The sequence below is a fragment of the Ceratotherium simum genome, chromosome 25, assembly GCF_057802395.1.
Source record: "Ceratotherium simum simum isolate JZ-2026a chromosome 25, ASM5780239v1, whole genome shotgun sequence".
NCBI classification, from domain to species: Eukaryota; Metazoa; Chordata; class Mammalia; order Perissodactyla; family Rhinocerotidae; genus Ceratotherium; species Ceratotherium simum.
Window position 1 is genome coordinate 7,777,451 of NC_141924.1, and position 140,548 is coordinate 7,917,998.

The window sequence follows — 140,548 nt, forward strand, 5'->3', positions numbered from 1 at the left end:
AGATGGACACCTGGAGAGAGGAGGGACTGGGTGTGGAGTGAGGCTGTGTGGTGAACAGGGGGCCCTGGGTGTGAATTCTGGCAGCCTGGGGACTGATCTGGCTAGGCCATTTACCTTACCTCCCTGTGCCTCAGTTTCCTTGTTTGTAAACCGGCATATTCAGGCTGCTTCCTGTGGTTGTACTGAGTTTGAACCAAGGCAAGAGGGGGCATTTTGTGAAGCCCCTGAAGATGTGGCCCTTCCCAGCACCATTCTAGGGGCCTCCGGGTCAGGGTGGGCAGGAGGCTCGTTCCCGGGGCCTGTGCTCAGGGAGGCTGACGTGTTCGTGAGTTGCCAGCTTGCTGGGAGCTCCCTGAGGACAGGCCAGTGTCTTGTCCCCGGGCCCAGCAGCCTGCGCTTCAGCCAGAGCCTGTGGGCTTGGAACAGAGGTGTGCTCTCTCACCCTAGGGACCCTCTGGAAGCCAGAAGCCATCCCCCACCCCTGCCTTCCCTGGGCTCCCCTTATTAATGGCCACACTATGGGGAGAGGGTCCCCTGCTTGTGCTAAGCAAGGGTCAGGAGTTGCCAGCAGCAGAGGCCTGTCCCCTCCATGCCCTGGCCGGGCCCACAGCAGAGTCCAAGCTTCCTTCACCTGAGGCCCCTCCACTGCCCGTGTTTTATATTTTGAGCAGATGAAAGATTTTCCTTCCTTTCTGTGTGTTCTTTTTGTTGTTGTTTGGCTGGGATTAGCTGGTCCCTAAGCTGCCCATTTCCTCCAAGCTCTGTTGTGTTAAGAGGACATCAGAGGGCCCGTGCTGTGTGGCTTCTTGGGCCCTGAGCCTCCTGCCGTCCCGGGGCAGGGGGCTCGGGGACAGAACTGGAGGAGCTTCGGGGCGAGTGGGACAACCCTCACCGCAGACGCGAGCCCCCTCCAGCCCCCCAGTGGCTCATGTTAAAACACAAGCGGGGTCTTGGGGCCGCTGCTTCCCGCCTGGCTGGCCCCGGCCCCGGGGAGGGTTTTGGCCTGGGCTCGGCCTCCTGCTGGCCTCCTGTCCAGCCGCCGGTGGATCCCTGAGCGGCAGCCGGCTGCGCAGGGGGCGCATGCGTGCGGCGGGAGGGAGCCGGCGGTGGAGAATTAATATTCCTGGAACATCGCCCCGGCCGCCTGCACACGCCGAGGAGAATATTACGGCGATTAGCGGTGGGAGTTCGGCCTGCACGCAATATCTGGATGGAGAATTCGGTGTGATTAATCTGGCGCTAAGTAGCAGCCTCCGGGGTCCACGGGGCTCTGGCATGTTTGGAATGGGAAAAAAGCTCGGGAGCGCGATTCTTTGGGGGCTCTTTGGGGGTCTGCCAGAGCAGCAGCTGTGCTCCGGGCAGGCTGCTGGCTCCTGATGGCCCTGGGGTGGGCAGATCGCCCCTTGTTTGTGGCTGTTGGCGGACTGCCAACAGATAAAAGTGTGTTGGGTTCAGAATCTCAGCCCACCCGCCCCCACCCCAGGCCCTTCTCTCCCTTTAGCCTCCTGCATCAGTGTCACAGACTCATGTCTGAGCTGTGGCTTTACTGCACACTTCATGCCACCTTTCTGGGCCTCAGTTTCCTCATCTGTAGAATGGGACGCATGATTCCTGCCCTGCCATCTCAGGGGAGAATACTATTATTCCCTTCTTAGAGAGGGGGAAACAGGCTGTGAGCATTTGCACAGCCGGGAAGTGGCACTGTGCTATGCAGATATTGGGGATTATTATTAATAATTCTACTAGTAACCTGATTTCCGCAGCCATCCACTTCCTCTCGCTTTGTCTCTGCTCTTTGGGCAACAGCAGATGATGTTGGAAGCTCCCAGAGTGTGCTGGGGGTATGCAGTGGCAGGGAGAGAGCGCTGGTTATCTTATAGATTGGAACCTATAGCCCCATCTGTAGAATGGGTATAAAATACCTCACCTCCCTGAAGTGGATTCCTGTTTTAAGATTTGTTGACCTGGGGCTGTTTATAGAGTAACTCAGGCCCTGGTGGAGGTGAGAGGAAGGTGGCGGTGGTGGTGTGGGTCGGGGGAACATCTGCCCGGCCCTCCCCCGTGTCCTCGGCCCCAGTCTTGCAGCCTCATCGGATGGAAGCACCAAATGCCAGGGCTGCAAGTGGGCTTCCTGCTCTTATGCCTCAGTGTCTTCTCTTTAAAAAAGAGGAAATGGAGGGTCAGAGAAGGAACGAGGCCTGCCCAAGGCCGTGCTGAAGCGGCAGTGTTGGGGACTGGTCACAGTCTTTGGAACCAGCCAGACCCGTGTTGACCTTGGGCAAGTCTTCCTTTTTCTGAGCCTCAGTTTCCTCATCTGGAGAATGGGACAGTTGTGCCACCCTTTCAGATGGAACAGTGTAGTGGGCCCAGAACAGAGCAGGTACTCTGCTATTAGCGGGAAAAGATCTGGGTCTTCTGGGAGCCCCAAGGGCTTTCTGAAAGGGTGCCCAGTGCATGGGACTGGCCTGCTTTCTCTCTGCCCACGGGGCTGGACTTGTTGAAAGCTCCTGTGGTGGCAGAACTCAACCATTGCACTTTTTCGCCTGATTGCTTCAAGTTCTGTAGACTGAACATTTCCAAATCTGATTTGCAGGATTTTTTTTTTTTTTTTTTTTTGCCAGTGAGGCCTCAGACCTCCATGCAACTCACCATTGTGCTCAGAAATTGATACTGGATCAATCGTCTTCACTCCCCCTCTCCTAAGCAGGTGCTGTAATGGCCTTTGAAGGGGGATTGGTTTGTGGTTTCCCAGCAGTAGAGCCGTCTGTGGTCTTAAGCAGCTAAATTTGAAACCGGGCTTTTCAGGAGGACGGTTTTTAGTGAGCTCTGAAATGGCTGGGCCCAGTGCAAGCCAGCAGGGTCATGGAGAGGCGGGCGGGGCTCCGCGGGGTTGGCTGTGCACTCACTGCTGACTCCTCGGTGCCTGGAACAAGAGGAGCGCCAGGAAGCACTGTTGGACTGAATGCCTGCGTGCTGGATTGGATGGCCGGGTGCATGCACGTGTGGTGGGAGGGATGCGTGCTCTGATGAGAGGCAGGAAGGTGTATTGGTTCAAAGCCCAGACTCTGGAGCTAGACAGCCTGGGGTTGAATCCTGACTCAACTCTTTATTAGCCACGTGACTTTGGCTAACTCAGTTCAGTTCTCTGAGCCTCAGTTTGCTCATCTGTAAAATGGGGGTAATGGTAGTCCTTCACTGGAGGATAGTCGTGGGACTTAAATGAGTTCATCCTCGTAAGAGGCTAAGACGGGTGCACAGAGTAAGCACTACATAAGTACTGTTAACTGTTGTTATTGCATTATTGTTAAAGGAATTCTGCCCTAGGGGTTACAAGGCTAGGTGTAGGCCTCAGCTCTGCCACTGACCCGCCATGTGACCTTGGACAAGTCCCTTCCTCTCTCTGGGCCTTAGTTTCCACATCTGTAGAATGGTTGGACCGGATGACTCCAGTGTCCCTCCCAGCTTGGTTGTTCTGGTCTCTGTGTTGTTGGCCCACCAATAAGATGCCCAGAGCAGAGGCTTGGTGCTCACGGACCCTCCAGCTCAGCCACCATGCTCCCCAAAGCTCATGCTCCCAAATGGAGGTGACAGAGGTCCCTCTAACCACATGTGCCTGGGAGTTGCCACCTCAGAAACGTGCTTTCCCTTTGGGGGGTTGGGTACCACTACTCTTCTGTCCATGCATTTGCTTCCTCGTCCCTTCCCCTGAGCCTTCCTGACCCGGCTCACACACCTCCTCCTCCAGGAAGCCTTCCCTGGTGCCTCCCCCCAGCTGCCCTCCCTTCTTCTCTGAATCTGTTGCTTGTGATCCCACCTCACCCACGTTGGGACGTTCATGAAAAGTTATTGAATAACTGTGCATGTGTGTCCATAGTTCAAGGGGGCTGAAGGGAACCCACATTTATCGCGTATCTACTGTGTGCCTGGCCCACCGCTAGGCACCTTCATATTCCTTGCCTGCAGTTACCCACTCAAAAACTCAGTGAAGTAAGGAGCATTACCCTGCTTCAATAGTGGGAAACTGAGGCTCAGTGAGGCTCTGTTGGGGCCCAGTCTGTGTTCCTCTGAAGCTCACTTCCTTCCCACTGTCTCACGGCATCTCCCAGACTTCCCTCTGTCCTCTGTGGCACCTCGCAGGCCCTGATCAGGTAAAGTAGTAATGATGGCAGCTAGCACGGATCTGGCTCCTGCTAAGAGCCTGCACTGCTCTCAGCATTTTGCATGTCTTCTCGTGTAATCTTACAACAACCTTATAAGGTAGGTTCTATTCTTATCCCCATTTTACAGGTGGAGCATCTGAGGCTTAGAGAAGTTAAGTAACTTGCCCGAGATCACACAGGAAGGAAGTGGTGCAGCCAAGATTTAAAAGCAGACAGCCTGATGTAGGTGCCTGCCGAACTGAATTAAAAGTCTCCAATCCACTGATTCGGCCAGCCTCGCCTGGGTTCCTCCGTGCATGCTTCCCGAGTGCCCACTGTGTGCGGGCACCGTGCCAGGGGTCGGAAGACAGGACAGTGCCGTCTCCTTGGCTGATCTAGCAGCCTGGCTGGGGAGGCAGGCAGCTCAACAGGCAGGTCCAGTTCTGCCAGAGTCTGGCAAGGGGGGTCTGCACTGTGCTGACACCCTCCTAACGGCACTGGGTATCGCCTGCACTCCACAGAGGAGGAAACAGAGAGGTCACGTGGCTTGTCCGAGGTCACACAGTGAGCGAGTTGGGGAGCTGGGATTTGAACCTGAGCAGTCTGCCCCAGAGCCACTGTCCTGTCCCACCACTTGCTGCTGCCTCCCAGGACACCGTGAGTAGGAGCTGCCATGGGGGAAAAACCTGGAAAACCGCGTCTGAGTGGACTTGGGGGTCAGGAAATGCTTCTCAGAGGAAGCAATGTCTCAGTGGAGACCCTCATGTAGCCAGGGAAGGGGTGAGGGTGCCGTGAGAAGGCATTCCAGGTGGAGGGAACAGCACGTGCGGAGGCCTGGAGGCGAGAGAGCATGGTTTGTTTAGGGAACCGGGTGAAGGTGCTTGTTCGGGTTTCCTTGCTGGTGTCTGCAGTTGTGCACACAGCTTTTGCGAGTAGGGTAATTTACTCCAAGGTTTACGGAGTGTCTGGTATGGATTCTGCACCGTGTCGGGTCCTGGTGCGGGGAGGACCCGTGCAAAGTATGGTGGGAGTCCTGAGAACTGAGGTGGGCGTGTTAGCTCCAGGCTTTGGGGAAAGCCTGGGAGAAATGGAAGTGCTCTCTGGACAGTGGGAGCAGCCCCGGGTCCTGGCCTGTAACCCTGATGTCCTGGACACGGGAAGGATGAAACGAGACGGCAGGAGCCCGTGCTTAGTCGGCCCTCAGCAGATGTCAGGCCCAGGAGCCCCGATGAAAGCGTGTGCCGAGTTCAGGGCAGCCAGTGGTCAGCAGCCCAGATGCACTGTGGTGCCAGGGAAGAGGGTGCTGCCAGGAGTTGGGACACCAGGGCCTTGAGGGGCCCTGGGTTGGGCTGAGGTCTCGGGCTGAAGGGGGCAAGCAGAGTGGGCTGCGAGGCCTCTCACCGGGGGGCAGAGGCTGGGGCATTCGCGGTTTTCTCAAAGGAGGTGGGCTCAGAGACCCCACCAGGCTGGGGATGGCCTGAGCAGATGGGAATTGGGAGGCTCCGGCCGAGGGCATTGCCAGGCCAAGGATCGGGCCAAAGTCCAGAGTCCAGGCACTGGCCACTTGGGTCCCTGTTCTGTCCCACCACCTCTAGGGCCTTGGTTTCCCCATCTTGACCCGGGGCTTTCTTTGGTGCCTACCTCTCAGGCATTGCCGTGGAGTAAGAGAGGAAGTGAATGCCTGGTGCTGGGGCTGCACAGAGTAGGTGCTCAGCCCATTGGAACTAGTGCTGCTGCCGCCCCCGGGGATGGGACTTGGGGCAGTTGAGACTGCTCTGCCCTGTGTGCCCCTACTGAAGCCCACTTCTGTGGCGGGCGGCCTGGGCTAGTTATCAGACCCAAGATCTCGTTCCAGCAGCTGGTGAAGGCTTCAAAAAACCCTGAAGCTGCCTGGCTGACCCCTCGGGCTCTGGGCCCCTTTGCTGGCCCTGAGCAGCCTTTTCCCAGCCTCTTGTGCCCCCTGCCTCAAATCTCAGCTCATTCCCCTGCTGTGCATCCTCCAGGAAGGCCCTTCCCTCTCTGAGGTTCGTCTCCATGACCACCACCCGAGGTGTAGGTGTGAGTCCCCGGCACACAGTAGGCGCTCTGTGAACTGGCATGCTGGCCATTAGGCCTTTTGCTCCGAGAGCTGCGGTTCTCGCCTGTGGTGGGCGGTTGCCCCTTTTAAGCCGTTCACTCTGGGGCCAATTATAAATAGACACATAATCGCCCCTATCTGTAGAAGTAAAACATATTCTTCAGAGATGAGCCGTGCACCCCTCCCCTGCACTCCCCCCACGCTGGCACGCGCTCTCCGCAGTTGAGGGCGATGGAGGGCTCAGTGCTCCCCTCCCTCCTCCATCCATCCCCTCCTCCCTGCTGCTCCTCAATCTCCACCCTGCAGAGGTGAGATCCGGCAGGGGCCGTGATGTCAGAGGCTCGGCTGATGTCACCGCCCCGGCCCTGTGACTTCACTTGCCGGCTCGGGCAGGAGGAGCCGCGAGGAGGCTGAGAGCCGAGGAACTACCCCCCTTTCCTGTTTCTTCTTTTTCCCTTTCCCCTCCTCCCAGCCACGCTTGGGAGTTTCTTCCTGCGGGCCGGTCGTGGGGCTGTCAGAGGGGCTGGGGCAAGTGCCAGGAAGGATGCTGCTGCAAAGGTAACCGGCGTGCGCTGTGCCTCTCCCTGCGGTCGTGAAAGTTTGCTCTGGCGTGCGAGGCGTGCCCACTGGGCGCTCCGCCGCGCCACGCTGCCCGGCCCGAGGCTCCCGGGGGGCGGGCGGGGCAGGGCGGGCAGGGGCCTCCCGGGCGGCCTTCCCTGCCTTGTCCCCATCAAAGGCCGCAGCTGCTCGAGTGGCGGCTGCAGCTTTGAAACTGCCATAAAGAGCGATGGAGGGAGGGGAGCGCGGGGGATGTTCTGAGCAGTGCCCAGGAGGGTGGCCGCGAGAGGAGGGGCGCGGGGGCTGCTCTGGGAGCGTGGCGGCTGGGGCAGCAGCAGAGGCGTGAAGGGCAGGGCCCCGGGTCAGGGTCCCAGGGGCCGAGTCACCATCACTGCTCCCTGTCCCCTCAGGTTCAGCCCGCATCCGTGGCCGGGACCCCAGCAGTGAGGGTGCAGAGGCGGCGGGGGGCGGGGGCTGGCTTCTCCCTCTCTCATCCCCCCCCCATTATTTCCAGGCATATTCTTCCAGCAGGCCATTTGTCAGCGGCGATTCGGGACAAAGGAGGGGCAGTGGGTGGTCTGCTGCCAGTTGGGCGATGGGCACGGAGCGCGGGCCGGAGAGAAACACCAACAATTAAGAGGCAGATCGAGGGCTTTGCTGGTTCAGGCTGTCGAGGGAGCCGTCATTTTGTGTTAGCGTGTGTGTGTCTGAGGTGGGAGGAGGGAGAGAGGGGAGAATGACAGGAGAAGGATTATGACATTGTGTTGTCTCTGTTTGTGGTAAATGCAAATTTGGCACCAGCGGCTTCCCGGGAAAAGCAGCAGCAAGTCACCCCGTCCAAGGCCTTGGCCCAGACCCGCCGAGGGAGCCCGTGTGGGGTGGTTTGGGGTTTTTTTTCCTCCCTTTTTTTCTATCTGGCGTGTGCTGCTTCCATTTATTTTTACAGTGAAGTGCTGGAGACAGACAGGCCAGCATGGCGGGGAGGAGCTGGTCCTCTCTCCTCCCTGGCCCGAGGGCCCCCGCCTCACTCTGCGGGAGGCCCAGGCTGCTCTCCTGACCCCCAGCCGTGGCCCCATCTTGGCTGCCTCCCTGCTGGGTCTCTCTGTCACCAGCCAGGGTCACGGTCCCTTCACTCTGTTAGCTTGGGTGCCCCGAGGTCTCGGAAGGCTACTTCTGCCCACAGTGGCTTCTCAAGGGTGACCAGAGCCCAGGACAGGCTGAGATGGGGCCTCAGAGATACAGGCCAGGGCTGGGCATGCCCCGGCCGCCGTGCCGGCCTAGCCTGCTCAGGAGGTTGGCAGAGGGTTCTGCGGCCAGGCCGGTGTTGGCCGAGTGTCCCAGGACCTTAACTCCTCCAACAGGCCCATGAAGGCAGCGAGCTTGAGCCTGACCTGGGCCGGGAAGTACCACAGCCCAAGGCTCGGGGCTGCCACAGGGCTCAGGCGGGGGCAGTGGCACACACACAGGTGGTCAGTCCTTGGAGCTGATCTCCAGAGAATGCACGGGCTGGGATTTTGCCAGGGCCGGGCCAGAGCTCAGGCCACAGCAGGGACGGAGAGGTCTGAGCTGAGGAGCCGAGGCAGGAGCCCTCCTCAGATGGAGGGTCAGGGGAAGGCTCTGGGCAGCTGGGTCCAGCCCATCACACACCAGGCCTCAGGCTGTGGCCTTCGTTTTAGTCCCCTTCCCCAGAGCTGGTTCCTTAGCTGGACCTAACCACCTCCTGTTTTGCCTGGTCAAGGCCTTCTTGATTCAGTTTACCTCCTCCAGGAAGCCTCCCCTGCCCTCCACCTGGATAGGCTGGGGGCCTGCGCCCTGCCCACTCCCATGTGCCCTCTCATAGCGCTGACCACACGGTGGTCATTGTCAGGTCCTTGGGTACAGGGATTCCTAGGGCACCTGCCCAGAGCTGAGCACAGAGGAGGTTTATGCCTGGAGGCCAGGGGAGCAGATCCAGACCCGCAGATCTCCCAGGGACGTAGGCCCCCAGGGTGGAACAGTGGCCCCGCTTCACACCCTAGAGGGGTGATGGGCTCACTTCCTTTGGGCAAAGCCCCCCAAGGGGGATTTTTCCCCACGGAGCCTGACATGTGGGGGCAAGCCCCAGCTATGCCTGGGAGGGGGGGATGTCTGCCCCCAGCTGAGAGCCTCATGTGGCTAAATAACGTCCCTTCGGAAACTGGTGGTGGGCTTATCTACCCCAGTACTTCCTTCAGGTCCCGGGTCCACAAACCAGGCTGCCGAGGGGGGCCAGTGAGCGCTGCGGGCGCACGGGCTGTGTGTGAGGAGCAGCTGCCCGCCTGCCTGGCTGTCGCCTGTGGGGCTCTGGTGCCCCATGGAGCTTCCTTTGCCAGACGGAAAAGGAAGGAAGAGTGGATAGGCTCTCCCAAGGCCAAGATGCTGGGTCCATTCCAGGCCTGGGCTCGAGACCCTCCTGGCCAGAGGTGCTGGGAGCTCCAGGCGGGTAGCCACAGCGAGGGCCAGCTGGCTGGTCAGCTCACTTCCCCCAGCCCAGGTTCCCAGCTGCCCACTTGGAGCCGGCACCTCCTGGCATACAGAGATGGCAGGAGCACAGCGGGCCCCTCCCTCCAGAAGCCCCCAATCTGATGGACCCAGGAGCTTTGGCGTCAGACAGTCCCTAGTGCAGTCTTCCCTGGCCACTTTCTAGCTGTGTGACCTTGGGCAAGTTGTGTAGTCTCTCAGAGTGGCAGTTTTAAAACGCAGTGACCTGGGAGCAGTGACCTCTCCCTGCAGCCTTGTTATGGGGATTAAGGAGACTGCAGGTGCTCAATTAATGGCAGCTGTGGTCATAAGGGAGCTGGCTGTGCCAGGATCCTAGAGGCACAATGGAAAAAGTTCTCCCTGGGGTACCCCTGTGAATTCTGACAGGGCAATCCAGAGGGGCTTCAGAGAGGAGGTGGCATTTGAAGGCCTTGAAGAGTGAGTAGGCGTTTGCCAGGCTAAGGCAGTGGAGGGTGTACTGCCAGAAGGAAGAGCAAGAGCAGAGCTTCCAGGTGTGAAAGGCCCGTCACCCTGTGTGGCAGAAGCCTGGGGAGGGGGCGAGAGGCAGGGCGCCCTGTTTCTCTCAGCAGTGGGAGCCAGTTCTGGAGGAAAGGAGCCCCGGACTTGATGACAGAGTGGGCAGGTTTCACACAGACATCTCGGTCGTTGCAAACTCGCCTTCCGGACATGTTCATGTCTTAGAACTCCGGACAGTTCTCTAAGATCCTGGCTTGTTCTAGCTCTTTCTAAGCCAGGTCTCTCAGGCCGGCCCATCTTTGAATTTAAGGACCAGCCTGGGTTTTCTTTTAATTTGGAGTCTCAGGACTCCTGGAGCCCAGGTCCCACTCTTAGCTGGAAGCAGCAGAGTGGACGCGGGTCCCTGGCTTGGGGGAGGGCTCTTGGAGCAGCTTCTCCAGCCTGGGACCCGAGGTGACTGGAAGCTCCTGCAAGAGGGCAGGGTGGCCACTCCTCACAATCCACCCCTGACCGAGACAGCCGGACAGAGGGGTGGCAAAGGGCTCCGGGGGCAGGCTGCTTGGGGTCAACCCTGGCTCTGCCATTAACCAGCTGTGAGGCCTCAGGCAAGTTGCCTGCCCTCTCTGAGCCTCGGTTTCCTGGGGTAATAATAGTACCTAAGTCACAAGGGTGTGGTGAGGATTACCTGAGATACTTCTCACAGAGCAGTCAGCACTCAACTGAGCGAGGCTAACCTGATGCCCTTGGTATGTGGGCAAGACCGGAGGGAACTGGATGGCTGGGGTGTGAGGCCTGAAGACCAGCAAGGGCCCACCCACTCTTGCAAATGAGCCACCTGGGGCTGGACACCCTTCACACATGGCAGAGCTGCCAACACACCGTGGGCCCTTGGGCAAGTCATGGCCCCCACCCTGGGCCTCGGTTTTCCTATCTGTATGATGGGGGCTTAGGCACGCTCCCCTTGGGTCCCCGGCCGCTGTCAAGGGCTGTATTCTCTTGTTGCTTAGATTTTCTTGGATGGCTTCCATGTGGGTTGTGACTTGGGCAGTATCATCTCCCCATTGATTTTTCCAGAAAGGATGCTTTCTTCCCTTCTGTTCTGCAGTCAGCACGCAGGTGCCTAGCCTCCCCACTGCTCCCCCCACCCCCGTCAGCACACTTCACCTGGGCTGGGCTGGGGGGCCGAGAGGGGCCAGCAGGGTAGCGGCTCCCCAGAGGCCCCTTAAGGGTACGGGGATGCGCCAACAGCGTGTGACGTGCACATGTTCGGGGAGTGCCCGGGGAATGGGGTACACGGGGCTAGGGAGCCACATTCAGCCCATATGTGGCTGTGTGAGGCTGAGTTCTACAGAGGACCCGAGCGGTTCACTTACTCTCCCTCCTCTGCTCAGCACAAGCTTTGGAATCAGACCGCTCACCCCTTGTTCCCCTGTGTCTGTGCTAGGTGGTCTGCACTGGGGGATCACAGGCACCTTACTTCCCTGAGCCTGCTTGCTCAAGGGACAAGGGATTCCACCTCTCGGGGCACCTGAGGCCGGAATCATGGAAACAGCACTTAGCACAAGGTCACTGGTTAAGACCTTGTGTGGATGCAGCCCTCCACAGCGGGCAACGTTACTGTCCCCATTCTACAGATGGGAAAACTGAGGCTCCAAGAGCTTAAGGAGCCTGCTCAAGGTCGCATGGGCCTCTGCCCACCCTTTTTTTTTTTTTTGGTGAGGAAGACTAGCCCTGAGCTAATATCTGCTGTCAATCCTCCTCTTTTTGCTGAGGAACATTGGCTCTGGGCTAACATCTGTGCCCATTTTCCTCCACTTTATATGTGGGACAGCATGGCTTGATCAGCAGTGCGTAGGTCCACACCCAGGATCCGAACCTGTGAACTCTGGGCCACCAAAGTGGAGCCGCGAACTTAACCACTACACCACCGGGCCGGTACCCCCCACCCCCACCTTTGTTTTTTACATTCATCTGCTACCAAAAAGGAGCTGCAAAGGATTATAGGGCTGGGGGCCCACAGGAGGCAGGGCAGGGAAGGGAGCCCAGAGACCACTGGGGGAGACACGAACCCTGTGGGGAGGTAGTTACTGTGCCAGCTTGTCACTGCTTGCACACATGGGCTCTGTCGATCACAGGAATGACGGCCATCAGGGGTGCGGGGGAGGGGCGCCCCACGGGGTCGTGGCCCTTGAGGAAGGCACAGTTGTTGTTCCCTCTGCCCCGGAGGTTCCTGCCCACCTTCACTCAGCCGGGGTGTGGGGTGGCTTAAGGGCTCTGCCACTCACTGGCTAATTATTGACTGCTCTGAGCCTCAGTTTTCACACCTGTAAATGGAGATGATTCTACTCACCTCGTAGGCTTGTTGTGAGGATGACCTGAGTTAATGCAGGTAACTTGCTTAGCATGGAGCCCGGCACAGGTGAGAGCCGTAGGAACGTTCTCTACTGTTATCCTCTCACATCAGCCCAGCTGCCCCTCGAACACTCCGCGTGCACTGAGCACCTGCCTGTGCTGGCTCCAAGCCCCGGGAGCCCAGGATCCATCACGCAGCCCCCTCCCGTGCCCCGGGCCGAGCCGCCAGCCTCGGGGCCTGGGGCTGAGCGTGTGGATCCGTGTGCAGGGGGAACAGTCTTCGAGAATTGGTGTGTTGGCTCCCACTGCTGGCGTGACAGACATCCTGATGAAATATGTCACTTTAAGACATTTTTTAAAGAAATTTCTAGAAAGCTTTCTTAACCCCATGAGGGCCATAAGTAGCCTGAACTGTTGTCAGGTTCTGGTCTTGGCTTTGCCACGACTTGCCAGGGACCCTCCCTTTCCTGGGCCTCAGTTTCCTCATCTGTAAACGGGGCAGTAACCCTCCCCACCTCAGAGGGTTGACCCTCTCTGAGACTGCGCATGCGAAATGTGCTTTGTCAGCTCGAAAGCCCCTTACAGTTGGTGAGCGCTTTCGGTCCTGTTTCTGGTCATCCACGAGATGGACACGGGCGATGCCTGCATGGTGTCATGCTGGATGCGGCCCCTGGGTGTGGATATCAGTGGGATGCTGGCTCTTCTCTCCAGGGCGCCCAGAGTAGTGGCCTCACTAAAATCCTTGAATTTTGTGATTTCCAGAGAACGTGGAAGGCCCCTCAGGCAGCCTGGCCCCTTCCAGGGGAAATGCTGGTAAGTGTCTTGTCCTCTCTGTTAGTTCGTCCCACAAATGTTTTTGGAGCAGCTCCCGGTGCTGGGGATGATGTGGGAGGGCCAGAGGTCAGCCCTGCCCTGGAGAGCTCAGTCCAGGAGGAAGGATTTGAAAACTCCAGACCTGATGACCAGATGTCCGAGGTTCAGGGGTGGCTGGATGCAAAGCTGGTGGGCTTTTCACAAGACGCTCAGCCACAGGGCAGCTGGCAGGATGGTTTATAAATGAATATTGGCTTGTGTCCTCTGCTGGGACTCCTTCAGCAGCTCCCCTCTGCCCTTGGGATAAAGTCCCCAAGCCTTTTGTTGCGTGCACTGTCTTGCTCCAGCTGCATCTCAAGCTTTCTCATTTCACTTAAATTACACTGTCCTCCTTTCCCCTCCTGGAGATCTACTTGTGCCCTCCTGCCTCAGGGCCTTTGCTCATGCTGTGCCTGCTGCCTGAAGCTCTCTTCCTACCTCATCACATAGCTACTTCCTATCTGTTCTTCAGTCTCAGCTCAAATGTCCTGGATCCCCAAGACCCAAGGTCCCATTATGTACTCTCTGTGCACCTGCCATGCTTTCTTACTAATGTGTATCACGGCTGTTACCAAATGATTATGTGATGATTCACTTTCTCTCTAATGGCCCCATGGGACTGTAAGCTCCATGACAACAGGGACCCTTGGGCTCAATACCTGGCATATGATAAGGGCTCAATCAATGTTTGTTGAATGAATTTATGATGAGGATTAGGTAAGGTTTCGTGGAGGTGGTGGCATTTGAGTAGGACTTGAAAGAGGATATAATTTCAATCTGTAGGGAAGGGAAGAGGGAAGGGCTTCCTGCTTCGGGGAGCAAACAGGCATATGATGGGAACACAGCTTGTTTGGTTTGGCAAAGAGGCAGAATGGGACATGTGGGAGAAGGCTGGAGAGGTGAGCTGGGGCCAGACAAAGGCTTTGCGTTCCAGGTGGATGAGAACCGACTTGAATTCTGAAGCCCCTTGGGACCCATGGACAAGCTCTGAGCCAGGAGGAATAGGGTCAGAGCTGGCTCTGGGTAACTGTAATGAGTCTGCTGCAGATGGGGGGCCGGGAAAAGAGGCTGCGTCAAGAGGGCCGGTTGGGAGTTGGAGAATCCATCGACTCTGCTGCTTTCTGTTTCCCTGGAATCACACGTGAGCCTTGGCCGTTATCCTTGAGAGCTCCAGGGAGATGCAGGGCAGCGATAAGGAACCCCACTCACACAGTGTGGCTGCTTCCAGAAGACAATCGCCTTGGTGGCAGGGCAGCCATTCCCGAGTTACTAGAAGCAGAGACGGAGTGGAGGGACCATCGGTGTCCACATTTCTCAGTTTCTCTGATCAAGAAGGCAGCATACAGCTCCGCGACCCCACACGTGTCCTGGTGCCTTCTGAGTGGCACTGAGGGACCAGCCTGTGGCAGAAGATGAGCAGAAACATTTCTGTCAAAGCCCAGCAAACAAGACTCACCTCTGTGCCCCCATGGGGGGCAGCTGATGTGGTCAGAAGAGCCAGGATTCTCAAGAAGGACCTGGGGCCAAGTCCCAGATCTGTCACTTAGCAGCTGCGTGCCTTTGGGCATCCTGTTAGCAGCTCTGGGCTTCAGTTTGTTCCGCTGTGAAGTGGGGGCTGCCCAGGTGTTGTGAAGATCAAGTGCCAGGACACACCTGGAGCCCCAAGCACAGGGGACACAGGAGGCTCAGGAGGTAGTGGCCGTAGCACGGCCACGTTTTTCTCCACGGTTTGAATTCTTCGCAGGGAGCTTGGGTTTCAGGCTTAAAATGAAAAGCATGTCAACAAAACAGGAAGGAACAAAGTCTTTTCCCAGCATGCCTCAGCATGCAGCGCTGCCTTCCCGTGGAACCCGACAGTGATGGGGCTAAAAGTCTTGAGCTCTCAAGCAGAAATAATCCCAGTGGAAAGGAAGCTCGCTATTGTTATCTTGTGATAAAGCGATGCAGGGGCTCTGCAGTCCCACCTGCCTGGGTTCGGATTCCAACTCTGCCGGTTCCTAGCTGCTCTGTGCCCGGTTTCCTCATCTGCAAAATGAGGTAAGAACAGTACCCACCTCATAGGGCCGTTGGAAGGATTAAGTGAGTTAATGCAGGTAAAGTGCTTGGAACGTGCCTTTGTCAGTACTCTTGTGGGATCCTTTCGTCTCCACTTGCCCTCTTCATAGTGCTGTAAGTGACTCAGTGGGGGCTCTGGAGCCAGAAGGCAGAGTTCAAATCCCAGCTCTGCTGCTTGCTTGCTGTGTGACCTCCGGCAAGTCTCTTAACCTCTACGTGTGCATTTCCTGCTCTGTACAATGAAGATGACAGTCCCTGCCTCATAAGTTTGTGGGGAGGAATGAATGGGGTCACCCAGACAAGGGACCAAACTCCCTGGAGGTAGGCAGATCACTCAGCCTCTCCTCCCACCCATTCCAATTTCCAGATGAAGAAACTGAGGCTCAGAGCCATTGGATGATTTGCTGAAGGACACACATTGGTGAGACCAGGGGCGGGGGTGCCGAGCGGGCTGAGGGGTGATCCCCCGTGCGGCCAGGCTGCAGGGCCTCCGGTCGCTCAGCTGTGTCTCCTCCGGCTTCTCTCTGCTCACCTGATGCACAGCAGCTGCTGCCTGTTGGGCAGGCCTGGGTCTTCTAAGCATGGGGTCTGAGGGTCCAGTGCCTGCCACCTGCCCAGGCTCCAGGGCTTTCACGTGTTCCTTGTGGGGAGAGGCTGGTGCCGGCCCTGCTTCCTCTCACGTCTCCTTCCCTGTCCACCTGCAGGCTTGGGGACCCACCAGCTGTCTGCGTCCATCTATCTTTCCATTGTTTACTGAGTGCTGGGGAGCTTGGTGGTTAAGACTGCAACCTCCGAGGACCTGGGTTCAAATCCCAGCTTGGCCTCTTCTCAGCTGTGTAACTTGGGACAAGTTATTTAAACTCACTGGGCCTCAGTGGCCCCATCTGTAAAGTGGGGTGATAACAGTACCAACCTCATCAGCTTGTTGCAGACACAGTGCCTGTTCACAGTAACTTGGATTCCTCTGGCTGTATCATCATTGTTAACATTATCATCTTTATGGACATGGCTGCCCTGCACAGGATGCCAGAGACCCGAGGGAAGCAGAGGTGTCTCTGCCCTGCAAATGCTCACAGTCCCTTGGGAGAGTTGGACACAGTCACAAATAGCCCAGTGTGACCAGTGGGAGCTGTGGAGAGAGCCACAACTTCAATCCTGGAGGAATGGGGTGGCGGGCAGAGTTGAGGGGCTGGCCTCCTGAGCAGAGGTCACTGTGAGGCCCTGTGAAACAAATTCCTGCCGAGCGTGTCACAGGTACAAGGCCCTGCGGGATCCCACCCTTGCCTCCCTCTGCAGTGTCATCTCTCAGTCCCCTAGCCCTGCACGGGGCACACGGCAGGTGGCTGTCCCTGCACTGCTAAGTCTTGGTGTTCCCTGGTTCTCTATTTGAAGCCGCCTCCACCCCTTTACTCTTAGAGCCTGCCCTGATCTGACCCCAGAAAGAATTACTCTGAGCCCCTGTGATCCCTCCATCAGAGCTTGCAGCCTGGCACACAGCAGGTGCTCCGTGTGGAATGAAGGTGTGCCCACAAAGGATCTGGCCCCCCCTGCTGTTTGCACTCTTGGCATCCATCTGCTTCTCGTGGGGAAAGTGCCTGGTTTGGGACAGGTTCCGCAGGATGCTGTGGGGGGTTCCCCACTCTTAACCAGAGGCTTTTGGAAGTTGTCTCCTGGAGTACCGTGAGCAGGAATACCAGGCCTCCCTCTTGGTGTGCTGGAGTTAGCAGGAGGCCCCCCCCCCCGAGAGGAAGGAGAGCTGGGGCCCCTTGAAGGATAAAGGTGAGGGCTGTACGTGTGCCCGAGAGAGCTGGAGAGTGAGAGGAAGGATGTCCGCCTGCCGCTGAAGGCACTGGCTCACTTCGCACAAGTCACCGATCTGCCGAGCAGGGCCAGTCTCCTCAATCAATCCGCGCTGACAGATGGTAGCGGAATCAGTGACCTAGAGGCAGAAGGCTCCATTTGTAATCCCGGAGTGGCCCAGGCGCCTAGGGGAGCGCAGAGGAGTTTGTAATAAAGGGAGTGACACAGGGTTTCCAAAAGCCATCTCTGAGCTGGAGGAGGAGGGAGAGGATTAATTTTGCTTCTGGAATTGAAACCACTGATTCAGTTCAATAAGTATTTTTCGAGTGGACTGGGTTAGGAGAGAGGGAAAAAACCCAACTAATCTACTGTCCTTTCCTTAAGGTGTGGTAGGAAAAACAGGATCCACGCAGATAAGACAATGAGAGAACAATAGAAGACGCTAATGTGATCCAGGAGGAGGGGCTCCCAGTTGCTGAGCCCCCGCCACTGTGGGATCTTAGGCAGTGACTTAGCCTCTCTGAGTCTCAGTCTGCTGTGTCAGATTGTGTCCACATCACAGAATTGCAGCTATTGTTAATAGGTGCCTGGTACTCTACTGAATTCTTTATGCAGAGCTCTTTAGATTCCCATAACACCTTATGAATGGGGTCATATTATCCCCATTTTACAGCTGAGGAAACCAAGGTTCACAGAAGTGAAGTGACTTCTCCAAGGCTATACAGCACAAGAGTAACCCAAATCTGTCTGTTAGCCATGACACCCACACACATTCTTTTTAATGGTACCGAAAGGGAAAGGGGTGAAGAGGTCCAGGGGTGGAGAGCTCTAGGCTGGCCTGGCCCTAGGACTGGGGAAGTTGCCAGGTGGAGGTCAGTTGGGCAATGATCCGGCCGGGTCCGAAGGGGTGGGGAGAGGGTCAGTCTGAGGACAAGAGGTAGGAGCAAACAGGAGCCTGGACTCCAGTCATCTGTCTGCGTTCTTTCCCTTCCCAGTGGGGCTCTGCACAGCTTGTCACCATCCCTTTCATGTTCCAGTCCCCCAGTCTAAGGCCCGAGTGAACTGAGGAAGAAGGGAAAGAAAGGGAAGAATGATGGGGCAGAAGGCTACAAGGAAAAGGGCTTCCTTTTTCTTCATGAATTCTCCCAAGAAATTGGGGGTGCCTCCAACACCCTGTGTTCAGGAAGCTCCCCTGCATCCTCCCACGTTTGTCCAGAAAACAAGGGTCTGTGCTGAGTCCCTCCACCTTTCCTTCTGCAGCCCTGGTGCAGAAGCCAGCACTGGTCTTTTCAAGTCTTGGTGCCAAAGAATTTGAAAATGAAACTCACAGAACAATGGGAACAGCCAGAGGGCAGGGCCTGGCGGCCTGCTCAGCTCTGCGCGGGAAGAGCCCGGCACCCCACCTGGCATGCGGGAAGTGTTTGGGAATCAAGTCTCTAAGAATAGCCCTGACCCACATTGGAGAGGGCCCCCAATTTGTGAGATTGGACAGAAGCCAGGAGAAATCACGGCCTTCCCCAACCACAGCCTCCCTTAGGTGCAGAACCAGCTCAGGCCCTGCCTCGGATCCCTTTGTTGGGGGCGGGTGTTGCCATAGCCAGGACCCTCCTTGGGTGGCCCCAGGCAAGGCAAAGCATTAATGTCTCAGGCTAGGTGGGGTGAGGTGAAAGGGCAGAGCCAGGCTCTGGGGAGCTGTGTACCTCAAATATACTGAAATCTGGACCCCAGGCCACACCTGGTTCCTATCAGTCTCCACCTGCTGCCTGAAGTGCTCTTGCAACTCTAATTCACTTTCAAGTTGGGTTGCTTCAGGAAAGGAAGCCACATACTCCCCTAACATCTAGGGCAGATGGGGGCCTAATTTAGAATCAGCAATTTTAGCCAGCATTAGGGACATCTAGTCCAAACTCTCCTCCTTCCTACTGTACTGAAGGGAAGCAGGCCTAGAGTGGGGAGAGAATTTGGCCAGGTCACTGGGTGGCTTAGAGGCAGGATCACAAACACCCCAAACACATCCCACCCTCACTGGCTTTCTCACTTTTGGTAGCAGTGGGTCACGCGGCACAAACATCTCAGCGGTGGTTCTACAACTGAGATTTTCTTTAAAAAACAAAAAGCATCAAGCCATTCCTTTGCTCCATAAAACGTACATAAGGTTTGCAAAGGAAGACTGGGAACTGGCCTGAGGCCTTGGCACTGCAAATCCACCTTATCTCCAAATTAATTCTGGACCCTGGGTCCAGCTAGCCAGGCGATGCAGATTTTTAATGCCTCCGCAGGCAAAGGCAACTGGCATTTGGTGAGCATCTATTTCACAGGTGAGGTTGGTGGGCCTCCCCGCGCCTCGCTTTTATTGCGGAGGAAACTGAGGCTAGAGAGGGCCCAAGTCATTCATCCAAGGACACGCGGCGCCAAGGGGCCGAGGCGGCAGGGGAACCAGGCCTGCCGGGCCCAGAGGGCACTTGGCGGGCTGGAGCCGCCCCCGTGCCCTGCCCCACGAAGCAAGTTACCGAGAGGAGGCCGGGCCTTCGCCCGAGGGCTGCCCGGGCTGCCAGAGGCGCGATTCTGGCTTTGGAGGCTCCAGGGAACTCCAGAAATCCCAGGGAGAGATTCCGGGCCACCAACTCCCCAGAAAGTTGGCTCGCGGCCACTCCCAGGACGGCCCGGCCAAGATGGCACTGGGCTAGCAGCGGGACACGCGCGCTGCGCCCCGCGGCCGCCGAGGGGACCCCGCGCGACCCCGGCCGCCGGGCGGGGGTCTCCGCGGCCCCGGCCCGGCGCGCGCAGGCCTCGGCGCGCCGCACGCGGGTGGGCACGCGCGCGCCCGCCGGCCCCGCCCCCGCCGCCCCGCCCCCGCCGCGCGCACCGCCCGCCGCGCGCCCTCCCGCCCGCCCGCGCGCCGCGGCCCGGAGCCTCCCCATTGGCCGCGCGCCGTCACCTGACGCTCTGTTATTTCCTGTGTGTTGGGAGAATGGAGAGAAAAACCCCGAGCCGAGCCGCTTTCGGCCCCTGCGAGGCGGCTGCGGCCTCCGCCGGGGGAGCCCGCCCTGAGGCGCGCCCGACCGGGGAGCGAGCGCGCGGGCCGGAGCGAGCCTCGAGGGGCCGCGGCCCCGGCCCGCCCCGCCGCCGGCCCGGGCGCCCGAGCTGGAGGCGGCGGAGGCTCCCCCGCCCCCACCCCGCGCAGCGCCGCCCGCCGCCGCCGCTCCCTCCCCTCCCGCCCCCGGCCGAGGCCGCGGGACCGGGCGGGGGGCTCGCGCAGGTAACCGCCGCCGGCCGGAGGGGGAACGGCGGGGTCAGGGCCGGGGGCTGCCGCCGGGCCGGGTGTCTGGGCTGGGGGCAGAGGTCCTGGCCCGGCCCGACCTGGGAGTGTGGCGCCCCCGACTCTGAGGCTGGGGCTCGGGGTGCTGAGCGGAATGGCCTGCCCGGCCCGCGCCGGGGGCGCAGAGAGGCGCGGCCTGGCCCGGCAAGGGGCTGCTGAGGGGCAGGGGCCCGGCCTGGCAGCGGGGCGTTGAGGGGTCTCGGACCGGCCTGGGAGTCCGGCTGGGCTTGGGCGCTGGGGGAGGTACCTGCTCGTCGTGGCCTCGGGTGCAAGGGCGGCGGGTGTGAGCGGGCGGCGCCCGGGGGTCGGCGGGGTCAGCGCCTCCGGCCCCTGGCAGCCCCGGGGGTCCGGCGGCGCCGGCCTCTTCGCTGCGGGCAGGGGGTGAGGCCGGCGGGAGCAGGGCCGGGCTCGGGGCGAGGAGGGGCCGGGGGGGCGAGCGAGAGCGGCGCCGGTGCGCCCGGGAGTCGGAGCGCGCCCCTGCCGCGGGAGGGACGGGGCCCGGGATGGCCATGTGAACACCTGAGGCCATGTGGACGCGGCTGCCGCTCGCCGCGGGGGTGCGGAGGGCAGGTCCCGGCTGGCGGGGCGCGAGGTCCCGGCGCGGGGGGCGGGGAGCGGAGCGCAGGACACACTTCCTGCGTGGGGCCTCCTTCCCTCCCCCCGCGGTGAGCGGGGCGGAGTGTGCGATCCCGGGGTCCCCGGGTGCGAGCGAACGCTCGTTTCGGCGCCCGAGGCTCTAAGCGTCTCATCCCTCTTTTGGGGGGAAAGTGTTGGTTCCAGGAGAGTGGCCGACCCGGCCCAGCCCGCGCTGGCAGCGGCGGGAGGTGGAATGTCTCCTGTGTGCCGGGATGGGAGTGGAATTTAGTGAGTTGGGGGGGGCGGTGCCGTGGAGCGGCCGCCTCCTGGGCCTGTGGGTGGGGATTATTGTCTGTTTTTGTGGTTGTGGATACTAGCACCGTCTGCTTGTCTGTGTGCAACCTTTTAGTTTGTCCTTAGGGGACGGATCAAAATTAGGATTCTCCCCCCCCTTCCTCTTTGCTTTTTTTTTTTTTCCCCTCGAAGATTAGATGACTCTGGTAACTGCTGTAAAATGGATGGAATTTTCGAGCTATTATCTAACAGGCAGATCTTTGAATGATAATTGGAGCCTTATGTTAACAGCCTTAGTGAAGAGTTTTTATAAAACATCTTACATGGGGTGGCGGCTCGGCGTTGCGGGAAACTGCGCTGAGGTCCGACCTGGGAGACCAGAAATCTGCTGCAAGCTGTGCCACCAACTACACTGTAGCCCTGGCCACGTTACCTACCCTCTCAGGGCGCCAGTTTCCTCGTCTGTTAAATGAAGACTTCCAGGTCAGGCATTACAGGGGTTTTGGGTAGTTTGTTTTGTTTTTGTCTCTCCCATTTTCTGCTTTTGTTTTAGCCTGTAGGGCATCTTCCTGAGAAATGCAGGCTGTACCTTACCTGGCTTATAAAAGCTTATCTCCCTTTTTGGTTTCCAGCCTCTTCCTTCTCCAACAGAGCACAAAACTTGGTCAAGGCACAGTTTTTCCTTAAATCCCAGATGCTGTTCTGTGCTTCTCCGAAAGTGTTATGGTCTAGCCTATAGCCTATGCTGAATGTACCTTGTTTTTTTTTTTTTTTTTGGTCTTTGTGCGAGAAGAAGTTACCAGGAAAAGATTTCGGAGAACGTTTAACTACTTGGAACTGTGGGTAACATAAGCGTGTTTGGGTCTGTGTGTTGGTTGGCTCTGCAGAGTTGGAAGATCTTTCTCTGCAGGGGATTGTGGAGGGATCTTACTTAAAGTTCTTTCAAGGGGTATTTGGCATTTGGCTAACTTGTGAAATTTCCAGCTTCAGTATTCTCAGAGTAGGGATAAAGTGGAATTCCATAATGTCTCCTGTGGAATGGTATGCTGGTGGAATTAACCGTCACCTCAGGGTGCACTAATTATTTGCATCCCCAATTTATTCCTTAATGCTTCCTCTCAGATGCTGAAGAACCCCAATTAGTTTCACTGATTTTATGGTGTGCGAGGGCCTTAGGCTGTGCTTTAGCCTGGTTATACCTTCTAGACCAGCCTCAGAAGTTGGTCCCGTTTGTCTTAAATTTTTAGAACTGTTATGCTTGCAGGAAGTGTGTGTAACGTGGTGTAATATGTCCTTCTTAGGTCACTTTTTAATTCAGTCTGTACAGTATCAGAAAGGCTCCTAGCATTGGGAGGTGTGCTCATAATGTTGACTTTGGAGATGGATTGGTAGGATTTTTCTTGTATGTTAACATCAGGCCTATCATATAGGTAGAAACTTTTATATAGCTACCCAGATTATTTGGAGTTTCTCAAAACAAGCAATTTCTTCTATGTTGGTATTTGAATGATGGCCTTGTGTTTAGCATGGGATTTTAAAAACTCTAGTTACTTAAATTGTAAGCAGTTATCACACTCACATGTATTTACATTTATGTTATAACTTAGCAGGAAAAAGTTACTGTAAAGCTCTTCGTCTACACGTACATGAGAGAAGCTTGTCAAGGTGGTGAGATATCAGGAGTCATGGGTTTTAGGTTCTATAACCTTTTAGTAGTATACTTTTTTTTTTTTTAAGCTTCATAAAATGGAAAGGAGTGGAGTTGAAATAACATCTGTTTAGACCAAGAAATTCGAGTTGCACTTCGTCTGATGAGTTCAACCTTGTTTTCGTATAGATAGGAAAAGTTGCTAACGTTTGTTTAAAAGAAAAAGCCAAATTCAGTATACTAGATTCTATCCAAGATTTTTAGCTTGTTTTTTCCAAGTCCACCCAACAGACCTGAGAGGTAGATTGTGTTTCCTTTTCCTGAGAGGTCCTAGAGCTAGTGAGGGGCAGGGCTGGGATGTGACGGTCCTGCCCGTGGCTCCAGAGCCTTCACTAGGTCCGTCCCAGCTCTCTCCCTGCTGAGGGCACACATCAGCTAGTGGTGGATTGGCCTTGGAATCCTTATTTCCTGCTCTGCCCCCTTTCCTGTTTTTTTTTTTTTTTTAAAAACTTATAGTGAACTTGAAATCTGGACTCAGGCAAAATACTGGAAAGCATGATTATTTTGATGGTGCCGTGTGGTTTAGTGACCCCTGGGAGTTTTCTAAACTTGCACTTTCCCCAAACCTGGCCAGTTTTGCCAGTGCACTTGAGATTTCATCTAAAAGTTTCTCTTTCGTACCCAATTCTGCCATTCTGTCTTGAGCTGAAAATTTCTTATATCAGCTCAGAGTGATACAGCGTGTAAGGGGCTGTGTCTCTTCTGTCTGTGTTACTGGTTTACAGGGCACAGAATCACGTCTGTGACTGCTCTCAGTTTGACCAGATGGGACTCAGAAGATCCATTTATGAAGGACGGTCCTTCCACAGTATGCCTCAAGCACTCTTCCTCGTGGGGGCTTGTGTTCACAGCACCTTAGTGCTCGTTAGCTTTGCCTGGGGCTGCTGACTCTGCGGCTTTCATTTTCTTTTTGTGGAGGTAAAAGTAACAAAATAAAGCAAAACAATAAAACCTTATTTATATTGAAGTAAAACTGTACGTCAGAGTTACACATTTGAAATATAATGAAATCAAGGCTTTCACAGAGCATAATTTGGTCACATTGTACTTAGACTGGATAGTTTTTTTTTTGTTTTTTTTTTTTTATTGATGTTTTAATGGTTTCTAACATTGTGAAATTTTGGGTAGTACACTTTTGTTTGTCCATCACCATATATATGACTCCCTTCACCCCTTGTGCCCACCCCCCACCCCCCTAGACTGGATAGTTTTTTCATTAGTAGTTAGGCCGTTGAAAGTCCTCCTGAGATCTGTGGTACGTGCAGTATGGGTGAAAGGTTTTCATGACAACAAACACAGTCAGTACTTTCTGCGTTAGAGGTGTGTTTGCTTTGTAGGTAATGCGCACGACCCAGCGGGAAGATGAACTGTAAAGTGACTTATTGGTATATCTGTGGCTTGTTATCTGATGCTTCGTTGTGAGGAAGTTGAGAAAGAGAAAACATTAGCTCAGGTGTACTGGCGAGCTTCTCTGTGTGTTTGTTCTGATTTTCATTACCAAGTGTTTATAGGCGCTGTTCTAAGCATGGGCGGTGCAGTGGTGGGCAAGAGAGAGAAAGAGCTACTCTGGAGGCAGACTGTAAACAGTAAGCAAATAAGAATGTCAGATGGTGATAATAGTTATGAAGAGAATAAAAAGATAATATGACAGTGACTCGGGGTGCTGCTTCAGGGTGGTCATGAAGATGTTCCCTCTTCTGAAGCCTTTCCTGCCAGCAGGGCAGTCAAACTTGATCTGTAGGATGGATGAAAATGACATTAAACAAAGTAAATAATTTGCTTTGGCCTGAGCATCTTGAGAAGTTAATCCAAGGAATAGAAGTGGGTTGGTTGAAGTCTTCCCTCTGTTTATATCTTTATGCTTTGTGAATGGGGACCTGGCTCAAGAGAGCTTAAGAGAGGGATCATTAGTGGTACCTTGTAAAGGACAAGGAACAGGAATGTTTTCTGTTTTTTTTTTAATCATTCTGATAAAATATGTAGAGATGTGTTATAATATTGGTGAGTGCTGGCATTATTAGAAATATCCTTTAGTTGTGTTTATATTTCTTTGTCAGGGAGTTGGATTGGGGTGTTATAATCATCATACTTTGTTAAAGCTTCAAATGAAGCCAGCAAATATTAGTGACATCTGTATGCTGGGTACTTTGCTAGGTATTGCTTCACATGGAGGATCCAGATGACTGAGTGGAACTTGGGTCGGGGCCGTTGAGAGAGGCAAGGCTGGCTCAGAGCAGGGGCTCTGGCAGGGGAGGGAACAGTGCAGGTCAGACAGGCTTTGTTAACCGTAGCCCGGAGGGGTCATCCTCTCAGCCTTTCCCAGGCAGCCAGCTGGCATCCTGCATACCTTCACCCACCCTCTCTGTGCTGATTATGGAATTATATAGAGGGCTGAAGGAAACCTAAGAGATTCTCTGGGCTAGCCCTTTGGCTTTACAACTCAGGAAAGAAGCTGAGAAGGTGGTGACTTGACCACACTTGTGCAGCTGTACCCTGACAGAGTCAAGGCCAGGACCCTGTTCTTTGCCAGGTGGGCTAGTGTTCTTTCCACTGTAGCCCATGCTCTCAGCAGAGGGTTGGTAGTTCACAGTTGATCCTGAGTGGAAGAGGAAGGGACGCCTCTGGGTGCTAATGTCCTCACTTAGGAAAAAGCCCATGTAGTTCCAGTCTTAAGAGGTCAGGGAAAGGACAGCAATCTTGAAAGCAGAGCGTGGACAAAGAGAATTGTACCACTCTTACTTTTCACAAGATGTGTAGTGTTGGTTTCTTAGGCCCCCTGAGACATAATCTCATCCTGCTTATGTCTTGGTCCAGAATGGATGACATGGAGAAGCTCTTTGCCACGTTCAGCATTAGTTGTGAAGTTAGAATAAAGCCCTTTTTGATGTAGGGGGAAATTTCTGATGTGTGGCTGAAATTGACTTCTAGAATTCAAAAAGAGTTAAGGCCCTAGCTGTCCCAAGTTTTTTCTCCTCCAGTCCTCAGTTTCAGGGAAGATTTCCCTTCTACATTGAGAAGTGCCCTCAGTATGAAGCATTACTTTGGGAGCCTGGAGATCATTCACTATACCTGACAAGAGTAGGGATTCTTGAGGAGCAGGGCTACTCCCCTGGACATTTTCCTAACCTAGCGCTCAGGTGGACCAGTTGCCTGGGGGCAGATTTTGTGTTCCTTTGCCAGTCAAGTGGGAGGGCACTCTTGCTGTAGAAAGTCCATGTGACGGGCGCTTTACGGAGGCAGCAGAGCATGTGATGAAGGAGGATGTGTGGCCTCAGTCTGGCTCCATCACTTATTAGCAGTGGCCTTGGGCATTTTGCCTGAGCCGCAGTTTCCTCATCTGTAAAATGGAGATATACCTCTCTCAGGGCCGTTGGGAAAAGGCACTAAAATAGGAAAATTATAAAGTAGAGTCACCACCTGTAGGTGACGCTCAGTGAATGGTAGTTGTCCACTAAGCAGACATTCCAGATCATGCTGTTATGTACCAAGACCCTGGACTGAAGCAGGCCTGGTTCCTGCCGATCCTGTTGATTTTACGCCCTCAAATATCTGCCCCGTAGAAGGGCAGTTAAACTGGGGTATCAGAAGTGCTCTGATGCGGAAGTACAAGGTGCTGTACCAAGACGTGTAACCCTGACTGGAAAGGTCACAGGAGGCTTCTCAGAGGAGGACCTTTCACTTCCTCATCCACCGACTTGTCTCTCCACTTTCTCGTCCCATCTCTGTGGCTCGTTTCTCCCCTTCTCCTGCTTGACGTTGGCCTTACCTGGACCGTCTCATTTCAGTGTACTCTCTCCCTGGGTACTCTTGGATATCCCCAGGCTTTCATGATTGTCCATAATGTGACAGTGTCTACATTGTCCCTCAGTGTGACGACCCCCACGTTGGTATCTTCATCCAGACCTCCTCCAGTTCCTCCAGCTCCTGCTTCACACTGCTGGTCTGATATCTCACCGGTAACTTGGGTTCACAAGTCCAAAACTGAATGCATATTCCTTGAAAACTCTCTCCTCCGTTTGTCACCTTCTCCATAAGTGGCTTTATCATCCATCCAGTTTCTCAAATCAGATTCTTCCTCTTCTCTCACCACCCTCCACGTTTAATCCATCACCAAGTTACTGTCAGTGCTGTTTCTGTAATATGACTTGAATCTGTCTGCTCTGGTGCCACTACCCTCTGAGCTGCCCTCATCTCCTACCTGGAACACTATAATTACCTCTTAACACGGCCTCCCTGTTTCTACTCCAGGCTGCCTCCGTTCCTCTGTTTGCCCAGAGCAGCCAAGTGTCACCTGTCTCTCCTCAACTTAAAAATTTTTTTAAAGATCTTATTTATTTATTTTTTCCCCCCAAAGCCCCAGTAGATAGTTGTATGTCATAGCTGCACATCCTTCTAGTTGCTGTATGTGGGACTCAGCCTCAGGATGGACAGAGAAGTGTTGCCTCGGTGCGCGCCCGGGATCCGAACCCGGGCCACCAGCATCGGAGTGCGCGCACTTAACCACCAAGCCACGGGGCCGGCCCCTCAACTTAAAAATTTTTAATGGTTTCTCACAGCAGTTAGAAGAAACTCCCACCTCCTTCCCCTGTCTCACACGGCTGTGAGTACCCTGGCCCCTGCCTGCCTCTTCCACTGCCTCTCCTGCTGCTTCTGCTTGCCGTCCTCCAGCCACATGTACTTTCTCTCAGTCCCCTGAAGGCACCAAGCTTTCCACCTCAGGGACTTCTGTACATGCTGCTTCCTCTGCCCAGAACACTCTGGCCAGCCCAGCCTTTTCTCATCCTTCAGGATGTTTGTTGAATGAATAAGTAGCGTGAGACAGGCAGCAAAGGGGATGGGGTGAGGAGGAAGAACGTGCTTGGAGGATATCTACAAAGGTCTGAAAAGAAGAGATATTGAAAAAAATATGTTTGAAGAGTTGAAAGAATGTGATTTTGGTTGTGGCACAGGTGGAGTTATTCAAGCAAAACACCTAGGAGTCAGGCAGCCAGAACTCAGCTGCACTGCTGATAAGAGTGTAAAATGATGCCACCACTTTGGAAAACTGTTTGGAAGTTTCTTAGAAAGTTAAACATCTGTCAGCCCTGTGACCCAGCAGTTCCATTTCTAGGTGTTTAACCAAGAGAGATGAAAATATATGTCCACAAATAAGCCTTTGCAAGAATGTTCATAGCAACTTTATTCATGGTAGCCAAAAACTGGAAACAGTCCAGATGTCCGTCAGCTGGAGAATGGATAAACAAACTGGGGTGTCCATACAGTGCAAGACCACTCGGCAATGAAAATTAAATGTACAGTGATACAGGTAATAAGGGTGAATCTCACGCATATGCTGAGTGAAAAGCCAGAAACAAGAGCATAATGGATGATCCCCTTTATAAGACATTCTAGAATAGGCAAAACTGTCTGTGATACTAGAAATCAGATCATGGTTGGGTAGAAGGCGATTGACTGGGAGGAGACATGAGAGAACTTTCTAGAGTGATGGAAGTGTTCTGAGTCTTTATAGGCATTCATCAAATCTATTTGAATCATATACTGTATGTAATTTTGCCCTCCTCCCAAACCATTTTTTCCACTTATGAGCTAAAGTGATCTTTAAAAATTCAAATGGGATTATGTCAGTTGTCTCCCCACAACTCTCCAGTAGCTTTCCACTGCTTTGCTGGTGGCCAACCAGGGCCTGTCTGACCCCTGCCTCCCTCGGAGCCTATCTGACCTGGCCTCCTTGCTCCCTAAGTCCCAGCCTTGTTGACCTTCGCCCTGTTCCTTGAACACCTCCGAGGGCATTTCTGCCTTAGGACCTTTACACTTGGCTCCCCCGGCTGCCTGGAGCACTCCACCCCCCAAACCTGGGTGAGTCTCGTTTCTGTTTGTCATTCAGGTTCAGCTGAAACGTCCCCTTCTCTGCGAGGTTTTCTCTGGCTCTCCCTGTCTGAGGTAGCGCCCCGTCACATCTCACACTGCTGTATTTTATTCTTATCTTGTATCACCACCTGAAATGATCTTCTCCTTTTGTTTGTCTCCGCCCTCTAGGGTTAAGCTTGGCTTGTTCACTGCTGCGTACTTAATGTCTGCAGCATAGTGGGCCAGTGTTGACTAAGTGAAGGTCTTGAGGGTGGTGGTGATGGGGCAAGAACTGTTTAGAAGGTAGACTTGTGAGAGAGGAGGAGGAGCCAAGGAGAGTCAAGACTTCTGGCTTGGAAACTAGGTGATGGTGGTGCCATTCATTGAAGTAGAACACAATGGAGAAAGAGGAGATCGGGGTGGGGTATGAAGTGATGAATTTTGCTTTGGACTTAAGTTTGAGATGCTTGTAAAATCTGACGTTTAGGAGAAGGAACTGAGCTGTAGGCTAAGACTTGGAGGTTAGCATATGTGTTCCAGCCTAGGAGGAGATGAGACTGCTCTCAGGGGTAAACAAGGAATGTAAGTGTAGAGAAGTTGGTTGCTTCCTTTTCTCCTGCTTGAGTGATTGGCATCTCCTGCCAGTAACAGAGACTTTACAGAGTCAGCTTCTAGAAAGTTTTGTAGCTTTAGACATTCCCCCACCCCCAGTTATGTTATTGTTGCTAATAATGACAGGTGCTGAGAGGGTGAGGACAAAACTCTGAGGAATGTGAACATTTCAGGGAGCAGGGTGGTGTTTAAAGAGTAGAGAGGATACCACCAAACAGGTTAGGAGGAAAACCCAGAGAGCATGGCATGAGGAAAGGAAGAAAGTGTTTCAAATCAGAGGCAGCTGCCAAGATTACTGAGAAGTGTCAGTTGGGAGGGGAGGGGGTAAGTAAAGCCGGATTGTCGTGTGTTGATGAGAAAGTGAGGTGAGGAATAGAGACAATAAGTTTGGAATCAGACCTTCCTAAAGTTTGGCTGTGAAAGGAGAGTTAAAAATAGCTGCAGGGAGAATCTGGGGTCAAGGGAAGACGTCTTTTTAAATATATGAGAACCTCAAGCAGGTGTAATTGAAGTGGGAAGAAGCCAGCGCAGGTCAGTGTTGAAGATGCAGGAGAGAGTGTTGGATGGAGGACCTTCCTGGAGAACTCAGGGCCCTGTGTGATCCAGGGGATTGGCTTTGGATTGTAAGAATACCCCCTCTTAGGAAAACAGAGGTGTGTGGGCCGGAAACAGATGGGCACGGAGGCAGGAAAGTGAGGAGTGCTTTTCTGTGTGTTCTGTGAAGGGCCTCTGCTGAGGGAGGAGAGCAAGGTGGAGAGTGGGAAGCTTGAAGAACGCGGGAAAGATTTGAGGATCCTGCGGTGGGAAGCAGAGAGAGCCGACAAAGGAAACAAGAATTGCGGGGGGAGAGTAACAGTAGTCAGGATGAGCTTTCTGCTTCCTGGGATTTTAGAGAAAGTGGTCAGACCTTTACAATTCTCTGTCTAGTTTTGGATTCCAGTGGTTTGGACTCCGCTTCTCCTGCCTTGTGTGTGGCAGTTCTGCTCCTTCTCCATATGCCTCTGCTGTTCCCGTTCATCAGACAAGGGACTTGTAAATTATTCTAGAGCTCTTATGTTGTATATAACTGGCACTTATGTAGCATTCACTGTGTTAGGTAGGTGGCAGTGTTCTGAATGTTGTATCAAAACAGCACAGTAAGGTGGGAGGTGCTCTTATTCCCTCAGAGCTGGGCTGCCCCAGGTCTGCAGAGGTGTCTGGGGCCCAGGTGGCCGGGCTGGGAGGGAAGAGGTGAGAGTCATCCTCTTTCTAGCTCCAGGCCAGAGCAACTCTTGTCATCTCTCTTATCTTTTGGGTATCTGCATAAGATTTTTGCTGGAAGAACTGGAAAATATTTTTGATCACCACTGCACTAGGCTCTAAGGTCCTTGTGGTCAGGGCTGTGTTTTGTTTTATTTTACAGCTCCAGCATCTGGCACGTTGCCTTTCAGTGCATTGAGAGTGAATGCACCGTTTTGCCTCTGGGCCTCTGCTCTGGAATGTCCTGTCTTCCTCTTCTATCTTTATCTATATATTACAGTGATGTATGTCATAGATTACAGTTAATATAGCACATGTCTATTTCACCACAAGATTGTATATTCTTAGATGGCCACCATGCCTTGTTAATCTTTATTTCTTTATATTCGCTTCACATAGTAGGTATTAAATCCTAAATTTGGATTTGTAGAAAACTTGCAAAGCATTCCTAGGAATAACTAAAATGGCTGAGGAATGGGGGAAAAAACTAGAGAAAATATCAGCCGAAGAACAGAGTTGGTTTCGCCGGATAAAGTATTCTAAGCAGTGAGTTGATGAGGGTCTTAGGGTGTGTTAGAGTGATGGCCAGTTGTTCTTCGTCTCTGAGAAGGAAAAGAGCAGCAGATGAGGTCGAATGGAGGATAGTGGTTTAGGTGAACCAACCAGATAAGGCCCTGCCCTATGACGAGTGCTGGGAATTTCTCCTGGAGAGTTTGAGGACAGTGGAGTAGGCTCATTTGTTTTCAGTAATTCCTACTTGATGGCAGAGGTATGGAGAACATGCCCTCAAGATTCCAACCAAATGACTCCTATAAACCCAGTGTACACAGTCGGTATAAATGAACCTAAACAGATTTACAGGTACCTGTGTATTAGTGAGCAGACATAAGCAAAAAAGTACATCTTGCAGTGAACTTAGTGCTACTGTTTTGTTTTTTCCTGGTAGATCTGTGAGTTTAAATGTCATGAGAGTTTAAGAATTTTCATCATCTTTTAGTTGAAGAAGTCTTTGTGGAAGTAGATTTAAGTTCTAACATACTGAATCGGAGAAATTTGGGTCTGAGTGAAGGGCATTGCAGCCTGCATCATTTATTAAATGTCTCTTTTAAAAAAAAACTTCAGAATTTTGCTACATCGTCTAGCAAAGTGCTGCAGGTTGGCTACCCCTAAAGATAAGGGACACAGGCCAAATGACGCCTATGTAAGTGAAACATCAGAGGAAATAGAAGACAAAGGAATTCAGCCGAGATTGCTAAGTATATGCCATGCTAGGCACAAGAAATACAAACATAAGTAAAACATCTTGCCTTTCCCTGGAGTTCAGTGACGGGGAGAGTGAGACATGGGAAGTTAACATTTGTACCATCTCTGTAGGGTCTATAAGGCTATAATAGTGGTGTAGCCAGAGTGGTGGGAGAGAACTAGGGAAGAGGCTTTACTCCTGACTCCGTGTGGGATGAATATCGGGGAAGGCTGTAGAGGAGGGGACATGTGAGCAGGACCCGGAAGGATAGGTGGGAGAGAGCCAAGTGGGCAGTCGGAGAAGGAGCGTTCCAAGGAAGGATCCTTGAAGAACCAAGGCTGGGAAGTATGTGGCCTATTACAGAGCAGAGCAGGCCCCAGAGCGGGGCCTGGAGATTACAGAGGAGGGACTGTCAGAAGGGAGTGTGGGCCGAGAGTGAGGTGGGAATAGCTTGGTGTTGAGCCTTGAATCTGGGCCAGGGCTCTTGATTCTCATAAATGGAACAAGGTTTTGTGAAGAGAGGTGTGATATATGGTTGAGAGACTTGTTCTGATTGTGAGGAGAGGTGGAGGTGGGAAGGAGATGGGAGGCCTGGACCCAAATGATGAGTTGATCATCTTTGCCTCTTCCTGGTTTTCCCACGGCCAAAGCCCTAGTCCATATGAGAAAAATCTGTAAAATTTAGCCACTGGTTTAAATAAAATGGATTTACAGGACTTTTTGGCATCAACCCACTTGGATTCCAGAACGGATAGGCAAGGATATTTTATTTATAAAAAACTTGAATAAGTAATACTAGTAAAAAATAAGTAATGTAATTATTTTATACCAATAATAAATTGAGTGCCAGACATTGTTCTAAACACTTGAAAAGTATCACCTTGCTTAATTCTTATAAAGTCCCATGAGATAGTACTATTATCTCCATTTCTCTGAGGAAACTGTAACAGAGAGGTCGAGTGACTTGCCCAAGGTCTCTCATCTAAAAAGTAGCTGAGGGGCCGGCCCCGTGGCTTGGTGGTTGAGTGAGTGCGCTCCACTGCTGGCGACCCGGGTTCGGATCCCGGGCTCGCACCGACGCGCTGCTTCTCCGGCCATGCTGAGGCCGCGTCCCACATACAGCAACTAGAAGGATGTGCAGCTATGACACACAACTATCTACTGGGGCTTTGGGGGGAAAAAATAAATAAATAAAATCTTTAAAAAGTAGCTGAGCCAGGATTTGGAATTGGGCATCCTGACTCCAGATTCTGTGCCCGTAACCTGTGCACAGTGCCATTCTGTGTTTAATTTGAATGAACTGGAAGGTAACTCTGGCAGAATAAGTTTGTGACACCTTTGAAGGGGAAGAATTTGGGTTTGGATTGTAGAAAAAGAGCAGAGTGGAGCCCAGGAGTTGCCATTTGGGGACCTACGTGTTAGGACATCCTCCCTGTGCGGGCAGGGACTTTCTGTCCTGGTCGTCTTCCCAGCACTGACAGCAGTGCTCGGCGTGTAGTTAGTGCTCAGCACATAGTTTTTGTGTGAATTAATAAATGAGGTGGAATTTTGCTGCCAGCTCTTAAAGGAACATACTTTGGAAGCTTCCATTTCTTTTTTTCCCCTTTGGTTCACTGTTCATGATCCCTTTCAGAATTAATGAATTCCATGAGTTTATTACTTGCTTGGTTTTTATTTATTTATTTATTTTTGTGAGGAAGATTCACCCTGAGCTAACATCTGTGCCAGTCTTCCTCTGTTTTGTATGTGGGGCGCCTCCACAGCGTGGCTGAGGGTGGAGTAGGGCCGCGCCCGGGATTGGAACCCACGAACCCAGGCCACCAAAGCAGAGCGTGCAGAACTTGAAGCACTCGACCACGGGACCTGCCCCTATTTGCTTGTTTTTATTGAACTTATCTTGCTCAGCTTTCAAAGGATACCAGCTCAGTTTGCTGTTTTCTGGATTAAAAAAAAAAGCAACTTATTTTCACAATCAAAATACAGTCATAATGACATTTCAGTCAACACAGACTGTATATAAGATGGTGGTCCTATAAGATTAGTACTATAGAGCCTAGGTGTGTAGTAGGCTTTACTGTCTAGGTTTGTGAAAGTACACTCTGTGGTGTTCACACGATGACAGAATCACTTAACGCATTTCTCAGAAGGTGTCCTCATCGTTAAGCGACACATGACTTTATTAGCTTTTTTTTTTTTGTGAGGAAGATCAGCCCTGAGCTAACATCTGTGTTAATCTTCCTCTTTTTTACTGAGGAAGACTGGCTCTGAGCTAACATCTATTGCCAATCCTCCTCCTTTTATCTTTCCCCAAAGCCCCCGTAGATAGTTGTATGTCATAGTTGCACATCCTTCTAGTTGCTGTATGTGGGACGCGGCCTCAGCATGGCCAGAGAAGCAGTGCATCGGTGCGTGCCCAGGATCCGAACCTGGGCCGCCAGTAGCTGAGCGCGCGCACTTAACCGCTAAGCCACGGGGCCGGCCCTGTATTAGGTTTTAAGATTTCAGCAGAAATCTTTTTATATAAATAAAATTTCTTTTGTTGATGCTTTTGGTTTTTCATATGCCTATATTTAAGGCATATTGAAAATGTTATTAAAGAGAATTGGAATTGACTTCTAATTATAGTCATCGAGATTATATATTTATGGAATCCTTTCTCTACAGACCAGGCGTTATCTCTACTTCCGTTTTTTCACTAGTATTCTTAATATTTGATACTTGTCCATCTGTATCTGCTGAAGAAGCTTCCTCAGTGAGCAATTCATTAGGAAGTCTCTTCCAGGAACCCAGGGCTAATACAACTCAAGAGGTGTCTCTGCTGATGTCAAGTCACAACATTGCCCACGTAGAAGTCATATATCTGATTTCGTTAGCAAATTAATGGGTGATAGAGGTTCCTAAGGAGGAGCAGACTAATTTTTTCTCTCTGCTTTAGTTCATTCTACATTAAATAATTTGGGAATAGGAAAATGGGAAATTTTGTCTCTTTCTATCTATAAATGAATAAAGATTTAGGTTCCATAAGTCAATGTATTGTTTCTCTTGTAGATGTGATTCTGCTTATTAATGTTTTGTTAAAATATGTACCTCATAATATTTTCTTTTAAGAATAAGATTTGACTCTACTAAATTAAAAATGTGAAAAATCATACCACTCTATTTTTGTTCTAGAATTAAAATAGGCATATGAAAATAGTTACTTATGTTGAAATAGTTCTACATGGAATTAATTATATATGTTAAAAAAAATGTCAAGAATGTTAGCATAGTGTTTTAGTTTAAACAACTTTTAGAACTGTCTTTTTTTATTGAAATGTATCCTTTTATTATAAAATTAGTGTGTGCTCATGGTATGAAATTCTGGTATGAATACAGAGGTGTATAATGTTACTCTCCAGAGATAACTATTGTTTACAGTTTAGTGCATATTGTTCTGCACTTTTTAAAAAAAATAGGCTTTATTTTTTAGAGCAGTTTTAGGTTCACAGCAAGATTGAGAGGAAGGTACAGAAATTTCCTATATACCTTCTGTACCCACACAGGCACAGCCTTCCCCATTATTAACATCTCCCACCAGAGAGGTACATTTGTTACAATTGATGAACCTACACTGACACATCATTATCACCCAGAGTCCATAGTTTACATTGGAGTTCACTCTTGATGTTGTACATTCTGTGGTTTTGGAAAAATTTATAATGACATGTATCTACCATTATAGGATCATACAGAGTAGTTTCACTGCCCTAAAAATCCTCTGTGCTCCTCCTCTTCATCCTTCCCGCCCCCTAACCTTGGGCAACCAATGGTCTTTTTACTGTCTCCATAGTTTTGACTTTTCCAGAATAAGATATAGTTGGAATCATACAGTATGTAGTCTTTTCAGATTGGCTTCTTTTACTTAGTAATGTGCATTTAAGTTTCTTGCCTGTTTTTTCATGGCTTGATAGCTCATTTCTTTTTGGCACTGATAATAGAACTGTCTTTTTATGTGTAGAGGAAGGTGGTTCTTAATGCTATTTTACAAAATATTCCGAAGTTTCTGTGTGCAGGTGGTTCATCTCCCAAAGACTTTTTAAGTGTTGGTTTCAGACAGCTTATGCTAAATTATCATCTAGTTTTAGCTATAGCAGCAGAATAATTTCTGTGCATATTAAATCACTGATCTAATGGCTAGCATTTATAGATCCTTTACCAAGTGCCAGGCACAGTGCACAGTATTTATATTTGTGATTTTATTTAATTCTCACAAAACAGCCTTACAAGGTCAGTACTTTATCTGTAAAACGGAGATAAAGAAACAAGAGATTCAAGCGAGATTAAGTAATTCACAAGAGGTCACTCAGCCACTAAGTGATTGAACCGGGGCTGGAACCCCACTCTGTGTGGCTCCAAAAACTGTTTCTCCTTTGAATGTAAAATGTGAACCTTGTGAAAATGCGTGCTGCACGGCTGCATCCTTCCCCACCCGCCTGAGCTCAGGCAGCCCCGCGTGCACACCGGCTCTCTGTGTCTCTGCTCCGCCCTTTCTCTTCACCAGTAAACTGTAAACTCCATGGGATAGAAACTGTGCCTCCTTCACCTTTGCATCTCTGTTGCCTAGAGCAGTACATGGCACACAGTAAGAGCTCACATATTTATTGTAAAGAATACGGACCATAGGTTATATCAGTCCATAAGATTTGCTTTTAATCACTTTTCTAGGATGCACTATTAAATTATTTTCCTTTTTAGTTAGTGGTTTAAGTGAGGGAGTTGAAGGGGAGGTCCCTTGAGAAGATGCTGAGGAACTGGTTGAGTGGGAGCCGAGGCTGTTGGGAAGCAGAGCATGGTAGGAGACCTGCCTGAGCTGCTTCCTCAGTCCCTAGTCCGATCTCTTCCTAACTACTGCCGGGAGATCTTCTAAGATACAGCTCTTGTCATTATCCCTCTCAGTTGTATAGTGAATTAAGTGTAGCTGTTTTTCAAGGTTCCACAGTAGGACCCTGTCCTTCTTTGCAGCCCCGTCTCCCAGCCTCCCTGCACGTATCCTCCACTGCAGCGTCTGTCCACGTTTCCATGCATGTGTCCATGCCCTCTTTTCCCCTTCTCCATCTATTGAGACCTCTGTCTTTCAAGGCCTTTCTCGAATGCTACTTCTCTTGTGAAACCTAACATTCCCTTAACTGGGTGTTTATCTCATGGCATTTTCTAATTTTCTTGTGTACATTTAATCTTCACTTTCTATTATACTCTTCTAAACACGTTCTTGCCCTTCTTCCCCAGTCCTCTTTGAGGGCAAGGATGGTGGTGTCAACACTCCTTATATACTCTGCAGTGCATTGAATATGTGAGCAGACTGTGAATAGTTTGTTTTTTTTTTTTTTAAAGATTTTATTCATTTATTTATTTTCCCCACAAAGCCCCAGTAGATAGTTGTATGTCATAGCTGCACATCCTTCCAGTTGCTGTATGTGGGACGCGGCCTCAGCATGGCCAGAGAAGCGGTGCGTCGGTGCGCACCCAGGACCCGAACCCGGGCCGCCAGCAGTGGAGCGCGCGCACTTAACCCCTAGGCCACGGGGCCGGCCCTGTGAATAGTTTTTGAAGTAGAAAAGCACAAAGGTACAGAAGACAGAATTAATGGTATTTAGTTTTGGCACGGGGAAGACTTATCCTTAGCCAAGAATTGTTTTGGTGGTCAGGAGGCTTTTTGAAAAGAAACTAGGGTGGTGGGATGCGGGGGATGTAGGTAAAGAATGACGTATAGTGGGTTCTAGTATATTGGAACGGAAGACAAGAAACCAGATGGGTAAATGACTAGGTGGGGAACAGCAATTGTATTTCAGAGTTCTGAGATGAGTCCTATACTTGTCCTCAGAGTGTTTGACCGTATAGTGAGGGAAACAAACAGGTGGATCAATGGTAATACATTATAAAAATTTGGCCCTGAGGGAGGGAAGGTACTAGAAAACATGGGTTGGTTCTAGAAAAGCGATAGCAGTAAGAGCCAGTGTTAGCAGGGTTGAGGTCCTGAGCAACTGAGTGGAAAGGTTGGTATCATGCAGCAGGAGAAAGTCTTAGGGTCAAGACATCAATTGTCCTGTCCTCCTTAAATGAGCATTGCAAAAGATATCACGAAGATATTTTAGGAAGATGATGGTGAAAGGTTAGCTTCAAGTGTGTGAGCTCAGATCTTAAGGGAGAAGGAGATCAGTGTTAAAAGAAACAATGGTGAATTAGGTGTTTGAAACCCATAGAGCAGCTTGATCAGCAGTCATGGAAGTGAGCCAGGATTAAGGGAATGCGTGAAGAGGGAGACCAAGTAATGAAATTACTCACTCTTGGGTGTCCTAGGTTTTTTTAGACTAAGATACCTTCTTTGGGTTTTCTTTTTTTGTTTAAGATTTATTTATTTATTTTTTATTGTTTTTCCTCCCAAAGCCCCAGTAGATAGTTGTATGTCATAGCTGCACATCCTTCCAGTTGCTGTATGTGGGACGCGGCCTCAGCATGGCCAGAGAAGCGGTGTGTCGGTGCGCGCCCGGGATCCGAACCCGGGTCGCCAGCAGCGGAGCGCGCTCACTTAACCGCTAAGCCGTGGGGCCGGCCCTGGGTTTTCTTTTCTTTGCTTTTTTTGATTGACCTGAAATTCACACAACATAAAATTAACCATTTTTAACATAAAACATTATTAATTAGAATAACCATGTTGTACATTAAATCTCCAGAACTTATTTATCTTACAACTGAAAGTTTGTACGCTTTGACCAAAATTAACCACTTTTAAGTGAACAATTCAACAATTCAGTGATATTTAGTACATTTACAGTATTTAGTGCATTCACAACCTCTGTCTAGTTCCAAAACATTTTCATCATTCCCAAAGGAAACCCCATACCCCTTAAGAAGTTAGTCCCCTTTCTCCCCTCCCCCCAGCCCCTGGCAGCTACCAATCTGCCTTCTGTCTGTGGATTTACCTATTTTGGTTATTTCATATAAATGGAATCATATGATATGTGACTTTTTGTGCCTGGCTTCTTTCACTTAGCGTGTTTTTGAACTTCATCCACATTGCAGCATGTATCAGTACTTCATTCCTTTTTATGGCTGGGTAATATTCCATTTATATATATACCACAATTTGTTTATCCATTCAACTGTTGATGGACATTTGGGTTGTTTCCACGTTTTGGCTCCTTTTGAATAGTGCTGCTGTGAACATGCATGTATATCTGTTTGAAAACCTGTTTTCAGTTCTTAGTAATAAGTTAATAATATGTTTCCCCTATTATTAACATCTCATGTTTGTGTGGTACGTTTGCTACAGTTGATGAACCAATAGTGATACTGTATTATTAAGTAAAATCTGTAGTTCATATTGGGTTCACTGTTTGTTGTACATTCTGTGGGTTTTGACAAATACATAATGTCACGTATCCACTGTTACAATATCATACAGAATCATTTTACTATCCTAGAAGTTCCCTGTGCTCCATCTATTCATCCCTATTTCCCTCCCCGTGGACCTTTGGCACCCACTGATCTTTTTACTGTCTCTATAGTCTTGCCTTTTCCAGAGTGCCATATTGTTGGAATCATATAGTTATGTATCCTTTTCAGACTAGCTTCTTTCACTCAGAAGTATGCATTACGTTTCCTCTGTGTCTTTTTGTGACTTGATTGCTCGTGTTTTTTATTGCTGAATAGTATTTCATTGTATGGGTGTACTAAAAAAAATGAGTTTACTCCTTTACGTGTTGAAGGACATTTCTGTTGCTTACAATTTGTGGCACGTATAAACAAAGCTGCTGTAAACATTAATGTGCAAGTTTCTTTTTTTTTTTTTTTTTTTTTTAAAGATTTTATTTATTCAGTTTTTTCCCCCCAAAGCCCCAGTAGATAGTTGTACGTCATAGGTTCACATCCTTCTAGTTGCTGTACGTGGGACTCGGCCTCACGTTGGACGGAGAAGTGGTGCCTCGGGGCGCTCCCGGGATCCGAACCCGGGCCGCCAGCATCAGAGCGCGCACACTTAACCGCTAAGCCACGGAGCCGGCCCTAATGTGCAAGTTTCTGTGTTTACATAAATTTTAACTTATTCGGGTAAATATCTAGGAGCACGGCTGTTGGATTATAAGATGAGACTTCTTTTAGCTTTGTAAGAAACTGCCAAACTGTCTTCCTCTCTTTTTTGGTAAAAAAATGTATATAACATAAAAGTTGCCCTGTTAACCATTTTTCAGTGTACATTTGACTGGCATTGATTATTCACAGTGTTGTGAAACTGTCACCACTGTTTCCAAAACTTTTTCATCACCCCAAACAGAAACTATGTACCCGTTAAGCAATAACTACTCATTCTTCCTCTGCCCCAGGCCCTAGTACCTCTGATCTACTTTCTGTCTTTATGAATTTGCCTATTCTAGATATTTCATGTAAGTGGTATTATATAATATTTGTCCTTTTGTGTCTGGCATATTTCACTTTTAGCTTAATGTTTCAAGGTTCATCCATGTTGTAGTACATACCAGAACTTCATTCCTTTTTATGGCTGAATTTTCATGGTATGTTTATACCACATCCTGTTTATCCATTCATCTGTTGATGGACACTTCAGTTGTTTTCACATTTTGGCTATTTTGAATAGTGCTGCAGCGAACATTGGCATACAGGTATCTTTGCATCTCCGTTTTCATTTTTTGGGGGTATATACCTGGAGTGGAATTGCTGGTTCATATGGTAACTCTATGTATAATGTTTTGAGGAACTGCTAAACTGGCTTCTAAAGTGGCTGCACCATTTTACATTCCCACCAGCAGTGTATGAGGGTTCCAGTTTCTCCACTTCCTGGTCAACAGTTGTAATTTTCTGTTTTTTAATTATAGCCATCCAAGTCGGTGTGAGGTGGTATCTCATTGTCGTTTGATTTGCATTTCCCTGATAATGTTGAGTATCTTGTCATGTGCTTATTGGCCATTTGTATATCTTTGGAGAAATGTCTATTCGAGTCCTTTGCTTATTTTTTAATTGGGTTGTTGTCTTTTTATTGTTGAGTTGTATGAATTCTTTATATATTTTAGATACTAGACCCTCATCAGATATCGGATATGTGGTTTACATTGTCTGGGAATTTGGTATTCTTTTCTGCTACTGTCATTTGAACAAGTTAGTTTAGACATGTTGGTTTAGATATGAATAAGCCTGTAGGTTTGAACAGTAGTGGAATCCAGAAATAGAAGAAAATTTGAATGATTTTGAAATTTTTTTGATGCCTATATTTTTATTTAGTCATTGTATTTTTTCCTGATCGCTTTGAAACCTCTACAGCTCACAAGACTCGTGAGATCTGGAGAAATAAAGCTTTGAGAATCAGTCCCAGCATGCCTAAAATGTAGGCAGGCACCACATATTGATGTTTTTGGTCAATGACGGACCGCATATACAACTGTGGTCCCATAAGATTAGTAGCATATGGGGCCGGCCCTGTGGCTTGGTGGTTAAGTGCGCGCGCTGCAATGCTGGCGGCCCGGGCTCGGATCCCGGGTGCGCATCGAGGCACCACTTCTCCGTCCATCCTGAGGCCGAGTCCCACATGCCGCAACTAGAAGGATGTGCAGCTATGACATACAACTATCTGCTGGGGCTTTGGGGGGAAAAAATAAAATAAATAAAATCTTTAAAAAAAAAAAAAAAGATTAGTAGCATAGAGCCTAGGTAGGTCTGTAGTAGGCTGTATCATCTGGGTCTGTCTAAGTACGTGCTGTGATGTTCTTGCAACGATGAAATTGTCTAACAATGCAGCTCTCAAAACGTATCCCCATTGTTAAACGACACATGACTGTACATATTGTAAGCCACTTTATTCCTGAGACAGAGACGTTTAGAGTTATGTATTGAATCATGTCTCTGTGTTTTAGTCTGAAGCTCGTATTCCAAACACAGAATCACAGGAGCACTCTCAAGTGATGGATACAGCCTATCCTAAAACTTCAGTAGAACTGTGCTTCAGAAAGCGTTCATTTTGTTTCATAAACACATTGGTATGTGTATCACCCGCTTCTTTGCATGCCGACTTTGACTTGGGAGCAGGGTTTTTATGCATTAGTGCTTACCGTTCAGCCAGTTCCCCTCCCACTAGATTCTCTGTATGTTACAGAAGCTTGAGGGAAGGGCAACAACAGAAGCTGTTTTCCCTGTATTTTACCTCCTGGTAAAAGGGTTCGTTTAGCAGTTTGAACTTATTAGGAGGCAGAGATCCTTGGGCTTTTTACAAGATTGGTTTTCATATAACTTGAGGATTCCATGTATTATATACAATTGTTTCCTGGTTATCTGCTATAGGGATCCTCTGCTCCCCAGTGACTGCTCTTTGCTCACCTGGCTCCTGGTGCAACTTGCATTCTTTTGCCTAATCTTCCAAGAGCCAGCTTCTCCATGTTGGCTCAAGTAATAGAGGAAAAGGTGCTCATTGGAATTATTTATGTCACTATGAGTAGAAGTAAGTCTACGCTACTATCTGTTTAGATTTATCATTTAAAAAAAAATCTTTTATTAGGTGGATTTGGGGGGGAGTAAGAAGAAAAGATTCTTTGAGTTTCTCGTGCCAAGGACCTTCAGTGTAGATTATGAGGTGTGCTTAATTAGCATAGTGAAAGGAATGGAAATACCTTCTGTTTCCTGGACCATTGGATAACACTGGCGTGTCCTTATTGTTACTCCTACAAGTGACTTTTCGTTTTATTGCTTTTAAGTTTGACCCATTTTCCTTTTATTTATTTATTTATTTTTTTGCTGAGGAAGACTGGCCCTGGGCTAACATCCGTGCACATCTTCCTCCACTTTATATGGGACGCTGCCACAGCATGGCTTGCCAAGCAGTGCGTCGGTGTGCACCCGGGATCCCAACCGGCGAACCCCGGGCCACCGCAGCGGAGCACGCTCACTTAATGCTTGTGCCACTGGGCCGGCCCCCCATTTTCCTTTTAAATACTTCTCTCTAGTACCTTCTTCCTGCCTTTCTCCTTTTCTTTTTTTCTTCTTTTTGGGAGCACATAGGTAGAGAGAATATTAGATTATTATGATTTAACATATCTCTTCTAAGAGCTTGACTTTGAGCTGCTCACGTGCTGGTAGCGTTATGTCCTTATGGTCTCTATGTCTGGTCCCTGGTAGGACCACAGTAGATAATTGTTTAATTAGTTGTGGCACTGTACTTACAGAACAGGTCATGTCATTTTTAAAGATTTTATTTATTTATTTATTTTTCCCCCAAAGCCCCAGTAGATAGTTGTATGTCATAGCTGCACATCCTTCTAGTTGCTGTGTGTGGGACGCGGCCTCAGCATGGCCAGAGAAGCCGTGTGTCGGTGCATGCCCAGGATCTGAACCCGGGCCGCCAGCAGCGGAGCGTGCGCAGTTAACCGCTAAGCCACGGGGCCGGCCCGGTCATGTCATTTTTAGAAGACATTCTAGGATAATAGAGGTCACTGATTTTGTATTCACTGGGCTTCTTGAGCCTAGGGCTTGATATCTCTTGTCTGTTTTGGAGAATTCCTAATAATTCCCTTCGCATGTTCCTTTTCTTCATTCTGTCCTCGTTCTGAGACTCCAGTTTGTGGATTTTCAGACCTTCTCACTGTATCCGTTTTGTCACTTATATTTTCTCCTGTATCCTTTTCTATTTTTCATTCTGGGTGATTTCTTTTGACTTATCTTCCATTTAACCAATTTTCTCTTTGACTAATCTGCGTTTAATTGAAATTAAGAACTCCATGGATAGGTTTACTGTATTTTTCAGTTTTGGTTCTTTCCAGGTCTGCTATGTTGCTTTTTATGGATTCCGGTTCTCTGCTAAATTTTTCAGGCTTGGCTTTTATTCCCTAAAACAGTAAACATAGTTGTTTTGCAATCTCCTTCTCTCTGCTCCGTTATCTGGAGTCCCGCTGGGTCTGTGACTGTTCATGATGGTTCTTACTCTTGGTGTTTTGTCTGTTCATATTTGTGTGCTGGACATGGCATTTGAAACATTATTTATAGAAATAATTAGACGCCTTGGATGTCTTGTTCCAAGGAGGCTTTTCACTTGCTTTTTCTAGGTGTGTGAGGGCACTAGCAAACCAGGATCACTTTAATCCAGCTTGAGAGTTTGAGATTTTCTGGACTAACCAGGTGATTTGCAGCTGAGTCCATGGAAAGGCTGATTTACTTCCAGTTCACTCTTACTCCTAGGATGCAGCCCTTTATGGCCCTGGTCCACTGGTCTGGTGGGGGCAGGTTACTGAGTGTCCCCCTATGCAGGGCCGTGCAAGGGCCAGGCACACCACTGGGCATCTGGCCACCTCTGGCAGATCAGCAGTTGCCCCCAGGTCTTACCTCTTTGGATTTCCATTCTTTCCAAGATATTAACTTGGTAATTCCTCAGTATCCTGTTAGCTTTTTGTTACTTTTAAAAAGATGTATGGGGCCGGCCCGGTGGCCTAGTGGTTAAATTTGCGCGCTCTGCTTCGGCGGCCCGGGGTTCGCTGCTTCGGATCCTGGGCGCGGACCTACTCACTGCTCATCAAGCCATGCTGAGGCGGTGTCCCACATAGAAGAGCTACAACTGTATAACCATGATATACAACTATGTGCTGGGGCTTTGGGGAGAAAAAAGAAAAAGAGGAAAATTGGCAACAGATGTTAGTGCAGGGCCAACCTTCCTCCAAAAAAAAAAAAAAAGATGTCTGTATATTTCATCCAGCTTTCTGTCAGATTATTTAGTCCACTGTTATTGGGTGCAGACAATGAGACCTTCTTTTTATGGGCTCATGTTATTCTAACATTTACCTCGAAACAGGTAACCATAAGGTGAGAGACACTACACTGTGTCTTCTTTACATCTCAGTGTGACACTGAGCATATGGTGGCAGAACTGGTCAGGTAAACCAAGCACTGTTGGCTGGAGGATTCTCCAAGAATCAGGGTCTAGAGCATGGTCTCCAAAGCTAACTCCCTGACTTTTGAATCTCAACTCTGCCACTTAATTAGCAGTGTGACCTTAAGCAAATAACTTAACTATTCTGTGCCTCTGTTTTCTTGTCTAAAAATGGAAATATTAATTGTACTTCCCTGTGATTGCACTTAAATTAGTTAATAACCAAGGCTTTTAGAATATTGCCTGACTCACAGTAATCACTAGATGAATTTTAGCTATTATTATAACCATTTGGAAATTTGGAAATAGCTGATTTTTCAGAAAATGTTTATGTCCTTTTAGTTTTTATCAAAATTTGGGATTGCAAGTGGTGATGCTTCTCATCAGCCACCTGTCCTCTGTGGGCTGATTTCAGAATGACTGAGGTTGGTGTTTGTTGATGTCATGCCAGTGGTCAGGGAAGGAAGACACACTCGCCTGCGCTTCAGAGACCAGCTGCCTCCAAGTGGGTCTCCAGCATCAGGCTGCTGTCCCTCAGTGGGGACGGTGGGGATTGGTCTTGTGGCTTGTGGCTCTTGCCTGTAGAGGAAGAATGTGCTCCGTTGGCATTTTGATTGTGAATTACGAGGCCCAATGTGGATTTAACCCTGCTGTGATTATTGTGAATGGACTGTAGATCCCAGGGTGTGGGAGCTTTCTGAATTAGAGGATGACATAGAAGTTAACTGTCACAGAGCGGTTTTCTGTCAGTCATGGTAGTTATCTTGTTTTTTAGGGTTTTTTTTGTTCTATTTCGTTTGATTGATTGATAGCTAACCCCTCTTCCAGTTTTTCCCTTGTTGCCTGTTTTGTCACTGGTTCGGACTTTTACCTGGGAAAGTGAGAGAGGATGGTAATACTAAGAATGATCATTTTAATTTATAAGACACTTAGCAATTTACAGATTTATTGTGGAACATTCCTGTGAGGCAGCAAGGTAGGTTAATTCCATTTTTGCAAATGAGGAAAGTGGGACTTGTGAGTTAAGTAACTTGCCTAAGTCACAGAACAAGTGGCAAAACTAGTAAGTATTTAAATATAGGTTTCCTGGCTCTAAATATAGTATTTTTTCCAATGCATCACCCTGGAGAATCGATTGAAAACAAGTTTAATAGGGGAAGCAGTTGTACCTTGCTAAAATAAAGTTGTAGTTTTGCTCATTTTGCTTGCTAAAATAAAATTCTATTTCCAGATGATTTTTAAACATGTTTTTCTTGGTCTCTTTCTTCAAGACATTTAGTTTGGCTCTGGGTAGGAAAGCAGCGTTTGATGCTGTCACTGTCCCGTGGGGGAGAGATGGCCATGCGCTAATTGATGCCCTGTCTCCTGCTCTTCTCTAATACCGTACGTGGACAGGGGCCCCAGTCCAGGAGGGTTTTATGGTTATTGCTTCTCAAGTCTCCTGGGAAAGACAGCAAACAGTTGTCAGGAGTAGTTTCTTTTGTCTCTCAGGGCCTGTTATATGCATACGTGGCACCCTCCTTGTTATGGTTATGGCTTGCCCTTTTTGTTTTCCCCTTTTTGAAATGAAATGAGAACCTGAAATACAGTCTAGAGCTCAAGCCATTCACAAAGATCTTATGCTACTGAAATGATCTGCCTTTTTATTTCTTTAAAATCTTTCAACCCCAAGTTAATTTGCTAATTCTTGAGGCTCTTCTTGGAGACTTAGAGGTGACTTTTTCTCTGTAGTTTGGGGTTGGAGTTTTGAAGTTTGTAACACGCTTGAAACAATCCTTTGAGCTATTTATAGGCTTGAAATTTTTGTGGGTTTAGTCTTGTTTTTCTCTTTGTTTTTAAGTGGGAAGCTCAGTAATCTTCAGAAGGAAGCTTAGCTTATAGATGCATTTCACCAGAACTGACACATTGTTTCTGGAGTCTGAAGCAACTGTATGTTGTAGACTGTGTCAGCTCACCTCAGCTCCTCCTAACTCCTGTGCTCTTTCACAGGAATTAATCATCCGGACAATATTCCTCCCATGCCTGCATCCCCAGCCATACGGAGAGGACCCCATAAACTAAAAAGGTCCGTTGGCTTTTATCTGGAGTGGAGTGGACCCAGAGAACTCAGTTCTGCCTTTTGCTTTATTTGACGGGTTGACCTATGGTGTCGGTACCACCAATAAAATCTAGTCTTAATGCTTTGGTCGACTGCATTTCTCATTGCTTTGCCCAGGAAGGCCAAGGACACGTAAAAATCTGTTTCTCCCATCCTGTATTTACTTTCTCAGCTTGTTGGGGCTGTGCTTTTGTTTTATATGTGTTACTTGTTTGAACTCAAACTTCTGTTCCTAAATTCAGATGTGGTCAGTTGCTAGTAAAGAGCTTTTTGCATTTTAAACATGTCTGTTTCATTGGCTCACGTGTCTCCAGGTTTACGTATAATTTTATTTATTTATTTGTCCCCCCAAAGCCCCAGTAGATAGTTGTATGTCATAGCTGCACATCCTTCTAGTTGCTGTATGTGGGACGCAGCCCCAGCATGGCCGGAGAAGCAGTGCGTCGGTGCGCGCCCGGGATCTGAACCCGGGCCACCAGCAGCGGAGCGCGCGCACTTAACCGCCAAGCCATGGGGCCGGCCCCAGGTTTACATATATGTAAAGTATCTTTTAGTAGTTTACTTTCTTTTTTTTTGTACATTTTTTGCATTTCTTTATGCTAAACTTAAAAAGTGCTTTCTTTCAAACATCAGAGCCTTTGGAAAAAGGAAACTAGTTTTCAAAACTCTTTAAAATGCTTAAGAAAAACTTTCTGATTTACATTATTTTCACTTTTTGGTGGTAAGTTAAGTAGTTTTTATTCACCAGAAGTGGTGATCTGTTAAATTTGGCCACTTTGCGGAAGAGGTGCAGATCATCCTGCCTCTCATCATGCTTAGTGAGGTGAGGCTCAAAGCAGGGCATGCGGGAGGGATCACAGAAACCCGTCCTCTGCGTGAATGTCCCTCACAGATGCAGACTTTTGTTCCCCATCCGTTATCTTTGCTCCTGTCAGAAGGAGAATTTATATTGTCAACCTGATTGACCCAGCATTTGAATGCTTGCTATGGTGCACGGCCATAGGAGAGCCAGAGTCCCAAGCTGTGGGGGAAGTAGAGGGGTCAGTGGAGACGATGCTGACCACAGTATGTGCTCTAGGGAGGAGTTAGGGGAAAAGCAGGATCTGCACTAGACTTTAAAGGTGAGTGGTATGTCAGCAAAGCTAGTATTAAGGCAGAAGAACCAGCTAGAACGAAGGAAAGGGCTGCAGAAAGTGCATGCGGGGGCACTGAGGAGTACACAGAACATGACTAAGAACAGAAGAGGTGAAGGGCACGTTCTTTGTTAGACCTGGGTTTAAATCCCAGCATTTCTTCCTCACTGACTAACTGTATAACCCTGTGAGAGTTACTTAAACTTTCTGAGCCTCAGTTTCCCCATCTGCAGAGTGGCTAATAACTACATCACAGACTTAAAATTAAATGAGACTATAATATATTGCCTGGCACATATTGTAAGCACTCAATAAAAATAGCTGCAATTATTAAATTTCTTTGCTTTTTAAATTTTGTTTCTTGTTTTAAAATTAACATGTTCATTAAACCAGTTCCTAGAAGGTGACTGTCCTGCAATCCCACCCCAAAGACAGTGTCAACAGTGTCATGAATGTCTCCTTTAATTTCATCTCTGTGTATCTTTTTTTTTTATAATTTTATTTTATTTTTTTCTCCCCCAAGGCCCCAGTAGATAGTTGTATGTCACAGCTGTACATCCTTCCAGCTGCTGCATGTGGGACGTGGCCTCAGCATGGCCAGAGAAGCGGTGTGTCGGTGCGCACCCGGGATCCGAACCCGGGCCACCAGCAGCGGAGTGTGCGCACCTAACCACTAAGCCACGGGGCCGGCCCTCTGTGCATCTTTGTCTTGTGTGTGTGTTTTGATTGCCGCCGTTCCAGCTTCAGGGCGTTGGGAGGCAGGGAGAGGAAAGGCCGTGCAGCATGCCTGGAAGACGAGACTGAGCTGTCCGCGTGTTATACTGATGATTAGGAGCCAGTGAAGGTTTTAGAACCGGGCCTGACTTGATGGGATCTGTTTCCGTAGCAGTGCTGAGTGAGGTCTTGTAGTGGGGAAGCAAGTATTTGCTTGGTGTTGGAGCACCGTGCAGACGTCAGACATGTTTGTTACACGCCTGCAGCGGTGCATGGCCTCGCGGGGGAGATGATGCCCTCACGCGAAGTGGGCAAGTGAGGACAAGGCAGGGGCCAGGCACCAGACAGGGATGTGTGGACAGGAAATGCTGGAGCCGCTCAGGGAAGGCAAGATCACCGAGCTGAGCGTGCCCTGAAGGCCTCAGTGAGGAGGTCAGATGGGAGCCAGGCCTTGAAGAACGACTCTGATTTGGGAAACATTTTTGGGAGGGGCAAAGCACAAGTCAAGAGGTAGGAGTACAGGTGTTGCGTATGTGGTCTGGACAGAGCGGTGGGTTTGGGTTGGCCAGCGGTGAGCAGATGGTTGGAAGGGAAATTGCCAGTGCCCTCGCCAGACCTGTGACACGCTCTGCCTGTGGCCCTGACCTCACTGTACCCAGTGCTCTGTCTCCTATTCCGGAGAGTAAGCCTTCTCAGGGCGGAACAACGCCTTAGTTCTCCCATATTCCCAGGCCAGGTAAAGGGCCCAGCACGTAGTAGGTACGGAAAAAATCCAACGACTGGATATTTGCTGTTTATGGAAATTATAGACTGGTTATCCTGCTGTCCCCTCAAACTCGGGATCCCAAGTAAAATCCTAATCTCGTTTCTCTCCCCTTTCCCTTTCATTCTGCTCTCAGCCACTAGGCCTTAAACAGGTCACCCTCCCCTGTGCTCCCACAGCACTGGTCTGACCTCTCCGTCCCATAATGATTTTTGTGCGTCTGTCTTGGGGTCCTACTGCATGACCCTCACCAGCACGTCACTCACTCAGCTCTGGGGACCACCCCCTCCATGCCTTTCCTCCTTCCTCACCAGCTTTTTCTTCCCTTCACTCCCCTTTTCTGGCTTCTTGTCCTCTTTCCCACCCTCTAAAAGTTGGAGGGATTCAGGGATCAATGCTACAGGTAATCCCTAGACTAGTGGTTTTAAACCTTTTTGACCGTAACCAAATGCCAGCCTGGTGCGCGTGCACTACGTCTGCCTGTGCTCATAGACACTCAGCTGAAACCAAAGTTTCACCAACAGTTCTTACACTTCATCTCACTCTGAGCCGTGGACTCTCTTGTTTTCCATTCTGTTGTTTCCTTTTTTTAAAAGTGCTGTTCATGACCCATTAAATTGACTTCACAACCTTTAGTTTGAAAAACGTCTCTGAGTGATCTCATCCCCTCCTTTGGCTTTAAGTACTGTCTCTGTGCTGATGACCTTCCCATTTATATCTCCATCCCCACCTTTCCCCGGAGGTCCAGACATGCCAGCTGTCTACCTGACATCTCCTCTTGGACGTCCACTAGGAATCTCAGAGTTAACATGTCCAGCAAAGCACTCTTGATTCCCTTCTGCCTGCCCCACTCCCTCCTCAGCCCTCTCCGTGAATGGTGCCGTGTTCGCAGTGGCTCAGTGAGGGGACAGTGCTGGAGTCCAAGGTCCCACTGCCTGGGCTCGGACCTTGAGCTGCCACCCGACAAGCTTTGAGGCCTTAGTTACTGAACCTCTCTCTGCCTCATTGTCTTCATTTTAATAAAGTGGAGTTGTCAGCTGTACCTTCCTCATGGGACGAGTGTGAAGACTGAATGAATTTTTTTACCTGTGAAGGCCGTAGAGCAGTGGCTGGCATGTGGCTGGTGCTGAACTAGTGTTGGCTGCTCTGTTTGTCATTGTTGTTGTGTCCCTCACATCCGCTTCTGATCCATTAGCAATTTCCGTTGGCTCTAACTTCAAAATAATGTCCTTTATTTGACCACATATCACCACCTCCATCAACACCACATTCATGTATGCAGCCAACATCCTTTACCAGATGACCAAAATAGCTTCTTAACTAACTCCCTGCTTCTGCCCTTGCCCCTCCCGGAGTCTGTTTTCCACAAAACAGCCAGAGTGGCCATCTGAGACTAGAAACTAGAGTATGTTGCTTTCTAGCTCAGAACCCTCCAGAGCCTTCTAATAAAACCCAGAATTCTTACATGGCCTACAAGGCCCTTCTTCAGTACTTCTCCAACTGGAGCGTGCATGTGATTCATTGGTGAGGTTGTTAACGTGCAGATTCTGATTCTGTGGGTCCCTGGGCCTGAGACTGCGTCTCCATCAAGTCCCCAGGCGGCAGTGCTGCCGGTCCGTGGACCCCACGGTAGCGAGGCCTGTCTGCTCAGGCCAGTTTCTCTGGCTGTGTCTCCCCCTGCTCTCCTGCCACTTCATTGTTCCTCTCACCAGGTTCGTTCCTACCTCTGGCCTTTGCACTGGCTTTTCCACAGGTTTCGTGTGGTCTGTTCCCTCACCTCCTTCGAGAGTGCGCTCACACATCACCTCCTCAAGGAGGCTGGCCTTGACCATCCTGTTTAAATCCCACCCTTTCCCCTGTACTATTCTCTCTATCCCCTTAGTCTCCCTTATTTCTTTCTGAGCATTTCTTAGTTCCTGGTATTATATATATGTTTTTTATTGGTTGTTTTGTCTCTGTTTGAATGCTGTTTTCATGGAGGGTCGGAGTTTTGTGAGTCTTGTTCGTTACTATATCCCCAGGACCTAGAATCAGTGCCTGGAAGGTAGTATTTGCTCAAATGTGCATTGAATGACAAATATACATATATATAAATGTTTCCCTGTTCGACATGGGCTCTTTGAGGACAGGGACCTCCCTTACTCCTGTTTTTTGCTTTTGGGGTGTTTAGCCTGAATCCTCACTCTGGTCCTCTCCTACCCCTCCTCATCCTCATAGTTTCAGTCTCCAGTCAAACTCTTCTGCTAGGGCCTTTCTATGACCTCATTTAATTTTTATTTAAAAAATTTTACGTAAGTCACACATGACTATGTTATTTAAAAAAGAAATGAAACAAGGAAAAAGTCATCCCTCCTCTAGTTAAGGTTTTGGTATGTATCCCTTCCAGCCATTTTCTGGACTTACACAGTGTTTTGAAATTTTCAGTAACAAAAGAAAAGATGGAACATTCTTCCAGCGTCAGGAGAAGTCTTGGCAGAATAGTGCAGTGTGTCGTTCACCTTACTAAGGGCAAACTCCAGGGGCAGTAAGCTGCAACACCCAGTTCAGAATCTGAGTGGGTTCAGCGTCCACGCGGGCCCTTTCCACTACTGCATGCTGCCAGGAGCCGTGGGGACAAAGACAAGACTGATTGACTCACTGGAAAAAGGCTCCTGCAGAAGGGACGTTGGAGCAGGTATTCACAGAAGCGTCTGAGTTAATCAGATGGTGAAAGTGGGCAGGGTGCTAGCATTCCAGACATGGGTGACAGCTTGGGCAAAGACCTGGAGGTCTGAAGCACATTTAGAGAATGGAGAGAAGTTCAGTGTCGCTAGAGTAGCAGGTGTGAAGTGAGGTCATGAGAGGTGAAGCCGGGAATTCTCTTGGTGTCAGAAGCTGAAGGATCTTGAATTCCATGCTATGAACTCAGTGGTGTTTCCTCAAACTGGGGTTGTGTGTGTGTGTGGGGGGGGGGGGAGTGGCACCAGAATTTTGTTTATTTGCAAAATATGTCAAACATACAGAAAGGCACAGAGACTAATGGCACCTCTGTATTCATCACCTAGATTGGACAGATGTCATAGCTGGAGCCTCCTGAGTCCCTCCCTCCACTTAGACCCATGCTCTCAAGCACCGTGCCTTTTTCATGTATATTGTTTCTAAAATTGACGCATGTTCATACACACAGAGCTAGAGAGCTAATTTGGAAAAATTCCATGTTAATTCATCTAATATAGTAAAAGAAAAAAAAGCCTGGTCCTACAGAATCAACAAATACTGCCTCAGGCTGGTTTGACATGTCTCCATTAGGCTGAAACATATCCTGGCTTTCTGGCACGGTGAAATATTAGAGGCTTACACCTTGTACTTTGCCTGCCCCTTGGAAAGTCAGCCATTTTCCCAAGAAGCCCGGGTTCCCTTTAGTGAGGAATGGCATTTAGAAACTCAAAACTGAATGTCAACTTGGTTCCCTAGGATTATTATTGTTTTCTTCTAAAACTACCATGCCTCTTTGTGTATGTGTGACGTTTAGCTCTTTAATTCACCTGGAGTTTATTTTTATGGGTATTATGAGATGGAGTCTGACAGTTATTTTTCTCCCAGAAAGGTAGCCTGTTATCCCAACACCCTTTAATTTATTTTAATTATAGTTTAGAAAAAGTTATGATATAGGGTAGAGAAAAGTATAAGATGAGCCTGAAACATCTTGTGCTAGATGGGCATGCTCAAAGGATGGAACATGTCAGAAGGACACAGGAGCCAGTTTGAAGGCGTTTCCACCAACTAAATCTGGGGCAGTTTGAGCGTGAAATAAATGAATGAATAAATGGGTGAGGCGGGACAGCTCTGCCTACTAATGACAGATAGAGAATCACCGTGAGGCAAACATCGTAGAGGTGGTCGATTCACGTGGGAGTCATCAGTGGGTGGATGCCTGACCAAAAACAAGGTATTGGCATAATCTCAGAATTTCTCCACAAGATACTTAGCAGTTACATAGAGTAGAGTGGTAACTTTACAGTGGAGAAACCTGGCAGAGATGGGCTCGACCAGGTGAGTGTGGTTAACGTCGCCGGTGGAGGGGTGGCTCGCCGTCCGTCCCTCCTGATGCGATGTACGGGAAAGAGTGCAGCGCCGCATCTCTGGCGCTGCTGTTCAAGAAAGCGGGACCTGAATCTGGACATGTAGGTTGGGGGCCATCCTACAGGATGAAGGGACTGCTCTGTCAGGGACGTGGGAGTCAGGAGAAGACTGAGGAACTACTCCAGATCGACAAGACACTGGTGAGACATGACAACTTGTGTTCCTGGATGGGATCCTGCACCAGAAAGGAGAAAGAAACGTTGGAATAGCTTACAAAATTTGAATGGAGTCTGTGGATTGGATTGGTGGTGTAGTGTGAATATTGATTTCCTGATGATGGCAGGTTGTGTGCTGGTTATGTAGAAGAGTGTCCTTATTTTTGGAAAGGTATGCTGGAGTATGTAGAGGTGATGGGACTTCATGTCTTCATCCTGCTCTCAAAAAGGACAGGAAAAAGGTAATGGGTGTGTAAGTAATGAGTGTGTATAGATAAGGGGGTAAATGATGTAAAACATTACCAGTTGGAGCATCTTGTTGAAGGGGGTATGTGAGCACTGTACTATTGTACTTTTCTGTACATTTGAAATTATTTCAAAATAAATTTTTTTTTTAAGACTTAAGATTTTGATTGGAACGTTATGAGTTTTGTAAACTAATCTGGGGAGACTTGACCTCTTTATGATCCTGAGTCTTTCCGTCTAGATACAGTATGTGTTCTTCTGGTTTGTTTGTTTATTTTGAGCTCTTCTTTTGGGTTCTTCAGTAAAGTTTATAATTTTTATCATATAGCTTTTGCCCACTTCTGCTTTGGATTAATCCTCTGGTATCTTTTTAATTTGTTGCTATTGTAAAATGAAACACACTTTTTGCCTGTAAGTGGCAACACTAATTGCTTTCTGTGATCTTTTTGTCTGGGAAGGCTTAGAAATTATGTATTCATGCAACCTTTAGATGAGAAAAAAAATTCAATAGCATCTCAAAAGCCCTCAGGCTCAACAGTCAGGAAAGACCGGCAGGGAGCCCCAGCTGCCCCAGAGATACCGCTGGCCCCAATCCTTCTCCTGCTACTTTTCTAAGAACTGGTTGGCCATCCTGGCCACTGATGTGGTCATCTAAATTGATCTTGGGATGCCCCTGTGAATACAGGACAGGTAGCCATCCAGTGTGGATGGGGTCCAGGCTCTGTTGGCCTGTCCAGGAGCAGATTGATGGCATTTCTGTGTGGTGACAGAAGTATGCAGTTGATTGGATGCTACAGCCTCTTGGCTGTTTGAGATTATGTCTAAAAATAGGCCTGCCCACTGTGTGGTGGTATTCAGCTGTTTTTAGGCCTGATTTTGCAAAAATAGCTCAGGTGATTTCTGTGTGCACACTCGCTTGTGCACCATGATGCGTGTATAATGTTAGCGCCAGGTTTCATGGAGCAGAGGTTTCTGCCTGGCAAGTGCCTCTCTCCCCCACCTGCCTCTGCCACTGCCAAGGGGCCTCCTGTGCCTTCCTTTCTTCTCCCTGGGCAGGGAAGTGCTTTGCTGTCAGTAGAGCAAAGACGTTTTTGAGATAGTGAGAGGGGCACATTTTAAAAATGAGATTAATGAAATTTTAAAGTGATTATTTTCTACACAAGCATTAATATAAATTGAAATGAAAAGGAAGAAAATGCATCCATCTACAATCCTGCTACCCTGAATAGTTGAAATGTTTTTATTTTTGCGTACTATTCTCTTTGGCCCTAGACCAGATAAACACCTAATTTCTAGATAGTTGTAACCATAGCACAAGTATGAGTTTATTTGCTGCTTTTCTTCATCTGACTATACATAATAAGCATTTCCCATGGTGCTAGAATCGTGGCAATTTTTTTTTTTTTTTTGTGAGGAAGATCAGCCTTGAGCTAACATCCATGCCAATCCTCCTCTTTTTGCTGAGGAAAACCGGCCCTGAGCTAACATCTATTGCCAGTCCTCCTCCTTTTTTTCCCCGAAGCCCCAGTAGATAGTCGTATGTCGTAGTTGCACTTCCTTCTAGTTGCTGTACGTGGGACGCAGCCTCAGCGTGGCCGGAGAAGTGGTGCGTCGGTGTGCGCCCAGGATCTGAATCTGGGCCGCCAGTAGCGGAGCACGTGCACTTAACCGCTAAGCCACGGGGCCGGCCCGAAGGTGGATATTTTTTATAGCTTGCATGGCTAATATACTACAGGTCTTGACCCTCAGAGAGCAGACTTTTTAGATCTGTAGTGTTCTGGTGAGTTTCTTTTCTTCTAGACTACTGACGTGCAAATTCTGACTGAGTTTGTTCCTTAAGCTGCCTTGTGGGCTCCCAAGCCAGGGAGCAAGCCAGCACCATCAGCGCGTCATCTTCTTCTAAAGGCCTAATTGTACTGAGATGCCTGTCAGTCACTGAGAAGAATCTAGGCTCTGCCCATTTGAAACAGGGTAGAATTTGAAATATCAAATCAAATCACTGGGGAAATCTTTGTGCCTGATCTACTTAGGAAGATCTCACATTTGCACACACATGTAAAGCACATAACATAGATATATCCACATACAAGCCGTCAACTCACTTCTGGCAAATTTCAAGATTCCTTTCTAAAAATCTTCCCTATCTGTGAGAATCTTGCTGCTTTTACCAGAAGGACAGACTGGGTTCTAGGGTGGGCATTCCATATCCCACCTGTCTGTTTACTAGGAATGCTTTTCTTGTTTAATTTCTCTGAGCCTCAGTCTACAAAAAGCACTAATACTTCTTAGAGCATGGTGAGGATTAAGTACATTAACATTTATGTAAAGCGCCTGGTACAGTGTGTGGCTTGTGTCAGACATGCAGTAAATAGGCAATAGTCTAGTTACTGTAGATCTGATACAGTATTTGTCAGAAGTTTTAAAAACCTGGATTTGGGTGCTGCTTGCTAATTTGTGGTGCAGTGAAAGAAAGGAACATGGGCTTTAGAACCAAAAGAATTTGAGCTTTAGAATATCAGCTCCAGTTTATCCTAGAAGAGTGACTTTTGGCAGATTACATAATTTATCTAGTTTTTTTGTCATCTGTAAGTTGAAATATGTGTAAAACCACATAGTGTGTAACACGTAGAATAAATGGTAGTTATTATGACATCAGTAGCACACACCTTAGATAGTGGTTGAAGGTAAATGCACTTTACTAAGTTTGTTTTTACTAAGCGGAGAAAAGCCAACAAATTCTCTGCTTTAAGGAAGACTTGTGGAGAAGATCACGTTTCAGGAGCTGTTAAGATGCTGAGAGCCATATGACCTGACATGGTAGGAGGAATTTATGGCCCTAGGGATGCTTCAGAGAAGGCTTCAAGGTGAGAGCGGGATGATGGCACAGGGGCTGAGCGGGTTTGTTTGAGAGGGTGGACAGGAGCAGAAGCTGGGTTGGGAAGATGCCAGAGGGCTTCAGGGCAGGTGGGGAGGGCAGTGCTGTCCAAGCCACAGGTGAGGAAAAGCTGTCCCAGGTGATTGGTGCTGGGAAGGAGACCTGGAGGTGCTACTCTAGTACAAGAAAGATGAAAATGGCAGTGGCAAGGCTGGAGGGGTGAAGAGCAAATGCAGGAGATGGAGAAGTAGCAGGATTAGGGAGCATCTTAAATACAAAGAGGTGAAGGAGGAGATGGAGTGTAGGGTTTTCTGAAGCTAAAAAGCTTAGAATATCTGCGGGATGATTGTGGTTTTCCTTGAGAATGGGAAGTTTGGGTCAGTTGAAGAAGGAACATTTTTGTCATTGAAAATGTGTTGGTGACTGCCTAAGAATAAACATATTTTGTCATCTTTACAGAAATTATTCCAGCCACAAGTGACACTGCCCGAGTCTTTATATGCAGAAGTGACTGTTCTGCCCCTCACTACCACCTAGAGAGGGCTGGAGGCCTTGTCTTCTGTCCCTGCGTGGTCATTAAAACCACTGCCTTATGGTTACTAAGTCCTGCAGACCCCACCCCACTGCACCCCATCGCTGGCAGTCAGAGCCCAGCACCTGCTGCTACTCTGTGTTGGGTATCTCGTCCAGTTTTGAACCCTAGACATTTCTTGCTTTCTTGCAGTTTGTGCATTGTCTGACATTTCTAGGTGTTTTGTTGAGGGAGGATTTTAAGTCCCTCTGGTATGCCATATTGCATGAAATAGAAGTCTCTCACTCCCCAAGTGATAATATTCTACTTTGAAATTCTAGGAACGAGAGAAGAACTATATTAGTCAGGGTCCTGGTAGGAAACAGATGGCACACTCAAACTGGGTAATTCGAGGAGCATTTAATTGTATCATTCAGAGTTCATTCAGGAAAAGGGAAGCTTTCTATTCCAGGTATGAAGAGTTTTGATAGAGGAATTAAGAACCGGGGTTGGGAAGGTCAGGGAAGCTGCTCCTGATTGTCTCTGAAGACGCAGACTGAAGCACTGCAGTGAGCGGTTCTCAGGAGTGCATGGGAAGCCACTATGAAACTGTGTCTGCTGCAGCTACCTCTGGGAGTATCAACCTCTTGTTTTCTTCCGCCTCCAACTCTCTCTTGTGCTTCTCTTTGCAAACTCTAACCTGGAACTATGCTGGAAAAGGGGTTCTGGAAAGCTCCAGCTTCTGCCCTGCAGAGGAGCACTTAGAAAGAGGGCGATCGCGATGCTGTTGAGTTGATTGCAACTCAGTTGTGCAGAACTGGGACTGTTAATGAAGGATGAGCATTGGGAACACCAATGGAGAAAGTGGAGTCTCCTGGACTAGCAATAGCAGGAGTTGTTACTACCCCTAGGCCTGAAAGGCAAGAGGAGGAAGCAGTTCCTGGAGCCTGGAGAAGCAAGCTGTTGAAGTTGCCCAACTGGAGTGAGGCCACTGGTGGAACGTCTCAGCCAGCCTCAGAGGCTACGGGGTAGCAGCCAGGGCAGTAAATTCTTCTTTCTCTCTCTTCCTGCCTCTTCCCAGCCAAATGGGGCCAGAAGCCAGAGGGACAGTGGGGCCTCTTGACAGCCCCCTCCCAGGACATAGAGTAGGGTGGGGATGGATGAGGAGTGAGGCTGGAGGGCAAACAGAATAATCCACCAGACGGGGGCCATAACTAGAAGCATATGTGTTGTTCATATCTGGTGTGGATTGAAGCATTTTTCAAGGCAAGGAAGGAGAATAAGCAGAAAATAGTGGTTCAACCTGAAATGAAAGAGGAAGCAGCTAGTTGAAAAGATCTCTCAAGGACACTGTCTTGAAGACAGTTTGGAGAACTTCATGGAGAAGAGAATGGATTGGGGAGTGAGATGATGTTGGACGTGTGAAGGAAGGAGGACAGAGAGAGAAAGCTACTGTTGGTTTTCTATAAAACGGCAAGGTCATTGGCCCTGTGATGGGGTGGAGAGCACAGGCGGGAAGCAGTGGTTGTAGCGGGGTTGGTGTGTGGACTCTGGACCATCAGACGTAAAGGCGCGAAGTTCTGGACCTCTCTAGTGTGCCTCACAGCCTTTCCGAAACCATTCAGAAAGTTAGGAAAATATGAGAAAACCAGGAAAGGGAAAGTCAGGGAAAGAGAGGGGAGAGTTGGGGAGGGAGGTGTGTTGGCAAACCTTTTTTTCGGAGTATGTATACAAATTCCTTATGGGTGACTGACTTCTTTTGGAGTGTCAGATTTTCTTTATTACATCTGTATTCATTCAAACAAGGAAATTTGGGCATTTGTCATTACTAATCACGATGCTTTAAAACTGATTACACTGATGCTTGCTTTTTTAAAATGATGGGATGGTGTTGGAATGATCTCTATTAGTAGCTTGTTTTCTATGCTAATGTAAAATTACAAATACTCTGGGTTTACATTTTCAGTTGCTGGTGTACTTGGTTTTCCTAATTGCTTTACTTGGAACTCCTAAAAAAAAAAAAGATGAGCTTGCACCCACTTTCTGGTGATCACATACTTCACATATACTGAGAATAGTTAGCTTGACTGGTACCCTGTGGGAGGTATTTGGTTGTGAACTTTTTTCATCTAGTCCATAAACCAGACCTGTAATAGGGAGGAGAAGGACATCGTACAGGACAGAGAATCTCAAGAGAAGAGCTGGGAACAGACTGCCGGAGGAATTATACCCAGATGTCTCCCTTTCTGGAGACAGGGTCCTCTCAGGAACCGGGCAGCCTGAGGAGGGACGTGCTCTTGTTAAAGTGGTCTTTAGCTCCTAGGAACTCCTGTTTAGGAAAAATTTGGAGCAAGTTTATATACTCGTATTTTCAGAGGCCTGACTTTATTTATGGAAGGATTAATTAAACAACATGTAAAGTATTTCTTTATGGAGAGATTCTCTCTCAAGGAAGCTTTTCATTAAACTGCCAGATTTAGTCTTTTTGGTCAGTTTAACCCGTCAGCCACCTTTTATCCTGTGGAGAAGGCCCCTGGCACTAAGAGCTAGGGTAAGAAGCACAGCACAAAGGGGAAACACACCTGTGTGCACAGGTCCTTCCTGACAGTCCTAGAAATAATAGGGGAGGTCCTTGTGAGAGGGAGGCAGGGAAGGGACATACTTACAAGTATTGTTGGTGGCCACCCACTTGCAAGGCTGACTTCTGATGGGACTGCCTCATAGATCCTTTGGGTAGTGTAGAGTAGAGAACTGGCCTGAGGGGACAGACTGCCCGCCGGGCGCTCGGCCCTGCTGCTCAGGAGCCTGGTGAACTCTGCTTGGGCTTCCTCATCTGTGAAAGGCGGATATCAGTGTTGTGAGGATGAACTGAGTTAGTGCGTGTGAAGTGCTGGTACAGTATCCAGCGTTACAGTAAGCACTGCAGTAGCTGCTGTCTGTTGCCCAGCAGATTCGCTGGAACACGGAAGATAGCAGTCTGTGGCAGAGGCGTTTTTGAAGAGGATGAGAAGTGGTTTCCTTTAGAGTCTGAGATTATTTGTACTTGAATGTTTAGAGATGATTTTGGGTCACGTGATTATATAATCAGACTTAAATATCAAAGTAGTAGACCCTTGTGTAGCTGTTTTAGACTTAGGCTATTTCAGGAAAGAAGGGGGTCCAGCTGTCAGAGGCTGGAGTTACTGACCATCTTTAGCTATGATCCGTGTTTACTTTCTGGAGTCTCTGCATGGCTCTCTTGTGGACTCAAGTTGGGTTTTTTCTCTTGGAACTGGACCCGGAGAATTTTACAGGCAGGGTCATCAGCATCTTCCAGCTCTGCTTTCAGGCTGATCATATTTTGTTTTGTCTTCCTGCAATTCTCTCACCTCACTGCCGCACCACCACTTCTGAGTATGTAAGTTCCAGCCTGGCTCTCTCAGGCCTAGTTCTTGTACCATTGACTGGCTCACAGAATGCTTGCCGTGTGCTCCTTACTGTTTTAATGGCATTACAGCTGGAGGAGTACAGCAAGGCACCAAGTCTCTGCCCTTTAGGAAGTTTCCATCCTAGTGGGGGAGAGACAGACGGTACACAAGAAGCATGTCTATGTCTGTCTGGAGTAAGGTAGGGGAGGGAGATCAGGAAAGCCGGGGGGCCAGGGGGGGAGGGTGTGGGGTTAGCTTTGTTTGATAGGATGGCCAGGGAAATCCTTACCAGTCAGGTGACATTTGCCCAGAGACTGGAAGGAAGCCAGAAGGGCAAGCCATGTGGCTGTGGAGGAGGAGCATCACAGGGGAGAGCACATTTCCTCTGTCGAAATGCCTTTGGCCCATCGAAATGCCTTTGGCCCATCGCAGGAGCAAGGGGACAGTGGGACAAGAGGAGAGAGTGGTAGGGGAGGGAGTCAGAGAGGCAGTGGGGTGGGGACGGGGCCTCCCAGACCAGCTTCACTTGGAATGAGATGGGGAGCCACAGAGGGCTTGGAGATAAGGAATCCTGCTTACTTTTTAAAAGGATCGCTGACTTTCCTGCTGGCAGTTCCATTTTCTGCTCCCCCTGAGAGGAGGACTAAGAACTTCATAAGCCATTGTGGGAAAACTTTGTCCTAAGTTACCCTAGCCCATATGTGTTTCATAACTTATTTTTTCAGTAATTGGGGTGTGTGTGTGTGTGTGTGTGTGTGTGTGTGTGTGTGTGTGTAAGATCAGCCCTGAGCTAACATCCATGCTAATCCTCCTCCTTTTTTTTCCCCCCAAAGCCCCAGTAGATAGTTGTATGTCATAGTTGCACATCCTTCTAGTTGCTGTATGTGGGACGCGGCTTCAGCATGGCCGGAGAAGCGGTGCGTCGGTGCACCCCCGGGATCTGAACCCGGGCCACCAGTAGCAGAGCGCGCGCACTTAACCGCTAAGCCACGGGGCTGGCCCAGTAATTGGTTTTAAAGTAATGCATTTGGAGCAGTTTGGCCTTGTCTTATTCATCTCTGACTCTGAGAAGGAGACAGGTCCAGGCAAAAGGCAAAATAAAATCAGCTGTTGGTTAGTTGTTTAAGAGGAGTGTTACATTACATGCTGATTACATTGGCAAAGGTACTGCAAAGTTTTGATCCAATCACATGACTCTGGGAAGAGTCTGGGTCCTGTTTTCCTCCGTATGTTCTGCTGTCCTCCAAAGTGACTGTTGTAATTCCCTCTTTCCTAGTGACGACCAGTAATAACGCTGGGAATACTAGATTGGCAAATAAAAAACTACATGAGGGTTAGAGATGCTGGAACTTCTTGCAAACCTCCAAAAAGAATCCTGAAGAATAGTCACTGCTACTTTGGCTTATGCTGCCCAGCCCTTTGTCCCTGGGAATTGAGGATGCGTGGTTGAGAGGGGTGCCTTGGACACAGTTATGTGTCAGGAAGAGGTTAGCCCCTAAGTTGGTGTGGATGACTGCAGCAATAGGAAATCCATACAGGGATGAGTTGAGTGTCCTGCAGTCACCAGTCATCATAGGTAGTTGGTAATTACAGTATACCTGCAATAACTTGCATTTGGATATAAGGGATTGAGCTCTGTTCGCAGGCCAGTTCCATTTCTCAAAGTCTGGGAGGGGGACAGCCAGTGGAGTGACTGCCTCATTATTTGAGATTCTCAGTCCAGTGATCAGTCTAATACATGAAAGCAAATAAATGCAAGTGTTTTTTCTCACCCTCCGCCCACCATAACTGGAAGACTTAATTAAAAATTGGTGGTTTTTTATTGACAGCACAGCTCCATATTTTAACACAGTCGAATTTGGGGGTCTCGTTTATCAGTAGTGAGTTTTTTTACTATATTGAATTTGTATGTACCCAAGAGTGTTTCTTTTCATACTGCCATGGACTCCTGCCTCACTCTTCAGGCCATTTCTCTTCTTATTTGCATTTTCAGGAATGGATAGGATAGGAAATAAAAGGAGATGAAATTCAAACCAGCTAACTTCATCTGGGCATCTGTATTATCATTTCCCCTCCATCAACTAGACTTAATTTTATTTGTACTGAGGAGATGCATGTCTAATATTCTTCTTTCTTTTCTTCCATTTCCAGGAGGGCTGTTGGCCTGCTGCTGTGCTGCTGAACAGTATGCAGTCCTTTCGGGAGCAAAGCAGTTACCACGGAAACCAGCAGAGCTACCCACAGGAGGTACACAGCTCATCCCGGTTAGAAGAGTTCAGCCCTCGCCAGGCCCAGATGTTCCAGAATTTTGGGGGTGCAGGTGGTGGTAGTGGCGGCAGTGGTGGCAGCAGTGGTGCTGGACGACGAGGAACAGCAGCTGCTGCAGCAGCAATGGCTAGCGAAACCTCTGGCCATCAGGGCTACCAGGGTTTTAGGAAAGAAGCTGGAGACTTCTACTACATGGCAGGCAACAAAGACCCCGTGGCGACAGGAACCCCGCAGCCTCCTCAGCGAAGGCCTTCTGGGCCTGTGCAGAGCTATGGACCCCCCCAAGGGAGCAGCTTTGGCAATCAGTATGGGAGTGAGGGTCATGTGGGCCAGTTTCCAGCACAGCACTCTGCCCTTGGTAGTGTGTCTCATTATCAGCAGGATTACACGGGGCCTTTCTCTCCAGGGAGTGCTCAGTACCAACAGCAGGCCTCCAGCCAACAGCAGCAGCAGCAAGTACAGCAGTTGAGACAGCAGCTTTACCAGTCCCATCAGCCTCTGCCACAAGCCACTGGCCAGCCAGCCTCTAGCTCTTCCCATCTGCAGCCAATGCAGCGGTCCTCAACCCTGCCGTCCTCGGCTACTGGTTACCAGTTAAGAGTGGGTCAGTTTGGCCAACACTACCAGTCTTCTGCCGCCTCCTCTTCCTCCTCCTCCTTCCCTTCACCACAACGTTTCAGCCAATCTGGGCAGAGCTATGACGGCAGTTACAGTGTGAATGCTGGATCCCAGTATGAAGGACATAATGTGGGTTCTAATGCACAGGCTTATGGAACACAATCAAATTACAGCTATCAGCCTCAATCTATGAAAAATTTTGAACAAGCGAAGATTCCACAAGGGACCCAGCAGGGGCAGCAGCAGCAACAGCAACAGCAGCAACAGCAACAGCAGCAGCAGCAGCAGCAGCAACAGCAGCAGCACCCCCCTCAGCATGTGATGCAGTACACCAACGCTGCCACCAAGCTGTCCCTGCAGAGCCAGGTGGGGCAGTACAGCCAGCCCGAGGTTCCTGTGAGGTCTCCCATGCAGTTTCACCAGAACTTCAGCCCCATTTCCAACCCTTCCCCAGCTGCCTCTGTGGTTCAGTCTCCAAGCTGTAGTTCTACCCCATCTCCTCTTATGCAGAGTGGGGAGAATCTCCAGTGTGGGCAAGGCAGTGTGCCCCTGGGTTCCAGAAACAGAATTTTACAGTTAATGCCGCAGCTCAGCCCAACCCCGTCAATGATGCCCAGTCCTAATTCTCATGCTGCAGGCTTCAAAGGGTTTGGACTAGAAGGAGTGCCAGAAAAGCGACTGACGGATCCTGGGTTGAGTAGTCTGAGCGCCCTGAGTACTCAAGTGGCCAATCTTCCTAATACTGTCCAGCACATGCTACTTTCTGATGCCCTGACACCTCAGAAGAAGACCTCCAAGAGGCCCTCCTCATCCTCTAAGAAAACAGACAGCTGCACAAACTCCGAAGGCTCCTCGCAGCCTGAAGAACAGCTGAAGTCCCCCATGGCAGAGTCGCTGGATGGAGGCTGCTCCAGCAGTTCTGAGGATCAAGGCGAGAGAGTGAGGCAGCTAAGTGGCCAGAGCACCAGCTCTGACACCACCTACAAGGGTGGAGCCTCAGAGAAAGCTGGCTCCTCACCAGCACAAGGCGCTCAGAACGAAGCCCCCAGACTCAGTGCCAGTCCTGCAACCAGAGAAGAATCTGCCTCGCCAGGTGCTAAGGACACGCCGTTGTCTTCCGAGGGCAACCCAAAAGTCAACGAGAAGACAATTGGAGTGATTGTCTCCCGGGAAGCCATGACAAGTCGAGTAGAAAAGCCTGGTGGACAAGATAAAGGCTCCCAGGAGGATGATCCTGCAGCCACTCAGAGGCCACCCAGCACTGGCGGGGCAAAGGAAACCAGTCACACGTCAGTTCCCCAGCCAGAGCCTCCGGGAGTAGGGAGCAAAGGAAACAAGAATGGAGACAACTCCAACCACAATGGAGAGGGCAATGGCCAGAGCGGGCACTCTGTGGCGGGCCCTGGTTTTATAGGCAGAACTGAGCCTAGCAAATCTCCTGGAAGCCTGCGCTATAGTTACAAAGATAGTTTCGGGTCAGCCATGCCAAGAAATGTCAGTGGCTTTCCTCAGTATCCTACGGGACAAGATAAAGGGGATTTCAGTGGCCATGGGGAGCGAAAGGGTAGAAATGAGAAGTTCCCCAGCCTCCTACAGGAAGTGCTCCAGGGTTACCACCACCACCCTGACAGGAGATACTCTAGGAGTGCTCAGGAGCATCAGGGCATGGCGGGGGGCCTAGAAGGAGCCACGAGACCTAATGTCTTAGTTAGTCAGACCAATGAATTAGCTAGCAGGGGCCTTTTGAACAAAAGCATTGGGTCCCTATTAGAGAACCCCCATTGGGGCCCGTGGGAAAGGAAATCAAGCAGCACGGCTCCTGAAATGAAACAGATCAATTTGGCTGACTATCCAATTCCCAGAAAGTTTGAAATAGAGCCGCAGTCATCAGCCCATGAGCCCGGGGGTTCCCTCTCTGAAAGAAGATCAGTGATCTGTGATATTTCTCCACTAAGACAGATTGTCAGGGACCCGGGGGCTCACTCACTGGGACACATGGGCGCTGACACCAGACTTGGGAGGAATGAACGTCTCAATCCAACCTTAAGTCAGTCGGTCATTCTTCCAGGTGGGCTGGTGTCCATGGAAACAAAGCTGAAATCCCAGAGTGGGCAGATAAAAGAGGAAGACTTTGAACAATCCAAATCCCAAGCTAGTTTCAACAGCAAGAAATCTGGAGACCACTGCCATCCTGCTAGCATCAAGCATGAGTCTTACCGAGGCAACGCCAGCCCTGGAGCGGCAGCCCATGATTCCATCTCAGACTATGGCCCACAAGACAGCAGACCCACGCCAATGCGGCGGGTCCCCGGCAGAGTTGGTGGTCGGGAGGGCATGAGGGGTCGGTCACCTTCTCAGTATCATGACTTTTCAGAAAAACTGAAGATGTCTCCTGGGAGGAGCAGAGGCCCAGGCGGAGACCCTCATCACATGAACCCACACATGACCTTTTCAGAGAGGGCCAACAGGAGTTCTTTACACGCTCCCTTTTCTCCCAACTCAGAGAGCCTGGCCTCTGCTTATCACACAAACACCCGGGCTCATGCTTATGGGGACCCCAATGCAGGTTTGAATTCTCAGCTCCACTATAAGAGGCAGATGTACCAACAGCAACAAGAGGAATATAAAGACTGGAGCAGCAGCTCTGCTCAGGGAGTAATCGCTGCAGCACAGCACAGGCAGGAGGGACCGAGGAAGAGCCCAAGGCAGCAACAGTTTCTTGACAGAGTACGGAGCCCTCTGAAAAATGACAAAGATGGTATGATGTATGGCCCACCAATGGGGACTTACCATGACCCTAGCGGTCAGGAGGGTGGGCGCTGCCTTATGTCCAGCGATGGTCTGTCTAACAAAGGCATTGAATTGAAGCATGGCTCCCAGAAGTTACAGCAAGAATCTTGTTGGGATCTTTCTCGGCAGACTTCTCCAGCCAAAAGCAGTGTTCCTCCAGGAATGTCCAATCAAAAAAGGTACGGACCACCCCTTGAGACCGATGGACATGGACTAGCTGAGTCTACACAGTCATCCAAACCTAGTAATGTTATGCTAAGGCTTCCAGGTCAAGAGGATCATTCTTCTCAAAACCCCTTAATCATGAGAAGGCGTGTCCGTTCTTTTATCTCTCCCATTCCCAGTAAGAGACAGTCACAAGATGTGAAGAACAGTAACACTGAAGATAAAGGGCGCCTCCTTCACCCATCAAAAGAAGGTGCTGATAAAGCGTTCAATTCCTACGCCCATCTTTCTCACAGTCAGGATATCAAGTCTATCCCTAAGAGAGAGTCCTCCAGGGACCTTCCGGGTCCAGACAGTAGGACCTGCCCTGCTGTTACCCTCACAAGTCCTGCTAAGACCAAAATATTGCCCCCACGGAAAGGGCGGGGATTGAAATTGGAAGCTATAGTTCAGAAGATCACGTCCCCAAATATTAGGAGGAGTGCATCCTCAAACAGTGCAGAGGCTGGCGGAGACACGGTCACTCTCGATGACATACTGTCTTTGAAGAGTGGCCCTCCTGAAGGTGGGGGCGGTGCTGTTCAGGATGCTGAGATGGAGAAGAGAAAAGGTGAGGTGGTATCTGATCTAGTCTGTCCAACAAACCAGGAGCTGAATGTAGAGAAGCCTCTTGCAAGGTCTTCAGAGGAGTGGCGTGGCAGTGGGGACGACAAAGTGAAGACCGAGACACACCCAGATGCAGTCACTGGTGGAAAGGAATCCTCTGGTGTTATGACATCGGCAACCTCACAGAAGCCTGGGAGTAACCAAGGGAGACCAGATGGCTCCCTGGGTGGGGCAACACCTTTAATCTTTCCTGACTCAAAGAATGTACCTCCAGCAGGCATCGTGGCCCCTGAGGCAAAGGCAAACCCCAAGGCTGAAGAGAAGGAGAACGATACAGTGACGATTTCCCCCAAACAAGAAGGTTTCCCCCCGAAGGGATATTTCCCATCAGGAAAGAAGAAGGGGAGACCCATTGGTAGTGTGAATAAGCAAAAGAAACAACAGCAGCCACCGCCTCCACCCCCTCAGCCCCCTCAGATACCAGAAGGTTCTGCAGATGGAGAGCCCAAGCCAAAAAAGCAGAGGCAAAGGAGGGAGAGAAGAAAGCCTGGGGCACAGCCAAGGAAGAGAAAAACCAAACAAGCAGTTCCCATCGTAGAACCCCAAGAACCTGAGATCAAACTAAAGTATGCCACCCAGCCACTGGATAAAACTGATGCCAAGAACAAGTCTTTTTTCCCTTATATCCATGTAGTAAACAAGTGTGAACTTGGAGCCGTTTGTACAATCATCAATGCAGAAGAGGAAGAACAGACCAAATTAGTGAGAGGTCGGAAGGGCCAGAGGTCTCTGACCCCTCCGCCCAGCAGCACTGAAAGCAAGGCACTCCCTGCTTCGTCCTTTATGCTGCAGGGACCTGTGGTGACAGAGTCTTCTGTTATGGGGCACCTGGTTTGTTGTCTGTGTGGCAAGTGGGCCAGTTACCGGAACATGGGCGACCTCTTTGGACCCTTTTATCCCCAAGATTATGCAGCCACTCTCCCGAAGAATCCGCCCCCTAGGAGGGCCACGGAAGTGCAGAGCAAAGTTAAGGTACGGCACAAAAGCGCTTCTAATGGCTCCAAGACGGACACTGAGGAGGAGGAAGAGCAGCAGCAACAGAAGGAGCAGAGGAGCCTGGCCTCCCATCCCAGGTTCAAGCGACGCCACCGCTCGGAGGACTGTGGCGGAGGCCCCCGGTCCCTGTCCAGGGGGCTCCCTTGTAAAAAAGCGACCACCGAGGGCAGCGAAAAGACAGTTTTGGACTCCAAGCCCTCCGTGCCCACCACTTCAGAAGGCGGCCCCGAGCTGGAGTTACAAATTCCTGAACTACCTCTTGACAGCAATGAATTTTGGGTCCACGAGGGTTGTATTCTCTGGGCCAATGGAATCTACCTGGTCTGCGGCAGGCTCTATGGCCTGCAGGAAGCGCTGGAAATAGCCAGAGAGATGGTGAGTACCAGAAATCCCTCTCCAGCCCTTTTTGTTATTTCTTTTTGTTTCCTTTTCTTTTACCTTTACTTGTTTCAGCTTTCTTTTTATTCTTACATATCACTTGGTAATTCCTCCAGATTAAAGCCCTTAGGGCCAAAGGATGGACAGAAAATGAAGTAATTTGGAAGATTTGTTTAACTTTTATTTTTATCTAATGCCGTGCAGCTTATTAAAACAGACACCCCTGCTTCCCACTCCTCCAACCTGATCCTCTGCCACTTTCCTCTGTTCCTAAGCAATAAATTTTTACTGCTATTTGTCTCATTTATTGATCCTTTTTTCTCATTTTTAAACATCTGACTGTGTAATACTTATGAACTATACTATGGTTATATTTCCTTCTAAAACTTTTCATTTCTCTAGAATTATTAATTCATGTTTTTATTTTCTTGGACCACATCTTTCTAATCCAAACTTTCCAATCAGAATATTTATTCTTTAGGCCTGTTTCATGACTGTTATCCTGGGGCATTCATCATCATTATCATTTACTTCTTCCCTCTATTGAGTGCTGTTTCCTAACTCCCACGTCTCTGCCTTTCCTAGCCGGGACCTTCATTTAATGGAGTGCATCATCCTTTAGTGGTTCCTGAGAAAGGGCGCATGGGAGGTAAATACACTGAGATCTTGTATATCTGAACGTGTCTTTATCCCATCCTCATGTTTAATTGAAGGTTGGTTTGGTATAGAATTCTAGATTTGAAATAATTTTCTCTCACTGGCTTGAAGTCCCTTGTCCCCTGGCTTCCAGTGTTGCAGTTGAGGGACCTGGAGCTGTTCTGATTTGCAGTCCTTAGTTTGTGTTCTGTCTGTCTCCTCTGGAGGTTGGAGGATCTCCTCGTTTTCTCTAGGTTTCTGAAATCTCAAAATGATGAGGCCTCGTGCCAGGTGTTTTCATTCCTTGTGCTGGCTACTCTGAGATCCCGCCCTCTGTGAACGCTTGTCTTTCAGTTCAGGAAGTTTGTCATGTTTCTCCTTTGATGATTTCCCTCCCTGTTTTCTTTGTTCTCTTTCTGGAATTCTTGTTAATTAGGTGTTGTACCTCCTGGATTGATCCTCTGGCTTCGTCGTTTCTCTCCTATTCTGTTCTCTCTCTCTGCCTTTCTGTTCTAATTTCTCCATGCTTTCTTCAACTTTATCATCTGACCTTTTATTTATTTATCTTCGTTTCTGATATTTTCAAGAGGTTTTTCTTCTGTGAATATCCCTCTGGGGGGACAGTTACCTGTTAAAATGGAATGAGTTAGGGACCTAACTCAGCTTACGTACTTTGAGTTAATGCTCTAGTTTTTGGCCCCATCTTGCATCCCCTGCTCTGAGACACCTGTGTCTTCCCAGGTTCTGTGCCACCAGGTGGCTGGCTCTCTCATGGCTCCTCCACTATGCTCGTTCCTCTCTCCTTCCTTTCAGTCTGCTGAATCACTTACTCTTTGTCTATTCTATTTGCAGCTTCTAGAACTTGGATTTCTCTTGTGTGTTGTTTCCTCTCCCATTCTTCATATCCTCATGAATTTGTCTGATAAATTTATCCCTTTATTTTTGTGGGAAGGAAACGTGTAAATGTATAGTTCAGTCTGCAACATTTAATCAGATGAGAGGTTTTTTTATTAGTTTATATTTAAATCTTATCATACCTGACAAATATACAAATGACTTTCAATCATAGTCAATAAGGATTTTATCAGCCAGAATCATGGTATTCTTGGACACTTTATACCTCTCCTTCCCCCACTATATTTTATCATTGCATTATCCCCAGAATATATAAGTGTCTGGTAAAAAGGGAGTACTTATAAAGTATAGTCAAAATGTAATTAATGTGAAATTTACATATACTTTAAATTAGAACATTCTAATTCAGTCACCTAAGGAGCTTGCCTTTCCCTCTAAGACCCCTGCCCCCCCCCACCTACAGACGGTCTTTTTTCCTCCCTCCTTCCCGCTCTCTATTATCGATGTCACTCCCAAACCCCAAGTTTGAAATAGATTTATTTCTTAAACACAGTGACATTTTAAAATGCAAAAGTCCTAAAGGGACATAACATTTAAGACCCTAAAGTACAAAATTCTTTAGATAGTCAATTCTGACCGTTCAGTAGTCTGTTAATCATCATCTTGCCCCAGTTGATGGCCTTCTTGCCAGCTTTCCTCTGAAAGTTACACTATTCAGTGGTTTGGTTTATTTTGTTTATTTGTTACTTTTTGGTGTGTGTCCCTGTCCATCTGCCAGTGTTTTCTTTATTTCAGCATAGAATATTAATAACATATCTCAGAGTAATTTTAATGTGTAAACTTTTGAACATTCTATAGCAATAATGGGTAACCAGTAATGAGCAGGCTAAATGCTGTCCAGCAAATCCCTGGATCCTGAGTCTCAGTCCAAGTCTGGTTTATGGAAAGTAGAAGGCGGTAATGATGCGACCGCCCTGAGTCACAGTTCCCTCCATCCCAGAAAGGTTGGTGAGCAATGGGCCTGCCTTTTAAAATTCCTGATCAGGAATCTGTGTCTTCAGGAAGTGACAACTTAGGTTACTACTTGTCAGCTTTGATCCCAAAATAAAATCTGGACTGTTAAGGGCTGGCCTGGTGGTGTAACGGTTAAGTTCGCATGTTCTGCTTCAGTGGCCCGGGGTTTGCCGGTTCGGATCCTGGGCACAGACCTAGTCACTGCTCATCAAGCCATGCTGAGGTGGCATCCCACATAGAAGAGCTACAACTCTACAATTATGATATACAACTGTGTACTGGGGCCTTGGGGAGAAAAAAGAAGGAAAAAAAAGAGGAAGATTGCCAACAGATGTTAGCACAGGGCCAATCTTCCTCAAAAAAAAAAAAAAAGGAAAATCTGGAATGTTATAATTGGAACAAACACAGTGGGTATGATAAATCGGTCTCTCTTTAACCCGTCCCCCATGGCTTTCATTGACTAGATGGTTAAAATCACACTAAGCTCTTTTGTAGAGAAGGTCGAAAGTAGTTTTTGGTTTTTAAAACATTAATTACAGCCTCAACTGTTTTAAAACTGCTTCAAATTAGTCATATTTTCTAAGAGATAAGAAGTTGGCATGCTTCATTTAAAGGTAAAATGTTATAAGAACAGGTATTTTTCTCCCTACACTTCTATATAGTAGAGGCTCTAAACTTAGATTTTTCTATTCTGTGACTGCTTCATCAGGGCTGCAGATTTCACCATCTCCTTTAATAGCAGGTTTCAGAACACAAAGAGTTGACCAATCTTTTTTTTTTTTTTTTTTGAGGAAGATTAGCCCTGAGCGGACATCTGTTGCTAATCCTCCTCTTTTTCTCTGAGGAAGATTGGCTCTGGGCTAACATCTGTGCCCATCTTCTCTACTTTAGGTGGGACGCCTTCACAGCATGGCTTGATAAGTGGTGCACAGGTCCACGCCTGAGATCCGAACCTGTGAACCCTGGGCTGCTGAAGCAGAGCGCGCAAACTTAACCGCTATGCCACTGAGCTGGCCTCCCAATCTTTTTTTTTTTAAATTGAGATATAATTGACATAATAACATTATATTAGTTTCATGACCAATGTTAAATAAATCTCATGCAGCTTTAAGCTTATTTCCTTATATTGTACTCACTCACTATACCAGTGCCCTTTAGAAATATTAACTTTCTCTTCCTTTGATCCCATTCTGTTTATTTTACATCCCTCTTTTAGAAGAGAATTAGCTTTGTATGTTGAATTTAATTTTTCTAGATACTTGTACATCTGTTTTATTCTCACATGCCACCCAGTGAGATAGAAAAGGGAGGAAGATACCATTCCGTTATCCTCAGAATAAAGGTTGACTTGGCTTTAGTGACACATGCTAAGGTAGTAAAGCCCAGTGAGGTGCTGATTTTTAAAAATGATTCAAAAAGTTATGCTTCTTGGTTCTTTAAGCTGATGTTCTACTGACTACAAGATCCTCTCCTGTTTTATTTGCCTAGCTTTTATTCTCCTTTTCTTAATATACTTGAGAACAAATTAAAATTACACTAACTTTGCCTTCTTGAATTTGATAGATGATGTTTCAATTCATCAAGGTCACTTTGAGTCAAGTTTTATCTTAGGTTTCAGCAGATGCATTCAATTTTGGTCTGTTTCATAGGCATGCTCTCAATCCTGTCATACTGAGATAAGGCCACATATATTTCATTAGACATCCATTTTGGCCTATGTATTTGTCAGGTGTTTTGACAAGCATTATATTATAACAAAATAATATGAAGTCCTCAAGAGACAGTAGCTCCTTTCCCTGTAGTATCACACTACTCTGAAAATTGCTGAAAACTAGAACATTCCTGTGCTAACAGACAGCCTTTGCTTTTCTTCTTTTTCTGAGGGTGGAACTTGTGAATCCATTCATTTCTGCGCAGTCCTCTGGATTTTGTCTGATTTTGACCTCTGCTTATTTACATATATGTGAATCCGCATATATGTGACCTCTGAGTGACATGGATGGTGTGACAGTGGTAATTGCCTCTAAACGGGCATACATGTAACTTGTCTGTAAGAGTCGTGTTTGATACATTTGGGAACGCAAAGGTTTTCAGGGTTGTGGCTGCAGACAGGGATCTGGCGGCCGTGGATCTCTGGCCTGTCCCTCGAGACTGCAGTCCCAGCTTTGCCCCACACGTGGGAGAGCCAGCCTGTGCGTGTTCCCCTCCCCTCCGCCACCAGTTAGGCTGACAGCACCCTTTCCAAATCCATTCCTTACAGCCTCCATGGGGAATTTTTAATTTTTTTTCAGCACGATATATGTTAAAGAACCGGTTTTAGGTTAACTTTTTTTGGATCAGTATATTCAAGATTATATTTAAAGTTTATTTTTAATACAGGTTTAAATAATGGATAATTTACTTTCCCCCATCTAACAGGCTAACATCCTCCTTAATTTACTTTAAATTGTGACAAAAAATGTGATTCGACAGGTGTAAAGTATCAGTACACTGATTACATTATGAAAATGTAACTGCATGTTAAAAACGTCAAAAATAGGTTGGTTAGCCTCTCTGCTTATCTGTAAAATCAAGGCATTATCCTATATGCTCCCTGAATTCCCATCTATGTGCTCTTTAAGTTAGCCTAGCAAGGATGCTGCCACCAGCCCAGGTCGTGCTGAACCTTCCTTAAACTCCAGGTCTTGGCCCATGACTCCAGTATCCCTGTTCTCCCTGTAATACACTCACGGTGATTGTCCTTCCCCTGTACTCTTTCTCCTCCCCCGTCCGTTTCTCACATTCCTACATTTCTCTCTTTTTTTTTTTTTTTTTCCTTTGCTGAGGAAGATTTGCCTTGAGCTGACATCTGTTGCCTGTCTTCCTCTATTTTGTATGTGGGTTGCCACCACAGCATGGCCACTGATGAGTGGTGTAGGTCGGTGCCGGGAAACCAAATCCGGGCCCCTGAAGCAGAACGAGCTAAACTTAACCACTAGGCTGGCCCCCCACATTCTCTGTCTTTGTTCCCCTCTCCCGACTTGCTTACATTCCCTTTCTCACCAGCACCCTCTCTGGCAGTCACTTGGTCTTTGTTATCACAGCTCATGCTTCTGTCACAGCCAGTCTGCATTACACATTAAGGCACCAAGGCCTGTTCATCTCTCTAGTCCCATGACTTGTAGCATGTAGCAGAAAGTTGTGTGATTATCTTATTGCCTATTTTTCTTAACACTTATCTGTGTGATCTCTGTTTATATCGCTACATGATTACCTTGAAACTAAGCCTCCAGAGAAAGGGTTAATTTTCTTTCAGATTTAGTTTTTCTAAATTCTAAGGAATCTCATGTGAAATTTGCAGTTTTGAATTTTATTGCTTGTCTTACTTTATGGAATAAATTGTGACAAATTGAAAGACTTTTAATTTTCCTATGATCTATTTCTTTATTTCTGTTAGGGGTGGAGGGATGATAGAAAGATTACACCTGATTTTATAATAAAGCTTATAAGGGGTAGACTATTCTTTGAAAATGCTAAAGGCCATAAACAAGAATATTGACAAGTCACTGTATATTAGGCCAAGTAATTCATCCCTGAGATGTTAAACTACTTATTGCAAATGTGTTAAAAGAGTTAACATGATCAAATAGCACGTAAAAGTTGGTATTTGTTTCAGTTCAACAAATATCTGAGTCCTTGCTAGGAACCAATAAAAATCGGAAGTTAGAGTGCTGGGAGGGACCTTCACTCCTTCCCAGGAGTGAGCCCTGGGCCCATGTCCCACAACGGGCGTGTGAACAGAAGACAAGCACGGTGGCCACAAGGCCGCGGAACTTTGTCAGGAAGGTCTGCGTGGTTCGTTCGGAAAGCAGCGCCTTGCCGAGGGCTTCAGTTTTTTAGGAAGTACAGCTTCGTTTATCCAATACTGTTAGAAAAATGGAGCTTCCTCCCCCTGGCCCCATTCTGAGGCCAATTTTGCAGTACTCTGAAGGCTGGCAACTGCAGACCAATTTCTTCCCGTCTTCCCATTTATTGGAAAGAAGTTGGGTGAGGGAAAATCCGGTCAGCTTAATAGTTGCCCTCAAAGATCCTCCTCACCTTTCTGCCTTTGCCATTCTGTTTAGCAGCTGTGTGTGTGGGTGGGGGGGCCTCGGGGGGCGGTGGCGCTGGGTGAGAGCCCTGGAGTCACACTGCTTCGTGAATTCTAGCACTTGCCATTTCCTAGCTGGTCACTTGCTCAGGTCAAGGTTAACTTCTGTACTTCACCTTCCTCATCTATAAAATATGGAAACTGATAGCACCTACTGTAGAGAAGGTTGTTAGGAGCATTAAATGAGTTACTCTTTGGAAAGTACGTAGAGAAATGTTTGGCAAGTACTGTGGGCTGCCCCAGAATGGTGTCCTTGTGTTGTTTTGCTGAAGATGGGTTCCTTTAATTGGGCTCACTCAGTACGCTGCAGTTTGTGTATCATTCCATCCTAGCACAGTTAACGGTTCCTCCCAGGAGTGTCCAAACTTAGCCTCTTGGATAGCAGAGTTGCTTTGCATATGGAACAAACATTTTCTCCTCGTTTTTACTCTTGTGGGAAACTCAAGTTTGGGAGGAGCAGGGTGTGTGGTATTTAAGGTGCAATATTACTTATGTCTAGAAAATAGCATTAACCCACATGGACACTCTCAGGAACTAGATTCTTCAAAGGAGCAGAGACAAAAGGAAGGGAATAAAACCTGCCATGCACATTAAGTATAAAAGCATTAATATTCTTGTGAGTTGGTAAGTTTTTTTTTTTTTCTTTGTTTTTTTTGTGAGGAAGATCAGCCCTGAGCTAACATCCGTGCCAGTCCTCCTCTTTTTGCCGAGGAGGACTGGCCCTGGGCTAACTTCCATGCCCATCTTCCTCCACTTTATGTGGGATGCCACCACATCATGACCTGACAAGCGATGCATCAGTGCACGCCCAGGATCTGAACCCAGGCTGCCAGCAGCAGAGTTCGTGCACTTAACTGCTATGCCACGGGGCTGGCCCCAGTAAGTTTTTGATAGTGATTACCTAAGGCCCAAGTAGAGAGTCTATCCTGTAATTAAGTTGTCTTTTAAATAAACAATTTTTTTTAAATTTTTATTTATTTATTTATTTTTCCCCCAAAGCCCCAGTAGATAGTTGTATGTCATAGTTGCACATCCTTCTAGTTGCTGTATGTGGGACGCGGCCTCAGCATGGCCGGAGAAGCGGTGCGTCGGTGCGAGCCTGGGATCTGAACCCGGGCCGCCAGCATCGGAGCGCACGCACTTAACCGCTAAGCCACGGGGCTGGCCCTAAATAAACATTTTTGACAGATCAGCGTTATAAGGAAGATCCAAAATAATTAAGAATTCAATTCACGGAATGATTCAGGACACCCACACTCCACCTCCCCACAAAACAGTTAATATATGTAGTGTCTGTGGTCTGTAGAGGGCTCTGGTGCAGTCTCAGGATTGAGCCTTTAATTCATGGGCAATGCGAAACCACCAGCGATTTCTAATCATGTAAAGCCACATGATCAGGTTTGTGTTTTATAAAGGAAACTCAGGAAAGATGTCGGGAGAGGTGAGAAGCAAGCCGACCGGTTGAGAGGCTGTGCCATTAATTTGTACAAGAGATGATAAGGGCTGAATAAGCGGTAGTAAAGGGAATCAGAGGGAGTGGACTAGAAGCATTTTGGAACTTAAAGTTGGTAGAATTGAGAAACTGGTCAGATGTGGCAGGTAAAGGAAAGTGAGGAAGCTGTGGTTTCCAGCTCAGCAAGTGGGTCGGTGGTGGGGTGGCAGTGGGTAAGACACCATAACAGAGGAGAGGGGATTGAGGAAGAGAAGGGAGACGTTTCGTGTTGTGGCTAATGCGTATCAGACAGAAGAAGAAACTAGGTATGAAAGTAGCTCAGCCTAATATACGTGTTCAGATCAGTCAACACTCTAGGTCTCTAGTACAGTATTGTTTAATAAGGACTGGTTGATTTTTATTTAGCTTTTTAAATAAATGTAAAACTGGTAAACTTTTAAATCCAAGTTGCAAAAAAGTGGGGGTAAAATAGCAAATCATGAGATCTGTGATGTGTTTCAAAAAAATCCCACATAGAGAACCTTGAAAAGATATCAAAGAAATTAAGCTATCATTATAATTATTGCCTAAAATACGATTGGGAGGTGGGGCGAGGGCAATAGGGATAATTTGCTCTTTTTGGTTTTCTAATAATTTTTTTCAAGATATTGACATTATTGACAACTAAACACAGCAGAATACCAAATTGCATTTAAGTACAGTGAGAAAGAGCTGATATGAAACATTACTTTTATGGGCCTGGAAAAAACCGTGTTGTGCCCAATAGCACCCCATTTTCTCAGAGTTCCAGAGTGTAGCTTAAGGTCTTTGTGTGATGGATTGAGACTAGACTAAGTTCATGCACTTAACTGTCCAGTGGGCTCTGAGGCTGGGATTGTCACTGTGGATGGACACTTACTTTCTGAGGGCTCCACTCACAGGAAGCAATAGGAAGCCTGGGAAGGGGCAAGAGAAGAGAAGGCATGACAGCCTGGCCACTGGTCTGGAGGAGGCACCTGGGCATTGTGCCTGGCGTTGAAATTCACAGTCTTACTCCTGAGTCCTGAAAAGATGAAACAGCTTTTATAAAGTTATTAATATTATTTACATAAAGGTAAATAATAACAATGTTATTCATATTGTAAAACTAATAGAACTATAAATAAAAGTCACAATCCTGATAACCAACAAATCTGCCTCTTTTCTAGATTTTGTCCATGTGCTTATTTTACTAGATGTAACAATAGTGTAATAGTGATTGCTAACATGGACTGGGTGCTTCCTAAGTACTGTACGTGAATCATCGCATTCAAATCTCAGACAGCCCTCTGAGATGGGTCTCGTCATGCTCCTAGAAGAGGCCGAGGTCCAGGATTCAAACCCAGAGAGCCTCCACCATCGTGCTATAGATGGAAGTCTCTGTGTTGCTTTTTTCACTCAATTTTGTAGTTTTAATTTTCGTATTAATCTATGGTTTTTTGTTTTAATATGAGTGTAATGTAATTTATCCAAATATTCCTGCGCCGCAATGTTGGACATTGAGGTTTCTGGTTAATTTACTATTTTTTATGCAGCAGTAAACATTTTTATTCATGGGGTTTTATTCAGGGGAAATTTTCCAGCTGTTGACCTTAGTGCTAAGTCAAAAAGCGTGACCATTTTGTGGTTTTGGTAGGCATTATATCTTGTGGTTTAACCAAAAAGTATCATACTGAGCCATCATCATCCACAGATACATGTGAGCCCACGTTCCCTACAACCTCAATGATATTGGATATTCTTCCTAAATTTTTAATTCTTCTTTTTAATTTCATTTCTTGTATTAGTGATATTGCTGTTGTTCCCTATTAATTTTGATGTTTTATGTCCATTGATCATTACCTTGGAATTTTAATGTTTCTCTTCAGTTTGTTGTCATTTTTCTGTGCATTTTTTCCTAGTCTGAATAACTTCAGTTAACTGGAAAATTCAGATGTAGGGAAGTCCTTTCTTCAGGAGCACCACCTAAATGAGGCATTAGGAGAGCTCTCAGAGAACGTTTTCTCATCTATAAATAGGACGATGACAGAGGACTGGTAGGGGTAAAATTAGCTTCGCCGGAGATCAGGGAGTTTCCTTGGTGGCACTGGACTATTCCTAGAGGCTTTTGAGTTGAGGTGGTTTAAATAAAGGAAATAAGCACTGTGGGCTGGTGTTGGTCCTGGAAGGTGTCCTCACATGTCGTTTTAGTGAGGATGTATTCCTGTCGTTTAGATTATTGGGTGGAAATCAAACTGAAGAGAAAATTCAGCCCTATAGAACCCTGTCCCAGTAAGCCAGGTACAGTGGAGTGATTTTGGCTATATACACTTACGAGCTGACGCTTCATCTGAGTATGTTGGCAGCATACTGCTGTCAAGTAATGTGCCTTATGAGAATAGAACTGAAGAACTGCCACGTAAGCAGAGAGGCATAAGATCAAGGTCAACAAAATAACAAATTTCCATCTGAAATAACAAACTTCTGGTGTGAAGTGGTGCTGGTCCCTTCTGATGGGAGTGGTACCCAGCTGTAGTGACCAAGTTTGGAAGCATTTCATTTCTTACATGTTTCACTAAGCAGCTAGTAGAAGAGTTTCTAGTAAAATGTGCTGTATGTTCGTTTAACAGCTCTCAGGCATATTCATTTTGACTGGCTCCGTGGAGCTGCCAGATGGTTTCAGACTTTGAAAACAGTGTCTGTGAAGTTTAAATTTTGGTTCAGATGGATGTCAGATGTAGGTCCTTGGTTTGCTTCGAAGTTATTTTGTTTTTTGGTTCAAAAACTACTTAAAGCTGGTTTGATGGGGTAATAGTTCATTAAGATAAGCAATAGGATAATTGCCAGATGGTTCTCTTTTACGTGGTTCTAGGTAGAGTTCCCTCTGGAAGGAATCAAAATATATTAATGCTTTGAAAGGGCAGCCCCTCAAAAACAAAATATACTTGTTTGCTGACACAAGACTTTGCACGTCCCGGCAGTCCTGGGTATTTTAATCCACTATTATTCATGACAAAGCACATTGATTTTGGGGGCTGGCCCTGTGGTGCAAGCAGTTAAGTGCACGTGCTCTGCTGTGGTGGCCCGGGGTTCGCCGGTTCGGATCCTGGGCGCGCACGGACGCACTGCTTGGCAACCATGCTGTGGCGGCGTCCCATATAAAGTGGAGGAAGATGGGCACGGATGTTAGCCCAGGGCCAGTCTTCCTCGGCAAAGAAGGAGGAGGATTGCCAGATGTTAGCACAGTGCTGATCTCCTCACAAAAAAAAAAAAGCACATTGATTTTAAACACCGGCTCACCTGTCACCTCATTCTGTAGGCAGCAAGTCCCCAGCACTCCCCTTATGCCTATGTATTGTGACTGTCTTCCTCAGTAGATTAGTTCTCCAGAGGCTGGGTCAGCCCCGGAGCCCACCGCAGTCCTGACACAGGGCTGATTGGTACAGGGTGAACCTGTGACTAGCAGGCTTCTTAAGAGAGAGACGTGTAGTGAGCAACGTAATGTCCGGTGGCTGGAGGTGGGCTTTTGGATGCCATTTAAAGTATATATTTTAAAAAGCACGTCATAATTGGAAATCATTTGTGAAAATGCCAGTTAGAATTTTAATCTTTGTATAACAAATTGAAGAGAGATGTTAAAATGTGTTTTGGTTATGAGACCGAGTGACAGTTTTTTCTATATGTTATTTTTTAGTTTCAGAAAAAAAAATTAATGGATCGACCAGCTTTGCTTATCCCGCTAGTTCTTTGTGAGGCACAGTATGCTAGGGACCGTCGCCACAGGTTCTGCCTTCAGTACAGAGGGCATCTGTGCGAGGTTTGGTTGTTCGTGTGTTTCAGTGTGTGCTTCTTGAGACAAAAATGTGGGATCCAGAGGTCAGTCACCTCAGAGTCCTAACACTGGTGATTATTGTCTTAGACTGACCATTTAGGGGACAGCCTCCACTTTGACTCAGGAAAAGGGAGAGGAACAGTTCCTGTATGAGAACATGACCTAATGACTCTCAGAACTCAAGTTCCAGACCTGACTTTCCAGCCGCCCGCTGGCCTCACTCAAAACCAGAATATGTAGACACTGCTGTGTCCCCTACCTAGTTCCGTGCCGTCCTCTGCCCCAACCAAAAACCTTGGAACCTTCTTAGACTCTTCTCTCTTCTTCCCCTGTTTCTCCCATCCAGGCAGTCACTATATCTTGTTTTTATTTCCTAAATAATTCAAATCTGTCTCATATCTTCATTGTCACCTGCCCTGGTCCAAACCATCATCTTTTCTCACCACAGTAGCATCTTAGTTGGTCTCCCTACCCTTTAGTTTGACCCCCTTTAGTCCATCCTCTACTGTGAAGTGAGGATGGTTCTAAAACCCAAGTATGGCCATGCCAATACCAGCTTACAGCTCTGGTTTACTAGCACTGTATAGTCATTCATTCAGCCAGTATCTAGTTGGCATCTATTATGTGCCAGGAACAAATCAGTACACATAATTAAAGTAAGACAGTGTGATAGAAAGTGACCAGGTAGCTGCTTTAGGTTGGGGGTCCAGGTAAAGTGCCCTGAGGAGCTGAGGTGGGAATGGTATAATGAGCCAGCCTTTGGGATCAGAGAGCATTTTGGACATAGGGTACAGGGTCTGTAGGGAGGAACCGAGCTTGGTGGATTTGAGGAACAGAAAGAAAGCAAGTGTGGTGAGATGGTAGTGGATAAGGGGGGAGGGTAATGAGGTTGGAGAAGTCAGCAGGAGCTAATTCCTGTGGCCTATGTGGGCAGGAGTGGGAACAGAGCAGCTGGATGAATGTGGTGCCATTTCTTAAAATAGGAAAGCCTGGAGGAAGAATAGGTATGGTGGGGAAATCAGGACATGTGTTATGTTCATGTTAAGACTAAGATGCCTCTTAGACCTCCAAGTGAAGTATGACCGTTTCAGAATTAAGGAGTTTCTGATGGATAGATTCTTGCAGCTAAGAGCAGCTCCAGGTGGCTAGGTCAGCGCTGTGTGAGTGCCATGATGGCATGGGGTCTGTGTAAGCACTGGAAGCTGCACCTACCTGGGGCAAGGGGCCAGGTGAGTCAGGAAGGCTTCAGAGGCCTGACCTGCCCAGAGTCATGGTGCACTGGGACCTGCCAGTAGATCAGAGTGACTTGGGGGATTTGAAGAGGGAGTGACGGGGAGTCATAGGCACCCGTCAAGATCCACATCTTCCTGCTTTCCAAGCCTTTCTGTCGTGCTCTCTGAAACTCGCAGTCCTCCAGGAGCGCACTCTTAATTCTCTACTCTGAGCAGCCCCTTCACCTGGCTCTCTCACTGTTGCTCCCTCTGTCCCCTCATCCCTCACAGCTGGACACAGTCGTTAGTATTTAGCACACTCACTGCACCAAGTACTCTCCAAGAAAAGACTTGCTCCTCTGCTGTGACACATCAGGCCAGGGCTGTACGCTAAGCACCCACGGTGGAGACTGAGGACCACTGTGCAAGGCAGCCATGTGGCTGTGGGCGGGTATCTTTCTAAACTGCTGTTGCTTCAGCTTCACCCCCTGGCAGGGCGAGGCTTTGCAGTGTTGCAGACACCCTTCCTCATTACAGCGGATGACCTCCAGGGGAGCTACCTCTCCAGCAAGGGAATTTCATTCTCACAGACCCACCCCATCCCACCCCCTCCTTTGGGAAAAAGAGTTCCATTTAAGGTGAATATGCCAACAAGATCTTGTTGCTCAACTCTAGAAGACTCTATGTAAAACCTTCCAAAATAACTCTACGCACCCCAGGAAATGATACACACACACACACGCCTTCGATAATTTGGCCTACCCCATCCTCTGTTGGTTGCTTCTTTGTAATCTTACACATGAAAGAAAACCCATCTGATGGAACCACCTTTCATCACATAGCCACTGTGCACTGACCAGGCTGCCCAGAGAACAAGGACCAGAGCAAGAGCAAACGAGAGTCTTGGATTTACCCAACAGATGGTCTTTGAAGACACTGGAAGAGATTGTTGGCAAGGAGTAATGATTACAGACTCTTGTAGATGTCGTTTTATCCTTCACCCAGGTATTCATAAAGATTGGCTTCTTGGAAAATTGTAATGGTAGACAAGTCACTTAGCCTCTCACAGCCCAATTTCTTCACCTATAAAATGGAGATAGTAACTGAACTACCCTATTAGGTTGTTTTAAGGGATAAAATGAGATATGTCATGACAGTTGATTGACATCTAAAAATTGGAGGTGGGGGGGTGTTGAATTTAGTGAAGATTTCTATTCTTGGTCATGTTACTTCCAACTTTCCATTTTCTTCATCTCTTGAAGTGAGGATTGGCCTCTAGCTGAGTATTTTCCTACTCTGGGATTAAGCTTCTAAAACGGAAATGAAGAAGAACATGTCCATATCCATGAAGATGGAGCCGGTAGTTCTTAAACTTTCCTGGGGATGAGAAACACCTGGGATGCTTCAGGTTCCGTCTTTCCGGGTGGTAGCCATAGTCTGCATTGTTGGCACACACTTTGGGGGATGCTGGTGCAGGTGACAGACTGAAATAAACTCGGAAAACTCAGTGTTTAGCTAGTCAACTAAAGCTAAATCATAAGCTAGTCAGCTAACTTTGGGACCAAAGTTTCCGTTCTGGGTTTGGACCGAGTTTTTCCTTCCAGTACAAGGTTTCTGGGAAGAAAAGGCAGGGGGGTTAAAAAGCACTGCCGTGGGGGCGGGGGTGACCTGAAATGCCCTGTGAGGGGTCTCACACATTGCCGCCTCCTTAAATGGCTCTATAAAGCCACCTGAGAGGGTTGGCAGGATCTGGCAGGCTAGCTTTAGGATGTGGAGACCGGTGACCCTCTGGATAGTTGCATGGGCAGTAGCTTAAATACACCAAGGCATCCTAGTTTTTGAAAGTTCCTTTCTGCTGGAACTCAGCGCCCGGATAAAAGTGCCTCCGCTGTCTGTCCCTTTTCAGGCGGCCCCCGCCCTTGGAGAACTTGCCACTTTCAGGCGTAGTGTGTCTGTGCCTGATGGGACCTTAACTTAAGAAGATGAGCACCATGAGAGGATTGGTGAGGTGGAAGTAGGTCTGGGCAAGAAAGGATAGAACAATGCAAGTAGGAAGAGAGGCAGTACAAGTAAGGAAAGAGACCTCCAGAACGAAGAGTTTGGAACTTTGGAGATTTCACTTTCAGTATAAGCTGAGCAGATTTGAAATCGTGTTAGAGGAGGCCTGTTGTGGCAGCAAGTTTGTCGTTTCTGCTACTGAAACTGTAAACTTTAGATACGGGCATCTCGTGAATGAGCGGCTCCCTGTAATTGGCTTTCTGGAAACGTAGACCCAACTCCTGGTTGGGATGAGCCTTGGAGAGAAGCAGGATTATACCAAGAGTGACTTTCCTGGCAGGTAATTTCTTTAAAAGGGTGCCTTTTTAGATTCAGAAAGCACAAAAGCTAATCATTTCTCCTTATAAGGCAATCCACTGTTCGAGCAAAGGATAAAATAAAAATAAGCTGGTATGTAGTCTTGTGTGACTTAAATTTCAGTGTTGTAAACTTGGTCTGTAAGCATTTATCTCTCTACTTAGACAAAAGGCTGTTCTCTTTCTTCTCACAGGGTTGTGGCGGGCTCCTACCCCTGCTGGGTTTAGCCTCGCCTCAGGTTTGAATGCTCATTACTGCCTTACCCCTCCTAGACTCTTGGAGCCCTGCCTTTCTGACGTCTTAAGAAGCACAAATCCCTTTTCTTCTTGACGGGGGAAAAACTCCCCTCGACAAAAGGTATATTTTTAACAAAGTTACAGCTTTCCTCTCAGTTGTAAAAGAAACTCTAAGTAGAATTTTTTTGTTGTTGTTGAGGAAGATCAGCCCTGAGCTAACATCCGATGCCAATCTTCCCCTTTTTTCTTGAGGAAGATTGGCCCTGGGCTAACATCCGTGCCTATCTTCCTCTACTTTATGTGGGACGCCGCCACAGCATGGCTTGACAAGCGGTGTATTGGTGTGCGCCCGGGATCTGAACCTGCGAACCCTGGGCCGCTGCAGCGGAGCACGCACACTTAACCGCTACGCCACCAGGACGGCCCCTGAGTAGAATTATTTTAATAGAGTATATGTACCTGTGGGTAGGACAAAATGCAGACTGTTCCAGGAAAAAACCCAGGTCTGGTTAGCCCGAAGAAACAACATTAGTGAAACCTGTGTTGATTTTTTGACAAGTGGAGTTACGAAGAGTATGTATCAACAATATACATTTTGTGCAAGAGCAAAACAATTAAACCAAGCCTTCCAGCGTAACACTTTAATATTATAGAAGAGAGGGATGAAGACTGATTTTAACGTAGTTGTGGCAAGTGGATGCATTTTATTTGGGGAATTGCTTTATGTTGTATTGTTTTGCCTCCATAAACTTATTGCTAAACTTGAAGACTGTAAACCCAAGAGAATTAGAGTTAGGAAATTATAGAACATTTAAAACCCACTGTAAGTGGCCAGTCTCTGTGCCCACCACATCCAGAGTTGAAGTTCAGTCCATGTGTGATAATTATAAACTGTTTCAGCTTTGGGTTACGTTGGTAGAAGTAATAACTAGTGCCCCGAACTAGTACTAGTACATGTTGAGAGAACATTACTATCAATAAAGTGTCTGTATTAAAACAGATAGCTGAGGGTGGGCATAAAGAGTGGTTAATCAGTGTCTGACCTGTGAAAACTGTTCTAATACAAAGATAAATGTTCAAACAAGTGCGCTCCAGTGGCCGCGGTGCTGGGTTCAAGTTCAGTCCCTAGCAGTGGGTGATTTTCAGAGCCCGCTCCTCCTGGGTGTCTGTCCTGCTGCCCGTCTCCAGCTGCCCATGGCCTCGCAGACACGCCCAGGGGCTCTGGCTGCCCAAGGGATGTCCGTCCTTGGTGAGATCGCTCCTGGGACTTTTTTTTCCCCTCTCAGTTTTTATAGAGTGTCTTAGGAATATCCTAAGTGTCATTTAAAAAGTACTCTTTTCCTTCACTGCCCAGCACATTCAGGGGTTTCCTTGGCGGTTTTTTGCTCTTATCAGTTTTCTTAAATGACTCTCCACCCTCCTCCTTTTTCCCCAGCTGGGTATTATGCCCATTTACTGTTGAGAGAGTTGAGGCTGAAATAAAGGAGCTGGCACAAGCTCACACAGCTGGTGAGAGGCAGGGCTGGGTGTCGGCCTCCGTTCTTGCGGAGAGCGCCTCTGCTGTGGGTCCGCCTCCACCGAAGCTTTGCTGGATGGCTCGGCTCGATAAAAGACCTCCGAGAGCCTCCTTTCCACCCAGCTTTCTCTCATTTCATGTCTTTGCCTCTTTTTGGACACCTGTATTTGAGGCAGGAACCAAGAAAAAGATACCCCACTGAATCTAAGGAAGACAAAAACAGGAGACATCAGCTGACTACCTGGAACGTGTCCATAACTGGATTTTTTTCGCTTTTACTTTATGATAAAATAATAAGGAAAACTTGCTAGCAGAGATTTATTTTTAAAAGCAAGTTTTAAGTTATATCTTGGGGTCACTTTGATAAAGCCTTAGTATCTTATAAGAATATTCCTGATAGTAGAATCATTACTCTGAGGCAGTAAAGAATAATCAGTTTAATTCAAAGTAGTCTAGACTAATGTGTTCCAGAAAGGGTTTCCAGCTTTACCTTCAGTTACTCAGAAAATATCATCTGAAATTAAACCCTTTTTTTTTTTTTTTTTGTGAGGAAGATCAGCCTTGAGCTAACATCCATGCTAATCCTCCTCTTTTTTTGCTGAGGAAGACCAGCTCTAAGCTAACATCTATTGCCAATCCTCCTCCTTTTTTTCCCCCCAAAGCCCCAGTAGATAGTTGTATGTCACAGTTGCACATCCTTCTAGTTGCTGTATGTGGGACGCGGCCTCAGCATGGCCGGAGAAGCGGTGCGTCGGCGCGCGCCCCCGGGATCCAAACCTGGGCTGCCAGTAGTGGAGCGTGGGCACTTAACGACTAAGCCACGGGACCGGCCCTAAACCCATTCTTCATCATTCCAGTTGAGATTCTGAATGTCCAAAATATTCTGTTCTCTAAGTGCAATGTCCTAAGAGTAAGTAGCCTTTAGAGCTGGGGCCACGTGTGTCCCCACCTCATTAGCATCCTGATGCCCGAAGGGCTCTCCTTCCACTGTGCCCACCAAGTGAAGGCACCACTTACACCACCACACACCAGGCTCACCGCGACACGTGTCATGGACTGCTGTGGCTAGCTCATCACCAAGTCCTGTCAGTTTCATCTCCAAAGCGTCTCTAAATGCAGCCTCTCATGTGTTTCCATCCCCCATACCCAGACTCCTCCATGACATCCCTAACCTGGCAAAAGCCTTGTTGGTGCCACATTCCTGCTCATCAGCTCCCCACCCCTTCGGAATCGTGCTCCACCATGTCACACTCCACACCCTGCGTGCTTGTTCCTCCAGGCTGTTGTTCCCTCTGCCGTGAATGTCTTCCCTTCCCCCTTGGCCCGAGTAGGACTCGCTCAGGCAACGCTCTCTCAAGAACGCTTTCCTGACCTCCTTAACTAGGTCAGGGACACTACCTCTAAGCTCTGAAGTGCTGTTTACATCTCAGTTTTGGTTTCTTACTCCCAGACCTTTCTGTAAGTTCCCTGAGGGCAGACACTAGGTGGACCTTCCATCCCCAGTTTAGCCCCTTTGCCTCGCACATAGGCATGTAATAAAAATTTGCTGAATGAGTAAACAGGAAAGATGATTACATTTCTGGAGTTGATACCATTTAAGAAAACTGAAAGCAAAGACCACTGAGAATCAAAGGCACCTTGATCATACAGTCTCTTACAACATCTGGAGAAATCAGCATGTGAGAGGAAAGATAAGGAGCAGAGAAAACGGAGTTGATAAAGACCGAACTGATGGAGTTCTTATTAATATTCTTGCGACCCATGTTTCTAGTTTTTAGACTTTGCAGTTTTATGCAGTGGGCTCGGAACTGACATATTAATAAGGCAAATTAAAAATCCCAAGAACAGCTCGTGAGGAAGTCAAAATCCTTTTTTCATATTCAGTAGAATAACTTGCATTCGTGATTCTATAAAGCAGCAGCCTGGCTGTTTATTAGCCAGTGGTTGCCTTCACATGTGATGGAGGTACGACAGATGTACCTTACTTCAGACACACCTGATGTGTAAATCTGCATCTGTAAAACAGCAACAACAGCAAAAGATATGTGAGAGAATCTTCTAGAGAAAAGACGTCCTTCCCCAGCTGCATCTTAGACCTAATAAGTTCTTATTATTTGTTTTCTGAATGATAAAATGAACAAATGGATTATGTGAAGGTATATATGTACTCTAAATATATTCTTCACGTGCCCAAGGTTGTGGCTAAATTCTGGCCTCTTCTGTTTGACAGAGGAAATGCAGAAAGATAAGGAAGGATATTGTTAATGAAGAAAAAGAATCCTTTATCTCAAGCCTTCTAGCCTGATTCAGAGCATCATAACTTCACTGTACGCCTATCTGCTAGTACAAAGACAGCAGGAAGGGAATTGAGAGAAAAGCTTTCCTCCTGGATCAAAACAGAGGCAGGGGTGTAGCTGGGAGACACTGCCAGAGCAGCTGCACTTACATTTTGACCTTGGTCGTGCGGTCGTACAGCTTGCTCCACTTCTGGGGCCAGCCACCTCTGAAACCCCACTCACTTAGCTACAAAAACATTTCTTATAGGTTTATAATGTGGTTTGAAAAGGTTTCCCAAAGAAACTGATATTTTTCAGGGTCAGGAGCAGAACTACTTTTTTGTGTGTGTGTGTGTGTGAGGAGGACTAGCCCTGAGCTAACATCCGATGCCAATCCTCCCCTTTTTTCTTGAGGAAGAGTGGTCCTGAGCTAACATCCCTGCCCATCTTCCTCTACTTTATATGGGACGCCGCCACAGCATGGCCTACCAAGCGGTGCGTTGGTGCGCACCCGGGATCCGAACCTGTGAACCCCGGGCCGCCGAAGCAGAGCACGTGCATTTAACCGCTTGTGCCACTGGGCCGGCCCCCAGAACCACTTTTTGATTGGAGTGTTTTGTTGTTGTTGTTGAGGAAAATTTGCCCTGAGCTAACTTCTATTGTCCATCTTCCTCTTTTTTGCTGAGGAAGATTCACCCTGAGCTAACATCCCTTGCCAGTCTTCCTCTTTTTGTATGTGAGCTGCCACCACATCATGGCCACTGACAGACAAGTGGTGTATGTTCATGCCCGGGAACCGACCCCAGGCTGCCAAAGCAGAGCGCACCAAACTTAACCACTAGGTGACCCAAGCTGGCCCTGATTGGAGGTCTTATGGGAGGGGAATGGGGGTCTAAATGGATAATTTTATTCCTGATTATTTTTATATCTGAAAAATGATCAGATTAAAGACAGTTTGTGCGTGTGTGTTTCCTCTCCTGGCTTTCATGGGAAGCAGATGGCTGTGTCCCAGGGGGCAGAGAAGATGAGCTGTTAGGCTCTAGGTGTGCTGTGAGGAGCAGTACCACCTGCTGGGCCTCGGCCCCTCGTGGCAGTTGGGGACCCAGAAGCAGTGATAGAAATTATTCTAGGTTATTGTACCATGAGCGAGTAGGTTGCATAAGTGGGGACAGGCTGGCAGAACCGTGTCGAGGAGCACATGGTGGGTGACGCTGGTGCAGGCAGCCTGAGTCTGCTCGCCACGTAACGCGCAGGGGCAGTATCTACAGAGTGCAACAGACCGACCTACGGGGCACTTTTCCTCATTCTGGTTGTGCTTAGTGTGCCTTTTTGGGGGTAGTTTTCAATGCTTTTGATCTGCTAGTGTTTAATTTGTACTTGATCATGTGGTTCGATTCCTCATTATTCAGCACCTTTCCTTCCAATGCAAAAGTGCTTCACAAAACATTAAAAATCCCATTAGTTTGTATTGTTCAAGGATAGAATTAGGAGGAGAAATATAGTGAAAGTGATAGTGAATAGGAGCTAAGAGATGCGATGTTCAGAGATTTGGCCACGAACTGACCATACACACCCTCAGAGATGAAATCCTACTGAAACACAGCAACTAAAGTTACAGAAAGACCGGGTGACAGCAGATGTTCAGGCCGTGTTCTAAGGGAAAAAATCGATTCCAAAAAATAATTTTTTAAATTAGTGTGTCTTAATAGACTCTACTTGATATGCGTTGTGTCTAATTTTGACACCAGTAACTGCCAAAAATATGACACATGATAGATTATTATTTTATATATTTATATATTTTATAATATTTATATATTATATTTTTATAAATACTAACAATTATGTAACTCTAGCTTATAAAACACTTCCACAGTTATTTCACACAACACTTTTATGAGAAAGGCAAAGCAAATATTGTTATCCTCATTTTGCAGATGATAAAATTGATGTAGTGACTTTTTTGGCATTTACACAGGAGCTGAAACTCTCAGGTGCTTTGTCCACTGGCCCTTGTGCTGCTTCACACCTGGAGAATATTCCCATTAGACCATCCACATCTGTTCTAAAAACCAGTCAGACCTGGAACTTTTGTCTTAAGGTACACACAGTTAGCCTTTAGCCAGTGGATGCTGTTAACATGAGTGACTGGCGTTTACACTGGTGTCATCAGAATTTATTAAGATGTTTATTTAATGGACTCAGTTTCTGAAATCGATGCTTTTGCTGGAACAGCTACAAATGCAACTTGTAAATCCATGCACTGTAAATGGACGTGAGAAGGACTGGGCGTCTCTCTGGCCCTCCAGGGTTGTCTTTGAAGCCTTGATGGGGCTCTGGGCTGTGGGGCGGGTTCCAGAGGCTGGTGCCAGGCTCTTCTCTCGAGTCTGTGAGAATGGCAGGTAGCAGCAAAATGCTCCAGCTGGTCTCATGAGCTTTCGTGAGGGAACATAAGGGGGTTATCTAGCTCTGAGGAAGCAAGGACCCCAAACATATAGGGTTTTTTATGTATTGCTTTGACCAATACCTTGAAGTGCTCTTGAAAGAAAATGGATAGGGTGCGGAGTTGCGTCAAAGAAAGACGCTCCCAGGGCCTTAAAGGGTGGCTCCTTGTATGCAGACTGTCACACTACCATCCAGCCGGAGTAGATTGCTCAGGTGGCAGAGCTTCTGTCCTAGATACAGAAGGCATAATGAAAAAGAAAAAAAAGCTCTTGCTGGTGGCCAAAAATTAACACATACCTTGTTCCACATTCTCAAGCTCTGCCAGCATCAGCTTTTTAACTCATGTTGAAGAGTAACCTTGTTAGTTTTCTCCAAGCTCTCAAATTTGTCAGACGTTTCCTTGCGTTCATTCCATCAGCCTGCATTTACAGCTCCTACAGTGTGCCCGGCCCTGGCAGTGCAAGAATGGATCTCACAGTTTAGGGGAGGTAGACAAATGTGAATAAGTAAATACTGTAAGCCTGAGCAAAAGTGTGTGCAATGCGGGATAAAAGCCGTCTTGGGCACAGTAGTGGCAACGGGTGCGATCTTTAAGGCTCAAACAGAACCAGTCATCATCAACACTAATAATACTCTGACCCAAATGCTTCAGTGCTCTGAGGCTGCTTCGAGATGCTCATTAAACAGAGCGATTATTCAGGTCGCTGTTACGTCTCCTAGGAAAGAGCCTTTCTGTGAATGAAGAGGCAGGCAGAGTTCTCCCTTGGAGCTTCTGTCGGTTATGGATTAAACTGCTCTCAGATGATTTGGCTCCTCCGCCTTGCCGCCTCCAGTCACCAAGTCCTGCCTCTGGGACAGTGAGGAGGGCTGGTGAAAGGATCAGGGTGAGTGTTTGGCTACTTTCTGTTGTTGAAACATATCCAAAAACTAAGAATACATTTTATAATTTATTTCCCAAGATTACAGTATAAAGAAATACAGGATTCTTGTCAGAGTTGCTTAAAAATAGCCTTTATTCCCCTGAATAATAAAGGAAAAATTCACTGTTGAGAAGATTGGGCCATTGATTGTTTGAAAAACATACCTTGATTTAGAAGTCATAATTGAAGCCCCACTGTGTGTCTCATTTGTGTGGGGAGCAGTATTGTGTGGACTTACCTCCCAGGATTGAATATGGTTCAACTTGGAACAACAGTGTAGTTAAAAACAAAGGACGGGGGCTGGCCCAATGGCGCAAGCGGTTAAGTGCGCGCGCTTTGCTGCAGCGGCCCAGGGTTCGCCGGTTTGGATCCCGGGCACGCGCCGATGCACCGCTTGTTAAGCCATGCTGTGGTGGCGTCCCGTATAAAGTAGGGGAAGATGGGCACAGATGTTAGCCCAGGGCCAGTCTTCCTCAGCAAAAAAGAGGAGGATTGGCATTGGAGGTTAGCTCAGGGCTGGTCCTCCTCACAAAAAACAAAACAAAACAAAAACAAGGGACGTTTAGCTGTGGAGTGACGTCATTATATTATTTGCATTATGGAAGAATGATAGTGTAAGTAATTTCTTCAGGTAGAAAATAAAGAATAAAAATCTAATTGGAAATGGTACTAGCCTGGGTATTGATTTTTGGAGATAGATGGGGAGAAGAAAAACAGAAGATATTCTAGACATAAGTTTTGATATTCTGTCTTTGGCACCTGGCACATAGGAAGTCCTTTTCAAATGTTGGATAGTTGAGTGAGTGAAGGGGACTAGAAGGCAGCGTGGTATAAAGAATGTTGAACTTGGGATTCAGAAGAAAAAAGGCTGAAGTTCTAAGTTATGGTGCTTCTAGTTATGTGATCTTCAGCAGGTCACTTTGCTTATAGCCTATTTCTTGAACCAGAAAAAAGAGCGCTAAAGACAGACCCAGCATCCCTTGTAGTTCCGGTGTCCCTGATCTGATGCCAGAATTTGCCTAATAAAAAGTGAGTGAAATTGTAGGTGTTTCCATGAGGGAGAAATTTGTTATATTGAAGAATGTAAAAGGAAAATGAGGAGTCACTTCTTTATTATGAGATTCTCAGGAAATCCTGACCTACTAGTTTTCTGTCACTGCAGTAACACATTACCACAAACTTAGTGGCTTAAAACACAAAGTTGTTATCTGACAAGTTCTGTAGATCACAAGTCCGACACAAGTCTCACTAGGTTCAGATTAAGGTGTCAGTGGGGCTGTGTTCCTTTCTGGAGGCTCTAGGTAAGAATTTGTTTTCTTTTCTCCACCTTCTGAAGGCTGCCAACGTTCTTGGTTCGTGGCCCCTTCCTCCATCTTGAAAACCAGCCGTGTTGCGTCTCTCTGACTCGGCTTTCGTCGTCACATCTCCCTAAAGCCTGCAACTCGGACATCCTCTGGGAGAGATTCTTCACTTTTATGGACCCCTGTGATTAGATGGGGCCACCTGGATAACGCAGCATGCTCGCCCCATCTCAAAGTCGTTGACTTAATCACATCTGCAAAGGCCCTTTGGCATGTAAGGTCACAGGTTCTGGGGATGAGGTTGGACATCTTTGGGTGCCAGTTCTGCCTGTCACACCCCATAATCCACATTGGTCTGTAGGAAACAGCAGTATAGTGGAGAAAGCACTGAATGGCTCCCGGGAAGCCTGAAATCCTAGCTCAGCCAGTCGTTGCATCTCTCTGGGTCTTTGATTTCCTTACCTAAAAAGTTGGGGAGTTGAAATTGGACTAGTGGTTCGCAAACTGTATTGTGCATCAGAATTGCCTGGAGACTTGTTACAGCACAGATTGAGATGGGGCTTGAGAATTTGTATCTTTTTTTTTTTTAATTCTTTTTTTATTGTGGTAAAATACATTTAACATAAAATTTACTATCTTAACTATTTTTAAGTATATATAATTCAGTGCCCAACAATGTAAATACATTCACATTGTTGGGCAACCGTCACCACCAACCATCTCCAGAACTCTTTCATCTTGTGAAACTTGAAACTCATACCCATTCAACAATACTCCCCATTTTCTCCTCCCCCTAGATCATGACAGCTACCATTATACTTTCTGTATCTGTGATTTTGACTATTCTAAGTACCTCTTATAAGTGGGATCATACACTATGAGTCTTTTTCTGACTGGGTTATCTCACTTAGCATAATGTTCTCTGGGTTCATCTATGTTGTAGCATGTGTCAGAATTTCCATCCTTTTTAAGGCTGAATAATATTCCATTGTGTGTATATACCACCTTTTGCTTATCCATGTGCTCATTCATGGACACTTGGGTTGCTTCCATATTTTAGCTATTGTGAACATGAGTGTACCAAATATCTCTGAGACCCTGGTTTCATTTGGGGGGGTATATACCCAAAAATGGAATTGCTGGATCACACAGTAATTCTATTTGTAATTTTTTGAGGAACCGCCATAGTGTTTTCCACAGTGGCTGGACCATTTTACATTTACATTAATAGTGCCCAAGGGTTCCAGTTTCTTCAATCCTATGAACACTTGCTGTTTTCTGTTTTTTTGATATTAGCTATTCTAGTGGGTGTGAGTTGGTCTCTCATTGTGGTTTTGATTTGCATTTCCCTGATGATGAGTGATGTTGAGCGTCTTTTCATGTGCTTATTCTCCATTTGTAGATCTATTTTGGAGAAATGTCTGTTCAGGTTTTTTGCCCATTTTTGAAATGAGTTGTTTTGTTGTTTCGGTATTGAGTGTTAGGAGTTCTTGATATGTTCTGGATATTAACCCTTTATCCTATATATGATTTGCAAATATTTTCTCCCATTCTGCAGATTGCCTTTTTTACTCCATTGATAGTGTCTTTTGATGCGCAAATTTTTAAAATTTTTGTGACGTCCAATTTGTCTATTTTTTCTTTTGTTATGTAGGCCTTTGGTGTTCTAACCAAAAAAATCATTGCCAAATCCAACGTCATGAAGCTTTTGTCCTATGTTTTCTTCTAAGAGTTTTATTGTTTTAGGTCTTTCATTTAGGTCTTTGATCGATTTTGAGTTAATTTTTGTATCTATTGTTAGGTAAGGGTTCAACTTCATTCTTTTACATGTGGATGTCCAGTTTTCCCAGCACCGTTTGTTGAAAAGAGTGACCTTATCCCCATTGAATGGTCTTGGCACCCTTGTCAAAAATCATTTGGCCATATGTGCAAGGCTTTATTTCTGGGCTTTCTATTCTATTCCATTGGTGTATATCTTTGTCTTTATACCAATACCACACTGTTGATTATTGTAGCTTTGTAGTAAGTTTTGAAATCAGGAAGTATGAGTCCACCAGTTTTGTTCTTTTTCAATATTGTTTTGACTCTTCAGGGTCCCTTGAGATTCCATATGAATTTTAGGATAGGTTTTTCTATTTCTGCAAAAAAATGTCATTGGGATTTTGACAGAGATCACATTGAATCTCTGTAGATTGTTTTGGGTAGTATTGACATTTTAAAAATATTAAGTTTTCTAATCCGTGAATATGGGATGTGTTTTCATTTATTCATGTTTAATTTCTTTCAGCAGCGTTTTGTAGTTTTCATTGTACAAGTCTTTCACTTCCTTAGTTAATTCCTAAGTATTTTATTCTTTATGATGCTACTGAGAATCAAATTGTTTTTGTAATTTCCTTTTCAGATTGTTCGTATATAGAAATGCAACTGATTTTTGTGTTGACTTTGTATCCTGCTACTTTGCTGAATTTATTTATTAGTTCTAACAGATTTTTTTGTGCACTCTTTAGGGTTTTCTACATATAAGATTATATCATCTGCAAACAGAGATAATTTTACTTCTTCCTTTCCAGTTTGGACACCTTTTATTTCTTTTTCTTTCCTAATTGTTCTGGCTGAAGCTCCCAATACTATTTTGAATAGAAGTGAAGGCAGGCATCCTTGGCTTGTTTCTCATCTTAGGAAATGGTTTTGGTCTTTCATCATTGAGAGTGATATTCCCTGTGGGTTTTTCATATTTGGCTTTTGTTATGTTGAGGTAGTTTCTTTCTATTCCTAGTTTGTTGAGTGTTTTTATCATAAAAGGGTGTTGAATTTTGTCAGATGCTTCTTCTGTGTCAGTTGAGATGATCATGTGGTTATTTCCTTTATAATGTTGATGTGTAACGTATTACACTGATCAGTTTTCCTGTGTTGAACCATCCTTGCATTCCAGGAATAAATCCCACTTGGTTGTGGTGTATAATCCTTTTAATGTGCTCCTGAATTCTGTTTGCTAGTATTTTGTTGAGGATTTTTGCATCAGTGTTCATGAACGATATTGATCTGTAGATTTTTTGTCTTGTCATGTCTTTGTCTAGTTTTCTTTGTCTAGCCAACAAGTAATGCTGGCTTCATAGGATAATTTTGAAAATGTTCCCTTCTCTTCAATTTTTGGGAAAAGTTTCACAAGGATTGGTATTTAGTTGTTAGTTGTTCCTCAGATGTTTGGTAGGATTCACCAGTGAAGCCATCGGGTCCAGGGCTTTTCTTTTTTGGGAGGTATTTGACTACTGATTCAATCTTACTATTTATAGGTCTATTCAGATATTTTATTTCTTCGTGATTTAGTCTTGGTAGGTTTTGTGTTTCTGAAAATTTGTCCATTTCATCTAAATTATCCAATTTGTACAGTTGCTTGTAGTACTTTTTTATAATCCTTGTTATTTCTGTAGAATCAGTAGTGATGTCCCCAGTTTCATTTCTGATTTTAGTAATTTGAGTCTTCTCTCTTTTTCTTAGTTCATCTAGCTAAAGGTTTGTCAATTTTGTTGATCTTTTCGAAGAACCAATTTTTGGTTTCGTTTATTTTCCTCTGTTCTCTGATTTATTTCTGCTCTAATCCTTACTATTTCCTTCCTTCTGGTAGCTTTGGGTTTAGTTTGTTCTTTTTGTAGTTCCTTAAGTTGTAAAGTTAGCTTGTGGATTTGAGATCATTCTTGTTTTTAATGTAAGCGTTTATAGCTATAAATTTCACCCTTAGCATTGCTTTTGCTGTATTCTGTAAGTTTTGGTTTTTGTTTTCATTTATCTCCAGGTATTTTCTAATTTCTCTTGTGATTTCGTCTTTGATCCATTGATTGTTTAAAAGTATGTTGTTTAATTTCCACAATTTTGTGAATTTTCCAATTTTTCTTTCCTTGAGTTACTGATTTCTGATTTCATCTCATTGTGGTCAGAGAAGATACTTTGCATGATATCTGTCTTTTAAATCTATTGAGACTTTAGTTTGTGGCCCAGCATACAGACTACCATGGAAAATGTCCCATGTGCTTGAGAAGAATGTGTATTCTGTTGTTGGTGGTTAGAATGTTCTGTATATGCCTGTTAGATCCAGTTGGTTTAGTGTATTAAGTCCTTTATTTCTTTACTTATCTTATGTCTGATTTTTCTGTTCATTATTGTGAGTGTAGAGTATTGAAGTCTCCAATTATTATTGTAGAACTATTTCTCCCTTCAATTCTTTCAGTTTTTGCTTCATGTATTTTGACGGTCTCTCATTAGGTGTGTAAATGTTTATAATTGTTATATCTTCTTGCTATATTGAGCCTTTTATTAATATAGGACATTCTTCTTTGTGTCTTGTAACCTTTTTTGATGTAGTCTGTTTTGTCTGATATTAGTACAGCCACTCCTTTTCTCTTTTGGTTATAGAGTATCTCTTTGCATCCTTTCACTTTCAATCTATTTGTATCTTGGTATCTAAAGTAAGTCTCTTGTACACAGCATGTAGTTGAATCATGAGTTTTTATCCGTTCTTCTAATCTCTATCTTTTGATTGGAGAGTTTAATCCATTTACATTTAAAGTAATTACTTATAATGGGGCCTTACTTCTGTCACTTTGCTATTTCATGGTTTCTATATGCCTTATAGCTTTTTTGTTCCTCATTTCCTGCATTACTGCTGTCTTTTATGTTTAGTTGATTTTTTTGTAGTGAAAAGTTTAAATTCCTTTCTCATTTCCTTTTCTATATTTGAATTTATACCAACTTCAGTAACATAAAAACTGTTCCTTTACAGCTCCAATCCCTTTTGGTTGTTGATGTCACAGAATTACATCTTTATACATCGTGTATGTGTGTGTGCCCAAAAACAAACTAAAAATTCTTTTATTTTTTTTATTTTTTTATTTTTTAAAGATTTTATTTATTTATTTTTCCCCCCAAAGCCCCAGTAGATAGTTGTATGTCATAGCTGCACATCCTTCTAGTTGCTGTATGTGGGACTTGGCCTCAGGATGGACGGAGAAGTGGTGCCTTGGTGCGCGCCCGGGATCCGAACCCAGGCCACCAGCATCGGAGCGCGCGCACTTAACCACCAAGCCACAGGGCCAGCCCTAAAAATTCTTTTAAATGCATTATTCTCTTAAATTATGTAGAAACAAGATTTGGAGCCACAAACTAAAGTTACAGTAATACTAGCGTTTGCACTAATAATTGTTGTTTTTTTAAACTGTATTAGTCTCTTAAAACATGTAGGAAACAAATTGCGGTTACAAACCGTTGTTACAATAATACTAGCTTTTATAATTGCCCATGTGCTTACCTTTATTGAGATCTTTATTTCTCCATACAGCTTAGAGTTACTGTCTAGTGTCCCTTCATTTCACCCTGTACGACTCCCTTGAGGATTTCTTGCAGGACAAGTCTAGTGGTCATGAACTCCCTCAGCTTTTGTTTTTCTGGGAATGTCTTAATTTCTCCCTCAATCTTGAAGGACAGTCTTCCTGGATATAGGATTCTTGGTTGATAGTTTTTTCTTTTAGCACTTTGAATGTATTGGCCCACTGTCTGCTGGCCTCCACAGTTTATGATGAGAAATCTGTAGATTATCTTACTGAGGATCACTTGTGACAACTTGCTTCTCTCAAGATTCTTTCTTTGGCTTTTGAAAGTTTGATTGTGTGTCTTGGTATAATCTCTTGAGTTCATTGAGCTTCTTGGATATTTATATTCATGTCTTTCATCAAATTTGGGAAGTTTTCAGTCATTGTTTCTTCCAAAATTGTCTCTGCCCCTTTCTCTCTCTCTCTCTCTCTTCTCTTTCTGGGACTTCCACGATGCCTGTGTTGGTCTGCCTAGTGGTTTCCCACAGCTCCCTTAGGCTCTGTTCACTTTTCCTCAACCTTTATTTTTTTTCTGTTCCTCAGACTCAATAATTTCCATTGTCCTATCTTCAAGTTCACTGATTCTTTCTCTTGCCTACTGTGATCTGTCCTGAATCCTTCTAGTGAATTTTTAATTTCGGTTATTGTACTTTTCAGCTTCAGAATTTCTTTTGGTTTCTTTTTAGGTTTTCTATCTCTTTATTGATATTTTCATTTGTTCACATGTTCTTTTCTTAACTTTCTCCACATCTTCCTTTTGTTGTTTGAGCGTCTTTAAGACAGTTCTTTTAAAGTCTTTGTCTCAATATTGTAGCTGCCATTAGGTCTTTTTTGGGAACAGTTTCGGCTGATTTATTGTTTTCCTTTGGATGGACCATACTTTCCTGCTTCTCTGTATGCCTTGTGGGTTTTTGTTGAACACTGGACATTTGGATTTCATAATGTGGTAACTCTGGAAATCAGATTCTCCCCCTTCCCCAGGGTTTGCTTTTGGGGGGGTTGTTATTTTTTTTATTTTTCTTATTGTTGCAGTCTGTCTCTGTGCATAGGATCAGCCTGAGGCATGAGCTTAAGGTCTTCTCAGGTCTTTTTTCAGCCTTTCCCTGGGAATTCCCAGTCACTTTCTAATTTTCCCCATATATGTAGATGTTTTTGAATGTCCTAGTCTTTAATGTCTGGCTCCCAGGAGGGGATAAAGGAAAAAATGAAGTCGGTGAGGGGGGGCAGCCTTTTAAATCCCTGGAAGTCTCTGCAGCCTGAGCGGGAGGGGCCTGCAGCAGTGGAGGAGGTGCCACAACAATGGCCGCCTGCCTCTTTGTCTCCACCTCTGATCAGAAGCAGTAACAGCAGTCAGAGCAGAGATCCCCAGTACTGGGAGGACAGGGTTTCTCTTTGCCCACCCTGGCTCCCACAAGCTGTGTACAAGCTGCTCCAGGATCCGGTGCACAGCTGCCTGACACTTGGCTGGGAGTGGAAGGTGGGTAACTGCTTCTGTGTAAGAGCTGAAATTGACCAAAAGTAATTGCAATTTACCATCCTAGTCTTCCCCTGGAAGTTGCAAGCTTTCAACAGTCCCCAGAGTTCCAGAACAGTTATGTCAGACAGATCTGCCAGTGCGGTTGTCCGGGGGGGAGAGATTCCTGGTACTACCTACTCCACCATCTTCCCGGAATCCCAGAATCTGCATTCTTAGCAAGTTCCCAGGTGATGCTGATGGTCCGAGGACTGTACTTTGAGAACCACTGAACTAAATTCTTTAACATCCTTTCTCTAAGGCCCTAATATACCATGCAGGGTCTTTCTCCTCTGGATGCAATGTAGTAAATTAGTTGCACTTTTTAATTGAAAGAAGCAAGCATCATTTTATTGATGGTAATTTCCTGGTGAGGGGTGAGTTTCTTTATGAAAAAGATGGGACCTGTGGTCTGTGGGCTGGTTCAGGGCAGGGAGCTTTGAGAAGCCCTGCAGGGGACAGAGAGGCATGTGTTGTGGTAGGAAGGAAACGGACATTGTTCAGATCCAAGCTTCATCATGTCTCTTTCCTGTCTGTAAACTCACGTGATGACCAGGCCTGCTCTGCAGGTTGCTCTTTTTAGGTGGTCCATGTAGAGCATCTGGCGTGCGCCTGGCGCATGGTCATCCTGGGTCACCTTTACTGAGCACTTTGTATCCAGCCGCTGTTCTAAGCCTGGATTAACACGTTTAACCCTCACAGCATCTCTATGAGGTGGAAGGTATTATTAGGTCCATGTTTGCAGGTTGAGGAAACAGGTGAGGAATTTGGCCAAGAACACATAGATAGGAAGTGATGGGATCACTTACAGGGATCTCTTCAGGTTCTAGAGCCCACACACTTAACCTTATACAGCAGTGCCTCAAATATTAGGCCCCTTCCTATCTCTCAACTAGGGTATTTTGACTGTAAGTTATAAAAACTAAGCTAAAAAGAGATTTTTTTTTTAAGTGTCCCTTAGCAAGTCTGGAGGAGGAGTTGTCCTGGGGTTGGTTAATTTAGTGCTCAACAGTGTCACAAAGGATCCTGGTTCTCTTTGTTCTGTCACTCTGCTGTCCTCAGCGGGTTGGGCTTTGTCTTCAGAGCTGTCCTTTTCAGGGTGATGAGATGGTTGCAGCAGATCTCAACATCTCATCCTCACAGAGGCCGAGTGAGAAAATGACCTGTTCCTGCCTCTTGTCCATTTTTAAGAGGGTGAGACTTTCCCAGAAGCTCCTTTTCCTGCAGACTTTCCTGCCAGAAATGCTTGACACTCCCATTCCTAAGTGGCCACCACTAACTGGGGTTCACCCCCGGGGTGGGGAGGGCCTGGAGCACAAGCCCTCTGGATAGCTGACTGTTTGGGGCTCTTTAGTAAGAAGGGGCATAGCAGGAATGGCTGCGATGGGCCACTGACACGTCAGCCACATTCGTCACCTCTGGTTGGTGGTGAAACCTGTGTTCTGAAGGTGCCCTGCAGCACTGACAGAAGTGGATAAAGTCTAGGGCTACCCGAAGTGCTGCCACTCTCCTTGGTTTACTCCAGGCCACGTGATGTTTTATTTCTTGGCAAGAGTGTGAGGGCACATGGTAAACATCTGTGAGAGGAAGGCAAAGCTCTTGAAGGACTTGTTCCTGCCCCCTGTGTCTCTGCAGGATGCCAGGGGTGGTCAGCTGGAGCAGGTTACTTCCCCTTCTGGTGCTTCAGGCACCTCTTCTGTAGAGGGGGATGTTACAGGGTAGTAGGAGAACTGAGTGAGATGTTCCATGTCAGTTGCACATAGCGATGCCTGACGCGTGGTGAGCTGCGCTGTTGCTGGCGTGAGTGTGGTTTTACCTTCAGCATCAGCATTAGGGAAGCTTGATCGAGCTCCCTCTCGTCTTGTTCCCACCTCTGTGGGCTGGAGGTGTTGGTTCCATGGCACCGTCCAGGTAGGCTTCACTCCCACTCCCACTGAGGCGTTCCTGACTGCTGGAGGCCTGCGAGCCACACTGACCCCTGATAGCCTGCATCCAGGGCCTGCCTTTGGGTGGGAAAAGAGGGAGAAGGGCACCCTTTAGTCACTTTGTCCCAGGAAGGGTGTGGGGTGGGGGGGCATTCTTCTCCACAAGTATAACTACTCAGGGAGCACTTTTACTTTATTTTTCCTAGCATCAGGAACAAGTGTCTGTATCTTCCAGGTAGCCTTATCTGGGTGTGCCTCGGTCACCAGAAGAGTCGACATCCTTCCTCAGTAGGGCCACTGTGGTTGAATTTTACAAGTACGGTTATTGTTGGTAGGACACATTTCTTATGCCCATAGGATTGAGCACTCACAGGGTGATAGAGATGTGCCCCACTTTAAGAAAACCTGGGCGCATAAGAAAGAGCATCTCAATTACAGAAGAATGTCTCACTTAGCCAGAAACTCATGGCAGGTTTCCTAGTGCATTTAAAATAGGATTTGTGTATAAAAATACCATTTGCACACAGGAGCCTATATTTTCTGAAAAAAGGAGTATACTTATGTTGGACATTTGGGATAAGTAGAATAAAAATAAAATCTTCTTACAAGTATAAGAGCTAGAAACCAAATTCCACTTTTAATTCTAAAAGGTTTATATATAACTCTACTATCTTACCCTGTGTTCCTACCCCAGACTTGCCCAGCAGAAATAAACAGGCAAGATCTGTAGGCAGCTGAAGAGAGCAATGGAGTGAGGGAAGGACAGGCGAGCACGGGGCGGGCGGACAGCGGGAGCACGGGGCGGGCGGACAGCGGGAACACTGGAGGCCGGGCAGGCACCCCACCCTCATGCCCGGGGTTGTTCTGTTTCATTGATTTGTGAACATTTGTGAGGCCCAGCCTGAAACGTTGCTGCTGGGTCCCTTCCATGGTGTGGTCCAGGGAGTGGCGGTTAGAAACTGACCAGCCCGTCCCGCCACCACAAACTGCTGTAAACACAGAGGTGTGCGCTGAGGGCTGACCCATGGGGTGGAGGGAAGGCCTGGAGGAGACGGTAGATCTGGGATGCTGACCTGCCTGACTTCTTCCTCCCTTTCAGAAATGTTCCCACTGCCAGGAGGCAGGCGCCACCTTGGGCTGCTACAACAAAGGCTGCTCCTTCCGATACCATTACCCGTGTGCCGTCGACGCAGGTAAGACGGGGCCCCAGAGCCCGTCCACAGCATTCGGAGGCTAGGACCTCCACTTTGGTCCTCTGCCCTCTTCCCCTTCTTTCTAGTTCTTTTTGTCTCTTCTGACCCTGTTCTGTTTGTAAATTCTAAAGGAATGCAGAGAGGATAATAAAAGGAGCGAAATGGGGTAATATTTTTTAATAACAATTTTATTCATTTAATTCACACACAATTCACCTATTTAAGTGTACAATTCAATAGTTTTTAGTATATTCACAGAGTTGTGAAACCATCTTTACAATAAATTTTAGAACATTTTCATCACCTCATAAACTATGCTAATGGTAGCAATCACTGCTCCCCCCTGACCCCGACCCCAGCCCCTGGAAACCACTAATCTACTTTGTCCCTGGATTTGCCTACTGGACATTTCATATAAGTGGAATCATACAACATGTGGTCTTTGTGACTGGCTTCTTTCACTTAGCATGATGTGTTTCAGGTTTATCCATGTTGTAGCATGTATCAGTTCTTGATTTTTATTGACAACAATATTTTATTAAGGATATATACCGTATTTTATTTATCATTCATCAGTTGATGCACATTTACGTTGTTTCCACTTTCTGATCATTATGAACAGTGCTGCTGTGAACATTCGCATGTGAGTCTTTGTCTAGACTTAATGTTTTCAGTTCTCTTGGGTATAAACCTAGGCATGGAATTGCTGGGTCATATGTTAACTCCATGTTTAACCTTTTGAGGAACTGTCCAACTGTTTTCCACAGTGGCCAAACCATTACATCCCTCCAGCAGTGTGTGAGGGTTCCAGTTTCTCCACGTCCTCACCAAGACTTGTTATTATCTGACTTTTTGATTATAGCCATCCCAATGGGTATGAAGTGGCATCTCGTTGTGATTTTGGTCTGCATTTCCCTGGTGGCTAATAATGTTGAGCACCTTTGATGAAGTCTACTTTATTTTTTCTTTTATTGCTTATGCTTTTTATTGCTCATTGCTTTTTTGTATAACTAAGAAACCATCGCCTAATCCATAATCACAAAGATTTATGCATGTTTTCTCCTATGAGTTTTATAGTTTTAGCCCTTACACTGGTCTTTGACCCATTTTGAGTTAATTTTTGTATACAGTGGGAAGTAGGAGTCTAATTCATTCTTTTGCTTATGGATTCCAATTGTCCCAGTACCATTTGTAGAAAAGACTTAAACTTTCTCCATTCAATGATCTTGGCACCTTTATCAAAAACCAATTGACCATAGATGTATAGGCTTATTTCTGGACTCTCTCCAGTACCACACTGTCTTGATTACTGTAGCTTTGTGGTAGATTTTGAAATTGGAAAGTGTGAGTCCTCCGATTTTGTTCCTCTTTTTCAAGATCGTTTTGGCTATTCTGGGTCCTGCCATTCTGTATGAATTTTAGGAGCAGCTTATCCATTTCTGTAAAAAACAGGCGTTGAAACTTTGATAGGGATTGCATGGAATCTGCACATCAAGCTAGGGAGTATTGCCATCTTGACGGCAGTATGTCTTCCAACCCTTGATCGTGGGATGTCTTTCCATTTATTTCCATCAGTCTTTAGTTTCTTTCAACGGTGTTTTGTAGTTTTCAGAGTGTAAGTTTTGCACTTCTTTTGTTAAATTTATTCCTAAGTATTTTATTATTTTTGGTGCAATTGTAAATGAAATTGTTTTCTTAATTTAATTTTCAGATTCTTCATTGTGGGTGCCTAGAAATACAGTTGATTTGGGTATATTGATCTTGTATCCTGCAACTTCGCACAGTTGATTAATTCTAATAGTTCTGTTGTTAGTGGATTTCTATCTATAAGATATGTCTTCTGCAAATCAACAGTTTTACTTCTTCCTTTCCAGTCAGATGCCTTTTATTTCTTTTTTTTGCCTAGTTGCCCTGGCTAGAATTTCCAGTGTATCGTTGGGTAGAAGTGGCAAGAGCTGTTGACATCCTTCTCTTATTTCTGACCCGTTACATGTGATGCAGCTGGCTGTGGGTTTTTCATAGATGTTCTTGATGCAGCTGAGGAAGTTCCCTTCTCTTCCCAGTCTGTCGAGTGTTTTTATCATAAAGAGGTGTTGTGTTCTGTCAAAATTTTTTCCCCATCTGTTGAGATGGTCATAACAACGTTTTGCAGTGTGATAACTGTTCAAAGAAGGGAAACCTTTTGTCCGAGAAGTGTCATCCAATGAGTAATGCAGAAGACTTGAGTTCTGACTCAGAGCTTCAACAGCCTGGGAAAATCCTCTTTCTTCTAGAGTGTTGTCTCCAGTGGATGTTTTCATCAGTTACTTTTTGAGCATCCTCTGTTTCTAAGACCTTCACCTAGGCGGCCCTCATAATGCTTGCAATCAGGATGGAGGGAGAGAAAAATGGAAAGATAAACGAGAGCGCAGCTAGTGGCATGGTGCTTGTTGTCTCTAAAAGCCTCCCAGGTTCTGAGGGGGGAAACGTCACTTTCCGTGGAGGCAACCGTGCTGTCTCTCAGATGCGGGGTTTGATTTGGATTTGGCAGGGGAGAAGGGAGAGGGCATGGCTGACCAGATGATGGAAGCCGGGACAGAGGTGTAAAGCACCAAGAGCAGGATCCGACCGACGTGGAAAGACTCTGAGTTCATCACCACCCTTCCTTCCAGTGCAGCTGTTCAGTACTCCTGGTGTCTGCTTAAAGCACGTCCCCCTGCCTTTCACATGCTTCTCTTTGTCCCTCCTTCCCCTCCTCCCTCTTCTTTTCTTTCCAGGTTTCTATAGGAGGAGCAGCTAAAAAGAACGAGAAAGATACAGAAAGAGAAAGCTTATGCCCAAGTTAGATTCTCATGACAGTGTGTGTTTGCACGCAGTGCAGGGCAGCTGGTGGCCTGATTGACCGGAGGGATGATGGGGAGTAGGAAGAGAGCCTTGAAATGTAGTTCAGGGAGTGAGAGTTTTAGTCTGTCCATCTGTTCTCATTCGCCCCCTAAATGTTCCCGTGTTGAGTCTAAGCTGTAATTCACCCTGCATCGTGGTCTGGCATATTCTGTAGTACAGCCATTAAATCTCTCAAGAACCAACTGTTGCCTTTTCTCGTATTTATGATATTGCCCCTAGTTACATCAGAATGTTTTGTTTTCGTTTTCTAGTTTAACTCTTGTGGTTTTTAAATGAAGATTTTTCAGTATTAAATTTTTGGCTATTGTTTGCAAGTTTTATGTGGGGCATACTATGAGAACTAGCTCTCTAGGCAGGGGTGGGTGAGAGGTAGCCTCCTGCACTGAGGCTTTGCTCAGAAACATCAGGTGAGCAGCAGGCAGGGAACCCCCCCAACTCCCTGTCTGCATGAGGGGGCACTGGCCAGGTCAGGGACCAGGCTAATGGCCTCCCTCCTGGGACAGTTTCTCAATGGTTTAAGCAGAGCTGCTCAATAGAACTTTCTGTGAAGATGGGACTATTCTAGATCTGCACTCTCCAGTACAGTAGCTACAAGCCGTGTGTGACCATTGAGCACTTGAAATGTGGCTAGTGGGGATGAGGGACTGAATTTTTACTTTATTTTATTTAAACTTAACTTTATGTAGCCGTTTGTGGCTAGCAGCTGGTCAGGCTCGGGCAGTAGGGTAGGGGTTCTCTGGGAAAGGCCTCCTCTCCGATGGAGGCCTGCCAGGTCCACCAGCCTGCACCCACCAGCAGGGAAGCAGGGCTGCTTTACCAGCTGAGGGTTAGTAAGTAAATGATATTTGGCCCTCTCTCTGTTGGAGCCTGTCTTGTGTGGCCTGCCCAGGTAAGTTGGTAACATCTCTGTTTGGCAGAAGTTTGTGGCCAACTACCCACTGAGAGGGAGGCCGCCTGGGTCAGCGGGACCGGGGTGGGGCCTCGGCCTCTGGCTTTGCTGCCCCAGCTGCTGCATGCTCTGCCTCTGTGTGGAGAGCTGGGACCAAAGAGGCAGCTTCACAGATGACCGTGTCTTGGGCTTTTATTGGTCTTTTTGATGACCAAAGTCACAGTGACCCAGAGGCCTGCACTGCTCTGTGGGGATGGACATGTGTGTTGATCCTACACGATCTTCTTGGGAATTCTGTTCTATATGTGATGGATCTTTGTATCCAGGAAAGGTGTTCGTTGATTGACTTTCTAATTATAATAAAAATAAGTCCCTGTATTTAGGGGTCCCTCATCTCTATATGGAGTAAGGAACAGTTTAACATTTTCATCTCAAACCTTTAGAAAGCTGTTGATGTCTCAGGGAAAACTTTTGTTACTGTGGACATCTCCATGGAAACAGAATCTTTGTTTCATGAGGATCTGTGGCCCCTGCAGGCTTTTCCCCTACTTGATGTTGCTCCTGCATTTGTGACATCATGGTTGGCTATTTTGTGCTGCTTGATATGTCACAGGCACAGGATTTGCTCCAGGTGGGAAATGCAGTAATAAGAACATGAGCGCTGGTTTAAAAAAAAAAAGATTTAATATATTTAATGCAAGGAGCCACAACAATTAAGACTGAAGGAGAAAAGAGCTGTGGTAGCTCATGAATAATTCCACTCTGCATAAAGGATCTTCCCTAGAGGGGATTTTTCTTTCACCCTCATGAAGAAACACGGCTGGGAGTTGTGCTTGCTGCAGCCCCTCTTGCAGCAGCACTGTGAAGCCGCTCTCTCTCTGCAGACTTGGATCTTGCAGTCGTGGGTTCACAGCCCTGGATGGGCCATTATGAAACAACTGGTGGTCTGCCCCTCCCTGGAGAGGCAGCCTTTGGCATCACAGAAACCAGTTCCAGGGCCTCACTCCTGCCCTGTTATTCCTCTCTTTTGGCCCCAGTATCCTGAGCCTGCCTCTCCTGAGACTGCACGTCAGCGGGGCTGGCTGAGGCTGGCGGGTCCCTGTGTCCCAGAATGGATTTTGCAATAATAAGTCGTAACTGTAGCTGTGACGTAGATTGTACATGAGTTGGAGACAGCATCTGGGACCTGGCAGATCTACGGGACGTTACACCTCTCTCCTAGTTTTCTCTTCCTTGAGCTCACCATCCTCAGCCTGGAGTATATATGGATGCGAGTGGGTATCTGAAGCTCCAGGATTGTCATGAGGAGCTCAGCAGAGTCCACTCTGCCTGAAAACTTAGAGAAATGGAGAAATGGAGAAAGTGGAGTCCTCTTCTGGAGTTGATATTTGTGTCTGGAAGCCATCTTGTTGACTAGACAACCTTGCAGGTCTTTTCCAGCTTGTGTGCTGGTCCAGTAGGCCATTTACTTTGACTTCACGTGTGGAAGTGCTGAGCAGGCTCTCTGGACAATGTAGGTATTGCCAGGGGCTGAAAGAAAACCAATTGAGAGACTGGCTGGCTGGCTGTCTCTGTGGGGCCAGCTGCCCGTTCAGAGACCTCAGAGAGGTTTTACTATACTTCTTACTGCTCTTCGCTCTTCTCCCAGCAGAGGCTGGTTCAGGGCAGCCAGAAGAGGCTCCCCGTGCCCTTCCAGGTGTCTAAGCTCTCTAGCTGTGGTTCTCACCCCTGCCAGGAGCGTGAATTGCAGTTCCTGATGGCCCGTGGATATTACGAGAACAGATGAGAGCATTTGTCTGCACTGTCCCTGCATAGGAGGCCTTGCCAAAGGTGGACACTGCCTCTGGCAGATTTGTTAGGAGACTTCCGTTTCCAGAAGTACCTGGCATTAGTTCCAAGTTGCCTTAGTGTATGTACTTACATTGTATTTCTTTTCTGCTTTTTAACTTAGAGGGAGCATGTTTCCTCACTTTAGATGTGTTTTACTAATGGTCCATCACAGCCAGTCACTATTCCGTGGCTGAGGGGGAACTGAGCCGCCCTCTGCCTTTCTGATGGCACTTTTTCCAAGCAACGTGGTCCCCTCCTCATTTCTGTAAATGCCTTGGTCTAGGCTGGTGGAGCCCCACATGGGCTATACTATTTCTTTGCCCCAAAGTAGAGACTCTGCCAGTAGGCAGTGCCGCCAAAGCCCAGGTAAGGGAAAAGTGCTTCCCCTGAGCTCCAGCTGTCTGTCTCCTGCTGTTCGTAAGCTCTCTGGCAGATTGGAGCAGCAGGAGCCTTGGTCACGCCATGTACTTGTGGGTTTTAAATTAACACATTTCATTTATTGCCATGCTATTTGCTTGTGGGGAGAGGGGCACGAAGGTTAACAGACTTGTTGAGTTCCTGTGCCCTGAGGCTTCCCCAGAGCAGAGAGGGCTGCCAGCCCGCTCTCAGATATTCAAGGACTCCAGGGGCAGGTAGTGATGGTACAGGCTTAGCCAAATTGTGAAAGGGTCTTTTTTGATTTGTTTAGGATGCAGAGGACCTCAAAAGTTTTCATTTGTGTGTTCCCTTATTACTGTTTCACTTGAAACCTGTGGGTACACAGGCTGCTACTCTGGACCTCCATTGAAAGCTGAGTTAAATTGTGAATTTAACAAGGCTAAGTACCCATGGCTACCTCCCACCATGGTGCCTGGGAGTTCTCTGAGAATGTGTGATCAATATTTATTAACATTCTGCCACCGCATCTTGCACCAGTGACCTGGCTGTCGGTCTCCGGGAGTTGTGGTGTGCAGAGTGAACTCATCAATTAGATTTCCTCGCCCAGCTCCTCGCACTACCCTTGTGCCATAGAGCTCGACTCACCTGGAGGCGGATGTGTGTCCTTGCTGTCATCGAGGATGCTGTCACCATGTTAAAAGTTGGAGTGAATCATTTTCCTCCAAGGGTTAATAGCCCTCTCGTGGGATTTCACTTTCCTATGAAGCATTTATCGTCGATTATGTCACGCGTGTTGGGAGCTTCTCCCGTGCCTCCTTAGGTTGTGGGGCGAAGGTGACAGCGGGGCTCTTGGGCCTGACCTCCTTTCTGTCTCTGACATGTGGCTCTTGACAGAGGAGAAAAGGTGCCTCCAGAGTGGAAGTGTTTTCATGAGGAAGCTTTAGCTTGGGCATGCGGAATGGGCTTAGCCTAGAAGCAAGGATTTTAAAAATAACATTTATTGGAGATTGTTTCTGATTATAAAAATAATTAAAATAATATGATATCATCATGAAAATACAGAAAAAATAAAGGAAATTAAAATCGCCTGTAATCTTACTCCCCAAAGAGGGCCCCTGTTATATTTTGGTAGATTTTCTTTGTCGTTTTTTATTCATATAAAACATTTTGATAAATGCACAAGTACAATCTTAATTTTATATGTCCTGGTTTTTCAAGCAGTTTTGCGTCATGGGTGTTTCCCCATAGCATTAACTATTTCAAAACGTTCATTTTTCAAGTGTCTGATACTCCATCATGTTGAGGTACCATAGTTTATTTGGGGGTGTGTCTCATGTTTTCCTACTGGAAATAATAGCGTAGGGACCTCTCATCTCCATGTCTGACCCTGTCGGTCCTGGCCAGCGTGGCCGCTCTCCCTGGGCTGTGCCGCACGCCAGCCCCACCTGACTGTCCCCTTCTGTCTTGCAGATTGTTTGCTGCATGAGGAGAACTTCTCCGTGAGGTGCCCCAAGCACAAGGTGAGTCAGAGCCCCGAGGGCCTGTGCTCCCAGCAGGGCGGGGCGAGGGGGAGGGGCTGGGGGCTCCTGAGGGACCTGAAGACCAGACATCTGAGTTCTGCACCCCCGCCGTGGCCTTAGGCTGCTGCCCGCCCCTGGCCCTGGGAGGGTGGAAGGGCACGGTGTTGGAGGGAGACCTGTGGCGTGGGAGCCAGCAGCACCCCGCGTGGTATGGGGGGGCTGGGAGAAGTGTGTTGGAGAGGAAGATATTTGTCTGTCCGTTAAGAGAAATTAAAAGATCAAACTCAATAAAACTGCTGATTTCCATATTAGTTTAATGGAACCCCAGTTCATGGTTGGTGTGAGGTAAGATTGGTTGTGGGCCTTGAAGCGTAAGCGAAGGCATTTTCCCACACTAAAAGAAGTGGAGTTGACTCCAGGGTTTGAGGGAGACTCAGTCTTCCAGGTGTTACTTGAGCAGAAGTGACTGGTGGTGCACAGTTGATGGGCTCTGCCGCCTGGTTTCCCAGTAGATTCAAGAGGTGGTCTTTTGGTTGCCTGTTGTAGGAAAGGACGGGAGATAAGGGGATGAATAGTCTGTTTCTGAGATACCACCTGTGTGGGTGGAGGGGGAGGATCTGGAGAAGGAGCCTTGGGAAAGGATTGGGATGATCGCCACCTGGAATTTCCTGCAGTGGCAGCTCTCTCCTCTGGCTGAGGTCACACTGACACCTGGTGGTCACTGGCCGCTCATAGTCTTCAACCTCCAAGTAGGGCCAGAAAGTACTAGAAAGAGGTCGTCCTGACAAGTCTGCCTTCAAAACGCTTCTGAAAATGCTTACTTATGCTTTTCTTTAAAAATTATTTCCAGAGATGGATCATAGGATCTTATAGTATTCTCTTTATTTTTACTTAATTTACATGTTTTTATTTTTAAAACTTCCATTTTTTAATGGTCACTTTTTGCCTCAGAAACCCTGTCTGAATATCTCCTGTTTGTCATTCAATACTGACTCACTGCTTTTTCTTTCCTTTTCCATGTGCCATTCCTCTCCTCACCTCTGCCCTCCCTGACCCCCACACTCGTTCTTCTGTTCCTCCTGTCTTGTCTCCTTGGCTTTGCCGGCATCAGCCTCCCCTCCCATGCCCTCTCCCCCCCTTGCAGAACAAGACAGCGAAAGGCAGCCTCAGCACAGAACAGTCGGAGCGGGGGTGAGGGGGGCAGTGTGCTCGTGGGAATGGAAAGTACAGCAAGCACAGGTGAGTCGGGGCCGTCACCCCTGCCGGACTCCGAGTGGGTGTCATGGCCTCTGCCCTCCTGCTCACCGCAGGCCAGGCTGCACCACCAGCATTTAATCATGTGGACTACCAACACCAGGTGGATAAAACATTTTTCTGTTTGTTGCTTAGCTCCCCAGAATATCTGTGGAAGGGTGGTGTGGGGCTTTAAAACTATCCCATTGCCCATTGGGGGTCAAAGTTCAGTGACTTCTCTGCCGTCAAGCCGTGTATATGTGTTTCTGAAGGCAGAATGTACTGGCTTCTGGGGCAGGCCCTCTGGGGCGGGGGCACTTGTGCCAGCAGCCCCCGCTGTTTCCCCGTCTCAGAAAGGCTTCTAGCCAGAGGTCTCTTCTTTTTAATTTACTCCATATCTGTAAAGTTTATGGTGAGTTTTCCTTTGAAAAACAAAAAATTCCCCAAGTTTTGTTATTTGAAATCTTTTTTTTTTCCCAGTACTGTGAAGGATTCCTTTTCTCAGAAGTACAAAGGAAAGGAAAATCCCCTCAAAGATTTAGTAGAGTTTAGCGTCTGATTTAATTTTACTCTTAAAAATCTCCCGAGATTGAGTTGTGCTTTTGTGAGTGTGTCTGTGGGCTCTTGATCAGGGCTGGCGGCGTGTGTCTATAAAAACGGGATTATAAGACTTGGGCCTCTAGAGCAGCAGGTCTCCACTGCTCCCCGCTGGCTTCTTCACCTCCCTGCCCTCCCTGAGTCACTGAGGGATGAGGACAATGGATGGTAAAGAGAAGAAAAAGAAAAACCAATGTGTAACTTGGGGCACTTGCTCCTGCAGGGTGCTGGGGGACCAGTTGGCTCAGAAATGTTCGTTAAGGGATTATTTCTCTTAAAATGAAGGGCTTCTGTGTTTACTCTAGGCGTCTGCGACCCCCACACAGGTGTACTAGACCTGGTCCTTTCGGGCAATACCACGTCCCTGATGAGTCCCTGTGGACTGTTCCCTCCCCCCTTGTTACACCCAGGGGGTTTCCACCCTTCCCTGGAATACCTAACAGTAATTTGAGGAAAAAACAGAATTAATCTCAGAATGTGGCAGTGTTCCTCCTCTGAGAAGTCCTTTGTTTCTTAGGTGGATCCTGGTACCAACTTCCCAAGAAGGACCGTCTGCTCCACCATGTGACGAGTCTGGCGGCTGGTGGGGGCTTATGTGCTTTCTTGAGGGGGCTGTCAAGTGAGGAGTTTGCAGTCCTGCTTTTCTCTCTTGCGCTTCAAGAGGGTGGGGTTGGGAAGGGAAGGAGCAGAGCAGGACAGGTGGTTGGGTCATAGGAACCACGTGAGCAAATGCAGCCCTGTAGACTTGAGCAGCAGCGGCCATTGGACTTCTGGAACCCGCTGGGGTCCCCTGACTCCTGCACCACTTTCCTGCTGAGCAGCCCTTAGGGCGAGACAGCAGTCTGGGTGGCTTTTCAAGAACGTTTCTGTAGGCCTTTCTACCTGTCCCTGGGCTTGATTGTGTCTCTGTGTCTCTGTGCCTGGGCCGGCTGTGCCACCTTCCTGTTGATTCCTCTGCCTGGCCCGGCGGTTAGCCTTGCTCTGTAGGGACCATGGTGAAACTTCTGGAAGTGTCCTGAAAGACCTGGTTAGGGAAAGAACCATTTGTTTTTCGGTGGTTTGTGTTTTGTCCTGGAGTTCCAGCTTGTGTTTGAGAAAAAGAGGAAGTCTGGGCTCTGAGCCTGGTGGGCAAATCTCCTCTTGGGAATTTTAATTTTGTTCATCATTTCCTTCGTCTCTACCCATTCCCGGGCCTTGTCAGCTGACAGAGCCCTTAGCTCTTGAGTGGAACGATAAGCTTCATCATTCGTTCCTCGGAAGGTTGGCATTATTGTTCCTCTTCATACGAGTGAAACTGAAGCCCTGAGTGATTAAGTGGCCGGACCCCTCGTGCGGAGTAGTACAAATCTGTCGATGTCGGACCATTCACCTCTTGCGGGGAAAGGACGGACATACTGCATCCAGTCTCATCTACCTGATACGTTTTTCTTCATATGCTGTCCCCACGAGGCTGACCCTTGACCTGGTTTCTCAGTTTAGCAGTCGCATGGAGGGCAGTCGCCATCCTTCAGGCCCAGGGACCCCGTCAGCCCGCTGCAGGTTGTGCAGAACCCCAGTGATCAGGGACAGAGAGACAGCCCCTCCCTTAAAGGAGCCTTCATCTCGGGTCCATGCTAGGGATGGAGAGCCACCATCACTGGGTATCCCGACAAGGCAGGGAAGGGACAGTGGATGTACATGTGAGTCCCGCTCCCTGGAGCCCCCCTTTCTCACACAGAGTGATGTGGAAAGTGCTGTGTGACCAGGGTTAGGCTATTTAATGTCTCTGTGCTTCAGTTTCTTCTATAAAAAGAGGAATGACAATGGCCAACCTTGTGAGGATGCAGTTAAGAAACGTCTCTAACATGCCCGGCATAGCCTGGCACCGGGGGTGGCATTAGCAAGTGCTGGGCCGCTGTTCTCACAGCCTGCTGGTCTGCTGTGCGCAGCGGGAGCTAGAGGGGTCAAGGCTGCAGGTTGGACCCTGGCCAGGGGCTAGGAGATACAAGTTCTGACCCCTGCTGCCCTCCCCCCAGCATGTGACTTACCTGGAATTTGTCGCTCGCCAGGCCAGCAATCCCAGAGAGGAAAGGTCCTTGGGCAGCCATCCAGTGGGCCGCCTCCTACCTGTTTGGGAGGATGGGGAAGCAGTGTGGCGGGCCTGTGGTTGCCCGCCCTCTCCTTGTGCTGTCGTCGTTGTGCTGGCTCTGTGTGGCTGGTGGGCAGGGCTCTGACAGCAGAACCCTGTCTTCCGTTCCTGTCCTGGAGTAAACAAGGAGGCCTCACTCCCTCGCCAGGCCCCGGGTCCAGTGGTTGGGAAGTGGTAACCGCCGTCTGGCGGCTGCCTCGTCCTGGGTGCAAGAGGATGCCGCCTGCACACAGCAGCCCCCCTGCCCTGGAGCTGGGCCCCCCTGAGCAGCTTCTGGGGTTGGAATGTCATGCTGGGGACGTCACACAGCTGCCCATGCATGAACGGGTGTCACGTCCTGGAGTCCTCTTTCCCCCAGGCTGGTCCAGGGGAGGTCCTGGGCTTACCCCTCCAGAGCAGAACTCGACTCTGTCCACTTTCCTCCACCACCCCACCCCAGCACGGGCCTGTGCGGCTCCTGCCTCCCCCTCCGCACTGCCTCCCGCGCACTGCTGCTCTGCTCAGACCCCTGCTTCTCGGTAGCGGAGCCCAGTCCTTAGCAAACCTCCCCCCAGTCCTCTCTTCTCCACCTCAGAGGTGGTCATCGCAATTAGAATTAAGTCTGGACTCCTACCCATGCCTCCGAAGGCCTGTGGAAGTCTCTGGCGAGGTCTCCAGGCTCCCGGCCTCCTTCAGCTCCTCGGAGGCCGGGCCTCCTCCCTCTGGGCTTTTGCACTTGCAGTTCCCTGGGCCGGGAGCGCTCTTCCTCCCCATCTTCCTGTGACAGGCTCCATCTCATCCCTGGGTCTCAGCTTCAATGTCATTTCCTCACAGAGGCCTTCCCTTCTGAGTCCCTGTCTAAACCACCCTTCTCCCCACTCTGCAGCCTCCCTGACATCACAATTTCAGATCATTTGTTTACTTAGTATCTGCATCTCCACTAGACTGTCTGCTCCATGAGGACGGGGACTGCGTCTGTCTTTGCCCTGTTGTGCCCAGCCTAGAGCAGGCACCCGGTTGTGCTGAGGGAGTCTGTGTGAGGGGGTGCATGTGCCCCAGAGAGGAAAGTGTTCTCTGACTCTGACTGTGCCCTAGATCGGTGCAGAGTCAGAATGAGATTCCCTCCCCGCCCCCTCTACCAGGAGGAACTAGGGGTCTATTTTAGAGAGGAGGAGAGTCCCCTGGCCAGGTTGGGTGGGGCTGAGGTGGTGGATTCCTGCTGCGGTTGGAGAAGGCAGGCTTGGTGTGTGATGTGAAAGGATTCACAGCACAGCCTGGCCCAGCCCCTGTTCAGGGCACAGGGGAGAAGCTGAAGGGGTGCGTGGGAGCCTGACGGAGAGGGACAGAGTGTTGGAAGCCTTTGGCCCAAGATGAAGTCCTGTTCACTGGCAGCCGAACATCTAGATACCTTTTTAAAGAGAAGGTGGACAATCTTCGGCACCGAGTGGCTGCTGGCTCACTCAGCTCACAGTTCCTGCAGCTGGCACCGCGTCTGCTGCCTGGCTCTCTGCCCAAGGCACTGCCATCTCTCTGCCATGTGCCCTGCAGTTGGACAGGACCACGCAGCAATCGAGGCTCAAAGGCACGGTCCCTGGGGCCCTGGGCAGAAAAGCTTTGGTGGATGTCCTGCCTCTTACTGGTCCCACCTCTAACCAGCTGTGTGGCTTTGGGACATGTGTGTCACTTCCCTAGTTTCGGCTACCTCATCTCCATGATATGGGGGTCCAGCCTCTTGGTGTTATGAAATAACATCTCGTCTGGAAGCTCCTAGCACATAGTGCCTGGCACAAAGTAGGTACTTAAAGAATTTTCTTCCTGTTCTCACTACTGAAGGAACAGACTTTCAGAAGTAACTCTGAGAAGTTAGGGTCCCATTACATTCAGGGTATCCTGTATTGAGGCCAGTCTAATATCAGACCCTGGGGAAAGGTCCCTGTTGGGAAGGCTGGAAGGTAGAGCCCACGGTGGGAGGTGCTGACGGGCCTTCCTGGACCACTAGGCACCCCTGTGGCACTGAGGGAGGGGTCCAAGGTCAGCAGCTGACAGAGCCCACAGGCTGGGCAGACCCTGGGTGCCGAGACGTGCTTCATTCTGGGTGGGGCCTGCTATTCTGAGTAATGAGCAGGATAAGGGTGCAGGCGTGAGACCGTGCCGAGCACTGGGGGAAGGGCAAACCTGCCCCATCCCTCCCTCCATGAGCAGAGCCTTTCAGGGTACGCGTGGGCATCAGTCCTCTGTTCATACAGGTGTCTGTGTCCCCAGCGAGATTTTGTCCCTCTGGTCATTGCTTGGAGTGCTCCATTAGCTTTGCCCTGTCGTCTTTACAGAGGGCCTTTGGTTCCTGGGGTGGCATCAGAGAAGGTTGCTTCTCTCCCTCTCCTGGCAGCCTTAGCCTCAGGAAACCAGGGTGCGGCAGTGGAGGGTCTCCCCGTGCTGGGGGAGGAGGAAGCATGGACCTTGAGGGCTGGGGTGTCCTCCGGGGCCCAGGGCCACCTTCAGGACTAGGGAAGCCACACTGTCGCCATGGACATCCTGGAAATGGCAGATGGCTCAGCCACTGGCCCATGTCCCCAGGGCCTGGCAGCTGGAGTCCCCGAGTTTGCTTTTACCTGAGTGTGGCAACGTTGTCCTGCTGTCTGCGCAAAGTGTCCTCCTGTTGATTCATGTTTTCTGCCAAGCAGTTAGGAATCTTGCTTTGGCAGGGAAGGCATGTGTGTGTGCTTTTAAATAGAACGTTCTTAGCTCATGCACACAGACCAGCCTTCTTAACTATTTTGTGTATTGATAAGTTTCATGGAAACAGAAAAGGGATCGAGATGCCTGGATTTCCTTGAGGTTTATTTGTTGGAGGAGGGCACTAGAGAGGGTTTGAGGAAGAAGGGAGGTGAGCCCATGCTGCACACAGTTTCCAAGAGTGCTGTGATTGGCAGAGAGCAGGTGAGGGTGAGGCTGCCACCACTCTTGGCTTCTGGTTTAATTTTTCTGGACTGAATTCTTTGGAACTGCTCTGTCTCTCTGTGACTTTTGCACGCATAATGACCCACGAAGCATTCTGAGGAGGCCCCTTGGTACAACCCCACCGACCCCACGTGGGCTGTCAAGATCATCTTCCTGAGCCTGGAGCCTGGGCTGGAAGAGGAGATGCCAGCCACAGGGGACACTGGGGAGCCTCAGGATGGGCTTGAGACCTGCCCTCCCTGTCAGAGCGCACGGGAAGAGTGTTCTTGAAGTGTAAAGAACTGACTGTCAGCTAGGAGCAGCCGTGAAGTGGTCCTGAGCTGGTTCTTCCACAGAGTGGCGGGGAGCTCAGCCACCTCTGTGAGGACCGCGCCCTGCCACCAAAATGCTGAGCCCCGCTGCATGCCCTACGTGGTGGGATCCCTGGCACCGGTCACCCTGAGAGCTTGCCGCTCTCCAGGGCAGCCCCCACCTGGGGGGTTAGGGAGTTCTCTCCTAGTCTTAGTTCCTTCCATGCTCTGGGGAGGCAGGCACGCTGTGAGGGGCACTCAAAGTCTCCTAGCACAGCTGGCCAGGTCATTGCTGCCTTTAACCATGTTCCAGGCCCAGAGCCACACAGTGGCTCCCCCACTGGTCTTGGATGTCTCCTTTGTCAGCAGCACATTTACAGAGGGGTCTTCAGCTTCTGGATCCTGCAGAAAGCCCCCTCCCGGTGCCACCGTGGAACAGGGGCTGTTGGCTGCAGGACCATGTGGAGGTTCCTAGCACCCAATGTCTGTTCTGTCTTCCAGGTGAGACTGTGGAGATGAGATGGTGGTGGACACTCGTGATGGAATGGAAATCGTCCTACTGTGCAGCCACACCCCACCCCACCCTGCCCTACCCCGACGTGCCTGCCCACGCCAGCACTTCCTCCTAAGTTCTTACATCACCCTCAAACTGGTGACACCACAGGAAAGAAAGACCCAAGAAGTTGGAATGGCTGTTTCCATGGACACAATCTCCATAGTGACAATGTGGGGGGAGGGGGGAGGGGTGGGATGATGGGAAAGGGGGGAATTAAAAGGGAGGGATAAAAATATATATATATAAATCTATTTTTAGTCTGGAAAGACTTTGTTTAAATGAAAGGTGCGCTATCCCTTTTGATTCTATTTTAAAATTATCTAGTTAAAGAACTCCAAATTTGTTCCAATAACAGTGAAATTTAAATGTGAAATTGAACTGAACAAACTCTCATCTCATTAAGGATGGGGGTGTGGCTTTGATCTTTAGTCTGTCTCGCACCAATTCAGAGAACTCTAGACCCAGGATTGAAAGAGCAGACAAACCACACCAAAACCATCCTTCTGTCATTAATTTGTCTCAAAGTGGGAAGGTTTGGGGTGGGGGGAGTGGGGATGGTCCATGTTTTCAGGAGCGAGAGAATGATGTTTAAACACAAAAATAAATTTTTTCATTTCCAGAAACACTATTTATTTATTATTTTTTAAATTTTTTATCTTTTTTTGGGGGGGTGAAATTGGCAGATGCCCGGAGGTCACAGCTGTGTCTTGGGTCACTGTGGCCAGTGAGAACCCCGAATGCCCCACTAAGTGCACATGGCAGGCCAGGGTCAAGAGATGGCCCTCATCTGGGCACATTCCAGGCAGCTGTGCCCTGACCCCCCCTGAGGGGACAGGAAATAAGGTTAGGAATTGACATGGGGGAGGGACTGTTGGCTGTAATCAGTGTGGGTAAGCTGACCAGGGACACCCAGTAAACCCTTTTCTCTTTTGCTTTCATTTTTATAAAGGAGAAGGGGGCCTGTCAGTTGAGCAGCCCCCCATGCTACGTGATTCTTTATGTTGTGTTGTTTTGTTTGTAAATTGTATAATTTTTAAATATCTGAGTTTTAAAAAAAGAAGAAAAAAGTACAAAAAAAAATCTTGTTAAGGCCTTAAGAAGGGGTTAGTGCATCTTTCAGGGGTCACTCTGCCGTGGGGATAAAATAGCTGTTTCACAAAACAGTTTTATTTAAAAAACAAGCAAAAAAATCAAAAAAATAATAAACTTCATTTTAACCTTATTTCCCTTTTTGTTTAATATAAAGCGAATGCGTCTCTTCCTCATCCCATTCCAGCCCCCAAAGGTGGCTTTGGTGCTGCCACAGAGGCGACGGCCATCTGAGTGGTCCAGTGGATCCTTAGCCTCGCCCAGGCCCCGCGGCCCTTGCGGCGGGAAGGCCTGGAAGGAAGCAAAACCAAAGGCTCCTGTCTGCTGCCCTGCCTAGGTGGGCGGAACTCAGCCAGTGTGTGGGGATGGTCAGATTTACTTAAGTTGATATGAGGACATATTTCCAATCAACATTAATTTTAAAGGTTATAAAAAAATAATGCAATGTTAATGGACTTTTTTAGAGAACAGAAATACTGGAAGGAATGTTGTGGAGTAGAAATAAGCAATTATAAATGAGTTCTTGTGTGCTTATCAATTTGGGGCTGCAGAAATGGCAGATTAATTTCGTTTTAATGGCTACATCCAGCAGTGCGGTCCATTTCTCATTTTGCTTGTGAGGATGGAGGTGTGGGTGGGTGTGCTGTGTGGGCCATGAGACCTGCATCGAAATAACTGCTTTTTGAGCTGTTTGGTTTCTCTTCTGGTCTTGGCTTGGCATTAACACACTTAGATGAAATTGATAGATTTCAGGTGTCAAGGGCTAACCCACAAAACTTGAAAAATATGTATCTTGAGGAAAACATTTTCCTGACAGCAACTGATTCTTTGTCATTTTGCCTTTTATCCTTCTGTCCCCTTTTGACTTGATGATACTTGAGCAAAACTCTTGTCATTGTTCTAGGTCTTCCCTCAAACTGGCTTCTGAAGTGACCTTTTACTGGCAAGTGGCTGTGTCCCACACTCCCTCCTGGCTCCAGCTTTCTGGCTTCTGTAGGAAGCCTCAGCTGCTCACGTGCGTTCCAGCTCCCGCCGCTTTAGAGTTCTGTGTATTTTGTAATAGACTTTATTTTTTAGAGCAGTTTTAGGTTCGTAGTGGTATTGAGCAGAATGTACAGAAAGTTCCCATATACCCCTTGCCTCCCCCCACAGCTTTTCCTACCAGAGTGTTACATTTGTTACAATCAGTGAACCCACATTCACACATCATCATCACCCAGAGTCCACAGTTTACATCAGGGTTCACCCTTGGTGTTGCACATTCTATGAGTTTGGACAAATGTACACTGACATATATCCACCATTATAGGATCACACAGAGAAGTTTCACTGCCCTGAAAATCCTGTGTCCGCCTGTTCCCCAGCTCCTGGCAAACACTGATCTTTTTTCTGTCTCCATAGTGTTGCCTTTTCCAGAATGTCATATAGGTGGAATCATACAGTATGTAGCCTTTTCAGATTGCCTTCTTCACTTGGTAATAGGCATTTACGGTTCATCCATGGCTTTTCATGGCTTGAAGGCTCATTTCTTTCGAGTGCTGAAGAATATTCCGGTGTCGGGATGTACCACAGTATCCATTCACCTGCTGAAACACATCTTGGTTGCTTCCGAGGTTTGGCAATTTTGAATAAAGCTGCTGTGAACATCCCTGTGCAGGTTTTCTATGGACATAAGTTCTCAACTCCTTCGAGTCGGTATCAAGGAGTGTGATTGCTGGATCACATGGTAAGAATGTTGGGTTTTGTAAGGAACCCCCAAAGTGCCTTCCAAAGTGTCTGTGCCATTTTGCATTCTCACCAACAATGTATGAGACCGCCTGTTGCTCCGCATCCTCCCCAGCATTTGGTGTTCTCAGTGTTCTGGATTTGACCATTTTAATAGGTGTGTAGTGGAAATGTATTTTTTTAATAATTTTAAATCATAAGGAAACATAAAATTTGCCATCTGAACCAGTGAGTGTACAGCAGAGTAGTGTTCAGTATATTCACATTGTGCAGCGGGTCTCCAGAACTTTTTCAGCTTGCCAAGCCCAAGCCCAAACCCTGCAACCACAAATCAACCCGGAGGCGGGCCCTGCCCAGCTCTGGTCCTACGCGTGTTCCCTCCTCGGCCGCGGCCTCCTGCGCCCCCCGGCGCCCGCCTGCGGAACTGCAGACGCGGCCGCCCTGCCGGGGCCTCCACCTGGATCCCAGCGCTGCGCTGGGCGGGTCGGCACTGCGAGTCAGGTGAGGCGGCCAGGCCCGCGGCCCCACAAGTGGACGCAGCTCCCACTCTTCCTTTCTGTCCCCAGGGAGGAGCGGGAATTGAGGGGTTTCCTCCGCGGGCGCTCCATGCCGCGGGGGGAGGGGCAAGGCGAGCCAAATGCCACCAACTTTCCTAGCGGCCTGGCTAGTGCTGCAGGTCCCTACCTGCTTTCTAGGGGGCTCTCCAAGGGTCTGCTCCGCATCGCGTTGGGGACCCAGGGCCGCGTCTCGGTGCTTGGGGGACTCGGGCCGCCGCTTCCTGCTCGCCGTCGTGCTGACGTCACCCCGGACTCTAAGTCTCAGTCCACAGTGTGCAGAGGGCCCTTCCCTGTGTGGGTGAACACCTGTGACACACGTGGTCCCAGGGGGCGCTCACCCCTCCACCCCAGCACCTTCAGCAGAGAAAAAGGACAGCCAGGGCGGGCTGAGTATGTTTCTAAAATAAGAAATCTCAGTAACTCACATGTAGAGCAGCAGCTCAGAGCCTGCGTTTTGAGATGGACTGGAATGCTGCTCTGTGACTTTGACCTCCTGACATGTCCCCTGAGACAGTCTCCTCCATGCCCTGGGGACCTTAAAGCCACCAACCCTACAGGGCTGTGGGGAGGACACGTGGAGTGAGCAGCAGAGCCTGGCACGCGATTCCCTGATCAATGGAAGCTGCAATTGCACAATGATTGCAACAGGCCATCGGCCTCATGATTGTACTGTGTGCTCATTGTACTCATGAGGTTTCCTCAAGGTCTCCCCGTCCTGGACAACAGGCCCCGAGTATGGGGGCTCTCCTTGAATTACAGACATGTCTGTCCCTGCCTTCATATCTTCATTAGGGTGACTGACTGGGTGGTCATGACACATCCAAAACAAAGGGTGGATAAAGACAGTTTATCCAGGGCCACTCTGTGACCAACACTCCAACCATCCTGCCCTCCTGCTGACACCACCTGATTCTCTGACAGTCCTGTGTGGAAAGTTGCCGCCCACAGGACAGGACATTCAATGAGGCCAAGGAGAGGCCACAGGCTGGACCCAGGAAGTCCTGAGGGTGCCCATGGGTCTTGCCCTCCTAGTCTGTAGAGTGGCCTTAAAACTGGTCTGCCTGCGTTCTGGGGGCCCAGCAACCCTGGTTCCCCACAGTCCAGTCCTCAGCCAGACCTGCAAAGCTGCCTCCCTCCCACTGCCCCTCACCCCCCTGCACAGGACTTTGCAGTTGCCCTTGGTCCCGTTGCAAGGTCACCTTGGCTTGCAGTGCCAAGCCAGCCAAAGTCCTCCAAGAAGTCCTCCCAGAAAGTCCTGCTCCAGTCTGGGGCAGTGTCCCCATGACCTCAAAGCAGTCTGTGCACTGCTGGCCCAGCCTGTCAGCTCTCAGCCTTCCTGCTCCTCCTCTTGGTCATGAGCACCTTGGAGCAGGGGCCACCATCGTCTTCCCGCCAGAGTCCGAGTGCCCAGCCCAGCACCCAGCGCATGGTCCGTCCTGCGGGCTGGAACAGAATCCAAGGCCTGACCAAGGCAAGATGCAGGGAAGGTCCCCAGCAAGCGACACCCTTGCCCTGGGCCTGGCGGGAGAGTGGGGATGTGGGAATTCAGAAGGGGAGGAGCAGCTTTCACAAGCCAGGCAGGAACTGCAAATGTTGCAAGCCAATACCAAGAGGCCACGGTCCCGGGGAGCCATCTCTGGGTGGCCATCTCTGAGTGGGGGATGTGCAGATGCACCCTGGGAAGAAGCTGGTCCTCTTACTGTTGGGGAGTGAGGGAGAGAACTGCGGGGACACGGGGGTGGGGAGTGCCTCCTGCAGGCCCTGCTTCAGCTCAGGAGAGAATACTCCAGCTGTTTCTAGGATGAGAGCTTGGCACACATACCCCTGGGATGGGTGAGGGGGCCTGACCCCTACCCAGGAAATGTCCCTTCCCCACCCTCTGGGCTCCTGAGCCTTCCAATTGGAGTGGGTTTTGGCCTCAAATTTCCCATCAGCTTCACTGATTTAAACTCAGCCTCAAATCCCACAACTTCTATTGTTGAAGAAGGAGGGTGCTGAGGCTGGTGGGCAGCAGCCCTGCCCTGGCGTGGTGTGGTCACCCCCCTGCTTGGAGGGAGTGAGATCCTGAGCGAAAGGGGAAGCCTGGGAGCCACAATTCCAGCCTGGAAGTGGCACACACTGACACAGGTTGGTCCCGAGGTTTGCATCTTTCCTTGAGGGACCAGAGAGTCAGGGTTGGAAGGGATGGGGCTGGAGCAGGGGGACCTGGCCCAGGGAGAGGGAGGAGGCCGGCAAAAGGGGAGGCCTGAGAATCCACTCCTGTGGTCCTCAGTAGGCCTGTGAGGGTGTAAAGAAATTACGTCGTCCCCACTTGCCGACCCCTCCCACCCCCACCCCTGTCTTCCAGAAAGAGTCTGAGCAGCTGATGTTCAAGAACAAATGATAATGAGGAGGAGGAAGCAGGCCCCCTCCTCTGGGGACAGAGTCACATCCTCTGCTAAGCCACTCTGGTCCCCTGAGCTTCCTGGCAGCTCAGTCAACAAGGGCTGGGGCCCACCCCACAGTTCTGTGTCAGGAAAGTGGATACAGGCACGAGGAGATTCATCACCTGGGTGGCCTCATGAGCTAGGAGATCAAGGACCAGTTTGTAACCAACTTAGGAAGGGTCTCCTGGCCATTAAACTGCCTGTTGGGTGACTAGGGAGCTCTGGGAACAACACCGCTGCCTCCCCACCTCCAGATTCAAACCTGCACCAGCCAGGTGAGGGCCAGGTGAGGGTCCTCAGCATCACTGCCAGCAGCCTCCAGGCGGGGAGAGGAGGGAGTCGGCTCCAGGCAACCACTGAGAACAAGTGTGTGTGTAAGTGGTGCTTGTATTAATGTGTGTCTATATAAGGTTTTGAGAGTGTATAAATGTGTGTGTGCATGTGCTTGTGTGTCAGTATGTGAGCACGTGGGTAGTGTGTGAATGTGTGAGTGGTCTGTGAGTGTGTGATCTGTGTCTGTGTGTGTTGAGTGGACTAGTGTGAAGTGAGGGACACAGAGAACTTTAAGCATCCCTCCACGCCTCCCCCAGCGCCTGCGGACCCTCTGAACATAGTGACCTTCCTGAGAATGGCAGGAACAAAGCAGGGAGGTGAAGGTCACTCAGGAGGAGGCAGGTGAGACATCGGAAGGCAAGAATGTGTTCTGGGGATGACGCTGTGACCACATTAGGGAGTGTGAGCCTGATATGACAGGTGGGGCAGGATCAAGTCCAAAGACCCCTGGTGCTTCCTCGGAGCCTGTACAATGCTGGGGAGTCAGGCTGGGGGTGAGGACATCTCTACCCCTGACCCTGGGTAATCACATGGAGGGGACAGCAGGGACAGGACTTCTGTACCATGCTCCTGACCTTCCCCGGCCCCTCCCTGCTCCCTCTGGCAGCACAGTCATGCCAACAGGCTCAAGGCAGAGGGCAAAAGCCAGTCTCAGCTCCCTTTATAAAGAGAGGCCAGGCTGGTCGAGCCCTCAGGGTTGGTGACAGTGCCCTGCCTGGCCTGGTCCGACGTCCTGGTGTGGTGAGGGGTGCCTGTGTGTCCAGAGCGGAGGAGCCGGGTGCCCACTGAGGCAGCCATGGGGCTGCTGACCGGGGAGACACTGGGGCCCCTGGCCGTGGCTGTGGCCATCTTCCTGCTCCTGGTGGACCTGATGCACCGGCGCCAGCGCTGGGCCCCATGCTACCCACCAGGCCCCATGCCCCTGCCTGGGCTGGGCAACCTGCTGCAGGTGGACTTCCAGGACACGCTTTGCTGCTTTACTCGGGTGAGGCAGGTGGGGGTGAGCACAGAGGTCCTGGGGACCCACATGGCAGCAGACAGTGGGTGGTGGTGAAGCCACAGGCTGGACAGGGAGCTGGGGGAAAGGAGGAGGCAGGTTTGAGAGGCCTCCTGGGGAAGGACATCTGTGCAGGGCCTGAGGACAGTCTGAATTTTCCAATCAAAGATCAGAGAGGGCAAAGGCCTGGAGGGGGTAGGTCTTGGCCGTGGGTTTGGGATCATGTGGGACAGGGCCTAAGTTATGTGATCCTGAGTCCCTTCTGAGGACATCAGGAGGAGACGACCTAAGATTGGGGGAAGGGAGTCTGGTCATGAGCCCCATTTACCTCAGGAAATTGAGGTTGAGAGGGACAGTGACCAGGTTCCAACCTTTTGCTGCTGTGAGACCCTGGGCCTCACTGCTCACCTCTGTGAACCTCAGTTTCTTCACCTGTAAAATGGAATGCTAACTTGGCCTACTGACAATGTTGGTGACCTCTGCAAAGTCATGGCTGAGTGGTCTGTTCCAACGTGAGGTCCTTGACCATAGAGGATGTGACCTCTAGCGTCACAAGGCCAGATAGGTTCCTTGCACCCACTCTTTGCTGGCGGCCCAGGGGTCCCCTTAGGCTAGGGCCAGGAGACTGGCTCCAGCAGCCTGGCAGGGGCGGGACTTGTGGAATGCCCTTGACCCTCGGCCTGCAGCTGCGGCGACGCTTCGGGGACGTGTTCAGCCTGCAGCTGGCCTGGACGCCCGCGGTCGTGCTCAATGGGCTGGCGGCCATGCGCGAGGCGCTGGTGGACCGCGGCGAGGACACCTCCGACCGCCCACCTGTGCCCGTATACGAGCACCTGGGCTACGGGCCGCACGCGGAGGGTAACTGGAGGAGGGGAGGACCGCGGTCCGGCGGGGACTGGGCTCGCAGTGACCCGAGACCCGGCAGGGCCAAGCGGAGGCAGGGTGGTGGACCTGCGGAGCAAGAAAAGTCAGCGAATTTCAAGGGGCAGCAGGTGGAGGAAGAAGACGGTCCGAGGGTCCGGAGGTGGATGTGGGCGGGCCGGAGGGCGGGCCCGGATCTTCCTTGAAGGAAGGTGGTCTCCGTGGGCAGAGCCAAGAGTGGAGCCAAGACCTGCCCACAGTGGGGAGAACTGGCGAGCAATGTGGCTGGGAGAGGGTGGGCTCTGTCCCCAGCCAGATGGGGGTGTGGAGTGGCCCGGCCTTGGCGGGAAGGAGAACGAGGTTAGAGTGGGCGGAGCAGGCGCGAGGCTGTGTGAACAGGGGCGGGGGGCGGGGCATGTCTCTGGTGTAGACGGAAGGGCAGGCGAGCCAGTCAGCTAAGTGTGCGCGCAGAGGCGGCGCCAGGGCACACCCGAGCCACGCCCACGACCGCCCCGCTCCCAGGAGTGATTCTAGCCCGTTATGGGGGCGCGTGGCGGGAGCAGAGGCGCTTCTCCGTGTCCACCCTGCGCAACTTCGGCCTGGGCAAGAAGTCACTGGAGCAGTGGGTGACCGAGGAGGCCTCGTGCCTCTGCGCCGCCTTCGCAGACCAGGCCGGTGAGTGCTGGGCTGAGGGACAGGAGACAGGGATGGAGGCTGGGGAAGAGGAGATGGAGGCGAACCCCTGACCTGCACCGTCCCCTCCCAGGACGCCCCTTTAGCCCCAACGCCCTCCTGAATAAAGCAGTGAGCAACGTGATCTCCTCCCTGACCTTCGGGCGCCGCTTCGAGTACAACGACCCGCGCTTCCTCGAGCTGTTGGACCTCGCGGAGAAAGGTGTGCAGGAGGAGTCAGGCTTCCTGCGCAAGGTAACGGTGGGGGAGCCAAGGAGCCCTGCAGGCGAGCTCCATGGAGGCCTGTGCCCTGCAACGGGGTTCCGTGGAGGAGGATTTGTCTAGAGGGGTGTTGGCACAGCGGACCCCAGGAGAGGGCTAAGGAAAGTGTATCTGCCACTGGAAGCCACCAGAGCCCATGAGATGTAGATTTTAGGTTTCTCCTTCTGGGGCCCAGGCAGCTAGGGGAGGGTAGAGGCCCAAACTTAGGGAGGAGCCAGGTCACTGTGGGGGACACCGTGGAGGCGGCTGGGCCTTGACAGGTTGAGGTGAACACCTGAGCACAGGGAGGACCCAGGGCCCCACATGTGTGACCAAAACAGGTGCTGGAAGCGATCCCAGTGCTCCTGCGCATCCCAGGGCTGGCTGCCAAGGTCTTTCCGGGGCAGAGGGCCTTCATGGCCCTGCTGGATGAGCTGATTGCTGAGCACAGGATGACCCGAGACCCGGCCCAGCCTCCCCGAGACCTGACCGACACCTTCATGGACAAAGTGGAGAAGGTGAGGTGCTAGGGACAGGGACAGGGACATGGGTTGTGGGTTGAGGGTCCATGAGGGGAGCCCAGGCGAGGTGGGGCCTGTGTATCACCCAGTGATCAGTCAACCCGGGGTGATGGGTGCAGAGTGGGAGGCCATTTGGGGTTTTCTCCCTCGGCAACAGAGCCCACCCTCTCTGCGTGGGCCAGGCCAAGGGGAACCCCGAGAGCAGCTTCAATGATGAGAACCTGCGCCTGGTGGTGGCTGATCTGTTCTCTGCTGGGATGGTGACCACGTCAATCACGCTGGCCTGGGCCCTCCTGCTCATGATCCTGCACCCGGATGTGCAGCGTGAGCCCAGCCTGGGGGCCTGGTGGGATGGGGCAGGGAGGAGAGGGACAGGCTGGGGGCCCTGAACTGGGCTGGCCACCAGGAGCTCTAAGCAAAGGCAGGGCCCTGGCTCAGAGGTCACAGTGACCTCCTCCTTCCCGTGGGCACAGCCCCTGCACAGGAGTCAGGAGGAGGTTCAGGTCCAGCCCCCTGGGTTCTGACCACTGTGGGGACGCTTGTCTGTCCAGGCCGTGTCCAACAGGAGATCGATGAGGTGATAGGGCAGGCGCGGCGACCAGAGATGGGGGACCAGGCCCACATGCCCTTCACCATGGCCGTGGTCCATGAGGTGCAGCGCTTTGGGGACATCATCCCACTGGGCGTGTCCCACTTGACATCCCATGACGTTGAAGTGCAGGGCTTCCTCATCCCCAAGGTAGGCCTGTGGCCCTCCTCACCCCAGCTCAGCTCCACCTGCCCCCTGGTAGCCCCAGCATGGCCATTGCCAGGTGTGACCAGGACTGGAACCCAGGCCACCTGATCCTCATTTCCCCAGGCACCAACTGTCCAGCCTGGGTGGGTGTGGGGATGAAGCAGAGGTAGGGCGGGCCAGGTGCATGCAGAGCCCGCAGTCTGGGTAGGGGAAGACAAACTAAAATGTGCCACAGTCTGTTGGAGGATCCATGTACATAGGGACTGGTGGTAGGAAGGGCGCCCATGGGAGGCTATTCTCTTGGCCCTGCCATGGGTACGAGGAGGGTGCGGGGAATTTCTTGAGCTGAGATTGACTTGAAAGTGTCCACGTGTGTGCCAGGCAGAAACTGTAGCCTATGCATGTTTGGTGGCAGGGGTCCAGGCAACCCCCAGCCCAGACCCCACCCATGCCAGGCATCTCCTGCCAGGGGACGACGCTCATCACCAACCTGTCCTCGGTGCTGAAGGACGAGACCGTCTGGAAGAAGCCCTTCCGCTTCCACCCCGAGCACTTCCTGGACGCCCAGGGCCGCTTCGTCAAGCAGGAGGCCTTCATGCCCTTCTCAGCAGGTGCCTGTGGGGAGCCTGGCTCGCTGCCCCCTCCTGAGGGAGTCTTGGAGGCGTTGAGCCCAGACCCCCAGGCTCACTGACCCCCCCATACCCACCCACAGGCCGCCGCTCGTGCCTCGGGGAGCCCCTGGCCCGCATGGAGCTCTTCCTCTTCTTCACCTGCCTCCTGCAGCGCTTCAGCTTCTCGGTGCCCGCTGGGCAGCTCCGCCCCAGCAACTATGGTGTCTTTGGCTTCCTGGTGACCCCGTCCCCCTACCAGCTCTGTGCTGTGCCCCGCTAGACAGGGAGCACCAAGCCCCTAACCCAGTCCTTGCTGAAACGGTGATGTCCAATAAACCAATCTGATGGCTCCAACCTGTCCTGAGTCCCACCTGGGCCCCCTGAACAGCCCCTGGCAGTGATTTGGCCTCAGCAGCCTCCCCAAGGCCAGCTCCTACCCCTGCCTGATCCAGCCTTACCTGGCATTTAACCCCATTTGAGAGACGGGTATACTGAGGCTCACAAGGTGACAGCTTACCCTCTAATCACCCATGGAGACCCAGCACTGGCTGCCCTGGTTGGTGACTAAGTCCATGCAAAAGTCTTGACTCCTGGGTGTCAGGGAGCAGGAGGAGTGTGAATGGGCTTCTGATAGGAATCAGCCCAATCCCTGGCTGGGTGAGCACCCTCAGGTTCAGGGATTCACCACACAGCTTAAAAGGAGAAGCTGGGACATGAGGTGTCCACAGGGGCTTTGAAAAGCTCTGACACATTCCTGGGAATCTCAGAGGCCCTGCACTTGTGTAGGGCTGTGTGGAGTTGTGTGCATGCTCAGGAAAGACCTGGGGGTGGGGGGCCTGAGCTGTCCCCTCGGACTGAGCTTGATCATCTGGGCAAACAGGGAGCAGAGGCTGAGGGAAAGTTGTAAACTCTAAAGCCAGTGCCTGGCTGAATGTTGAAAGTATGTCCCAGCACACAGAGAGCACTTCTGTGCAGCAAAGACTGGGAAAGTGATTGGTTCCAGACATTTAAGGAAATCTCTAACCAATCATTAGCTGACCACCAAGCTAACTGAGTAGAGACTTCAGTGGCCACACACAATAAAAAATAGAGACTTTATGGAATTAGTTCAGAACAGTCACTAAGCAAAGAAAGAACTACAATGACCACCAACAACAGCAAGAACAAACCCTGGGGAGCAAAGAGAGTCTGATTTCCAGAGTTGCCACATTATCTCATTTGAAATGTCCCGTTTTCAACAAAAAATTACATGACACGGAAAGGAACAAAAATGGATGGCTCATAGACAGGAAAAAGGCCATCAATAAAAACCATCCCTGATGGTTGAGTTGCTGGACACAGACTGCATATCAGCTAATTCGGTATGTTCACAGGACTAAGAGAAACCTTGTCTAATGAACTACAGGGAAGTGAGAGTATGATGTGTCACCAATTAAGGAACAGCTGTAATGAGACACAAATTTTAAAAAGGAACTAAGTAGAAAATCTGGAGTTGAAAAGCTCAATAAGTGAAATGGATGTTCACTGCAGAAACTCAAGAGCAGACTTTAACAGAGAGAAGAAAAATCAGTGAACATGAGGACAATCAGCTGAGCTGATCCAGGCTGAGGAACAGAAACGAGGATGAAGAATAATGAGCAGAGATTCAGAAACCTGTGGGCACCATCAAGCATACCACACATAATGGGAGTCCTAGCAGAAGAAGAGAGAGATAAAGGACTAGAAGGAATATTGAAGAAATGTTGAAAAATGAATACTCCCCAAATTTGATGAAAAACATTAATCTACTCAACCAAGAAGCTCAGTGAACCCCAAGTAGGATAAAATCAGAGATCTGCACACATCATAATCAAACCAGGAAAACACAGAGAATTTTGAAAGCAGCAAGAAAGATGGGAGATGCTCCTCATCATGAACAAAGGATCTGTCCTCAATAACACTGACGTTAAGATTCTAACCAGAAACAATAGAGTGCAGAAAGCAGTGGGATGACAATAGCCCTCAGGAAGTGACTGGAGGATGTCACAAGCTCGGGAAAGGGCCTCTGGGCTCCACCATTTGTCCAGTCAGGGTAAATGGGGAGCTCAGAGAACAACCCTTTTGCCCCCCGACACCAAGAGATAAACTTGCGACGGCTACACCAGAGCCTAGGAATCTGGGCTGTGCTGCAAGCCGGGTGAGGACCCCGAGCTTCATGGGGAGCAGCCTCCACCAGAAGAGGCCCCGCGCAAGCATCCACAGCCCTCGCTGAGAACCAGGGCACTTGGCGCTTCGTCTGCGTGCGTGCGTGCGTGCGTGCGTGTGTGTGTGTGTGGGAATCTGTCCACGTTGAGTTCAAGTGTGAGTGTGTGTTTTCATGTGAGTTTTGTCTGAGTGTGGGTGGTTCTGTCTGTGAATAGATTTCTGTGTGGTGTTTCTGTGTGTGTGTGTGCGCGCGCGTGTGAACATGAAGGTAAAAGCCCAAGCCCCGTACCCATAAACCATCTCTGGGAGGCGGGCCCTGCCCAGCTCCCCCTCCCGCCCCTGTTCCCTGCTCGGCCGCGGCCTCCTGCGCCGCCCGGCGCCCGCCTGCGGAACTGCAGCCGCGGCTGCCCTGCCGGGGCCTCCCCCTGGATCCCAGCGCTGCGCTGGGCGGGTCGGCACTGCGAGTCAGGTGAGGCGGCCAGGCCCGCGGCACCACAAGTGGACGCAGCTTCCACTCTTCCTTTCTGTCCCGAGGGAGGAGCGGGAATGGGGGGGTTTCCTCCTCGGGCGCTCCATGCCGCGGGGGGAGGGGCAAGGCGAGCCAAATGCCACCAACTTTTCCAGCGCCCTGGCTGAGGCTGCAGCTTCCTACCTGCTTTCTAGGGCTTTCTCCCAGAATTTGCTCGACATCGCATGGGGGACCCAGGGGCGGCGCTTCCTGGTCCCCAGTTGTGCTGACATCACTCCTGGGCTCTCTCAGCCCACAGTGTCCAGAGGACCCTTCCCTGCTGGGTGAACACCTGTGACAGGCATGGTCCCTGGGGGCGCTCACCCCTCCACCCCAGCACCTTCAGCAGAGAAAAAGCACAGCGAGGGCGGGCTGAATGTGTTTCTAAAATTAGAAATCTCAGTAATTTACATGTAGAGCAGCAGCTCAGAGCCTGCGTTTTGAGATGGATCCTAATGCTGCTCTGTGACTTTGACCTCCTGACCTGAACCCTGAGACTCAGTCTCCTCCATGCCTTGGGGACCCTAAAGGCACCTGCCTTACAGGGCTGTGGGGAGGACACATGGAGTGAGCAGCAGAGCCTGGCACGCGATTCCCTGATCAATGGAGGCTGCAATTGCACAATGATTGCAAAGGCTATCGGTCTCACAATTGTACTGTGTGCTCATTGTACTCCCGAGGTTTCTGCAAGGCCCCCCCCCCCCGGCCCCCCGCCCCTGTCCTGGACAACAGGCCCCGAGTCTAGAGGACTCTGCCTGAATTACAGACATGTCTGTGCCTGCCCTTGGTATCCTCATTATGGTGACTGCTTGGGAGGGTGTGACACATCAAAACAAAGGGTGGATAAAGACAGTTTATCCAGGGCCACTATACGAACAACACAGGGACCATCCTGCCCCCACTCCCCCCCACCCCGCTAACACCACCTGATTCTCTGACAGTCCTGGGTAGAAAGTTGCTGCCCACAGGACAGGACATTCAACTGAGGCCAATGAGAGGCCACAGGCTGGATCCGGGAAGTCCCCAGGGTACCCATGGGTCTTCCTCTCCTGGTCTGTTGAGTGGCCACAAAGCTGTTCTCCCTGCCTCGTGGAGGCCCAGGGACGCCAGTTCCCTCCAGCCCAGTCCTCGGCCTGACTTCCAAAGCACCAGTCTTGAGCTGCCTCCCTCTCTCTACCCCTCACCCCTCTGCCCAGGACTTTACAGTGGCCCTTTGGTCCCACTGCCAGGTCACCTTGGCTTGCAGTGCCAAGCCAGCCAAAGTCCTCCAGGAAGTTTTCCCAGAAAGTCCTGCTCCAGCCTGAGGCAGTGTCCCCAGGACCCTCAAAGCAATCCCCACACTGCTGGCCCAGCCTGTCAGCTCTCTGTCTTCCTGTTCCTCCTCTTGGTCGTGAGCACCGTGGAGCAGGGGCCCACCATCGTCTTCCCGCCAGGCTGCGAGTGCCCAGCCCAGCACCCAGCACATGGTCCGTCCAGTGGGGGTGGAACAGAAATCAAGGCCTGAGCAAGGCACGATGCAGGGAAGGCCGGGTAAACTGAGGAAGGCCCACTGGGCCCCAGCAAGCTACACCCTCTGGCCCTGGGCTTAGCAGGAGAGTGGGGATGTGGGAATTCAAAGGGGAGGAGCAGCTTTCACAAGCCAAGCATGAACTGCAAACATTGAAAGCCAATACCAAGAGGCCACAGCCCCGGGGAGCCATCTCTGGGTGGCCATCTCTGAGTGGGGAAATTCTGCGGGCACCCTGGGAAGAAGCTGGTCCTCTTACTGTTGGGGAGTGAGTGATGGAGAGAACTGGGGGGTAACAGGGGTGTGCAGTGCCTCCTGCAGGCCCTGCTTCAGCTCGGGAGAGAATACTCCAGCTGTTTCCAGAATGGGAGCTTGTCTCACATACTCCTGGGATGGGTGAGGGGACCTGATCCCTACCCAGGAAATGCCCCTTCCCCACCCTCTGGCCTCCTGAGCCTTCCCATTTAGTGGGTTTTGGCCTCAGAGTTCCCATCAGCTTCACTGATTTAAAAACAGCTTCAAATCCCAGCAGTTTTCTTCTTGAAGAAGGAGGGTGCTGAGGCTGGCGGGCAGCTCCCCTGCCCTGGCATGGTGTGGTCACCGCCCTGCTGGAGGGGGTGAGAGGCTGAGCAAGAGGGAGGGCCAGGTAGCCACAGTTCCAGCTGGGAGGTGGCACACACTGGTGTGAGATAGTGCCCAGGTTTGTGTCTTTCCTTGAGGGACCAGAGAGTCAGGGTTGGAAGGGATGGGGCTGGAGCAGGGGGAACCTGGCCCAGGGAGAGGGAGGAGGCCAGCAAAGGGGGAGGCCTGAGAATCCATTCCTTGTGGTCCTCAGCAGGCCTGTGAGGGTGTAAAGAAATTACATCATCCCCACTTGCTTTCCATCCTCCTGTCTTTTAGAAAGAGTTTGAGCAGCTGATGTTCAAGGACAAATGATAATGAGGAGGAGGAAGCAGGCCCCCTCCTCTGGGCACAGAGTCACATCCTCTGCTAAGCCACCCTAGTACCCTGAGCTTCCTGGCATCTCAGTCAACAAGGGCGAGTGCCCACCCCACATTTCTCTGAGTCAGGAAAATGGACACAGGCCCGAGGAGATTCACCACCTGGGTGGCCTCAAGAGGTCAAGGACCAGTTTGTAACCAACTTAAGAATGGTCTCCTGGTCTTCAAACTAGCTGGTTGGGTGACTATGAAGCTCTGGGAACAACGCTGCTGCCTCTACCACCAGATTCAAACCTGCACCAGCCAGGTGAGGGTCCTCAGCATCACTGCCAGCAGCCTCCAGGCGGGGAGAGGAGGGAGTCGGCTCCAGGCAACCACTGAGAACAGGTGTCCTGGTGCTGGGTTTGCATGTGTATGTGTGTGTGTGTGTAAGTGGTGCTTGTATTAATGTGTGTCTATATAAGGTTTTGTGAGTGTGTAAATGTGTGTGTGCATGTGCTTGCGTGTCAGTATGTGAGCACGTGGGTAGTGTGTGAATGTGTGAGTGGTCTGTGAGTGTGTGATCTGTGTCTGTGTGTGTTGAGTGGACTAGTGTGAAGTTAGGGAGACAGAGAACTTTAAGCATCCCTCCATGCCTCCCCCAGCGCCTGTGGACCCTCTGAGCATAGTGACCTCCCTGAGAGTGGCAGGAACAAAGCAGGGAGGTGAAGGTCACTCAGGAGGAGGCAGGTGAGACATCGGAAGGCAAGAATGTGTTCTGGGGATGACGCTGTGACCACATTAGGGAGTGTGAGCCTGATATGACAGGTGGGGCAGGATCAAGTCCAAAGACCCCTGGTGCTTCCTCGGAGCCTGTACAATGCTGGGGAGTCAGGCTGGGGGTGAGGACATCTCTTTTCTCTACCCCTGACCCTGGGCAATCACGTGGAGGGGACAGCAGGGACAGGACTTCTGTACCATGCTCCTGACCTTCCCCGGCCCCTCCCTGCTCCCTCTGGCAGCACAGTCATGCCAACAGGCTCAGGGCAGAGGGCAAAGGCCAGTCTCAGCTCCCTTTATAAAGAGGGTCCAGGCTGGTCGAGCCCTCAGTGTTGGTGAGAGTGCCCTGCCTGGCCTGGTCCGACGTCCTGGTGTGGTGAGGGGTGCCACTGTGTCCAGAGGAGCCCAGTGCCCACTGAGGCAGCCATGGGGCTGCTGACCGGGGAGACACTGGGGCCCCTGGCCGTGGCTGTGGCCATCTTCCTGCTCCTGGTGGACCTGATGCACCGGCGCCAGCGCTGGGCCCCACGCTACCCACCAGGCCCCATGCCCCTGCCTGGGCTGGGCAACCTGCTGCAGGTGGACTTGGACGACCCGCTTTGCTGCTTTACTCGGGTGAGGCAGGTGGGGGTGAGCACAGAGGTCCTGGGGACCCACATGGCAGCAGACAGTGGGTGGTGGTGAAGCCACAGGCTGGACAGGGAGCTGGGGGAAAGGAGGAGGCAGGTTTGAGAGGCCTCCTGGGGAAGGACATCTGTGCAGGGCCTGAGGACAGTCTGAATTTTCCAATCAAAGATCAGAGAGGGCAAAGGCCTGGAGGGGGTAGGTCTTGGCCGTGGGTTTGGGATCATGTGGGACAGGGCCTAAGTTATGTGATCCTGAGTCCCTTCTGAGGACATCAGGAGGAGACGACCTAAGATTGGGGGAAGGGAGTCTGGTCATGAGCCCCATTTACCTCAGGAAATTGAGGTTGAGAGGGACAGTGACCAGGTTCCAACCTTTTGCTGCTGTGAGACCCTGGGCCTCACTGCTCACCTCTGTGAACCTCAGTTTCTTCACCTGTAAAATGGAATGCTAACTTGGCCTACTGACAATGTTGGTGACTCTGCAAAGTCATGGCTGAGTGGTCTGATCCACTCAGGGTCTGATCGAGGCCCTCGACCATAGAGGATGTGACCACCAGTGTCACAAGGCCAGATAGAGTCCTTGTACCCACTCACTGCTGGCGGCCTAGGGGTCCCCCTGGGTCTAGAGCCAGGAGACTGGGTGGGGAAACCTGGGGTGGGGCGAGACTTGTGGAATGCTCTGGACTCTTGTCTGGCAGCTGCGGCGTCGCTTCGGGAACGTGTTCAGCCTGCAGCTGGCCTGGACGCCCGCGGTCGTGCTTAACGGGCCGGCAGCCATGCGCGAGGCGCTGGTGGACCGCGGCGAGGACACCTCCGACCGCCCACCTGCGGCCGCCTACGAGCACCTGGGCTACGGGCCGCACGCGGAGGGTAACTGGAGGAGGGGAGGACCGCGGTCCGGCGGGGACTGGGCCCGCAGTGACCCGAGACCCGGCAGGGCCAAGCGGAGGCAGGGTGGTGGACTTCCGGTGCAGGGAGGGGTCAGCGAATTTGAAGGGGCGGCAGGTGGAGAAAGAAGCCTGTGCCGAGACAGGTGAGGTGGATGTGGTGGGGGCGTAGGGCGGGACTTTACGGGAGTAGGCGGGACCCGGGCCACGGCGAGCAGGAGGGGGATGTCCGGGTGGCCGGAATGAGGAGGACGGGGTCGGTATGGGCGGGGCAGTGGCGGGCCAGGACCTTCCCCGAATGGGAGGGGGTCACGGTGGGCAGAGCCAAGAGTGGAGCCAAGACCTGCCCAGTCAGGAGAGCTGGCGAGCAATGTGGCTGGGAGAGGGTGGGATCTGTCCCCAGCCAGATGGGGGTGTGGAGTGGCCCGGCCTTGGCGGGAAGGAGAACGAGGTTAGAGTGGGCGGAGCAGGCGCGAGGCTGTGTGAACAGGGGCGGGGGGCGGGGCATGTCTCTGGTGTAGACGGAAGGGCAGGCGAGCCAGTCAGCTAAGTGTGCGCGCAGAGGCGGCGCCAGGGCACACCCGAGCCACGCCCACGACCGCCCCGCTCCCAGGAGTGATTCTAGCCCGTTATGGGGGCGCGTGGCGGGAGCAGAGGCGCTTCTCCGTGTCCACCCTGCGCAACTTCGGCCTGGGCAAGAAGTCACTGGAGCAGTGGGTGACCGAGGAGGCCTCGTGCCTCTGCGCCGCCTTCGCAGACCAGGCCGGTGAGTGCTGGGCTGAGGGACAGGAGACAGGGATGGAGGCTGGGGAAGAGGAGATGGAGGCGAACCCCTGACCTGCACCTTCCCCTCCCAGGACGCCCCTTTAGCCCCAACGCCCTCCTGAATAAAGCAGTGAGCAACGTGATCTCCTCCCTGACCTTCGGGCGCCGCTTCGAGTACAACGACCCGCGCTTCCTCGAGCTGTTGGACCTCGCGGAGAAAGGTGTGCAGGAGGAGTCAGGCTTCCTGCGCAAGGTAACGGTGGGGGAGCCAAGGAGCCCTGCAGGCGAGCTCCATGGAGGAGGCCTCCACCTGCAATGGGCCTCCGCAGAGGAGGATTTATCTAGAGGGGTGTTGGCTCAGCGGGCCCCAGGAGAGGGCTAAGGAACCTGTACCTGCTTCACTGGAAGCCACCAGAGCCCATGAGATGTAGATTTTAGGTTTCTCCTTCTGGGGCCCAGGCAGCTAGGGGAGGGTAGAGGCCCAAACTTAGGGAGGAGCCAGGTCACTGTGGGGGACACCGTGGAGGCGGCTGGGCCTTGACAGGTTGAGGTGAACACCTGAGCACAGGGAGGACCCAGGGCCCCACGTGTGACCAAAACAGGTGCTGGAAGCGATCCCAGTGCTCCTGCGCATCCCAGGGCTGGCTGCCAAGGTCTTTCCGGGGCAGAGGGCCTTCATGGTCCTGCTGGATGAGCTGACTGCTGAGCACAGGATGACCCGGGACCCGGCCCAGCCTCCCCGAGACCTGACTGACACCTTCCTGGACAAGGTGGAAAAGGTGAGGTGCTGGGACAAGAGCAGATGTTGTGGGGTGGGGGCCCATGAGGGGAGCCCAGGTGAGGTGTGGCCTGTGTATCACCCAGTGATCAGGCACCCTGGGTTATGGGTGCAGAGTGGGAGGCCATTTGGGGTTTCCTCCCTCGGCCCCTGAGCGCACCCTCTCTGCCTGGCCCAGGCCAAGGGGAACCCTGAGAGCAGCTTCAATGATGAGAATCTGCGCCTGGTGGTGGCTGATCTGTTCCTTGCTGGGATGGTGACCACCTCGACCACGCTGGCCTGGGCCCTCCTGCTCATGATCCTGCATCCGGACGTGCAGCGTGAGCTCAGCCTGGGGACTCAGTGGGATGGGCCAGGGAGGAGAGGGCCAGGCTTGGGGCCCTGAACTGGGTTTGGCCACCAGAAGCTCTGAGCAGAGGCTGGGCCCTGGCTCAGAGGTCAGAGTGACCTCTTCCTCCCCGTGGCCACAGCCCGTGCACAGGAGTCAGGAGGAGCTCGGGGTCCAGGCCACTGGGGTCTGACCACTGTGGGGACGCTTGTCTGTCCAGGCCGTGTCCAACAGGAGATTGATGAGGTGATAGGGCAGGCGAGGCGACCAGAGATGGGGGACCAGGCCCACATGCCCTTCACCATGGCCGTGGTCCATGAGGTGCAGCGCTTTGGGGACATCATCCCACTGGGCTTGTCCCACATGACATCCCGCGACACTGAAGTGCAGGGCTTCCTCATCCCCAAGGTAGGCCTGCGGCCCTCCTCACCCCAGCTCAGCTCCACCTGCCCCGTGGTAGCCCCAGCATGGCCATTGCCAGGTGTGACCAGGACTGGAACCCAGGCCACCTGATCCTCATTTCCCCAGGCACCAACTGTCCAGCCTGGGTGGGTGTGGGGAGGAAGCAGAGGCAGGGCGGGCCAGGTGCATGCAGAGCCCGCAGTTGGGTAGGGGTGGACAAACTCAAATATGCCACAGTGTGTTGGAGGAGCTGTGCATGCAGGGACAGGTGGCAGGGAGGGCGCCCATGGGAGGCAGGTCACTTGGCCCTGCCATGGGGACAGGGAAAGTGCCGAGAAGATTCTTGGGCTGAGATTGACTTGAAAGAGTCTAGGTGTGTGCCAGGCAGAGAGTGTGGCCAACACATGTTTGGTGATAGGGGTCAGGACATCCTGCAGCCCAGACCCCACCCATGACAGGTATCTCCTGCCAGGGGACAACACTTATCACCAACCTGTCCTCGGTGCTGAAGGATGAGACCGTCTGGAAGAAGCCCTTCCGCTTCCACCCCGAGCACTTCCTGGACGCCCAGGGCCGCTTCGTCAAGCAGGAGGCCTTCATGCCCTTCTCAGCAGGTGCCTGTGGGGAGCCTGGCTCGCTGCCCCCTCCTGAGGGAGTCTTGGAGGCATTGAGCCCAGGCCCCCAGGCTCACTGACCCCCCCATACCCACCCACAGGCCGCCGCTCGTGCCTCGGGGAGCCCCTGGCCCGCATGGAGCTCTTCCTCTTCTTCACCTGCCTCCTGCAGCGCTTCAGCTTCTCGGTGCCCGCTGGGCAGCCCCGCCCCAGTGACCACGGTGTCTCTGGTGTACTGGTGACCCCAGCCCCCTACCAGCTCTGTGCTGTGCCCCGCTAGAGGGGTCACCAAGTCCCTAACCTGCTCCTGCAGAAGCACTGATGTACAATAAACCAGTCTGATGGCTCTAACCTGGCTTGAGTCCCACTCTGGCCCCGTGACCAGGCACAGCCAGTGATTTGGCCTCAGCAGCCTCCCCAGACCAGCCTCTACCCCTCCCTGATCCAGCCTCACCTGGCATTATACCCCATTTGAAGATGGGTATACTGAGGCTCAGAAGGTGACAGCTTACCCCCTTGTCACCCATGGAGACCCAGCACTGGCTGACCTGGTTGGTGACTAAGTCCATGTAGAAGTCTTGACTCCTGGGTGTCAGGGAGCAGGAGGAGTGTGAATGGGCTTCTGAGAGGAATCAGCCCGATCCCTGGCTGGGTGAGTTCGCTCAGGTTCAGGGATTCACTACAGGCCTCACAGGGGTCAGAAAGCTGTTACACCCACGGTCATGGTCTTTCCAGAGAAAGGATCCAGATAGAATCAGCAGTGGTCAAAGGCACATAGGTGGAGTTCCGGGAGCACAGGCCCAAACTTCCAGCTGTCTCTCCCAGAGGTTTCGTGCAGACAGTGCCCAGTTCTCCCAGCAATGATGTGGGACAAAGCAGAGAGTATTGCTCACCAGGGAAGCTCACCTGAGTCTGGGTGTCCAGGGATTTTCTTAGGGGTCAGTCAATTAGACTCAGAGAGCCGCATGGCTGACCTCAGTTACTCAGTCCTCTACCCCTCTCAAGGTCAAACATTGTGGCCCAAGGGCCCTGCCATCAGTCACATTGTTGGCATAAACTGTGTGGTGTGACCCCAGGCCCCAGGTACAGAGACATTCTTGTCAGGCAGGTCATCACAAGGTTATAGGAGATGTTTCCCCACAGCTTCTCAAGGGCCAGCCATTTTTTTTGGAGTGTGCAGAGATTGAAAACCCCAGACCTACGGAGTAAACTTTTCACTGCACAGGCCACCCCCCTGGTTTTTGGCTCCTACAGCGAAATGGTCATATTTGTTAACATTTTGTGTGTGTCTGGGCGGGGGGGTGGGGGAAACACACAATATAAAATTTGCTGTCTTAATCATTTTTGAGTGTACAGTTCAATGCTATTAAGTTCTCATATTATTGTGCAACCATCACCCCATCCATCTCCAGAACTCTTTCATCTTGCAAAACTGAAACCCTGTCCCCATTAGACAATAACTCCCCATGCCCCCTCCCCGTAGCCCCTGGCAACCACCGTTCTACTCTCTGTCTCTAGAATTTGACTACCCTAGGGATCTCATCTGAGAGGAATCATAAAGTATTTGTCCTTTCGTGATTGGCTTATTTCACTTAGCATGAT

The 140,548-nt window shown here is 49.1% G+C and overlaps 3 protein-coding genes across 9 annotated transcripts; all 3 read left to right on the forward strand.

Moving 5' to 3' along the window:
* The first annotated feature begins 12,864 nt into the window (after window positions 1–12,864).
* Window positions 12,865–119,080, forward strand: TCF20 (transcription factor 20). 6 transcript variants are annotated; one of them, XM_087448814.1, is made up of 6 exons: window positions 12,865–12,915; window positions 62,718–68,444; window positions 102,524–102,617; window positions 110,068–110,117; window positions 111,229–111,356; window positions 117,804–119,080. In XM_087448814.1, the coding sequence occupies exons 1-5, from the start codon at window positions 12,910–12,912 to the stop codon at window positions 111,310–111,312; spliced, it is 5,961 nt and encodes a 1,986-aa protein (XP_087304940.1). In that variant the 5' UTR covers window positions 12,865–12,909; the 3' UTR covers window positions 111,313–111,356; window positions 117,804–119,080. The 6 variants fall into 6 exon arrangements, with proteins under 6 accessions (XP_087304940.1, XP_087304939.1, XP_087304936.1 ...); XM_087448810.1 differs by lacking the exon at window positions 12,865–12,915 and adding an exon at window positions 19,807–20,068; XM_087448811.1 differs by lacking the exon at window positions 12,865–12,915 and adding an exon at window positions 19,807–20,068 and having other exon boundaries at window positions 111,262–111,356.
* Window positions 119,081–124,783: 5,703 nt separating this feature from the next.
* LOC147913705 (cytochrome P450 2D14-like) lies at window positions 124,784–129,135 on the forward strand. The gene is made up of 9 exons (XM_087448816.1): window positions 124,784–124,982; window positions 125,672–125,843; window positions 126,369–126,521; window positions 126,613–126,773; window positions 127,121–127,297; window positions 127,483–127,624; window positions 127,852–128,039; window positions 128,506–128,647; window positions 128,749–129,135. Exons 1-9 carry the CDS (start codon window positions 124,785–124,787, stop codon window positions 128,925–128,927), a joined length of 1,512 nt encoding a protein of 503 aa, XP_087304942.1. The 5' UTR covers window position 124,784; the 3' UTR covers window positions 128,928–129,135.
* Window positions 129,136–133,732: 4,597 nt separating this feature from the next.
* LOC101393330 (cytochrome P450 2D14-like) lies at window positions 133,733–139,297 on the forward strand. Of its 2 annotated transcripts, none has more exons than XM_087448817.1 (9): window positions 133,733–135,161; window positions 135,871–136,042; window positions 136,673–136,825; window positions 136,917–137,077; window positions 137,427–137,603; window positions 137,781–137,922; window positions 138,151–138,338; window positions 138,751–138,946; window positions 139,048–139,297. In XM_087448817.1, the coding sequence occupies exons 1-9, from the start codon at window positions 134,973–134,975 to the stop codon at window positions 139,224–139,226; spliced, it is 1,557 nt and encodes a 518-aa protein (XP_087304943.1). In that variant the 5' UTR covers window positions 133,733–134,972; the 3' UTR covers window positions 139,227–139,297. The 2 variants fall into 2 exon arrangements, with proteins under 2 accessions (XP_087304943.1, XP_087304944.1); XM_087448818.1 differs by having other exon boundaries at window positions 133,736–135,170; window positions 138,805–138,946.
* The last annotated feature ends 1,251 nt before the right edge of the window (window positions 139,298–140,548 follow it).

Bases quoted from the DNA above. Each gene is read 5' to 3' on its own strand.
- TCF20 (XM_087448814.1), top strand. The intron at 102,618-110,067 runs GTAAGACGGGGC...TCTGTCTTGCAG, and splicing joins CCCGTGTGCCGTCGACGCAG to ATTGTTTGCTGCATGAGGAG. The intron at 110,118-111,228 runs GTGAGTCAGAGC...TGCCGGCATCAG, and splicing joins TGAGGTGCCCCAAGCACAAG to CCTCCCCTCCCATGCCCTCT.
- LOC147913705 (XM_087448816.1), top strand. From the start codon at position 124,785: ATGGGGCTGCTGACCGGGGAGACACTGGGGCCCCTGGCCGTGGCTGTG. The intron at 127,625-127,851 runs GTGAGCCCAGCC...TTGTCTGTCCAG, and splicing joins CCTGCACCCGGATGTGCAGC to GCCGTGTCCAACAGGAGATC. The intron at 128,648-128,748 runs GTGCCTGTGGGG...ACCCACCCACAG, and splicing joins CTTCATGCCCTTCTCAGCAG to GCCGCCGCTCGTGCCTCGGG.
- LOC101393330 (XM_087448817.1), top strand. From the start codon at position 134,973: ATGGGGCTGCTGACCGGGGAGACACTGGGGCCCCTGGCCGTGGCTGTG. The intron at 135,162-135,870 runs GTGAGGCAGGTG...CTTGTCTGGCAG, and splicing joins CGCTTTGCTGCTTTACTCGG to CTGCGGCGTCGCTTCGGGAA. The intron at 136,826-136,916 runs GTGAGTGCTGGG...TTCCCCTCCCAG, and splicing joins CGCCTTCGCAGACCAGGCCG to GACGCCCCTTTAGCCCCAAC.